Source organism: Gobio gobio, assembly GCF_949357685.1.
Source record: "Gobio gobio genome assembly, chromosome: 2".
Lineage (NCBI taxonomy): Eukaryota > Metazoa > Chordata > Actinopteri > Cypriniformes > Gobionidae > Gobio > Gobio gobio.
The window spans coordinates 34,508,129-34,652,307 of NC_137098.1; the positions used below are offsets into that span (position 1 = coordinate 34,508,129).

The 144,179-nt window shown below is 39.6% G+C and overlaps 1 protein-coding gene across 1 annotated transcript; it reads right to left on the bottom strand.

Moving 5' to 3' along the window:
* Nucleotides 1-16,765: 16,765 nt before the first annotated feature.
* On the bottom strand, nt 16,766-118,052 carry znf536 (zinc finger protein 536). The gene is made up of 5 exons (XM_079810059.1): nt 117,963-118,052; nt 111,868-114,116; nt 77,156-77,314; nt 68,756-70,462; nt 16,766-17,145 (listed from the first exon to the last, which is right to left on the bottom strand). Exons 2-5 carry the CDS (start codon nt 114,113-114,115, stop codon nt 16,892-16,894), a joined length of 4,368 nt encoding a protein of 1,455 aa, XP_079666185.1. The 5' UTR covers nt 114,116; nt 117,963-118,052; the 3' UTR covers nt 16,766-16,891.
* Nucleotides 118,053-144,179: the final 26,127 nt, after the last annotated feature.

A 144,179-nucleotide genomic window follows, 5' to 3' on the forward strand; every position in this document is an offset into this window, starting at 1 on the left:
CTGAGCTGTGTTAATCAGCAAAGTGCTGAAACCAAGAGTTAAAGATTTTGTGTCAAATGGTCTTGTACTCACAACCCATCCAAGGATAATGTATCAACCCTATCAGAATCCTTCTTCAGGATCAGATGTTCTCCTTAATGGCCATGTTTCTAATAAATATAAGCATACACTCTCTCTCAGAAAAGCTCTCACTGGTATCCTTTCAAAAGGCACTAATATGTAAGTAGTAATGTGGACCTTTTTTAAGTACTAATATGCTCCCATTAGGGGTAAATAAGGTAAAAAGGTGCCACCCAAGTGACAGCTTTTTTTTTTTTTTTTTTATGTATGAGAGTGTTAGGAGTTGGATTCCTTGTACCAGAAACAAGACGACATTTGTGGCATTGTATGCTTCCCTCCTTTTTTATGATTCACAACATTTATTCACAGTGCACGTAATTTCTTGGCACAAAGATGTGTAGCTTGATGGTTTAATCAAAGCGAAACAATGAGCTGATGTTTGATTGGCTGCTGTTACAGAGGGGTCTAATTATGATTGGCTGCTGATATCAGTTTAACAGAGAAGGGCAGGCATTCTGTAATCATCCTCACAGCTGGTCAGCACTTCTTTATCTCCATGTGTCTGTTAGTCTCTGTCCCTCACTGTCTCACTCTTCTCTTCTCTCTGTACTACTGAAGGGTATCAGTCGATATTCCCCTGTTCCTCTCTCTCTCTCTCCCTTTCTCCCTCTCCCTCTCCCTCCATGTCTCTTGGAGCAGGACCCTAGATGAATGATTGCCCGGGCTGAAAGTACATGTTTCTCAAGGACCTCTGATGGGCAGCGGATAATAAAAATGATGTCGCGGCAAGAGGAAGTGTTCTCTTGGCCCCTCCCCTCTCATAATCATGGTCCTCCCGGGCCATTATCCCACCCACCAGCTCCGCCAAGCAGCCTGCCGGGGAGAGCAGCACTCCAGCTGTAGGTAGCATTAATGTTATGAAGAGTGCGTTTGCAACAGGTCAAGGTGGAGTTTGAATGTATGATGAAGAGTAAGTTTGTGTGGTGAGTTTTTCCAGATACATATAGTATATTCCATACAAAGGAATGAAAATGATGAACTGCAGTTCAATGTGTATAGGATGAAAACTATTTATTTTCTCCTAAAATCAGAAAAATGTGTGTCTGTGTGTTATCTGAGGTGAGTGATGTTAATATTTTCATATATTTTATAAATGTAATTTATACCTCTGATAGCAAAGATGAATTTTCAGCATCATTACCCAGTCGTCAGTGACACATGATCCTTCAGAAATCATTCCAATATGCTGATTTGGTGCTCAAGAAACATTTATTATTATTGTGCAGCTTAATATATAATTTTATGGAAACTGGGATATATTTTTTTTTTCAGAATTTATTTGAAAAACATGTTTTGTAACAAAGTCTTCAAGCTCACTTTTAATCAATTGAATGCATCTTGCAGAATAGAAGTATTAATTATTAATTAATTGAGTAGTTTTTCCTTTAAAACTAAATGCAGCAGCGTTTATGTGATAGCTCATTAAAAAATATAATAAACCAAATCTTTATCCTGAGAGAAATCCTGAGAGAAAATACACATGCAGTCCATTGTTGCTTAAGTAATATCCTTGTTAAACTGTATGGTTAGTTTATCGTTGTCAATACTGTTATTTTCAGTGTTGTTTATTAGACCAGTACTTTCACATCCCCTTTGTCTGTTATGAAAAAAAAAAAACAGACTGCATTGAAAAATATATTCAATAAACTCTGCTCAAATCTTTTCATCACTTATCTGCATCTTCCTCATGGTTAGAGGTAACAACAAATTCAAGTGAATATTTGACAATACTGATATTATGGTGGAACGAGGGTTAGTTCCTATATTCAAAATCAAACAAATATATGCCATTATTTGTGTGTAGATATTCAGATTCAGTTCTCAGAAGCAAGAAAAATCCTTTGCATTGGAAGGCAGGGACAGGTCGTTGTGTGGGTGGATAAAGAGAAAATAGAGGACGGGGGGGGACGGGGGTTCCAGGACCACAGAGGATTTGGTTGGCATGATGGAGAGCTTTCCATATGTCAGTGTGGAAACGCAAAATGCTATTTAAATGCACTCCACTGAGGCTGTTTTAAAAAAAGCGCAAACACTGTCACAGTATTTTTGCTTTAAACTTAACATTCTAGTTTGTTTCAGAGTTTCATATTGTTTTTTTTTTATTTATTTAAAATTCCCAACCCACTTATAATGTACAACCCCATTGTGTATCAGGAAAAACAAGATTCACAGCCCAACTAAACCAAAAATCAGGGCCAGGGAAACAAACATTTTAGTTATTAGCATTTTTTTCAATTATGCATAAGACAGATATATGCGCATTAAAAAGATGAAACTCAAATGCTCATTAAATTTACATAGAATGGCATCTAAACAACATGGCACTTGTGCACAAGCTCTTTTAATGGACTCTGATAAAACCGCATTAAAAATCAGGAGCTGGTGTATCTGTGCTCATAGAATCTTTATCTTGCACGATCACCCTTCAAAAGCCAAATTAATATAATTGACTTTTAATTAATCCCCTTGATATTTGCATCAGCACATCTGAGCAACAGGTGTTCTGTTTTGAGCCTGTGCATTATTTAAAGCATATTAAAGCAGCGGGTGATTAAGGTGCTCACATCTACGTGCTAATGTCAAATAAAGGTGGTAAAAGTGACAGCCTGTTGTGTTTTTCTTTCTTATTTATTGTTTCATTCCTTTTGTCTCAGTGCTTTCCAGGAGACCTTGGATGATGCTTTGAAATATTGATTCTGTTAGTAAGAACCTAATGTTGAATGAATTAGCCTACTAGTTGTTCCAATCACTTAAACAATAGACAAAGATTCCCCTCGCATTTGCTCACTAGAAATTCCCAGAATTCACCGTAAAAAACAGTAAGCATTGGCTGCTCACTACTGAATGTGTGTAAGAATTTTTTTCTGTATTTATTGTACTTCATATATTATGAAAGTCTTTAAATGTATGTACATTAAGCATGTGTAGCATGTAGCTTATAGGCTGTGGTATTTTATCGCAAAAGCCTGTAATTGAGTCATCAGTGTCTCATTGTTTAGTGGATCAAGGCTTTGCATGTGTCTGAATTCATGTTTACGATATACCAAAGCACAACATAGGAAACCAAGGAGTGGAATGAAACAGTATTTGTTTCAGTGTCTTAAACTCTATTGCTTCGGATGTGTTACCATGCCAACAAGGTCATCAGTGTTAAAAGCATCCGCGAGCAGCACTTTGGCTGTGATTGACAAGTGAGGGTCAAAAAGTCAATGTTATTATGTTATCAGGGGGGTTAATATAAATACCTCAACTCAACGGTGGAAGCAGACAGAACGGAAATCCTAATATCGCACTCACAAGTGGCTAGAGCGCTGGTGTCATAGAGCGCTATATAAGTTGTCCGAATGCATTTGTATCTTCACTGTTGGTCTGTGGAGGTGATGTCACAGATGGCAGAATGAGAGAGGAGAAAGTGAGAGAGAAAGGTAGAGTCGTGCTTTGATAGGCACGTCTCATTTCTTTGCCGACAGCTTTGTCAATAGCCCTAGGACGCCTACCTCTCCCCCTCCCCTCCCTGTGATTGACAGCCAGCAGGTGGCGGCTGAATGGAGTTGTCAGGAATGCTGCTGATCAGCCGCACGTTGCTGTTAACGATGGAGGAGCGGCCCGGCGCGGCTGCCCAAGGTGATCTCTTCTTTTACGAGCGACAGACGCCCGCTGTGTATCCCCACCTCACCACAGGGTTCCAGTCTAACACTGCCATTCATATCTAAGAAAGAGAGCGTCTAGCTCTCCTTCATAGGACAGAAGGACTTGCGCTGTCTCATAACACTGTTACATGATGAGAAATGAAGGAGACATTATCGGTTTAGACACTCTCTATAAGCAGAGAGAAAAAGGTTAGAAGCGAAGTGTGTCATTTTGGTGCCCCCAGTGGCGGCAAATTGAACTGCAAACATCATAATTATATTCAAACAGGTTTCCCAAATAGTCTATCATAATTTGTATAAACAGCTCCACCCCAAATTTCTAAAAATTGGAATTTAAGAAATATAAGTACTTCAACATTAAAAAAAAGAAAATAAGAAGAAAAGTTCCGTTCTTATGACGTAAGTAGGCCTATGTATATCAGGGCCGTAACCACCATAGACATTGAGGGGGACAAGTCCCCCCCCAATAATTAGAAATGGCCAAATTGTCCCCCCCAATATTTGAAATTCTTGCACTGCTCTGCTGCACTTCATTATGCAGCGCTCTGTATGTTGTTGTTAGGATGACACAAAGGTTTAAAAGTTACATTTTAGTCTGGTTTGTCTCAGTGGTCTAACAGTGCTCGTCAATGTCAAAATGATTGAGATGGCCAATCAAATCAAAGTAGGCGGGGTTCACGTTCTCTTTTGGCTTCACACACACAGACATAGACACAGTCAAACCAACATTCAATGTTTTCTCACATTATCACAGTTTATTTGCTATAGTTTAGAAAATGGTAATAAAATATGACAAGAACTGTGTCAGAACAAATTCTTCTTGATAATGTCAGATAACTCTGATGGAAAGGTATGCAATGGATTACAATCAACCAATCAGCTGTTAAATTTAAGTAAACAATTAGATAATACCAATTTCGGTCAAAAAATTACCAAGCAATGCTTAATTTTGTTCAGTGGTGTAAAAGGTCGCATTAGCAATTAAAGAAAAATCACTTAAGCAAAACATTGTCAGGTCAAAGTTTCTGAATAATTTTGGTCACAAATTTTTATCAATTTTAAAAATTGTTTACGGTCACAGTTTACGTTATTTTGCTATCCTCACTTACATAAATTAACTATAGTGTCCTGCACCCACTAGTAAAAAAAATTATATCTGGTGTCTGAATAATTTTTGGTTTGACTGTAATATATATATATATATATATATATATATATATATATATATATATATATATATATATATATATATATATATATATATATATATATATATATATATATATATATATATATATAATATGAGCTGATTGGTGGAAATGAAGAAGGTGCTTCCAATATACAGTGTGACATCTGCATTTATAGCGTAAGTTTAATTTATTATAAATCTGTCTTTATGTAAAAGCCTTTTTTGTTTTATAGACAGTCTTAGCATGTTCATATGGCTTTGACCTTGTTGGGGGACCTGAAAAGAACGAAATAATAATTTAAACATGAATATCAAAATATTTGAAATTTCATTTTTAAGAAGAAAAACTAAGTATCTTCGTATGACAGGAAAACCGTTAACTTAAATGGAATGTAACCACTTAAGGTCAAAGGTGAAATCTTTTTCCTATCCTGGTCTACTTTGATCTGAAAGATGCAATAAATAATACATCTAAAGCTGCATAATGGAAATGGAAAATATATTTGGTTAATTTTAAACCATGGAATGTCATTCCTTTGACCTTTGACCTTGTCAGGGACCTGAAAAGAACAAAACAGCCATTGTGATATGAGGGACTGAGATGTGCACACATTAACAAATTACTTGAGCGAAAACAATCAAGCATCTGTATCTTTCGTCATTAGACACAATCTTTGTTTTTATCTCTCAATTAAACAGCTTTTTTCTTCTTCTTTTTTTTTGATAATGACAATGAGTTTAGCTGAAGATGTCTGCTTCTGTTAAATGTGTTAACTTGTGTCTAAATGAGTGCATAATTACATATTAATTAGCGGTACTTAAGCACGTGTTTAAGTTACATCTGTTTTAATTACCTTGGCTAATCATATGATAGCAGATTTTTCTTGCACTGTATGCAAATGGGAGTCTCTTCCTGTCTACTGAGAGTTTTTTCCTGATTAGCAAGACACCTTGAATCCTACTGCAAATTAATTTACTTAAAGAAGCCTAGATCTCTACAACTTACTAATACCATATTCAACCGGTAAGAGCCATACATGTCTTAGGCCAACAAAGGGCTGTAATTATGCAAGTTTCTCCCCAATGCCCGTCAACAGACTTCCTACTTTTTCATGAAATGGTCATTATCACAGACAGAAATAGGTATATAAATTCAGTGTTAATGAAAATGTCAATTAGCAGTCTGTGCTGTCAGGTGATGCTACTTTGGCCCTGCACACAGTTCCCAAAATCCACAGCTCTGAAGAATGACAACCCTCCATACACACACACACACACATTCAGACTCGCCTCATTCAGACAGCTGCTTAGAGGTGACACATTCTCCATCTCTTGTCCGCCTACAGACTCTCTGTTTATATTAAGTCGAGAGAATAGTCTGATTATGTCAAACACTTATGTACGTTCACAGGGGACTAACACAAAACAATAATTTCTAAATGAAATAAAATAACTTTAAATAAATAAATCAATAAATAAGCACACATACTAGATTAAAAATTATTTGATGTATATTATCTGGCAATCTATCCCAACATTTTTTTTTTTTTGTAGATTCGCAAAGACAGACATCATTAGTCACTTTCTTTCAAAGAAATCACATGTTCAGGTCATTAATCAAAATGAGACGGGCAGCCGCGGAGGGGACAGAACATGATATCTAACATATATTACCCAAGGCTCAGATCAGTCTAACCCTCATCAACGCACTGACATTAGACCCAAATCACCAAAAATAGAAAAAAGAACATGATTACCATTACTGATCCCACTTACTGGCTTCTCAAAATCCGATAGAGAAAATAAATGCTTGAATCCTCCAAACACACACACACACGCAGACACCTTCAAACAAACATCTGTGGCGGAGAACGAAATGGCAGGAATAAAACGGACAGATTTGCACCAAAACGTCAATAAAAGGAGGATGTATTAAAAGCACATTTGAAATTCTTAACAGCACCAGGCCTCGTTTGGAGAAGTCTGGGTCCTGCACTTTTAAAAGCATGGGACATAAATCAATTTTGGTGGCTGCTCATACTGAGACCTCAATAAAAATGAATAGATGAATGTTGCTCACCCTGGACACATTTTTCAAGTCCCTGAGCCATTCTGTAGCCATAATTATGATTTTGATTGCTCCTGACCACTTAGCACATAAGGAGTAGAGGAATGAGCTTGAGTTTCTATGAAATCACAACTACGTTTTTCATGTCCGCAAATCACAGCTTTACGTTAAAGTGGGCGCGTCACCTAAAAATGATTTTATTTGTGTGACAAATAAGTATTTAACATGCAGTAAACAAAAAATGATCGACACAACTGTGACAAGAGAGGGCATGATTTATCTTTACAGCTATTCTTGCTCTCTCTCTCCTCTTCTCTTCCTCTTTCTGGTCAATAACCCATCAGACAGATGACAGGTGGAATTGTCTGTTGACTCTTTAAGTGATTGGAGCCCTTCAGCACCGTCCGCACACCCCGAACGGAGCCTTAATGATGGACACCTGCGCAATTTCACACAAGCTGGTCGATGTGGAAAAGGGAACAGAGTAAACACATCTATACAGTCACAACTCAACTGCCCCTTTAAAGACACTCTCGTAACACTCCACTAACAACGCTGAGGCATTTCATTTGCCACTCGCCTGTGTTACACCACACAGTATTCGACGGATCTGTTTATTAAGCTTTGTTTTTTACCGCTAGTGTGGAATCCTTGCGTATTAATGGGGTGTAATTATAAATCTCAGACTGCTGTTCCCCAGTGCAGTATACAGACTGCATGCCAGTGAAGCCACAAACTGCAGCATTCTACCCCATTACATCTGCAATGATTAGAAATGGAGGAGAACATCTGGCGTCTGCGCTGTGATAGAAAAGAGCATTCTGTCCTTTAATGGATATCTGCAGGCCAAACAGATCTTATATTTTATCTAGCAGAGTTAACTCTTCACACGCCAGCTGCTCGGCTAAGTACAAAAAGGCTGGAAAAAGGGAACGAGTGGCGTTCTCTTTAATTATGCTGTCGTTTTATAGGGTCCAGAGCACATGCGCCACGGGGGTGACATTTTGGGCATCTGAAAAACAAGAAATGCAGATAATTATTTAACATTATACATGGAGCGTTGCGATAAACGTCTGGATTTGGTTTTAGCTTCAGCTTAATATGCCTGTTTATGGGTCCCATCTTAATAATTTTTTTTGGAAATACCCAGTGTGCATGCACAATACAATTAAACATTTTCACCTTAGAAACATATGGAGAACTTCTGTGTTTTAGACTCAACATTTAGTATCAATGGTGGTGTCTCCTCCGGTCCATTAGTTCAGTATGGTCGAGTGAGCATGTTTTGTGGTCTCTCTTGCTGGTGTAATCTGAGCATGCTCAGACTGTGCTCACCAAAACAAATGCTGCTAGACTGTTTGAGAATATTTTCAGCGCTGAAAAAGCAGAGATCTTCTGAATTTAGACTCAAAACCATCTGTACAAAGACACACAGAAAAGCCTATTTGTAAGTAATTATGTGAAGTGTAATGCAAGACGGTCATAAACCACACCTGATTTTTGCGATGGATATCACACTAACACCTCACGTGTAGTTCTAGAGCTCTGATATTATCTTTGCAACCACAACCGGCGCATGAATATTACGTGATGGCTGCCATATGAATGAATCGGTTTTTTTGGGGGTCTTACTGGCGCTAATTATGGCGAGCTGATGAAAGTCTACCTATAAAACGAAGGCGCCTTAATGAACATGAGCGGTAATTAAACAGGCTAGTAACACGACCCTCTCCTGCTGAGGGAGTTACAATAATGACAGGGGAGCGTGGATATGGAAAATGGCCGTCTTTGCCTGCAATTCGTAAAAAATAATATAATTGGGCGACCGCAGGCTCAAATGATGGCCTTTGCCAACTCCTGACAAAACAGGCATAATTAAGAGCTTGCAGCCTCAGGAGGGGCCGGCAGGGGCTGATCTCTGAACAGCAGTGGAGGATTAGAGCAATGAGAGACCTGCCCCTACACCAACACTAACATCACAGATCACATGTTTAAACTCACAGAGCTGGGGTGAATACAGATGCATGAGGTCATGTTAAGATGAGAACGTTGAACACTGTATGCAATGTATATAATATTTAAATAAAAAAAATTAAACGGAAACCATGAAAAGAAATCCCATGAACCATTCAGTCTTTTAGAGTTTCTGTCACACTTTTTGAAATATTTAATATATTGTCCATTTCATCTATCTGTACATAAATGTATTGCAAAAAAAAAAAAGCATTATATATTGACATTATCAATTTTAAGAATTTTTTTTTTATACATTACAAAGTCTAAAAGAAGATTTCCGAAACACTACAAATTCTGACAGACACAGCTGGCAGCCTTATTCATACGTTTAAAATGTGTTGTACCAGAAAACCTTTGAGGGTGTTGAAGAAAAAGCACAATGTCATTAAGGGGAATCAAATGTTTGATCAGAGCAACTGAGATAAATCCTCAATTTACTGCCAAAGATTGCAAGATGACGATGAAAGGAGGGAAAAACATTTCAATGAAGAGTATAAGAAGAACACTAGGCAAGCATGGACTTCGGTTGGGACATCTTGCCGAATGCCACTCTTGACCAAGAAGAACATAAAAGACCAAATTAAATAAATTGGATAGACCTGTGTAGTTCTGGAAGACTGTTTTATGAGTGATGTGAACACACTGGAACTTTTTGGACCCATGGATCAGCGGTATGTCTGGTGAGAAAAAGGCAAAGCTTATGAGCAGAAGAACACAATTTTCATGGTCAAACATGAAGGTGGTCCAATCTTTTTTTTGTTTTACACTTTTAAAAGTGCTTTGCTGTTGCAGGTCGTGGAAATCTTGACCGTATTAAGGGCTTCATGAATTATTTGAAGTATCAAGCCATTTTGGCCATTCTTTAAAGCCATCAAGCAAAGATGGTGATGTCTTTGGTGTAGAGACTGGAGCTTGATGATCAATGGACTTTCCTGAAGGACAGCCATTCCAAAGTATACATCCAAATCTACTTAAGCTTGGTTCAGGGATCATTCGTAGAATGATTTAGAGTGGCCTGTACTGTCTTCAGATATAAATCTCATTGAAAATATTTGGTGAAATTTGAAGAAAGCAGTGGTAACATGAAAACCAAAGATTATCAGTAATCTGGAAGCTTTTTCAAGTGAGGAATATAGGCCAAGATTGCAGTAGAGAGGTAACAGAAGCTTCTAAGCACTTACAGGCAGTTTTTATTGACTGTTATAAAGAATAAAAGGTTCTGGACTTTTGGGGGGGCTTAATAATTTTGTACCTGAATGTTTAGAGTCAATTTGATTCTGTCAATTGAATCACTCAAAATCACTCAAATGTGTATTAATAAAAGTTCTATAATAGTTTGCCTTTGTTGAATTGTTTTCATAAAATGTTGTTCTTTGCATGTCATAGATAAAGTGTACAATATATTAACTATTTCAAAAAGAGAAACAGAAACCATGAAATAAAAAACATATAACGCTTCATAAATAATGATAATACACACAGTGTATAATGAAGAACATATGTTTTTCTTTTTTTTCACGAGAAAGAGAGACAGAAAAGATGAAAATGAAAACAGTCCACAAATGACACCGTTTGTTTTCTGTTTTACTTTGTGATTGACGTCAAGGATCAAATCCCTCTGTGATTTAAGTACGTGTTGACTTCACTTACTGTGAAACTTCGGTTTATTTGAAAGAGCCAGAATCATAACATTCACCTTTGTTGTGAATATCCACCTCCTTGTTTTTTAGAATGACCTATAAATTAATAAAATATGACTGGAAGGTTTTATTAGTTGTGATGCAGACCTCCCAACTTTGTGCGAGGAGAGGGAAAATATGAAGGGTTATAGAGCGAACAATCTCTCGATAATTAACAGGAGGATAAACAAAACATAAATTTGGATATTGCGTTTATTTGGACTACCACTCAGAACCACGCAATTTTAATTAAAAGATAAATCTATGTGACACTCTGCCTCAGAGTTAATTATTCAGTGTTGTATAATAAAAATAAAGCCTATTAAACATGCCACACACTGTATTTCTCCATTAACAGTAAAACGAGCATGCATTGGGGACGTTTTAGATTCAAGGGCTGTGTGTTGTGTTTCCTCCTGTTTTTCCATCCCTTTCAGCTCTGGGTTATCTTATGTGTTTTCTAGGAGAAATATAGGGTATATGTGACACACACTCTAAAAAAAAAAGGTTCTATATGGCACCAAAAATTATTCTTCGTCGTAATCATAGAGAAACCACTTTTGGTGCTATATAGCAGCATATCTTAACATGTTCTGTATATGGTAGCGGTGCTATATAGCACCTTAGTCAAAGAACCGGTGAAGAACTACGTTGCAGACACGAGGTGATGGTTATGGATGAATGACACAATAATGGGCCTCAGGATCTCGTTACGGTATCTCTGTGCATTCAAAATGCCATCAATAAAATGCACCTGTGTTCATTGTCCATAACATACGCCTGTCCATGCCATTACCCCACCGCTACCATGGGCCACTTGATCCACAACGTTGACATCAGCAAACCGCTCACCCACACGACGCCATACACGCTGTCTGCCATCTGCCCAGTACAGTGAAAACCGGGATTCATCTGTCAAGAGAACACTTCTCCAAAGTGCCAGACACCATCGCATGAGAGCATTTGCCCACTCAAGTCAGTTATGATGAACTGCAGTCAGGTCGAGACCCTGATGAGGACGACGAGCATGCAGATGAGCTTCCCTGAGACGGTTTCTGACATTTTGTGCAGAAATTCTTTGGTTATGCAAACTGATTGTTGCAGCAGCTGTTCCGGTGGCTGGTCTCAGACGATCTTGGAGGTGAAGATACTGAATGTGGAGGTCCTGGGCTGGTGTGGTTATATGAGGTCTAATGTTGTGAGGCGCGGTTGGATGTACTACCAAATTCTCTGAAACGCCTTTGGAGATGGCTTATGGTAGAGAAATGAACATTCAACTCACGGGCAAAAGCTCTGGTGGACATTCCTGCAGTCAGCATGTGAATTGCACACTCCCTCAAAACTTGCGACATCTGTGGCATTGTGCTGTGTGATAAAACTGCCCATTTTAGAGTGGTCTTTTATTGTGGCCAGCCTAAGGCACACCTGTGCAATAATCATGCTGTCTAATCAGCATGTTGATATGCCACACCTGTGAGGTGGATGGATTATCTTGGCAAAGGAGAAGTGCTCACTAACACAGATTTAGACAGATTTGTGAACAATATTTTAGAGAAATAGGCCTTTTGTGTACATAGAAAAAGTCTTAAATCTTTCAGCTCATGAAAAATGGGGGGGAAAACAAAAGTGTTGCATTTATAATTTTGCTCAGTATATATATATATATATATATATATATATATATATATATATATATATATATATATATATATATATATATATATATATATATATATATATATATATATATATATATATATATATATATATATATATATATATTATATATATATATATATATATATATATATGTATATTATATATATATATATATATATATATATATATATATATATATATATGTATATATATATATATATATATATATATATATATAATATATATATATATATATATATATATGTATATATATATATATATATATATATATATATATATATATATATATATATATATATGTATATGTATATAAATATATATATATATATATATATATATATATATATATATATATATATATATATATATATATATATATATATATATATATATATGTATATGTATATAAATATATATATATATATATATATGTATATATATATATATATATATATATATATATATATATATATATATATATATATATATATATATATATATATAAATATATATATATATATATGTATATATATATATATATATATATATATATATATATATATATATATATATATATATATATATATATATGTATATGTATATATATATATATATGTATATGTATATATATATATATATGTATATGTATATAAATATATATATATATATATGTATATATATATATATATATATATATATATATATATATGTATATAAATATATATATATATATATGTATATAAATCCAGTGACACACAGAGAGAAGGTATAAAGGCATGTATGTCAGAGTGTTACATTTTAACGCTCATATGTTTGCATGTGTCCTGTGTTGATGACTCTGCGAGTCTCAGTGTTACAGGTGGTGCTCATTACGGTTTATGAAAGCCATTTGATTTCATTTAGTGCTGTTCACGGCTCTCTTTGGTGCCACACATCAACAGACTATTTTTTCAGTTTCACTATCCGTAAATGTTATAGCCAACAGTAGCAGCCATGAAGGAATGTTTTTAATGGAATGGTTTTAAAGCTGTGGTTTTCTGCAAATGCGTCGTTTTCCTTTTTTTATGCAGTGGTCTGTGCATCTTTATTCAAAAGAATTATCAGCAAAAGGTCTTACTGTTAAAGGACTTGTGTACATTTAACATATGCACACATTTCAATATTACAAAACAAAAATGCTTGCACACTGAAAGCATTTCTAATGATCACAGCTTTCAAGACAATAAACACTGCTTCCAAAAAAGGACATTGAAATGAATAAACTAAGAAAAGACACAAATGATTGAGACAAAGTCGTTGTTTTAAGAGGTAGAGGTTTTATTGCGTAAAACACTGGATAAAACTGTACTGCTTCAAAGACATTAGAACTTCTAAACAGCAGAAAGAAAATAGCCATTGCTGAAATAAAAACAACTTCTTCATAGTTCATCAGAATACTTTTTTTCTCTTCTTTTGTCAAACAGATGTATGACAATAAATAATGACCAGGAATAATCCTTAAATACAATAACAAGTCATCTACTTGTTAAAAGCATATGAGTAGCAATATAATCCTCTAGCCTCCTCTGCAAATCCTCTGATATAGAAATATTCTTCATTTAGGAATGTTGGAAAGTATAATGTTCATGAACACATACAATATAATATCATAGAGAGAAAGAAAATTGTTATTTTCTGTTTTTTGTTTTCCCCCCCAAGAAGCACAATAGCGTAGAGCTCTAAAATATTGATATGACTGTACCAGTGAAAATGACATGGTTACAGATTGTTATTGTGGAATAATAATAATAATACAATGGCTTGTGTGCAATGCAATGTGTGTAGTGTAATGTAATGCAGTGTGTGTGTGTGTGTGTGTGTGTGTGTGTGTGTGTGTGTGTGTGTGTGTGTGTGTGTGTGTGTGTGTGTGTGTGTGTGTGTGTGTGTGTGTGTGTGTGTGTGTGTGTGTGTGTGTGTGTGTGTGTGTGTGTGTGTGTGTGTGTGTGTGTGTGTGTGTGTGTGTGAGGGTGATAACGTGAACACAATAGCACCTGAACTTATGGGATGGACAATCACTATACAAAGAAAAAAGTCTTCCAGTGTCACTAAAATAATTATTGCCTGTCTCAGAGCTCCAAACATGATCCAGTAGGTCAGATTTACTAGAAAAAGCGAAGAAAAGATGCTATGAATGGAATGTATTTTTTGCCTTTCTTTTTTCTCTTTTTTTAAAAGTTTATTTACTCTAATAAACTTATGTTGGAGTGCGCACACTTACACCCACACACAAGAAAAGCAAGCGACTGACAGTCACCAGAAAACACAGTAGTGCGATGAAACCTCTAAAGCTCAATGCAGTCAGAGAGTATGTATTTCATTTCAAACATTGCCCCTCTAGTAGAGCTCATACAAATAGTTGTATTCAATTTATCAACTCGATTTAAGGCAGTGAGAACTATCTTAATAAAAAGAAGAAGAAGAAGAAGAAAAAAGAACAGCAACAAAGAACAGACCAAAAATAAAATACTTAAGTATCTTTTTGTGTCATGGTGAATTAAAGAACCATTGCTTGGAACCTATACAGTTTGTCTAAACTTGTAAAATCTCTATGCACCACTTCTAGACCACTTCTATCAATTTCAACTTCTCTCTATCTTTCCCTCTTTTTCTCTGGAGATGTTGTGGTCTTAGGGCTCTGATAAGGGTTTATGTTTTTATTTACTGCTTAGTGAGGAGTGTGGCGGGTATTTGTGAGTCCTCTAAACTCCTCCCGGCGTGAATAGAGCAGCCGTAAGGCCCTGGGGTTTAAGTGCTGAGCTTCCCTGTGCTGAGCGGGAAGATATTGACTTTCTTAAAGTCTGGATCATTTCTGTTTATCACAAAACATTAATATCCACCCCTCCAACCAACCCCCCATCACCCTTGCATCTCTAACCCTCTACCATACTTATTTACCTTCTAACCCCTTCTAGCCTTCAATAAAAGGAAGTACAATGAAAGTTGATACACTTTATTTTGTTCTTTAAGAGGCTTGATTTCATAGGATTCAAACTGCCTGTATTGTTAATCTCTTTTAGAAGGGGAAGATTCAGGACAACAAATACACACACACACACACACACACTCACAAAAAAAATGGGGCCATGATGATTCATGGCATTAAAAATATTCAAACATAAAAAAGTAAAGATTATTAGGGAATTCAAAACATAAAAAAAAAAAAAACCCATAAATGCCATCCTGAAGTTTAGATTACAGACATGTAGCAGAGAAGTGATTATATATATACTTCATATATACAGTGCCTTCATAGTGCTGCTTTCTCAAGAGCTCTATAAAGAGGGTAGTCCCGCTGCGGGTCAGTAAACCCCACAAAAGCGCTACGGTTCCTTCATATTATTTCCAAGTCACACTTAACAAATAACAAATTCACCTTCTTGGTTACCACCAGTTAGAAGGGAAGCAGCACCTTCTTCAAGAACAACAAAATTACTATTTTTTATCTTTAAGAAGTGTTGAATGGAAATAAAGCACATTTAATGTGTCTTCGCCATTCTGTTTTGTCACTTCAAGTGACATACAAATTACATCCTAAAACTGCACAACAATGAAAAAAAGTAAAATCTAGCCACTGATTATTATACAATGCTATTGGCCGTCATGGATTTATTGTTTATTTTTACTTCATAGTAGAAATGCAAGGAGGAAGGGAGGGAATGAGGGAGGCTGATAGGAAGTGCTACTAGTCGTCGTCTGACCCTTCTGCGGCCCAGCTGTACAGGCGACTAAGGTTTCTCTTGACGTGTTCTGAAAGAGTGAGGAGAGGCGAGATGGGGGGGGGTGAATGGAAGCAGCGTGAGAGGGGGGTTGAATTGATTTCCTCTGTGATGACAGCTCCAGTCAGGCTGGCACCAAACGGCCCAACCCCCCCATTTCACCATCCACATCTCTCTGTCCGCTCACTCCATCCCTGTGCGTCAATGGCGCTGGGCAAATGGCCACTGGCGGTGTCATGTTCTTGAAGGGTGTGCTCAACAGCTCCCCTCCATCTTTCTTTCCCTTACAACTGTCGCGAAATCGTTGGCGCGGATCGTTTTTCTGATAAAAGCATTATTTTTGGGACAAAAGACACTCGGAGGAATTTAATGACAGTCTTTTTTTTAACATTGTCATTTTTTTCCTCTCTTCAGTAATGTCTCTTCAATGCCCAGTTCAGGCAACTCTAATAAGAGGCATGTATTTAGTTTCAGACTCATCAGAAATATGGTTCAGGTTTCTCTACTCCATAATCTCTATCCTGTGCTTCACAGAACATAACTGAGGCCAAAGTGTTTCGATTTGGGAGTTTATGATCCCCAACTTATGGAATATTAGTTTTTTTTTTAGTATTTTGAATGTCTTCATGTTTCTTTTAGAATGATGCAGTGGGAATGCTTGTATGATGTGATGTCATTATCACTTCAAATCTCTGAAGGTCCTTAGAAATCCATGTATCAAGTTTTACTCCGCTTCACTCGAGAGAACGAGGAGTATCACCAAAAATACCTTCTCCTGTGTTCACCTGACAGGAAGAGGGAAGACTCCCATCCTCCGAGTTCCCAGAGACATCAGAGTCTATGCGAGAGCGCTTGAAGCGTCGGTCCGGGTACTGGCTGTTGTCAAAGGGCATGCGGTGAACACACAGCACGTGGGTCTTCAGGTTGCCTTTCTGAGAGGCGCTGTAAGGGCAGTAGCGGCACTGGAACGGCCTCTGACCTCCATGACCTGGGAAAGAAATCAGCAACATTATCATCCTGTACACTGTCAATATCAAAAGAATTCAACATTTTGTGCCTGGTTTTATTCAGAAGGCCCACATAACACTTGTGTGTAGTATTTGTAAGGTACTCCACTACAATCACCACAAGATGGAAGTTTAATCTTCTGATTCATCAGTGTGTATCAAAAGCATTTCCTGGATCCGACTGTGGACAATATCTGCTCTTCAGGTGAAGACGTTTCCTTTGTGCATTATCTTAGAGAACTTTGAAAGTGCTCTTTTCAACTTAGAGCAAGTACAACTGTTTAAGAGATTGGATCTGATCATCGGTGCATTGTACACAATGACCCTTAATAGCCCACACAAGTCTGTTTGAGGAATGCAGATTACGTGCCTATCATATCTGGCTCTCTTATCGGGCCCATCCACTTAGAGCAAAGCCAGGCACTTTCAGCTACGCATACTTTAGAACATTAATAACAGTACATTTGCTCTCCATTTTTCTCAATTCAATTTGAAAAGCACTAAATCAAATTAACATGGCGGTTTAAAATAGCAGCCGCGTTGGTGTGGAGAATTTAAAGCGGCTGCATTAAAGGTGTAGCCGCAACGTAACGTGAAAAATGTACGCATCCCCAAAGTAAGTGTGCGTACCGTCGACTGCTTGCATATGCGTGTGTGGCTCAAAAAAGAACGATTCATAAGCACTTTGTGTTTGGCTTTGGAGTCTCAGCGGCTTTCGAATACTACAATGTATGCTGAGGCCTCGGTACAAAGGGGATTGCTACAAGTTTTAGAGCTTTCGATGTTCCAGTTGTCTGATAAGCAAGCCGGCAACACACAATCCCGGCCGCTTCATTCATACGCACTTTAATTTCACACTCCCTTACATTGCGCTAAGTCTGAGAGGCAGCATATTCTCATGCCACCAGTGTCACCAACTGTAAATCAGCTTTCTTTCTTTTTTTCTTCTCCTCTCTTTTCTTCTCCCCTATCTTGTCTCTTTCCCTGAAGCGGCGACTGTTTAGGGAAACGCAGAGGGAGCTGGGCGTTGTCACAGATTGGTCCAACTGGCTATGGAATGGGGCGATTTTCAATCCCATTTAAAAAAGTGAATCTACATATTCTGTATATGGGATAAACAGAATAAATACAGAAATTCATAGGAATATTATGAGGAGAGCACCGTGCTCACTTTGGCTGTGACAGGATTGCAGGTAAATGATTAACAGGGCTCAGAGATAAACAAAATATGGGAAAAAACCCTATTGACATGTAACCTCTGTCACAGCTCTCGGTATTCATCCAAAAAGCTTCTTCAGGCTTCTCTTTTCAAAGTGAGATAATACTGCCCCTTCAGGGTGCCTATTTGGTGGTCAAAATAATTGGCAAGAATGAATCATATATATTTCGAGGGATGTTCTGTGGCAGGGCACATTTTTCTTATATCAAAAAGAGCATACACATTGAGTCCCCTCTCAAAATGTTTCCCACAATAGTTGCCCCAATTACTTAAAAACAAATTGCGGCAATTTCTGCTATAGTTCCTAAATGGCGAAAGAATAGGGGACCGGACTGGAGATTTTATGTACAAATATTACAGTGTGCCAGTGTGTGTGCCATGCTAGTACACTACAATGTTTGTTTTTTGAGTGGTGATAGCAAAGCATGATAACATTTTCATCTCTCTTTCTTATTTTAGCACCTTCAATATTTAAAACATAACACAAATATTAACATGTATGTGTATATTATAGCAAACATTAAAAATCTATTTGTAAAAACAGAGGGGGGTAATAATGGGTTAAATATGGTCTCTAATGTCTTTACAAAAGTTTACAGTAAGGGATGGGGTTATATAGGGTGTGCTCCTTATTATTAGTTAATGAGAAATATATGAGTACAAGCATGTGTTTACACTGGGGGACAATTGTCCCCAGACATTCATTAAATCTGACAAAACCTCTCATTTGGGGACATCCAGGGACAATAAAGGTAAACATTTTTTATAATTAAAGTAAATAATTTTCTAAAAAATGCTACGCTTACTCTTAATTAAAAAAAACCTAAGTCCAAGATATGTCTTCATAGGTAAACATCTACAGTATGTGTGTAGCATAATCATGAATTTCAGCAGCATATCTTTCTTGTTCCCTCTTTCTTTTGCTCATTCTTCTTTTCAAAGCTCTCCAGTGATTCACATCTACAGCAACTGAGGTGCCAAATAACATGAACTAGTATGAAGAATTTTATTTCTCCATTTTCTCTCTCTTTTTCTCCAGTGTTCGTCAATCCTTTCCACATTTTTTTCATTCCGTTTCCCGAAACCGTGAGTCCTGTGTGAGTAAAAATTCCAATGTACTTGTTACCAATGGCCAATAAATCTTTTTGAATGCTTCGTGGCCAAAAACCACACATGAACACATTTGCACCTCTATACATACACAGCTTTGCAAAACAACATATGGATATGACAGGTGATTTTTATCTCCCCCACCACCTTCCCTTGGCCTTTTTTTTTCTTACCCCTTTCCATCATTTTCTAACATTGTCTCAAAATAGAGAGAGAAAAAGAGAGCGAAAGAGTTCTATTATTTTCAGCAGTGTGCCATTATCACGCCTGCCTAATTAACCCCTGAAGGCCTCATATGTGGAGATCAGAGGGCGAAGGAGAGGAGGAGGGAGAACCGATGACAACACCCACTTCCTGCAAATTCCACAATATCACTCCATCATTGTCCTTCTCGCCGTCCATCATTCCAAAAAATGAAAACAGAACAAAAATACATGAAGGATCACATTTATTTATTCATTCAGTCAGTTAACTCATTTTCTCGCTTCTACATAACACTATCTTAACATCATTGTATCTAGTCTGTATCTATATTTTATCTCCATCCTCTCTGAAGACACGTCTAATGCTCCCTCTTGTGGCGCCACCTGCTCTTGCCCTCTCACACTCTCCTTTTCACTCTCCTTTTCTTATCTCCTCATTCACACACACAAACATTATAAAAAATATCAGACAATACAACAAGATGCGTTTAAACAGTATGCTGTGGTATGTAAGCAAACAGACACATGCTCCCACACACACACACACACACACACACACACACACACACACACACACACACACACACACACACACACACACACACACACACACACACACACACACACACACACACACACACACACACATGGAGGTGCTTTGGCATGTAATCAAAATCAGTCTTATATAAATTCCATCTGATGCCAGAGCTACCATCTGTGAAAGAGTGCTGCCTCTCACCTCTGTCTGTCTGTGAGAAGACACCCTCTCCAGCGCTCAGTAACAAAGAGTGTGTAGGCTATGTGTGTGTGACAGAGAAAGAGCGGGAAGAAGGGTGTTGAGGAGGAAAAATGATTAATTTGCAGAATGCTTGTGATTTGCTCATATATTATTATAACAGCTCATCAGCACATGACGAATCCCTTGCCCCACGCAGCAGAAAGAACCTGCAGGGCTTCAGCACTTTTACTGTGTGTGTGTGTTTACACACTCGAGCATGTGTCTCTGTGTGTATGCGTGGCATGTCTTTGAAAAATAATAGCTCATGAGCATGTCATGAATGTCTGTTTCTGCATGTGTGTGGCTTTGTTTGGGAGAAATACTGTGTGTATAGCTTGTTGGGGTCTTTGTGTGTGTGTGTGTGTGTGTGTGTGTGTGTGTGTGTGTGTGTGTGTGTGTGTATGGGCTGGCACCTGACAGACTGCAGAGCCTCTAATGACTTTCAGATGCTCACTGTGAGTAACTCCAAGCCTGAGAACGAGCGAGATAGGAATACTGAAGGAGAGAGAGAGACTTCCGCTCTACGGGTGATTAAGGGTTTAAACACTCACATCCTTTCAACTCACACTGCAGATATGAATGAGGTCACCTGAGTGAAACACTTCCGCTCTGTGTCAATATCACACAAGCAAGAGTGTGTTTGCGTATTCAGATCCACAACAAGAATGCAAGTCATATTGCTTTTATACAACAGTTCAACAAACAATAAGTAAATATTGTGTGACTTACATTTTAGATGCAACATACTTTTATTTTTGGAGAGCGGCAATTCAAATATTTCTAAATAAGGCCACAATAGTAGTGTTCTTGAGCGAATCAGTGTTTTTTTTTTTAATGAATGATTCAATGACTTGCTCATAAAGATAGTCTATTGTTTAATTCCTGAATGATTAAGAGTTTTTTAACAAATCGGTTAAATTAATCATTCAGTGACTTACACATAAAGTAATTGGCTGCATCCAAAATCACATTCTCTTTGACTAGGCACTTCTTTTGAAATACTTACTTTGCAACTGTTAAAAAAACTATGTTATATACATTTTGAATGTGTGTAGATTAAATGTAATCTGGACGTCCTACATTCATCATATTGTCATGTGACCAGCATCTGTTGTGTTGCTTCACTGACATTCACAAATCATCTCCCATGGCCTCATTGGAGAGCAGAGCATCCATCAGATACACAAAATCCCCACCAATACACAGACTAGCAGTCTGTCTAACGACAGAGACAAGCGGCGCGATATAAACAGAGAAAAGTCCCAGTGCTGTTGGACTCTGCTCAACAAATCAGAATCGAGGACCCCAACAACTGTGGAGAGTCAGCTTGCTCAAAGATCACCTGCGTCTGAGTCCTATACCCTGAGTGCCATATTGATTTCTGTACTTCAAATGTTTTATAATGTGTTACTGTAAGCAAAACTGTGCCTACAAACTAAAAAGATACTCTAATCCTGTGATATTTCAAATATAATGAATCTGTAGGAATTACACATTACGATGTGCATGTGTATGTTTTTGCTCTGTGGAGCATGTGTTACATATCCTTGTGCTTATATCTGAGTGGAAACTTTTCGTCTCTATGTGTGTGTTTGAGTGTCACCTATATGGAAGAGAAGGAAAAGATAAAGAAAAACAGAGGGAGTGTGTGTCTGGGGAGAACGCAAGCCACAGAAGGTGTGAGCAGTAAAAAGTGATGTACCATCTGTCGGCCAGTAATAACCTACGTGTTGTAAAGGCTGGGAGATTACTCAGCAAAGAGAGCTTCCAAACACCCAAATCCCTCCGCAACGTTAGTGTGCTACGCACTATCTCTCCCCACCTGCTCCCAAAACCCTGCTGAGAAAGATTCCACACTAAAACCGACATCACACCTTCAGATCCACTCTCTCTGATTCGGTAAACACAAAGAAGTAAAGACACCACTACAACTGGAACATCTTTACACCTGCACTGTGTTTAGTAATAATACCTTAGTTAAGTTTTATCATTATAAAGTTAAAATGCGTTCACAAAGATATCAAGAGATTTCCATACAGGAAAAGGAAGGTTTCGGATTTTGTTAATGAGCCTCTAGTCAACCACAATGGATAGTTCTCAAACTGAAAAGAAAAGCTATGAGAGGTTTTACAGCACCAAATGCAGCTCTAATGGATATAGTTTGAAGAACTGATGTTGTAGTCTGACTCGCATGGGGGAATAAAAACAACACGGAAAAACTTGGATTTGGCATTGTAAGTGTATGTATCAAAAGCAAACTCTAAAAGCTCCACCGGGGAAGCAGCTCCCATGTTAAATGCTGAACTAGATTACAAACTGCTGCAACAGGCGTACCTCTTAATATACTCTCTGTTTCTCCGCTATACATTTCCCAGTCTGCCTGCCACTATATCTCTTTTCAATCTTCCTTACTTGGCTTCATTTCTCTCTTTTCTGAACAAATGGAATTCTTTGAAGTGTTCCAGAGCGTTTCGTTTTGTTTTTCCACACGGACATGTCTGAGTAACTGTGCGCAGAAAGTTTCAGGGAAGGATTTTTGGGATAATATACCACTTCCTTCACTGACAGTGCATGAGAGGTGCTGGCAAGGGCCTGCATGGAGCCCCGCGATTGGTCAAGAGTTAGAAAGGCTCATGGGTAAAAGGCAGTATATACATCATGTGATGAGAGCGATGTGTCAGGCAGTCTCAGCAGGACTGTGTGTCTGTGTGTGGGTATCTGTGTGGCCAGGGGAGGAAGAGTTCATGAGTACTCATCTGCAGTACTGCTCACTTCTCTCCTTCTCTCTATCCCTATAGAGCATATTGCTGCACATTCTAGTGCTGAGCTGTCATGGCAGACACATAATAAATGTCTAGAGTGTGCGCGTATGCTATGTGTGCGTGTTTGTGCAAAGGAGAGAGAAAAAATGACCATCTCGTATATGAGTTTCACTCTGAATTTGGTCATTCTGGAAAAAAAAGGCAGAACCCACACAAAAAAGTACTGTATCATGGCTGAGTGATGCGTCAGCGCTTTGATTTGCACGGGAACGCAGGGAAAATCGTAATGCTCAATATGTGGAACACTATTTGGAGTGTGTTAGGTAAAAATGTCTTCCTGAGAAATTTTAGGGGTGTAGTTGTATTCACAATAAATCATTTTATACAGTTACTGTATCTATCCATACAAAGTTACAGATGCTTTTGTGATGTTTGAGAATAATTTCATCACGATTTTACAAAAAAAAAAATAGAAAGAAAAGACTGATCATGTCTATATATATATATATATATATATATATATATATATATATATATATATATATATATATATATATATATATATATATATATATATATATATATATATATATATATATATATATATATATACAAATAATAGCTGCCTTTGGGTCAATATAAACAGGGTCCAGCAGATAACCAAAACGTATATGTTCATATTACAATGTAAATGAGGGCTAGAATGTATTTAGTTCTTCCTTACAATGTTTTTCCATATCATCTAGTTTGCGTGCAAATATGTCTGATCTGTATTAATCCGCATGTGCTGTGTATCATAGTAGATATAATTATTTACACTATAGAGCTTTTTCCATTTATTGTTACATTCATCACACACCGTCATTACAATTAAGCATGTAACATTAGCCTTTGTGTATGTCTAATTTAATTGTATCTGACTCAATTAAGTTAATGGGCTAATTTAATTGACAAAGGTAATGACGGCTGCAATGTCAAAGATATCTGTGATAAAATAATTTAGGCTAAACCTAGTATAAATAAATGAGCAAAAAAAAAAAAAAAAAATTTGTTATTACTGTGTTATTTGTGGTATTATCATCATTACCGTTTTTCTTAATATATTGCTTATGAAAGAATACTATATATTATTACGACATAATATTTCATTATTTAAAAAAAAAAAAAACATTCGACAAAAAAATTATTAAATGCAAATAAACAAACACCAATGAAACTATGAATAGAGGAAGTACACACATAAAGTTTTTCCCCCTGAAGTTCACATTTTATATAATCCTTGCTTGAAAAAATATATCTGGCTTACTGTCTGTGATGAAGGACTTGAGGATGAAACTCGACACAAGCTCTAGAATTCCCTCTGAAGTACTTAATTAAAAAAAAATGCTGTAATATTGTTTGTGCGTGTGTGCATATATGTTTGTGCTCAAGTCAATCTCTTTACACAATTAAACATGCCAAACTGTGCAAGTTATATATAATATATAATAAAAGTGACATAAAAACGAAAGTGAATATATTTTCAGCAAGAATTTGCTTCTCTGTTCTCTTCAAGGCCTCCACGTTAAAAGACAATCAAAACATTTCTTTTCCCACAGGCCTCAGGACTAAGCACACTGATATGAACAAAGGCAGAGGATGAAGGTGTGTGTGGCTGAAGCTCCAGCACTGGGTCAGCAGGTGTTGTTCTGCTAGCCATAACATGATCCATGGCTTTCTAATGGCTGGCTAAGAGGAGCAGAGCCGAGCGTCAGTACTGGACCTAAGTGCTCATTTGCTCAGGTATCAATAACATTTCCCATCAGCTTTTATATACACCAATACTGATCTTTTCCCATGCAGACATGGGATTATCGATGAGGGCGACTCAATGTAGACATAATATGTGACTGTATGCATGTAAGCTACCTGGAAGTTGATGTAAAATTGAATAAAATATCTCGCTCTCTTGTTACAAGTCTCTTTATATGGACTCTTTCCATATGTTTCTCTTGAATTTCCCGTCCACCTCCATCTTCCCCTCTATTCTCATCCTTTCCTTTCCATTTTGTCCCCAGGACCAATTTGTCTGCCGTAAGAGAAATCCCTCCGTTCGGAGGAGTCAGTGGAGAAGGCTTTGGCAGTGGGGGTGGGGGGTGTATGGGCCAGGAAGGGCCACCTCCAAATAAGTTCCATTAATCACCCAACACACTCTAATGTAACTAATATTTTACAATTAGAGGAGACAAGACGGAGCTCCGAGCCATCTATCTCTCTTATACCACATGATCATCGATTCATAATACCCTGCCTGAGAGCTGAGCAAACACACACACACGCACGCACACTCTTGTTAAGTTGCACGTGTATGTGTGTGAGACTGTATGTGCTCGCCGATGATGAGCATTATGACACGGTGTGTATCCAGACGCACAGAGAGCTCTCGAATGGTGACAGATGACTGTTGTCTGCGTGCGTGTAAATGAGAGAGGAAGAGTGCGCAAAAATGTGTAAAAATGTGAATAGGCTGTCAAAGAACGTCTGATAAGATTGATTACGGATTGACTGCAGATTGAAAATGGAAATAGAGTGCAATTCTCTCTGCAGACAATGCCTTTCTCTCTCAGATATCATTTAGTTGGCCTTAATGACAAGATATAAACAGGCTATAGGCCTAAGCCATGTGACTGACTCAACGGCAGAACAAAAATATAAGGTCTGAGTATTAAAATGTGTGCCACGGGCTCTCACATCACTTCTATCAAGATTTACTGATGTACAATCCCTTTCTTGATTGTAATCTTTTAACTGTCATGTGTTGGTGTTCAAAGGGGCACAGTGTTCAGCCTCCACCAGAAGTGTTGGTGCTATAAGTTGGTTTATAGCGCCATCTGGTGGTGTGAATAAAGAGTTGCGTTTGCTAAAGTATGCAGCCTGCATGCAGGCCAAATGAAAGCCAGATGAACAAATGAGAGGGAAGAGAGGTTCAAGCGCAGGTCACCATCTGCCCAGCTACAAGTGCTGGCACACAGCAACCCAGCCGCGCAGCGTTCTTAAACACATCAGCTACATACGCACACTCATACAAATATGACACCATAGAGACAGAGTGACACTAATGCGCTGAAATACCTTTTACAATACGTAAAGGTAGAACACACACACACAAACTCAAATGTGTATATCAGTATTACTTATCAATATATCTTATACGAACAAACACTATCTTGATAACTTGGTCTGGTGACTGAAAGGTTATCATATTGATACTCCAAATGAATACATAATTGACACATGGCTCACTTAAACAAGCCAACTGTAAGCTGATTCACTACAATCAGCTACTCTTAAACAAGCCAAGACCATCAAACCAGGGAGAAAACCATTTACAATGTAAAAGAATCAAATGGTCAAATGCAGGGGTGAAAGTATTTTGGGGTAAAACTTTAGAATAATACTCAATTTGTCAAAATTAGTGCATCAGATATCATTAACTAACAATGAACAATGACTTTTCCCAGCATTTATTATTTTAGGTTAATGTACATAGTGTAATAGTACATTCACAACTTCTGTTAAATATTATTGTTCATTAATAGTTATTGATGTCTAATGCATTAACAGATGTTAAAGTGTACAACTAATGTTGTAAAGTATAGTAACACTTTAGTTTACAGTGTTCCTTTAACATGTTACATGTCACCACAATCCTATAGTAAGGAAATGTTGTTCATTAATATTACTCATTATTCAATGTATAATTACACTGTAACAAGATTAGGGTTTAGGTTTAGCTGCATGTACAGTATTTATTACTTTGGTAAGTACATGTAACATATGCAACAAGGACACTGTAAAATGAAGTTACTCAACAACCTAAAAGGCTAATGCATTAATACACATACTTTGCCTAACATCCATCTAGCCATCCATCCATCCATTCATCCATCCATCCATCCATCTATCTATAAGAAATAGCTTGACTTTCTTCAATTTCTTTCAGCTCCAGACAAGCTAGACACAAGGAGGGGGGGTGCAGGAAAATGAAACGGTTATTTTTTCAGGATTGTGAGTTTTATTAGGTCCAGGCCTTTCTCCATCTGGTCTAGTGTAGCTGATCCGTTTAAAAATTAGTCAGGCGTTGACCTCAGACACCTCCCCTCACTGGGGTCTTGACGGCAGGTTAACACAAATATGGATCCCATCAGACTAAAGGATATCAGGTTTCCCTCCACTGAGACCCTGCTAACCCACAGGAAAAGGTTAAGAAAAACATGAAATACGGAACTATAATGGGAAAATGTTCTCTCAGTCTGCGGTGTGTATATGTGCGTGTGGGAATGGTTTTCATGTGTTTAGAGAGCAGGGTCTTATCTCTCTGAGGTATTGACACAACAGGCCCCTGTGCCAAAGGGTGTCAGTTATCGCTTGTCGCTGGCCTACGATGAGAGTGTGTGACGGGGCAAATCCATCTCTGAAAGAGGGAACGTCCTTGAGAGGTTTGTTCTGTGCTTATGTGTTGCACTGATACAATTAATGACATCAGAGAAACAGCAGACATTTCTGCTTATTGTATTTGGATCAGGCTTAGAAAGTCAAAAAAGTCATTTAGACTGATGTATGCCGCATACACTGAATTGTACGTTCACATGGACTATAGAATGTATTGTGTTGCCAGAAAAAGTCAGATAAAGCAGATAGAAAATTGAAAAAAAAGAGGATGAGCATCATTTGGCACACTAGATTCCCGCTCTCACAGGTTTGGGGAATTAACACGGCTATAGCCCAAGGGTAGAGAGCCACAGTTAGCAGGAACACAGCCGGTAATGCGAGCTGTCATAATCCACACTGCTCTTGAGTCAGACACACACACACACACACACACAGGCCTGTAGCCCTGCAGCTAACACCATGTACTACACTTAACATGAGAGTCAGGGGTAGAAAGAAACAGGAGGACAGAGAAATGTATCATTTCTGCTGTCTATCGTACAAGTCCTCAGCTCACAAGTGTGTTGAAATGCTGCCCTGTGTGTGTCTCTGCAATCTATTTGATAGTGTTGGGTGTTTATAATTGTTTAGCTAAATCCCAAATAATTTTGAACTGATAAAAGTCTTTTACAATGCAAATATCTTTTTGTTGAAAATAGTATTTTATACATTTTATCTTTCCAGCAATATGTCAATATTCTTAAAAAAATGTTACCTCAAAAAGCAACATTATAGGAAGATATCTCCACTAAAGGAGATATCTTCAGTGTATTTTGTGCACACACACACACACACACACACACACACACACACACACACACACACACACACACACACACACACACACACACACACACACACACACACACACACACACACACACACACACACACACACACACACACACACACACACACACACACACACACACACACACACACACACACACACACACACACACACACACACTCTCTAAAAAATGCTGGGTTAAAAATAACCCAGGTTGGGTTGAAAATGGACTAACCCAGCAATTGAGCTGTTTTAACCCAGCATTTGGGTTGTTTTAACCCAGCGGTTGGGTTAAATGTTTGCTTAAAACAACCCAATTGCTGGGTTAGTCCATTTTCAACCCAACTTGGGATATTTTTTTAGAGTGCACACACACACACACACACACACACATATATATATATATGAACATGAACAGTAACATGAACATCAAAATGGAAATACATACACTCTAAAAAAAAAAAAGGCTCGTAATCATAGGGGAACCTTTTTTAGTGCTATATAGCACCAATTTTGGTGCTTCAGTGGTTCTTCAGCGGTTCTTCAGAGGTGCTATATAGCACCTTAGTCAAAGAACCGGTGAAGAACCTCTGAAGAACCGCTCAAGAACCACTGAAGCACCAAAATTGGTGCTATATAGCACTAAAAAAGGTTCCCCTATGATTACGAGCCAAGAACCATTTTTGGTGCAATATAGAACCTTTTTTTTTTTTAGAGTGTATATGCTACTGTTTGGTGTCCATAAGATTTCTTATATGTTTTTGAAAGAAGTTTCTTATGCTCACCAAGACTGCAAAATTTGATCAAAAATGCAAAACAGTAATGCTGTTTTAAAATGCAATTTATGATGAATTTTCGGCAGCCATTACTCCAGTTTTCAGTGTCACATGATCCTCCAGAGATTATTATAATATGCTAAATTTGCTTATTTCTTTTTTTTTTCAGGGTTCCTTGATGAATGGAATATTCAAAAGAAAAACATTTATTTGAAACAAATATTTTGTAACATATAAAATTACATTATATAAACATTATATATATATATATTATGCTGATTTTTTAGTGCTAAATACAAAGTCATACATGGTACCTTGACATTTATTGCAACCTTTTCATTTCCTCACAAAGCATTTAGTAAGATCAAAGTTAAAATTGCACATACATATAGCACAAAAATGCTCAGTTGTTCACGCTGGTGTTTCATAGTTTGAATACATTTTATTTCTCATTATAAGTACAGTTCAGTAGTTACAAAACAAAGCATCTGCCATGAAGATACAGCAACCAAATGAAAATCATACAGTCCACAAGACAGCTCAGAGGTGTGGAATGCTCATATATTAGTCCAGAATGACTGAAAGAGAGAGAGAGAGAGAGAGAGGGAGAGATGCTCAGTTATACTACACAGAGGAGGGAGCCAGAGGTGTGCTCATCTATAACCAGTGTATATAGAGATTGATCAATACATATCCTATCACTGACCCTCCCTGTCATAAGTCCTTTACTTTACGTAGCCTGTACTAGTTTACTGAAACTAGTTCACTAAACATCTTCACTTTGAGACTTTTTTATTGTATTTTATTTTTATTTTTTTATTTGTAGCATTTACAATAAGACATAACCTTGCTTGAAAACTAAAAAAAAAAAAACAAATTCAATTTTCAGAGATGTGTTTTTTATTTATGCAAAGAGGACAACTAAAGAATATATCTGAAGAGACTGGACACACAATGACTTATGGGGAAGTTCATTGAATTGATTCTCAAAGCAACATAGAAGACCATCATAAGATGAAATAGTTTGAACTACACAGACCAAATCAGCAGAGTTCACAAAAGATTAGAGAGAATATCAGTCCACAACGTCAAGGGACGCACAAACACGCACGCACACACGCACCTTCATTTTCCATTAGTGATCTGCGTACTGTATAGACTGGATTTTCATTTACTATCACAGTGCAAAATACTTCGGGGTGGGGGTGGGGGGGCCTCAGATTTGTATTTGCTTGCATGAGGCATGGGTATATATACTGTATGGATTTATACGCTTGCAGCAACAGAAAAAGATTGTCAATCTTTCTTTTTTTTCCTTTTCTTTTAATGTTATTGGTATTTTACAAAGGTGAAAGGCAAAAATTACAGTACTAGAGAAGAAAACTCCAATCTAATACCTACACTCTAAAACAGCTAGCTTTGTAAATGCAACAACGCATGACTGTATCTATGGCTAGACAATACTTGTTTCTTTTTTCTTTTCTTTTTCTTTAATAATTGAATACATCAAACCATTTCAGTAGTCAGTAACACTTTGCAACACTGATTGGTGGCAGTATATTACAAACACAATCTCATAACCAGAGTACTTGAAGTGAGCAAGACTGAGATCAAAGCATGAAGGGTTAGGGGCCGCGTTTCTGTTTGATTTCTGCAGGCTGCACGTTCGCAGTCTCCTTGGCTCGTGCCGTTTCATCAGACACGCTCGATGTAAACTAGTTCTTCCGTCACCTCGGCTGGTTTTTGTCTCGAGTGCTACAGCGTCCTCTTTCTCAGGAGTTCAGCTCTGAACATCTCACAAACCCATCAGGAGAACATAACGTGGATCGTGAAACCACGGAGCCAGTTCTCAACGAAAAAGGCGTAGCTTCCCTTTTTAAACGCAGTGTTCTCGTTTCCTGAATGTACTGGATTGTCGTTCTTCTGCTTTGACGTCCAGGCACGGGCTGCTGAGAGTGTGCTGAGTTTTTGACAAGGGTGTGCTTGGTCTCCTAACGAGTAGCGAGTTGGTCCAAACGTCCAGAGGAACGGTTTAGGAAGCCTCAGACAAATAACACTGGTGAAGATTCAGTGGGCAGTGAGAAACACCAACAGAGAGAGAGAGAGAGATGGGGGGGGGGGGAGTCTGTACGGTGTCTCGCTCTCTCATTCTGAGACTGGCAACTCTCCACCATCTTGATTCAAGGAATGTGTTGCTCTGAGGGACAAGCACTTCAACGTTTCCTCACTAGGTCAAAGTCAAAAAAGCAATTAAAAACACAGAAAGTATTTATCAGCTACACAAGGGAGGATTCAAGACACATAAAACACAGGAAGCAAAAAATTGTTGTTTTTTTCCTCACTGTTTCCAGCTCACTAAACATCAACAGATCTTCTTCCCTCCATCCAGCGAGAACGCTCGTGTAGGAAACCGTCTGAGCTGTCCAATTTATTAGTCTTTTTTTTCTCTCTCTTGAAGTCTTTTACGTTAAATAATGTTTTGATAAGATAATGTCCTTCCTTGTCACAATCCTCTTCCTCTTTTTCCCGTCGCCTGCTCTTGGCCGCTCAGTCCAGTAGGGGGAGGTGATGTTAGTTTCTGATTAGTCCTGCATCTCTGTGTCAGTTAGGCTATGTTCAGGGGTAAGAGCAGGGCCAAACCTTCGGGACGCCTCTTCCTCCGCCCACAGATGAACTACGGTTAAGAGAACAAACGCAGATTAACACCACGGCCTGTGTCCTTCCTTTCTCTCTCTCTTTCACACAAATGCATACAACTTCTGACAGACCATTATTAACAGAAAAAAAAAATTCAAACCATATTATTATGTTTGTTGTCATTCATTTTCAATTGGCATCTCAGATTTTGGCAACACTTCAAGGACATGAAATTCAAAGAACTATTATTATCCTGTGATAATGACTATGACCATCAATAATGACTAAACCAAGTTTTATAAAGCATTAAGGTCCACTTAAGTGTTACCAAAATGTACATCCTTTGATGCCCTTGACTAACAAAAGGTTTTGAACAATAATGAATAAAAGAAAAAAACACAGTTTGCTTTTGATCACTTAATTACGATTTCAAAGCAGTTATTATGAGAAACAAAATTATAATTGAAGGTACATTTGGGAAGAAATGAAGGACCACTGTATGCCTGTGTGTGTTTGTGTTTAAATGTTGACTATTAACCTGACTCCATTCAGATTCTGTTAACCTCTAATGGCACTAAAGAAAACGCATCTCGTGAATCATAAGATTAAAACAAATTCGATATGGGAGGAGGGTAATTTAAACACGTTCAGACTTCTTCCAGCTCTAATATAAAGATATAAATATATAAAGTCTTCTAATATAAAGACAATAACTCTCTGAACATTGCACTTGTGCAGTTACTGCTGAAGTTTGAATCCGGTGAAAATGCTTACTGCTTTTTTTTCTTCCTATTTATGTGCTATCGCCGTTTGAACTAAATAATATAAATGTTGTTTAATTCCCTCTACAACCTCTAAGAAAATTATTTGGCAATAAAATCTACAGAGTGCATTTCCGAGTCGTGTTCTTTTAAAGTGCCTCAATGAAAATGACAAAATGAAATTAAAACATGCATTTATTTGAGTGTGCTCTCGCAAGAAATGTTATGGAAATGAAACGAGGAGTCAGTTCCCCGCTAATAATGGAATAAAACATTGTCATTTAGATTTGCCAAAGAGCAATAACGCTGACGCCCACTCGCTTTGCATTATGCGCACATCTCAGATGTGCTCTTCTTTAACAGACACACTTTCCACTCAGATGTCAGGCGCTTCTGAAATTGCTGATAGAGATTAATAAATTAAATTAAAGAATTCAAAGATCACACCCCTTTGAAAAAAAAAAAAATCTTAATAGAAAATAAATAGAATTGCTTATTTTGTCAGCTGAGTATTCAGTTTTCAGTTACTTATGCCATTACAGAAATACCCTATTTGCAGTCAGCCATAATTAATGCATTCCACAAAACAAAAAGTGTCCAATAATATGGGGTACCAAGAGAGAGTCATGTGATCTCAACATGTCTGTACCCCGAAGTCATATAAAATTGTAATAAAAACGCATTAACAAGGCCACTTGTGTCTGGAGTCTTAATCTCATGTGTACAAAAATAGTATCCTTAATGATTTCTTTGTGTGTAAAAAAAAAAAAAAAAAAATGCACCTTTAAAATAAATACCAAGGATAAGCAAAGCAAAACCACGGATTTTCTTCAACCATTCAGACTGTGTCCAGTGCCCACTTTGTCCAGGAGATGGCAGTATAAGCCCCCGAATTAGCTTTCCGCCCAACTTCATGTTGAAAATAAGATCTTGTTACTCAATGTCAATTTCCTTTAACCTGCTGATATTTCATGTTAATCTACAGATAAAGTGTTTGTTATTTATCAAATCTGAAGTGATTGGCAGTGCTTTGTAAGACTATACTGTGGTCACGGCTCTACAGCTGTCTGCTGGCATTTTTTTGTGCGTCCATGAGGAAATTAAGATAATCATAACCATAATGATAATAAATTATGTTCTCAGGTTTTAAAACCGCCTGGTCTCCCAGGGGCCAGTGCTCTTCGTGACTTCCTCTTAAAGAAAGTTCTGGTAATGAGTTACAGATTCCGCCCCATATTTGATTTTCACTCTTCATTAACTAAGCCACCTGGAATGTTATTATTTAAGAACGCCATTTCTTTTCCCCAAACAACTGCCACTGCGATCTGGAGACTAGCACACCAACTTTACGATCCTCACAACTTTTTCCTCCTCCTGTTCTGATCAATTCTGAAGTCTCCCTGTCCGCATGTGGAGTGATTGCTTAATTATTTCGCCACCCTAGAAATATTTATCATACTCTGGCCTGTCATGTTCTTATCAGTCTATTTTCTCATAGCTTGAATCATGCGTCTTTATTTGTGTTGGTCCAAACATTAGTTTTCATTGCCGTGATTTCCATCCAAACAAAACACGATCAATATTACTTTGATGATAATTACTATACGTTACACAGAGAACTTTAAATGGTAATGAAAACAACACCACTTCCACCACCGGATCAAAGAGAAGCAAGAAAATGTGCCGCCCTCTACTGCTCAAGTGTGATAATACACTCTCACTGTAAGACAAGAGAGGGCCCTGGAAAGTAATACAAGACATATGGTAAGAGGACACATAGCTCCAGGATCCATCTTATGTTAATACAAGTGTCATGCTTAACAGAATGGCTAAATGAAAAGGCAGACAGAACAATAGCACAGCACAAGGCTGGAAGCAAGCTCAGTTAACAAGGGCCAGCACACTTGGGGGAAAAGCGGGGCTGTCTGAGTCAAAGTCCTGACATTTCCTAACTGCTTCTTATTATTCCCGGACCACAGAGTTAAGGCGAAGAACGCTCCCATCTAAAACACAGGGCCGCTTTATACCCTGACCTCCCTCAGGTATTCTATTTTTACCATGAAATCTACTTAGTGAATATTTGTGTTTCAAAGGCCTGCTCGTTTTAGGTTTCCTGAGAACAGGGGTCATTTAATTGGAGGAAAATGTGAGGATATGAATTTCAGAACTTTGGAATACATGTTTAAGCAATCAGATAAGGCAGAACATGCATTATGGAAAGGAATAGGGAACATTTATTTTGCACATGGCCTCTTTTTACCACATTATGTAGCTACTAAGTGCTTAGTCTATTCGTAATATCCTCGGTTTAAAGGGAAACTTCAGCTGTTTTTGGAAGTCTAAAAGTCTCTGTTTTTCGATATGAATGAAGTCTAGATGTAAGTGATGTGGTTCGCCATCATCTCCTGCTGAACACAAACACAACACACACCGCACATTCTGCCACGGAGGGTGGCTTTGTTCTCTCCCAGGCATCCGGTGCTGCTGGAAAAGAGTTGTTTTTGGCAAAGGTAGACCTCATTGTACAGCCCAGTATTTATAAATATGTAAATACGAGTCAGCGTGCGAATGCACACACACGCAAACACACATATAAGCGGGCCGAACGCAAGGAAGTGCACCCAAATCATATTTTTAGAAGGTTTTAATGAATACAGGATGTTTATGAATACCATTTGTAGTGATTCACAAAGACTAGAAGAATCCTCGCACACCACCCCCTCCTCTCCCCTCAAAGCGTAAAAGAAACCCAATGTTTCTGGAGGAAATGGCAGAATTGTACGTTTGGTGCTTGTGTGGGTTCAGATTGCCTTTAGATAAGTATACGGAGGAGCACAAAGAAGCATACGACCTTGTGCATGTGGCACACTTGAAAAAGTCCTCTGCTTTTTTTCCAAGTTGAAACGCACCACGAGGAAAGGACGACTGTGAAGGTAAAACAAACAGTGTGTTTGTTACTCCGCCGGATGACTAGGCAGCAAATAAACCTGCCTCAGATGACGGAGAACGACACGAAAACTGTTTGTCTTGCACATATTAACCAGAATAAGAGAAACCACCACACACAAACCAGACTTTGACTCTGAAAGGAAAGAAAAGGAAACGAGACAGTAGCTCTCAAATGCAAGTCGTCTTCCGGAGAAAACTGAGGGCTGGGATGTGGATGTGGATGTGTCTTGCTCTCTGACTCAGTCTATTTCTGGGGCAGAGATTCTCACACTGATACTACCTCCACTGAGCAATTTAAAGCCAAACACTGATGTTGCAATCTGTCTTCTGTGCCTGATAGCGCTTTTCTCCCTCTCTAACCCAAATTACTTTCTTTTCATATCTAATTATATTTGCTAATGATCTTATAAGGGGATAATGGAATGTGCTTGATCTATTACCTTTTTTTGCAATACATAAATACAATACAAATGGCTATGCAGCACTTTGAAATTTTCCATCATCCATTTCAAGCAAGGCGAAGAGAGGAGATTTAAACAATATCTAAAATTTTACCACTGCTGCAATACAAATCTCTTGGCTCGTTCAAAGCTACTAAAACGGAACACGATTTGTCCGACTACACTGACAAACAAATGTGGTCTTTTCATGGCTGTTCGCTTGCAGGTTGCGAGAGGCGACCCTCAGGCCACGACCTCCGCCCCGGCACGTGAGGCACTGAGTGCGGACAAACACTGCCAAATAAATGAAAAGACACGTTTTATGAACAGACACAGGCGTTTTCATTTTAACCAGCACCCACACACATTTTAAAGTTTCATCCGGACTCCGGACGATCTCTCAATCTCTCCAGAGGTCATCTATCCGTTTCAGTGCACTGTTGTTATGAATATTCCCGTCGGCCAAGCCCCGCCCTTGCCTAAGCCTCTCCCCATTCTTCCCTCAGTCTTTTTCCCACAGGCCCGGCGATGGCCACGGCATGACAGCCGCACTAAACCCCCCGCATTAATGGAAGGAAATGGCATTCGATCTCCATTTGATCTCGTAATCATTTCTGCTGAAATGATAATTAGTGTCCTCACAATCCTCTGACTGTGAGAGAGCAGTGTAAAATAAAACAGAGCTCTTGTAGCAGAAATTACACTTCACTCAACAACCGATATACGCTTTTCTCGTACGTATATTTACGTATCCCTCCTAATCGCGCACATACACTGGCCTTGTCCGCTGGCGACTGCTGTCTGTGATTCTTTTCAACTGACATAATCCTGATTGATTCGTTCAGCAGATAAAAACTCAGTCCACTTGTGCCCTTTACTGCTGGAACATAATACGGCTCTTTATTCTGCAACAATGTAACATAATGGCGTCGGAATGTGAGGAGGAAAAAAACGTTAGGGCTGCGTCTTAAATGACTGTGACACTCTGCGGTTCAGGCTCAAGCTGTGGTCTAATGTAAAAGAGAGAAAGGAGGAAGAATGAGGGAGAGGTGAAGGGAGGGCGAGGGAGAAAAGAGAAAAATCATTAAGCGCAGATTACCAGAGTGCCCCACTAACAAGGTCGAGGCAGGGCTGCTGGTAAAAGTTGTCATTGTCTGTTTCTCTTAAATGCGTGCGCTTCACATTTCCCTCTGATGAGATTTGGGTTACGTTGTTTTAAATTCTTTGCTTCGTGTTTGCTGCCCCCTTCATGCGTTTTTTTTTTTATAAAAAGAATCTTTTGTTTGACAACAGGAAGACATGAGGTCATTTTTTGTTCATCAGGACAAGTAGAGAATGAATCATGCTTTTTATTTCGCAGGGCTTGCCTAAATAGGCCAAGGCCAAACACACACGCGCACACACATGCATAAGGTTTGTGTGCCATTGAATAGAAAAAAGGGGGGGAAAGCTGCAGCGTTGCATTTAAAAGGGGGTCAAATTAAAATGAATTCAAAGAAATGAATGTGATTGTCATATTTTAACTAGAAATGACCTAACCCTAAGTCTTGAAAACCACTTTTTTTAGATGAAAAGCCTTAAAGGGTTATAGGCCTTACAGACAGAGAGCATGTTATAAAAAATTATAATTGATTAAATATTCTATTAACAAACAAAATGTATCTAACTTAACGGCCCCACTTTATATTAGGTGGCCTTAAGTACAATGTACTTACTGTGTTCAGATTGTATTGCAAAACACTTTTGCTGATATTGAGGTGGGATACGGGTAGGGTTAGGGACAGGTGTGGTGGTATGGGTAAGTTTAAGGGTAGGGTTAGGTGTAAGGGAAGTGTCAACTGTGTAATTACAAATGTAACTACAGAAATTAATTACAGATGCAATTACATGCAGGTATTTTTTAAAATGTAAGTACAATATAAAAACATGTATGTACATAATTAAGGGCATTGTATCAAATGATTAATTAAAATGTTACTACATAGTAGTTAAGGCCACCTAATATAAAGTGGGTCCAACTTGGCCTTAAAACAGGGTGAAAGAATACTTCATTTCTCAGAATGACGTGTTGATATTTTTCTTGAATTACAATTCAGTGAATTGCTCTTCCTTTCATTTCAATTCCTGTGGGGTGTGGCTAATTCAATTACACACCACACTCTCTTCAATTCTGAATTTTGCACGACCCAGACATACACATGAATGTGAAGTTTTGCCTTTGTTGCAACTGCTTCCTACATGGCTTACACAAAAACAATGAGTACCGGCAAACAAACGGAGCATTTTATGTGCTCTAAGAAAATGTGACAAAACTTAAGCTCAACACAAAGGAGACCAACAGACGCAGCCTCATTCATAAACATTCAGTGTCTGAGATGTTCCTATAGGATCGTGTTCAGCAGGCCTCTCCCTCTCTCTCTCTCTGTCTCGTGTATGTGTTGTATTAATTGTGAGTCCTAATCTAGAAGAGTCGGGGGTCCCTGGAGCTAGCGGCACTATTATTCGCGCAAGCATCGCGCACCACACCGCTCTCGCTTACTAATTTCGTTCGACGTCGCACCGCTCAGCCGAGGGAACGTACCGCCGAACGCTACGTCTGAGTCAGTCAGACAGCTCCAGACGAGGTCCCTTTAGTGCCACGCTGTCAGTCACTTTATATGTTGTGAAATAGAGAGACTGAAAAGAGAAAGCGAGAGAGAGAGAATGTAGAAACAGAACAAGTCCTTTTATCCTGCTCGGCGGGACCTGTCAGTGCCACCTTCTCTCTGGTTTCCCAGCAGTCCCAACACAGCAGCTATCAGAGGGAACCTGACATCCACACACCGCGTTTTCCAGGGGGGAAGGAAATCATGAGAGCGGTCCCACACAAGCGAGCAGCTAGTACATACTCTCCTCAGATCAAGCAACAGTCTCTCGTAAGAGAAGAAAAGAGAGAGAGATTTGGATGTTTTAAGTGGGAATGTAGGCTGACAGGCTTTTGCTGCTTGTGGCATGTGAAAGAAACTAGGTTTGCATCTCCCTGTGTTCATTTTGGAGTTTGGACAGAGATGAGAGAGCGAGAGTGTGTCGCAGCTTAAGCGCTGATAGTTCTGTCTTAACAGCTCTTTATTCTCGAACACACGTCGCAGTTGTGACTCCAGGCACCTCCGGAGTCACTTCTATTTTTCTCCACATTTGCAGGCCTTTTTTCTTTGTTTTTGGATAAAAAAAAGAGGAAGGAAGCGGTTCCTAATCCATACGCGACACACACATCCATGCGTGCGCGCACATTTCATGGATTGCAGTGCAGGAAAATCACGAGCACCTGGCTGAGTGTGTGGGGTTTTTTGTCGTTTTTTTTTTTCCAATATGATTTTGCCTGCTTCCCCACTGGTCTCTGATGATTCAACAGTTCCTGCTCTAACATCTGCTACTTACTCTTACTGGGTCTCAATTAAGACAGCAGTATTTATGAATCTGCTCTTATTTACATTTCTATTTTTCTGCATATGTGCGTGAACGGCGGCCAAAACAGCCCCTCTGCCCCACACACCACGCAGATGTTTCTTCAGCGAGGCCAAGAGGTGAGCGCTCGGATTGAGAACAGCGACGCGAGAGTGCGGGCTGAACAGAGAGAGATTTAGGACCGCAAGATTTGCAGCTTCACTGTCATACAGATGAGAGCTCCTACTCTCAGGTGATTGTAATATATGGGAGTTTGATTGAGGGATTGCGGGATTGGTGAAAGCCATTTCCCCTGTTAAAGAGCATGTTGGAGTTGGAAAAACCCACCTTTGTGTATGTGAGAGGGATGTATAATAATGTGTGAAGCAAGGGATTGTTTTAATTAACTACAATCCCTTTTTTTTTGTTTTTAAGTGTTTGTGTTTGCTTTCAAGTCAAAACACACAAAAAATGTGTTTTTAATTAAACCATCATGTTCAAGATGTTTATTTTCCAGACATACACTATATATTATGAGGGGGCCCAAATAATATATACATACATACACATACACTACCAGTCATACATTTTTTATGTTTTTTAAAAAAGTATCTTGTGCTCACCAAGGATGCATTTATTTGATCAAAAATACAGTAAAAAAAAAATAATAGTAGGCCTAATATTGTAAAATATAATATAAATTAATATAATTTTCTATTTTCTATTTTAATATATTTTAAAATGTAATTTATTTGATGGCAAAGCTGTATTTTCAGAATCATTACTCCAGTCTTCAGAATGGCTGCGGGAACTTGGGGGGCTGAGGGTGCTGTTTCACTACATTGGAATTTAAGATGACACGATTTCAAATAAATACATATTTTTAATTTCCACCTTTATTCATAAAATTACTCTAAAGATTATTTTGTTTTTATATTCAAATATGGTTTCGCACATAAAAACTAAATATAGAGGTCTTGATTAAAACATTCATTTGCATTAGGGGCTGTTCACACAGTTTTTTCCATTCGACTGTGACACTTTTCCATTGTTTTTCTATGTGACCGCGCTAGACGGACCAATGCACTCGTGCCTTTTGCAGTGTCTCGCGTAAGACACAGCGTTCTAAAAACGTGGCGCTCAAGATAAAACAAGTTCATCTTCTAAAACGCATCTTGATACCTTATGTTTTTCCTCATTCCCCTGCCCACGTCTTGCGTTTTGAAAGTTTTTGCTTTCTGTGTGAACCGAACCCTAGTTCCTGAGCGTCAAACTACATTTGAGAAGGTAAGAAGCAGATTTTTTCTGCTGCCGCCGTGTAGTGAAATATGCAGTGTTTTTAACATTTAGCCTATTTAGTTCATTTAGTACATTTTTTTCAAGATTCTTCGATGAATAGAAAGAACATTTATTTGAAATAGTTTATTTTGCAAATGTCAGTCCCATTTTATACTATGTGGCCTTAACTACTATGTACTTACATAAAATAATAAGTACCATGTACTTATTGTGTTCATATTGTATTGCAAAACACTGATATTGAGGTGGATACTGGTAAAGTTAGGGTAAGTTTAAGGGTAGAGTTAGGTGTAAGGGAAGTGTCAACAGTGTAATTAGAAATTGAATGCAAGTACAATGTAAAAACATGTACACAATAAGTGCATTGTACCAAATGATTAATTTAAATGTTAGTACATAGTAGTTAAGGCCACCGAAGTGGCTCCCAAATGTCTTTAATGTCACTTGTGATCAATTTAACGCATCCTTGCCAAATAAATAAATCTTCCTAACCCCAAACTTTTGAACGGTAGTGAATGTGCTTGTGGAACATTTTATTTCAAAAGCTTAGGCATTAATAAGGAGTCGGTCATTCCTTTGTTTCTTCACTTTTGTGTGAAGACTTTCCACTAGATGTTTACTCTCATTCAGACCCACTGACGACAGGTGCAGTTGCTTGCAGTCACCGTTCCAATTCAACTCAAAGGTGTTCAATGGGATTTAGGCTCTGTGCAAGCAAATCAAGTTCTTTCACACCAGACTCTCCCCCAAAGGGAGTCTGTTTGTCAGAGGAGATTGCATGGCTGTATCCTGGATTTTATGCACCTGCTAGTAATGAGTGTAGCTGAAACAGCCAAACATGGTAATTTGAAGGGCGTGTCCACATACTTTTGTCCATGACAAAGTACTACGTAAAATATATAGATTTGTATGACTAGTGACAGTTACACATATGTAGTATGACCATGTAGGAATACTAACTATAAATGACTGCAAGATACTGCTATGCAAATGAATAACTAAAATGATTAAACTAGCACCTGTGGTCATGCCTTGGACTATGAACTCTGCTTTAGTAATACTTACTAGAGTATGTACTTGAATCAAGAGCCAGATTTATGTTAAACAAATATACACACACCTCACAAAGGGTAATAGTGAGAGAGGTGTCGGTGTGTTGGTTTCAACAGACCACTCATGTCTTTAATAAACTGTTATGCGTTTCCCTCACACACAAGTGCCTAATCATGCCAACCTAATGATGCCATTAGAAGAAACAGACATGAGTGACATCAGAATGGCATAAAAAGCCTGTTATTATTTCATCTAATAGATAGATGTTCATGGGCATGCAATGCGAAAATACACCTGAGATCATTAAACACAGAATATGAGAGTATCGAGATCCTGGGTTATGTGCGCACCAGAAATGAAGCCTTTTGTTTACCTTTTATTTATTTACTAGCACAAGTAAAGCGCTGTTGAATATGAAATGTCAAACTATTTATGTGCAGTGTAAGCACTTAAGGCAAGGCTTTTTAGTTTTTGACACAACCTGTAAACAACAGAGGATCTAACATTCTCTGTAAAGACCAAACATGAGCTGGCAGATATGAAAGCATTTATCCATGGAAACAAGAGTATGCCTATTTACAGACAATAGTGGAGGGAAAAAAAACAGTACTTTCGCTTCTCAAAATCCACTTCACACTCTTAAAGACCTCTTCTGCTTAGATATGGCAATTTTATCAATTACAAATGCTTTTTACTCTATTTGAACCTAAATAGCTGCTTCCATGGGCAGTCAAGGAACAGTAAGTCTCTCAAATGTGTTATTAATAATTCATCTGAGAATGCCGTTTATGAAGTTCGGGAGGCAGGTCTAATAAGCATGGACAGCATCTAATACGCCATGTGCTGGACAAAGCGCTTTTGAGAATCATTACTTTGTGTGCTTGTCTAATTGAGACTTCATAAATTACCCAGTAGGCCTCGACTCGCTGCAGATTGCTCCCTGCCTTCGCTGGAACGATACACTGCATGTTTTCTCAAGAGCCACATCATTTTTGCGAGCACATAAAGCCAGGCACATGAAAACAGTAATGGCAAATATGTAAATAATAATACAAATAAAAGCGTATCAAGTAAAATAAGCCGAAGCGGCAAGCGAATAAAGGTCCTTTCTGTTGAAGATTTCAGCACAATCGCAACAATTATCCGCTTTTCCTCACTTTTCTCTGCTCTCATTGTTTTTGGCAGGCAGATCCATAACATTCTTTTTGTTCCACTTTGGTCTCCTCCTTTTTCCCAAGCCTGAGAAACTTCAGACATGAGAACCCTTAGCCGCCTCTAATATAAAACCAGTGAAATTTACCTAGGATTATAAGTCATTGACAAATAACCTTGCTGATAGATGCGAACTAGATTTTGTTCAAAGCACTCTGACAGCCTCAAAAGAGATTAGTGGAGTTCTTATCAGGTCAGGGGTGTCACGGGGGAAATGTGTTTAAAGTCACATTGATTTATTGAAAGATTTTCCAATAAGAAGACTTCTCTCGACTCTCAGACATGTGTGTGTGTGTGTGTGTGTGTGTGTGTGTGTGTGTGTGTGAAAGAGAGAGAGAGAGAAAGATAGAGAGAGACTCTAGCAGTCATTGTAAACTCTGCTGGACTACAAAGGGGGGAAAAAAAGCTAAAAACAACTGCAAGACCAACACACAGACCCCAAATAAACAAGAGATCTTTGATGGCCGGGTAAAACTACACTGCGTTTCCTTTCCCTTTCCCATCGTCTACTGTGTGCTATTCCTCTAGACGTAATAGCAATAGTTGACCGATATACACATGAATGTTCACACGCACCCACAAACACACACACATACACGCTGACAAGAAAGCATAATAAGATCCTTTGTTCCTGCAGGCATTCATTTGACACTATTACCTTCTTAAGAGTAATTATGAATCTTTTCAGAAAGCTAGATTGTGGGAACCTTTGGGTTTGGCCCCGGATCCACCCACCATCAGCGAATGGATGAGAGAGAAAACTCAGAGTATCACTCTGCACCCCTGTCAGAGAAATGTCATTACCCCTGTATCTCTCTCCCAGTCTCGCAGTCTTTCACGATCCCGTCCTCTTCCCCCCTCCCAAACAACCCTGCTCTCTCTCTCTCTCTCTCTCGTTCTCTCACACTCCTGCTGCTTCGTTTGATCTCTGAGGTCCACTGGAACCCTGGAAAGCTATTCCAGCATTTGCGGTCCGTCAGAGTCCTGTGGAGAACCTTCTGGATGTGTTGGTGTGTCCAGGCTGTAACCCTTCCTGCTGACATGGCTCTCCACCACACAATCTGTCAGAGACTTCACCTTACCAGCACACCACAAGCTCAGATAATGAACAACGCTTCCCCAAATCGACAGCTTTACAATTCTGTAGCATCATTTGAATGTCTGTATTGTACGGTGCCTTTCATAAGACTCATGATAGTAGATTGTTAGTGCTGTTCTTTTCCCTTATATTGTTCTTCTCTCTCTCTCTAAGAAAATCAATAATTATCATCATCATCATCATGAGTTCATTAGTTTTGCATCTACTCTATGAATATATTAAACATCATGGGATAGTGTGACACTCCATGGTATGGTCATGTTTACACTCCATTAAATAGTAAAAACATAAAAGTCACGTTATAAACAGGTCATTGTCTGGACTTCAGATGTTTTTTTTTAATTATTATTATTATAATTATTATAAAAGAGTTCTCCATTATTTTTGCATCTACTAGGAATGTATGAAATATCATGGGATAGTTTGACAAAATAATCCACAATATGTATATGGATACATATGTATATGTATATGTATATTTATAAATGGTAAAGGCATAAATGTCACATTACAAACAGTTCACTGCCCTCTTATGATATGATATTTAACACTCCTAATTTTTAATTTTTTTGTTGTTGTCCCATTTAATATTAGGTGTCTTTATGTACTGACATTCAGCATATACAATGCATTTATTGAGTACATACATGTTTTTACATTGTACTCTTATTTAAGAAAAACACCTCCCTATAATTACATATGTAATTACATTTATAATTACAATGTTGACCACGTTACATGCAGTTACTGTAGTAATAACTATACATTATGCATAATTACATGCAACTAACCCTAAACCAAAAGTGTGTAGTAAGTACATGTAGTTAGTTTTATTACACAGTACTTAAATACATAATTACACTGTAACACGGACACCTTAAAATAATGTGTAATCGTACATTGTGCATTTTTATGTAAGTACATAGTAGTTCTAGATACCTTATATAAAGTGGGACCATTTTTGTTACTACTACTACTACTTCTACTACTACTACTACTACTGATAATACTGAGTTCTCCATTGGTTTTGCTAGCAATGTATTAAATATCATGGGATAGTGTGACAATCCACAATATGCTCATTTTTATAAATGGTAAAGACGCAAAATGTATAACAAGTCACTGCCAGCTTATGATATTTTACACTCCTGGGCTTCAGATAACACACTGATAAACAGAGCAAGGAACCTGAGAAGTCTTGAGAACTCAGAGACAAGTGTTTGTTTGTGTCTTTATCGAGTCCGAAATCAAAGCCTTGCCCCAGTTATGTGTCGACCCAACTCACGCTTTACCGTACATCATCACCTGATCTATAGTCACAGTCAGGACCCACTGTCTCTACTCTAATAGCTATTCTCAAAGGTACTGTAGCGGTCGACAACAGGAGCCGGATAATATTTTTATGTTATCAGTAACACTCCCACGTTTGTTTTCGCAGCCACTCAATGGCCAGAGCATGGGATGACAGGAAATGGCAGCATTTGTTCTGATTTCGACCCCCCTCCCCTTCCACAATGCAAGACCAAAGAACGAGGGAGGACCCACAATGCACAATGATCTCTTGTTCAGATTGAAATGCTTTGTGCATTCATCTATAACTGCCCAACATGCAAAGATAACCAGCCAGTCTGATGATCAATAAATAAATAGCAGACAGAAAAAAAAAAGAAAGACAGAAAGGGAGGAAATAATGACACAAAGGCAGACAGAGAGATGGAGGGTTCTTTGACTACTATTTGTCTTGTGTTAATAGCGGAAAACCGAGAGGAACACGAGGAAAATGTTAAAGGCGCTTTCCATGAATATGGTGCACTTTCGTGTCCTTTTACGTTTAATTTTTTAAATAAGTATAACAAGCACAAAAATTATTTGTGTTAATATTTCTATTATTTTAAATTATTCTTTAACATAACATTAAGACATCTATCTATCTATCTATCTATCTATCTATCTATCTATCTATCTATCTATCTATCTATCTATCTATCTATCTATCTATCTATCTATCTATCTATCTATCTATCTATCTATCTATCTATCTATCTATCTATCTATCTATCTATCTATCTATCTATCTATCCATCCATCCATCCATCCATCCATCCATCCATCCATCCATCCATCCATCCATCCATCCATCCATCCATCCATCCATCCATCCATCCATCCATCCATCCATCCATCCATCCATCCATCCATCCATCCATCCATCCATCCCTCCCTCCCTCCCTCCCTCCCTCCCTCCCTCCCTCCCTCCCTCCATCCATCCATCCATCCATCCATCCATCCATCCATCCATCCATCCATCCATCTTTTTAATGTGGTATGCATTATAATTGCCCATTAACCACATTTGGTTGCATTTTCTTCTATTAAAGTTTAATGCTTATTTAATGTTAATAGAAAATTACAAAATCACACAAATAATTTTGATATCCCTATAATAACTTGTTATATCCCAAATAAGAGTAATAATAACCCTTATATAAAATGACCAGTACAATAAAACAGCTCATATAATATTTAGTGAAATTACAGTTAAGAGAAATAGCTAAATAAATAACACTTTCAGGGCCGATTTTATATAATGAAAGTGCTTAAACAATAACTGATAATGCTACATGCTGTGTATATAGATTACATTTACACTAAATTAATTCTCACCCTAATTTAAATGCAAACAAAATTAAGAACTAAATAATTAAAGAAACTAAACGAAAACAATATCCATCATATATGTCACAATGGATATTGAATCATTTTAGCCTTTGTATAATTGTGATACAGAAAGAACAACAATTATAACAATTATAATTTGCACATAAGACATAATCTAATATGCAATATAATATGAATATTTCGTGAGCGCTCAGACCAGAGCTATTTCCAGTCAATAAATGCAGTGGTAGTTGACATAAGGTCTGTGATCAGATGTTGGACATCATCCTCTCATGTTAGCTTTGTAGCCGAGATCTTAAGAGCAAACGCAAGACTGTAAAGGAGTGAATGTTAGAGCTTATAAAGTGAAGTGATGGAAAGAAAGGTTCATGGTGGGGTTATCAGACTCTGGCAGCACTGGGGGCGACGTGGCTGTTTGTGGGTCTCCGTGCGCACACACAAGCGGAGCAGAAATGACACTAGCGTATAGCTGTGTATCACAGAGCAAACAGCAGCTCTTTACCTCAAAGTCTGCCAGCCTAGAGAGAGGATCAAAGACGGTGTTTGGGTGAAACCATATCGACAGAGTGTCAAGCACAACAGGGGTTGTGAGGAGGGGCACTCTCTGTCTTTCTTTTCTCTCACTACCAGCCTCTATTTTTCCACAAAGAGCCATTGCTATGTGTGTCAATCACACTGCGCTATGTGTGTCAATATCTAATTGCTCTGATGGCTGAAGATGGACAGACAGAAAGGAGGAGCGAGATGACAATCAAGTGAGTCGGACAGAAGAAAAAGAGCCATTTTATTACAATTCCATTACAGCTTTTCAGCATTGCGACATGGATGAAGGAAAACTATTACTCAACCTGCACACGCTATGAAAAATGAAACTAGTTCTGATATACAAAACTGCTTTGTTCTTGATGAAGATAAACAGTCTGGGTATGTTTGTATTCATTATATAAAGTCCATAGCAAAACCATACCAAAATAACACGTCAAAAATAATCAAAAGAGGGGGGAAAAAATCTCGCAAAAGCCATTTTAAACATTGTGTCAGTACTGGACAAATGACTCTGTGGTAACACCCACCACCCTGCCTCCATACACAGGAAGACAAATATTGAACAGGACTCCACACGCATCAAACAACACTGTGGGGCAGGGCCGAGTAGGCCTGGGTCTCGTCTGTAATCACAAATGTCCAAATCCTCTAACGAGGTCCAGAGCTCTGTCCCCCACATCAAACTACGTCTCTGCACACTGGGTTTCCATTACGTGACTCTTACTCTGATCATTTAATGCTTTAATGTCAGTTATATATGATTCTTCAAGAGTTAAAACTTACATCAACCTGAAATATTAAGCGGATTAAAACAATATCAAATGCACCCGGGAAGTTATCTTGTAGTCCGCACAGTTATGTTGAGTGACCTGTAGGGGGAGCTGCTCTTTTATGACTTGGGGGGTGTATTTGTGTAAGACAATAAAAACATTAATTTGCCCTGAAATCATTCCTGACGTAAATGTAAAATGGTGCCCATTGGAACCCAGTAATGAAGCATGCGGCATCTCTGCAGCTTCTAATTTGACTAGTTAAATGACTCCATTACGTGTTTAACAGACAGAGGCAAATCATTTCTGGTCAGTTGAGGCTCACTTAGCCGCGTCACAGGGCTTGGGGAGAAATCGGAAGATAACTGGTCCTGCTTTTTTCCTTTTTTGCACTCTACACTATTGCAGGCCAAAAGTAAAAGGCTGACAGAAAAGCTCACGATATGACCTGCACATCTCCTCAAATTTTTTCTTCTGTGTCCACCTCCCTCTCTCTCTCTCTCTCTCTCTCTCTCTCTCTTCTTTTGCGATGGTGCGTCTACATACCACTGTTTATTAGGTGCCCACTGTACATGATCAAATCCTATATAGTGAAATACATGATGCTCATCAGAGAGTGCGTTTTCAGTACACAGATTGGACTTATTATAGGAATCATGCTGTATAATCATACTGGTGTCCACCAGCTTAAGCTGGAAAGTTAGATGTATTAGGACAGCATTAACAAATTATCAGATCAACACTTTACACAGAAATGTAACAATATTTTAAAGGTCATTTAAAGGAGGTGCTTAACTTTAAGAAAGTGTTGGTGTTCAACCTTTAGGAGGTCAAATTAATTATTATCTGAGCCGTTTTATTTTCTGTTCATTTGAGGTTTGCATTTAAAAAACTATTACCAAATTAAAATCCCATTATACCTTTTTAAATCATTCCTGATCAATCCTTATTTGTGTTTACAATTTTCAAGGAAAAATAAATAACAATTTTGTACTAACAATTGTTTGAATAAACACAACTAAATTGCATCAATATGTAAATCAACACCAAAAACTATGCCACAGACCTATCAGAGTTGCATATTTCACAAAAAATAAAGCAAATGTTAGTTTGCAGTAATTGACAACTTGTAACCTCAATAGAAAATGTTTTTTTACTTAATTTTTAATATTACCTAGGTAGGAGGCTAAATAAAACTTTTTACATGCTGATTTTAGTCATTAAAATGTATATATATATATATATATATATATATATATATATATATATATATATATATATATATATATATATATATATATATATATATATATATATATATATATATATATATATATATATATATATATATATATATATACATACACACACACATATACAATAATAATATGCCAAAATATGCCATATTTGTATTATTTAATTTCTGTATAAAGTAGATGAGGGCTTTTAGTTAATAACAGTTATAGTTAATATTTTCCACAGTAGTTTATCTCACAAGAACAAATATGAGATTTTAACCTCTAAAAAAAGTCATGAAGCACAAAAGGCCAGCATGTTTTTTTAAGTGCCACACTTTAAATGATTGACACATGCTTTCACATGTCATTCATCAGTAGAATGTGAAGCTGGTGTTGAGGGTGTGAGAATGATCAAACCTACAGAGAACAACAACACCAATTATGGATATCAATTGGCCATTCCACACACAGACTAATACGGGATCATCAGTCTAAAAACACACATACACACACACAAACGCAGGTGGGTAAAGACAGGCACTCTTAAAGGATATAGGGCTGATTACAGCAGGTGCGTATGTGTGAGTCAGACAGGCCTCTGACCTCTGGCTTTAAATGGGGTGATTAGGAATGGAAAGAGAGTTAAGTGTGGATGGGCTGATTCGTAGTACACTCTCTCTGCCCTCTGCTGCGCTACACAGAAGGGCAGGAACTGAACTCCTCCGCACGTGCAGGAAGCTGGAACATCTCTGCTCATGGACAGACAGCCAATCACAGGCTGGCATTGCTTGCAAGGATAATGGCACATGCTGAAGGATTTCATCATATAATCTGAGAGATGACAAGTTCCTATATTAAAAAGCATTGATATGTATCCTTGAAACACAATTATAGACTATTTTCAATTAAGAACTCAATGGGATAGCTAACCAAAAAATTAAAATTCTGTCATTATTTACTCTTGTATGGTGTTCTTTCTTCTTCTGAAGACGTTTTAAAGAATGTCTCTGTGTTTTATTCAACATACAATGATTGTCAGTAAGAACCAGTTGGACCCTTTTGGACCTTTATATTGGACCCCAATGACTTTCGTTGTATGGACAAAAGCAGTTGTAATATTCTTTAAAATACCACACAAGAAAGAATGTCAAACAGGTTGGGAACGACACAAATGATGACACAAATTTCATATTTGAGTGAACTATATCTTTTATAGTTGCTCCAGCTGTTCTTGCCCAGGCCGGGCCAGTGTGAGTATGCAGGGGCTAGAGTCGCCCACTCTAATGGGATAGGTAATTATTCAGACTGATCCCACAGACAAGGGATTTAAGAACTAAGTATACTATGTGACACATGTCTGGGATTATTAATAGTCATAACAGGATGGACAGATGGACAGGCCTGAGATAATGCCATCAGATGCCATAATAAGCTTCACTGTGGATTCTTAAAGTACAAGCAAACCACAACAACTACAAACAGAACTCCGTAAATGTCTCCGTACAGTAACGGCCTCTATCTCCTGAGCGCCGGTCTCACAGCAGATGTCAAACGATGGTAAAAAGCAACAGCGTACGATCCTGAAGAGCAAAGATCTCTTTATCCCTTTAGCGTCTATGGCTCAACTCTTTGTAGTCCGACTGAAGTGCAGTGAAGTGGGCCGTTTGCACCCCCCTCCCCAAACGTCCGAGTCTTAACAACTCACCCACCCCCTCATGTCTGATTGTTGATCCTCCTGAAGAGGACAGATCAAATATTCCACTCCAGTCTGCGAGCGGAGCACAGATATGATTGGGGTTGACGGACGGGGCCCCCAGTTTGAAGTCTTAACAGACAGTGCGACTTTGATATCTGTACTCGGCGCGTATCACCAAAGACACAGGGAATGAATGAGAGTGAGGGGGAACTGAGAGAGACAGAGAGAGAGAGGCAATGAACAAAAGCATCTGTGGAGTGGTCAAGGCCAGCGGCAGCATGTGTCAGAGGCTTTTTGATGTTTAACCCCCTTCCTCTCTCTCTTCTTCTCCTCCTCCTCCTCCTCCCTGTATTCCTCCCCCCAAAGGCCCCACTTCTCCCTCACACTTCCTGCTTTCTGGGAGAGCCCAGTGGCGACACATACTGTATATACGCATACACACACCAACAGCCTCATCCAACCAATTACCAGCCCCTTGACTCTTGTACATTAGACAGCGCTGCTTCGAATAAAGGCAGGAAACCGCTGTTTATTCGCTGAAAACTCTTGCTAAATACAAAGCATGTTGAATCATTCAAATTGTATATGGGAGAAAATATCATATCAGACACATCTTCAGGAAATGTCAAGCAAAAAGGCCCATTCACACCAAGAATGGTACCTATAACTATAATGATAACTATTAGACTCCACTCCAACTCAAAATAACATTCTGTTTATTATAAGCATGCACTGCAGTGGGATTTTATATAAATCCAACATAATATGTATCACATTGTTGTTTGATTTTAATTAAGTAGATAAGGTAAAAACTGGGCCATTGTAAAACGAACATTTGATGTTTTTAAAACTAGATTCTTTGCATTTATTCTATGTTAGGATAACAGTTAATCTAATAGACAATACCAACCGGCTCCTTGACTCTTGTACATTAGACATCACCGCTTCAAATAAAGACAGGAAACCGCTGTTTATTTACTGAAAAGTCTTGCTAAAAACAAAAGATGTAACATTTTTCAAAAATATCTTATTGGACACATCTTCTGGAAAAATTAAGCAGGCCTGTTCACACAGAGAATGATAACTCTATAAGAGTCTGGATTCTGATTGGCCGTCAATGTTTTTTATCAGGTGGAAATAATTGATTCCACAATATTATTGATATAGTGGTGGTGTAGACTTCCCTATTGACATACAATTAGAATTATTATTACAACCTAAACCTAAAAAGTATTGTTATCGTCTTTGGAATTCACAATTACAGTACTGACAGTCTTTCTGATGGCCTGCGAGTGAAAACTGAAATCCGAAGGTAGCAAAGTTCATCTAAAAAGAGGAAAAGAGATAAACGTGTGCAATCATCATTTTCTTAACTTGTGTTTCCGCAGATTCAAAGCACTGAGTTTTAGCATAAACAGCAGGCAGGAAAAGTGGGTTTTTAAAAACTCGCTCTTCCTGGGATTGAGCGTTCGGAGCAGAGGGATGAAGAAAAGACTAAACAGATGTCACAGCTTGGCGGGAACGAGGGAGTTAAATAGCTTTATTTTTTTCCTCCGTCTTTTTAAATGTCTCACGTATAAACAGATTTTGTTGCTTCTTAAAGTGGGCTCAAAATTAAAGCGTATCGTTTTACACACATATTGCATGCATATTAGTGAGCCCCAGCTGCCCGTGTCCTGTTCTTAAGAGCCATATGATTGAGTTAGGGGCCCGGGTATCAGATAAGATTTAAGCCTGCTCTCCCTGTGCGCTCCCCCTCTGCATTTTACTGCTAACTTATTAAATGGAGAGAAATGACATTATTTTTCTGAGTGTATGTGTAATTATTGTCACACACCTGTGACTCCTGCCATAGACGACAAGAGGAGGAGAGGAAGGAAGAGACGAGGGCGAGGGGAGAGATGTCTCTCGGAACAGCGGGAGCTCTGGGTTTTTTCCTTTAAATGGTGGGTGAGAGAAAAAAACAGCAAGCTTGTTAATCACAGAATCTCTGTCGTAGGGAAAACACGGATATTCTATCAACTTAAACGGCAGACATCATTGTGAATTTGATCTGAAATTAAATGTCCTTTCATGTTATTTCCTGCAGACAATAACATTCTACATGCACTCCTGAAGTTTATGGAAAAGTTTCCCTTTTTTGTCTGCCAAACAGGCTTTCTTTCCACATACCACCAACAAACTGTTCTGTGTTGGCAGTTCTAGATGGCGAACAAAACGTCTCATCTGAAATTCTGATGCATGCGCCAAGCACACGTTCCTTTCTTTCTTTTCTTTCTTTCATTCTCTCTCTCTCTCGCTCTTTTTTTTTTAGGGGACCACCCCGTGGAAGGCAACATGTGAAATACTGCTCTGAAGACAAAGGAAATTACCTATTAGAGAGGGAGCAATGATCTTCTTTTGCCCCGACTCCAAAAAGTGACTCAGAATGTTGTAATTGTTTACCTTTGACACTGACCGTAATTCTTCTCCGCTCCGCCGTAACAGAATATTTCAGCGTCGCTTTTCAAAAGCTCTCCTTCTCGCTCTCTCGCCGCAACGGCGATGCCTCAAATGTCATCGAATCGCTCGGTTTTACGTTTTTCTTTTCAACACCCGCTCTTTGCTTCACAGGAGGAAGGGCCAAGCAAGTGAGAAAACGTCAAGAAAAGCAGCAGATCGGCTTGTTTAAGATATCCCGGCATTGTTCGCCGTCAACTAGGCCCTTAAAATGTGACCTCCGCTCCTTCTGTGACTTGTGCAAATACATCGGGTGCCACTCAAAGCCTTTTATTCTGACACTTTTGAAAGGGCTGTTGATAAAAGCTAAGCACGTCAGGAGGTTTTACACTGTCAGTCTCGCTTTCCTGTGCTGATCTAAAAGCATGGAAATAGCAGCGTTTTTTGGTGTAATGTTTTAATAGAAAACAGATGGCCGCAGATGTAGGGCTGCACAGAGCTGGGTGACATGTCTTTAATATTTTAGAGTGGTCTTGCTGTAAATGTAGAAGCAGCTGTTTCCTCCCCGTTGTAAATTTGGAGTTTTTAATTTGTGATTGACAGCTATTGGATTTGCTGTAAATTACAAAAATGAATATGGAAGCGATGGAACCGACGGCCAGGAAGGGGGGAGGAGAGGGGGGCATTTGACGGCGTTCACGGATGAATAGATTTATGTGCACCCAAATGTGAGGTATTTACGTTCTCTCTCTCATTCTCTCTCTCTCTCGTTGGTCTGATTCCGCTCAAGCACACCACTATATACGCCGCTGATATTTAAATGTACATGAATATTAAAATATAAGTGCGGGTGGAGAGGATGCGAGCGGGGGGAGGCGTCGTGCGCACGGGGCGGCTGGTAACAGAGTTCTATTTCGATGTGTTTGTTTAGCTGCTGTTCGTTTAGTTTTAATGTCAGCCGCGAGTACAGCTCCCTTGACGCTTATGGTAGAGGTGATTGTCATCAATTCGCATCTTGGCATTTAAACCACCTGCTTCAAATGTGCGTATTTGAAATGCAAATAAACTGCATATGCCCAGACAAATTAAAAAACATGGTGAGTAAACACTTTTGAAGTCATAACTTTCTCTCTCCTTTTTTTCATCAGGGACTTGCACTGTCAAATGTTCTTTTACTTGAGAAGGCAACGCCAGACAGATAATGCCTCTCAGAGCAAACCTGCATAATACTAACTGATTATATATTTATTTATGGTTTTGTTCACAAGGCATAGAAAGCGGTTATGTTTTTATCTCGGCCTCAGCTTGATTCTTATGCCTCTGGAGTGTTTTCGATTAACCGTTTCTGTCTCTTTTTTTTGTCCTTCTGAAAAACGAATGCATTATATTTTCTCTGCTTATTTACCACCTCTCTCTTCTTCATCGCCTGACACTACCGTTATTCAAACATCAATAGCTATACGTCTTCTTTAGCACTGACTCTTACTTTCATATTGATATTTATATGTGATCATTACTTTTCTTCTCTAGGCTTTGTCTCTGTGTGTCAGCTCTAAGGTGCAATATCCAATAGTGCATTCAGAGCAAAACGCAGAGCAAATATGCCGCATCAGGCTGGATACCTTTATAATGAACCCCACACATTATTCTTCTTCTTCAGGTGTCAGTTTAAACATGATCATGTTGCGCATTTATTTTTCTTTCTATTTGCTTCTGTTTCTGTCCAGGCCGTGTGAGAGGATACTATGATAAAGATGAGTTTTTAATCAGGCAGATGGCTGACACGCTAAACACTCTTCCTGTATGTGTGTAATCATTGCCATCACTCTCATTAATCATCATCATCATCATCATTCGGGTCATCTTCATCGTCATGTTTTAGATGAAATCTGTGCTTCTGCAGAACGAAATGAAAAGGACAAGGTGGAAAAAAACAAAAACCCACCCAAACTTCTGCACCACTGCTTCCCAGCATCTCCCAGTTCTCCCGGTTTTGATAAAAGTTGCTGAATGTTGTTTCTCAAATTAATGAGCAGCCGTTTCATTTTGTCAGATGAAGAAGTTGAAGTAAACCGGGAGGGAAGACACACATGAAACCGCTTCATTAGCGTTAAAGACCCCCTTCTAAAACGCACACAAACACCGGGTTCACCTCATCGAGTATCGATTGTACCGCCGATCGGGCTCTCAGAAAAGCACCTGTCATCCGTTTGACGAGCAGTTGTCAAGCACGCACAGTGACCGTGCACCACCAACGCCGTCGCCGCTAACGTTCACGCACCTGTCAACCGCAGGCAGGCAGAGCCCCTGATGAGGTGTTACCTAATTGTGTTTTAGAAAGCGATGACACCTCGTCTCTACCTCTCTCTCGCTCCACTATGATATGTCTCTTAATGCAATTAGGCATAATGAAAAACTAGAAATGGTGAACACTGGAGGGCTGCTGGAAGTGATGTGGGGTGGTGGAGGGGAGGGGGTGGGGGGGTTGGACTTCCTGCAGAGAGCAGGCATTCAAATGAGAACTTAATAGGAACATCAGAACAAGAGCAGTATTTTCTGTGAGATGACAACAACATTAAAAATCCAGGTAATTAAAAACATACTCTGTGTTTTGTCAAAGTGGCCGTCATTGTTGAAGTTGAAGCCTCTCACCCCCCCTCCCTAACAATTTCGGCATAAATACGAATAATGATCTCGGGAACAGAAAAATGAAGAAGACGGTCAGAGAAAAGCAAGAGAACAACAACAACAGGGGGGTAAAAAATCAATCAAAGTATTAGACTGAAAAGTTGTTCTGTTCTCAAGGACATCGAGTTCTCGGGCATTCTGTCGGAGCTGTCCAGTAGAAAAAAATGAGACATAACTTGGATGAGACGCCAGCGAGAGGGGAGGGGGAATGGAGGGGGGAGAGGAAAGAGACACAGAAATAAACCCAACTCCCATCTGATGACCAGCTTGTCTATAATACTGAATCCCTGCACCGTGCCAAGATGCAGAAACAGGATAAGTCCAGATCGGAGAGATTTGAACTGGTCTCGGGCCCGTGCCGGAGCGGCGACAACTATCAAGCATGAACAAAATCGCTGTTTCACCTGCTTACCAGCCCTTTTCGTAAGCCGATAAGATAGTTGAGCGTAAAATCGAGTGAGGGAAAGAGAGGGAAAAAAAAAAAACATGATACATGGCATTCATCTTATCGTTTTCTCCCCCCAAAAAATTACAGGACAGATGATGTGGCCATCTTGAGATCGTTTGTCAACTGTCAGCCTGGGTTGACCTTGCAAAAAAGCACAAAAAAAACAAACAGGGAGGTGGCTGATATCATTTTTACCGAAAAAAGGAGAATGAGAAGAGAGAAAGGGCTGTTGTTTTTGATAATAAAGAGACATTTTGCCTTCCATTTGCAGCGCCAGTTAAAAGCGCAACCAACATGGAAATCCATTACGAAACGCTACTTAAAAAGTGTGACCAATCCTTGTGCAGTCAATTAGGGACTGGAGACAGACTATGATGTTTGTCGTTTAGGGTCTGGCGCATTCTGATCAGCGAGGATTTAACGATGAGGAGGAGAGATTTGGTTAGCTTTTTATTGTTTTTTTTCTTCTTCATCGCTTATTTTTTTCCATGGGGGAAGTATACATAGATAGAGGGATGACATGGATGGGAGGGGGCAGCCAAGCTCCACTTATCTGTTTTCTCCCTCTCTCTCTCTCTCTCTCTCTCTCTCTCTCTCTGTCTTTTCATTTACAGAAGCATTAATGTGCACAGCTATGTGCTCATCCATTGTTCTGAGTTTTACAGCATGAAGAATGCATTTGTGGAGTGGAGATTGTCAAAAAAAAAAGAAAAGCTGTGTTCTTAAACTCAGTCCGGGAGAAAGACACAATATGTAATCTAAAGTGCGCAAAAAGAATGATTGGCCGGAATAAGTGGGGATGAGGTTTCATATTAAAAAAGATTTATCTTAAAGTATGGTGTTAATCCTCAGATTAATCCCCCCCTCCTCCTTTTTTTGCATGCTGGTTTTCATAAAACCTATAACCCATAAAGTTCTTACATTTTCTGGAAACAGGCACGCTAGGCCTGATTTTACAAGAATTGCTGCCCAATGAATCATGCCGAGAATTCATCCTCTAGTGGTGTGCGACTCCAGAACTGATAATTAAACAACAAAACAAGTTTTTCAAAAGGAAGAGCAAAGAAACAAAGAACTTGTTACATAAATGCAGGAAATTTCGTTCACTAATCAAAAGAAAGAATAATGGCGGTTATCACGGATAAATGCAAGAATTGTTTTCAAAACTGCTGGAGCAAAATGTTTAATAAAATGTATTAATATGAATAATTATTATCATTGTCTTTCCTCTTTGTGTTCTATATAATTTGTAAATCAGTGTTCTTTGCTTCAGTGGAAACTCATCACATTAGAACTGCCTGTAAACTGCTGTTAGGCTGAAACATATGGGTGCATGCAGTCGTTAGCCCACTTCATAAATATTTCATTCATATTTCCTGTTTGTGTGCATGGAGCTGTGTGACTGAAAGCCTATGCATGTGTGTGTGTGTCCGTGACTTTCTCGCTCTCTCTCTCTCCTTTTTTTTTCTTTCTCTGTATAATTAAATCTCAGCAGATTTCCTTTGAAACTGCTAATCATACCAGTAAATCAAGGCTGAGATTTATCTTGATGAAGGAATAGAAAATAACTTCTGAAAGTAACAGAAACACCACTCGAGAACAAATAGAGGCAGGCAAAAGGTGAGCTTGATTTCAGACTTTGCCTCCTAACTGTCATCAACCATCATTCAGCCTCAAACACGCTCGAATCGCAATATTCTCCGCGCAGGCAGTGTGTTATAGTGTGCGAGAGAGAGCTAAAATGGGATCACAGGCCACTTATTGAGTTCTTGCGGACACAAAAGGCCTACTGTTGCAGACGGCTAAAGCTGAGGCAGTTACTGTACCTTTCAAAACTAATATGTAACCATATCTGTTTTAAAAGGACGATTCATATTACTGTGAATGCAGGAGGAAAGTTGTTCCCATCTCCCAGGCCCTAGGAAACTCGAGTCCCGACCTAATGGCCCTCAATTGGAAGGTGGCCTTTTGTGGAAGGGGCATCGCATTCGTAGAAAAAATGACACATGAAATTTTGGTGGTGATGTAAAGCACTTCAGCTTTTTTTTTGATAGCACAATGGCACTTACTGTGCTTTATGGTCGCCGTTGCGACACAAAGGTCATTCCGTATATGACTCAGCGGACAAGGGCAGCACTGAATGAAAATTAGGTTATATGTGATCAACCAAGTTATTAATCTGATTAAAATGGATTCTCTTTGCTTCCTATTTAGCAAGGCTTGGGAGAGAGAGAGTAACAGAGAGAGAGAGAGAGAGAGAGAGAGAGAGAGAGAGAGAGAGATGAGGGGGGAGGAAGGGAAACAATAGGACATTCTGTTTATTTATCCACAGAAGAGTGCCAGCGCAAACTCCAGCGTAAATTCGCTAACGTATAAGACAACATCGACACCGCAAAATATGCATTTTTGCGTTCCACATGCAGCGGTGTCCTTGCGCTGCTGCCTCATCCAGGTAACCTTTCTAATCCTGATTAAATTACTGCAATTAGAACAGCAGCTCTCCTACCTCCCCCCATATTTCCCTAATAAACAATACGCCATCTTAAATCCATTCGATGGGATTTGCATGGAACAATGCTCAAGCTCGTGCGATTTATTTCCATCTCTACAGAGGAATTAAGTGCATTTTTTAACAGCTAATGGTATAATGTGGGCTTATTTCTCATGCAATGCTTTTCTTTTATGTCGCTCCTCCACTCTTTCTATTTGCAGGAACTTTGCTTCCACCCTGTTTATTTGAAGTCTAAATCAAATGTGGCTTATTGGACTGGCTCTTCTTTCGCGCAGCAACTTGAACGTGGAAGTACGCGGATTCCGACAGATTCGTCTGTAATTGCTACACGACCTCTCAAAACACACCCCAGTTGCCTCTGCCTCAGCCAGCCTGTGTTTTCTGTATTTGTTTTATTAACTTTAGTGCGTTGTTTGCCATTGATGTGGAATAAAGGAGCAAATAAAAGTTGACATACTTGTGCTTTTTTTCTTTTTTTAACTCCTGCGCCTGCCAGTCGGAGTCGGGGCATATTCTCTCATTACGTTTGGAGTGTATGTCATACGCTGTGTGTAAGCATGATCATTATACTGTGTGTGTGAGGTGTGCCCCTACACAGGCAGGAAGTGTTGTTCTGCCGGTACAATCCCTCTGAGAGCAGATCATCACATCTAAGGGCACCTGGGGAACGCAAGCAGCACAGCTATGAGGAATACCTCCAATTGAACAAAGTCGGAGAAACCAAACAAAACAAAAACAAAGAAATAAGATCAAATATATGAGGTGGCGGAAAAAAAACATTGGGTCTAGGAGCAAATCTATTAAGTATTAGCTTAAGGGTTTCTGTCATTAAATGCAAACTATAGTGGGCTACGGGGGAATAAAAATAATGGAGGCATGCCGTGATTACTGTGCCAGTGAGAACACTTCATATTTTCCTCTCCCAAGGTTTCCTCTAACAAGATCTTTCTTTCCGTCTAATATTATGAATAGCATAATTGTTTTGCTGTCATTAGCATTGAATATTTCTCTGCCTTTGTTGTCATACTGGAACATGATCCTTTATTCAGCGACCACTTGCTCTTTTTCTCTCCGCTGGAAACGACGAAGCCTACTGTACTGTACGTCAGCAAGGTACGAGACAGGACTGAAAGAGAGCGAAATTACTAGGCCTTTCAAAAGCTTTCAGCGCCGCCAAAGTTGATATCAGAGTAAATTAGTGCAGGGAAAAATATTTTTAGAGATTGCACAGCTGCTGGTGGAGAGCAACAGGTACCATCCAGTGGGCTTGACAACAGCTTTTACAATTAATTGCTCTTTGAAACCAGAATTTGCGTTGCTGAGTGACAAGGCGCTAATTCACCTAGGTTGAAGTTAAAATGGTAATATTGAACATGTGAAATAGCACCTCGCCTTTACCCGACGAGCCTTCATCACACTCCGCACAATGGAAAGAGTGGAGATGCACCAACACTGTCTGTCACCTCAGAGACTTCCAAGGAGAGAGCGAAAGAGAGCGAGCAGTCTTTCATTGTGAGAGCGCTTCCCTCCGGCAGTGTGCTCTGAGATGGAGAAGCGTGGGACAAGGCTCAGAGACACGGTCTGATGTGTCATGTCAAGACTCTACCTTTACTCTGTAATAAGACTGTTTGACAGCTCTTAAATGTACCACAACAGTGCGCTCGGAGGCTGACAGCATTTAAACTCCTGGAGACAGGTTAAACGTCATCTGTCAGAGATGAAGGATTCGTCTTGGAGTCTTTTACAAATCAGTCGTATGTACCTTCTTGGTTCATCGCAGGTTCTCTGGTTCTGACTGCGAGGAGCTAAAGATTACCGAGGGCCTCTGCGTTCCCGGGGGAGGGATTATGTGTATATAAAACACGGACCGGCTGACCCTCGGGCCGTACGCATCATCAGAGTGTGACGGCTTCTCCCGCCTCTCCGCGGTCGCCCGAATGCAGGGGCTGCGTGGATGCTAGCAGACTAACACGAGCCATATTACTGTTAATTAGCCACCTGATGAGGACAGCATTACTGGCAATTACCAAGTTTCATCCCTGCGCCGCTTTTTGAATGTGGAGATCTCTTTTTACTAAAAGGGAGATGAAAGTCAGGGGCAAATAGCGCGGCAAAAAAAACGAAGTCAAGAGATGTTTTGTCTGTTCTGTGTTATATTCCCACTCGTTCTCGCTCTGCGTCTGTAATAGTTCTAGTTGTTCGTAAATTAAGAGACCGCAATAATTACTTAGTAGTAATTGCTATGTGGTAAATGAGCATGTCATTGAGGTGGCATGCAGTAGTGGGTTTGCGTGTGGAGTAAATTGTGTTTCTAAATTTTTTTTTTTAAAACGCACACTGTATGGCAGTGGCTCTGAATTGGTGGGTCCCAAGTCTGTTCTGGTTGGGTGGGGGCATATACACTGCCCGGTCAAAAAATAATTTTTCGCTGATTGGATTTAAATAGGCAAATGCTTAAGAGTCTGTGATTGGATCATTATTGCAATGATTATTATGTTTCTAGCATGTTATTTGTTTGGCAAACAGTTCTTCTAACCCTAATTGATGGAGTGTGTAGCTTTTCATTTCTTAAACAACCATTTATAGCCATATTCTAGGATAACAATGTCAAGATTCATCAGGCTCACATTGTGAAAGAATGGTTGGGAGGGAGCATGAAAAATCATTTTCACACATGAGTCGACAAGTCCAGACCTTAAATTCACTGAAAGTCTTTGGGATGTGCTGGAGTAGACTTTACAAAGTGCAAGACAAGATCTTGACCAAAAATTGATAAACCTTCTGAAGGAAATAAATGTGATGTTATTTCCTTCAAGAGGTGCATCCATTTTTGGTCAAGATCTATGTTTATACGATTTTTACTATATTTATGATTTTTATAACTAAATCATACTAAATTATATGATGAATAATTATATCTATGATAGAAAATGTGACCCGTACTGACAAAATGAGTCAGAATGCACACAGACTACTTACGAGCAAAAATGTTCACAAAAATGTGTTCATTAAGCCCTCGTCTAGCGATCACAATGCTCCAAATAGCAATTAACATCTAAAAATATCTTTATTTGTTCGTTTTATGAGAGGAGTAACTTTCCTTTGTCATTGAAAAATTGCAGTTTTTCTCTACTCGCTTCTCGGCGGTGCTTCGCCTCAGCACAAGTTTGGTGTCTTTTTTAAGCGTAGCATTCCAACTTTGTGAATATTCACAGTGAATTCTCAATGGCATGAGTCTGAACCAATGAAATTTGATTTTCAAGCTCATGCTGATGTAAACAAAACGATCTTACTCACGCTGATTGACACATCCAAAGAATTTCAGGCAGCGTGCGATCCCGATATACTCAGAATTACAGTATTTCAAAATACCAGTTTTGGCGAGTATTCACGCAAACATGATCTGTTATATCTTAAATGAACGATAATATATAATTATAATATATAATATAGCATGATATTAGATCCGTGCGGTACAGTAGGTCTTAATACATAGGCTGTCTGTTGCATTAATGCATTAATCAAACAATTGTGGGATTGTGGGAAAAAAGTTGAATATATATTTTCCTATATATATTTGGTTTTGACTTGGTGTGTGCCAAATGTGGTGTTATTAACAGGGTTTTTAAGGTATGGTTGCTAAGTGATTTTGTTTTGGAACCTTCAAAAAACGTAATAATGAAATATGTCTTGAAAATGTGCTCATTGCGACTCATTTTGCCAGCACGGGTCGCAAATATTGTATCATATATTTTTATTATTATCTTTTTAATAATAATAATCATTGTTATTAAAAATGTAAATGTTAAATTTAGCAAATATTCGTTTTTTTCTAGATAAATAAACAATTTTAGTTCTTTTCTAATGGAAAGTCCTGAAGCAGAACCCATTGACAACCACTGCAATATGGTACTTGAAGTATACTGATATATAATGTGATAACAATCTTCTGGGAATTAAAAGGCAAAAGAATGTTACAATGAGCAAGAAAGGTCTGTTCCACACTAAGCGTAACTTACGTGGACGTGTGACGTTTGTGCAAGCACGTGAGGACGTGTCATCGTGTTCCTCGGTATGAAGGAAAAGTCACAAGTCTGTTTCTTTACATCTGTGGGTTCACTGTGCGCATTGCAGGCACCATATGTTTTTAATTATTATAATAGAACCTGGTCAGAGAACAACACACACTCACATAAGTGCCTTATTACCACAGTCACTGAAGAGAGACCGACTGAAAACAAGAGAAAGAGTGAGAGATAGAGAGGCATTTAAAGTTAGAAGAAGTTAGCGAGGGGGAGAGATGAACTTAAGGCTGACAGGAAGACAGGAAGTAGTGCACTCTCTCTGACCCACACCAGACTAGGGTCAAGACCCGCCCAAGAGAGAATCTGATCCTACACCCTCCTGACAGTGATAATTGGCCACTGGTGACTAAACACCATTTACATTTAACTACCCACTCCTGTCTGCTGGTCAAGATACATGCTAACACACACACAGACACATACCCACACACACACACACACACACACACACACACACACACACACACACACACACACACACACACACACACACACACACAGGCTAGCAGACAGGCGCTAAAATGAAAGGAGTAAAAATATTGGGTATTCCTACATTCACACATCTTTAACTGCATCGCTTATAAAGTCTTTTTTATTCGGATCAGAGTTTGTAAGTCTGCGGTGACATATTAAAGGACACACTGTAAACTGATAAACCCAAAGGGATTTGCATAGAAGAAGTAAAGGAAAGACATAAACCCATCCACATAAGCATACATCGCTCTTCTCTCTTTCTACAACAAGTTATTCACTCACTTTATACACCCAGCCACTATTTCTCTCTGTTTCCTTCTATCGTTCTCCATCTCCAATCATCTGTCATTCTCACTGAGTGGTTTGGAGTGAATGGGGACAGGGTTCACTGCTTTTCCACCAGGGGGTGTCATGGCCTTATGAACTAGGATGGTTGGGGTGAGCAGCCCCTCTTTCATCAGTCCTTCAAGTCTGATCTCTCTATACGTACATCCTCTCTCCCTCTTTTTCTGTCCGTCTCTTTTCTCTCAGCCTACTACGCAACTATCACTTGAGGAATTTCTTGTCTGTGTGGCAAAACTGGATTGTGGGTGGTGGCTGGACAGCTCTTAGCGGTAAACATCTGAAAACTGTGCTCCTGTGGAGTGTCTGGGGCCTCAGACACTCACAAAGACACACACTTCATACTATTAAGCAGGGTTAGAGATGAAAACTCACACACTTTAGACAGGCAGAGTAACTGTTCTCCGTACCACGGGCGTGCGCTCACAACTGCTCCTGTGAGAAATCTAAATGTGGCCATTTTTCATGACGGCTAATGGAGACAGGGCGGGTGAATCAAGATAACTGTTTACACTGCAAGCTACGACGGCCACGACAATGAAAACAACAACAAAAACAAAACGGGGCGAGGGCAGAGAGTGTGCGAAGAGCTTGGGGAGAGTGATGGTGGCAGATGGAAAGGACACTAATAATCGCATTTCTCTCGTTCTTTTTCTTTTTCACAATAAATAAAAGCACTTTTTCCGGTGACACGTTTCCATTATAGCGCACCAGCAAACATTTAAAAAATGTTGAAGGTATATGTACCTACTTGTCTTCTGGCCTTAACGACAAATTGCACAGGTGCTGCAGATTATCGGGTCTGATGTGTGGTTATTACAACATGCATAGCTTGGGATGATACGTTGTTAAATTAAGGGGAAGACAAAGAGGAGCAAAAGAAAGACAGACAAAGAACACAATGCTCGAGACATGTGCAATGTATAGATGAAGATATGCCACTAACAGACCCAGTATTGATTATATGATACACTTACACAATGGCTGCCTTGCACAATGGAACAAGGCCATTAAGCAATGTGAACAATATAAAGCTAATCCACTAGACTACACAGAGTCTGAGGTGTCTGACAGAACTCAGCACTAAATCGCAGCTATACTTCATGTGTGCTGTTTTTTTTTGTATTTTTGTTTTGTTTTTTAATAACTGCAAATAAACTCTCCTTCCTGGTTTCAGTTAGTCTTTAAATTAAATTATAGGTTGTGATTGAAGTAAAATGTGCATTGTATTTATATATGGGAAATGGTTAATCTACAATACTATGAATGTAAGATACTTGATATGCAAGAGAGAGTAAATGTGTTTGTGTGTCTTATAAAAGCGGTATAATAATGAGGGTGTCACTTTAAAATGACTCTCACTCATTCTATCCCGGATGTCAAGGCATACCATATTCAGCTGAGATTTCTAAATATTAATGATTTATGCATTATTTGCATACAAACCTAATGCCAAGCCACTTCAGATAATCATATTTTGCCCTGAATTAAATTTTCAGTGGGATTTTTGCGTCATCTATGCCCAGCCCCAAGGAATCATGCAGAATGTGTTTCACTCAATTTTATACAAGAGACCCAAGCACAAAAGATACAAGATCAGATCAGTTCCAACTGTATAGTATTTTACATCTATTTGGGTTTCAAACAGAAAAAAAAAAGTATTTTTTGTGTTTGTGCTTTTTTTGTGTCAGTATATGCATAACATTGGTGAGGTCTGAATTGTGACTATCCATATACAGAGGATCACTTCCTCTGATAAGCCAAATTGTTTTGTTTTTACTTTTCTAAGCATGCACGTTCCTAGCAAAAAGTGAAAAACAAGTGAAAATAGAAATAGAATAGAAAACAACACAAAACAGAATACATGTTAGTAGAGTGCCTTCATCGGGTTGACAAATCTTGGTGTGTGTGTGTGTGTGTGTGTACTGTACAAACTGTATATTCTATCCACTAACCCTAGCCCTACACCAAAACCTACCCATCACAGAAAACTTTCAAAATTTTTACATTAAAAAAAAAAAAAGATTTCTGTATGATTTATAAACTGATGGGGACCAAAAAAGTATCCCCTCAAGGGCAAAAATTGCTGATATTACTATCTTTGTGGGGACAACCCATAACTTATGGGTTTACCAGGGTCACACACACACACACATATGACATATGTCTGGTTCGCTATCTTTATGGGGACTATCCATAGACTTCATGGTTTTTATACTGTACAAACTGTATATTCAAACTTTCTGCATTTTTATATTTTTCTTAAAAAAAGAGAAAAACTATTTCTGTATGATTTATAAGCTTGTTTCCTCATGGGGACCTCAATTTAGGTCCCACAGTGACACGAGTCCCCATGCATGCATGTGTGCATTCAGGTTGAAGTCTCCACCGGGATAGAAAACACACACACACACACACACACACACACACACACACACACACACACACACACACACACACACACACACACACACACACACACACACACACACACACACACACACACACACACACACACACACACACACACACACACACACACACACACCACACACACACACACACACACACACACACACACACACACACACACACACACACACACACACACACACACAGTATGCAGAACAGGTTCAGCGGTAATACTAACACATTCCCTTCAGAAAGGGATGAATAAACTGTCTGTTGAGTTCTCCTCATGGTCATTCAATGCTTTTACTGTATGTATTACTCAGACATGCCCACACACTGTCACAGCGTATACAGAGACGCTCGGCTTTCCGTCAGCATCCACCAGCGACAAACTGATGGAGTCATGCTTTAAAAATGCCAAACAAAAAACTTTTGTTCTCCAGACAAAGCCTTATCTCTAAAGGTCAGTCCCTCTTCACAGCAGCAGGAGAAGGGGACGTCACAAGGGCACTTTTAAAATGTCTGATTAAAGAAGGACATTACAATAAGATACATTCACTGCAATGACAAAAAACTAGCATTCATTTTCAGCCAAGTGAATGACCTCCTCTAAATATTAAAAATGCAACAGGTTACTCATGACAGACATATTTTCCATAATTGAAAGGTCAAAAGCACCATTAATTGTTCATTTTGATGGGGGAAAGTGAAACACATGGCTGTCTTGAGACTTTTATCTTTTTTGTATGATTCTCTTGTTTGATAGATGCTGAAAAAACGAACTAAACACTATGGTCTTCCTTTACTTTGTTACTTCAATCTATCACGATGGGAAGAAGCTTAATTCTTTAACAGCTGCACAAATATTTGTTCATCTCTTTGACTGTTCATGTTTTTCCAATGTTATGCAGAGTGACTAGAGATTTAGCCTGTTTTTTTTTTCCACATAACTGACTCACATTGTCGACTAGTTCAGCTGACGTGAGTGTTAATGGTTGACTCACTTGTGGTCAATAGTATAGTGAAACAGAGATCCAAATGGCTTGTAAAATATAAGCAGCTTATTAAAAATATATATATAAATAAAATAAAATAACTACTACTAAAAAAAATAACTTATGGTTCAAGTGTTGATAAATTTGTGGTTACTAATCAAGCACAACACAAATAAACTGTCTCAAATGAACAGCTTGATCATCCAAATTAAAGGAATAATAAAGATTTGTGAGAATGAAGCAGCTTAATAAAACATGTCTGTTAAAAATACTTGCAGTACAAGTTTAAACCCCGCTGTTTAATCCTACACCTATTTGCAGTAAGATTGTTTTACTGGGAGCAAAAAAAAAGTCTACCTTGCTCCTCTGTGTTTGCAGAGTACAAGTAATAACACCAATGTAAAGCACAAAACCAAGAACGTCTATATCAACTGAAAATTAGCGTCTCCGTAATTAATAATATATTAAAAGCAAAAGGAACTCTTTATTACCTGACTGTTTTACTTCAGCAAAAGTCATCTTTCAACTAAGAAATAGCCATAAAAAAGATGTCTAAAGACTGTGGCACACACTTACTTTCTACTACAACTGCCCAAACCAAACTACAAATTCAGTTCTCGGAGATTTACTCTCTTTTTTTCATTCATGGTTACTCTCTTTTTCTTTTTATCACCAAATTTACAGAAAGGGCAGTGTGAACCACAGTAGTCTCAAGGAGCACCAGTAACCTTAGCAGAATCATGAAAGCTGACAGATCATTTTTCACAAGGCCATAGATCCCGGGCTCTTATAAAGTAATGGGCTTTTGGGAGAGGCCTTTATGAAAGCTAAGATAGTTAAGTTCTGTGTGCTAGAGATGACACAGGGACCATCAGCTCCTGGTCTGCTTCAAAGCAGACACCCTTATTCCCAGAAAGAAGAGGGAAGGAGAGAGGGTAGGACTGGAGCTCTTGTAAAATGACAATATAATAAAGATTAATATGTTACTTTGTCATCCTGATGGTCTCTAAACTTGCCCGAAATAAGGTTGAAATCACTCAAAAGCAAATCTTGCTCCTTTAGAGAGTATTGGTGCGTTTCTGACCAATGAGGGAGACATAGAACAAATGTGTAATTGGTTCACAAATAAGAAATAGTAGATTCTGTAGTGATGATGTGCTGCTCAAAATGTAGTGAATATCATGTGTTTACTTGCCAGAGAGTGTGTATGTATAACAGTGAGTCATTTTGAAAGTCATTGTTCATTGATTTATGACACTAAAAAAGGTTTTATGTTGTCATACTCACCAGAGGGGTCATTTCTTTTCATGCTGCTGGTGCCACTGCCTCCTCCATTGGAGCCGCCGCCAAGGCCTCCATTGAAGGCAGCAAGGTTCTCTGAACTGTAGGCCCGTAGGACAGATAGCATGTTCATCTGGTGCTCCAGGTGAGCCTGGTCAGGCTTTACCAGGCCAGGAGGACCACCGCTCGAGGAGAGAAGACCAAGGCCTGCCTGCTGCTGCCACTGCTTCTCAGGGGTGGAAGGCTGAGGAGGAGAAAGCCCAGAGCTTTGGGGGCCCATAGTTAGCTTGCATCTTTGGATGTCCTTCCCTGACAATGGAGAATCAGGAAGCATTTGCATGGATCCATGATCCTCCTCATCAGCATCACCCATCTCCATCTCCTCTTCTTCTCCGGGCTCCTCTTCATCATCTGAATGCATATGCCTCTCTGTAGCAGTGGGGTTGGACAACGATTTGTCACGACTCACTTCATCTTCCTCAGACTGGCCACCATGTTCCTCAGATGCCTCTATCTCGCTGCAAGATGCCTTGTCGGATAGGTCGTCCAGAGGGCCTTGACCACCCATATCATTTGGCTGAATTTGCTGCTGGTCCAGGAATCCAACAGGCCCTCTAGCAGTGCCATCATACACAGGACCAAAGGGCTTGTAGAAGTCACTGGAGAATGCTCCAATGGAGGCTCCATGCGGGGGCTGCTCCAGATGGTTGGACCAGCCTGCTTGTCCCTTCAGATCCCCAGACTCAGTCTCTCTGTCCCTGGACGGGGCTCCCTCATGGTGATGAAGAAGGCCTTGTGGTGGTGGAGCCAAGCCAGTCGATTTGCCAGCATGGGAAGGCTCTCCCAGGAGGTGCTCCTTAGTATCTTTTCCTGGGCCACACTTGCCTTTACCTAAGTGGTTGGCTTGGAGGTGGAGGGCCATCAGCTCCACAGAGGCAGTTGTGAAGGAGCAGAAGAGGCAGCCATGCCAGGCGACATTGTCCTGGATGGTGATGGAGGCTCCAGGGAGGGACCCCGCTTCAGGTCTAACAGACAAATCCAGAGGCTCATACTGGGAGCGGCCACCCTCAGCTGGTTTGACATCATTGGTGGAATTCTCTTCCTGGTTGGCCTCACTGGCCCTTTTGTTCTTGGCCTCAGCACTCTCCTGGCTAAAGTGCTGGCCATGCAGCTGACTCTCTCTCATCTCTTTCTCTTTCTTCATGGAGTTGAGAACGAAGCTGTCCATGAAAGCCTGCAGGGAGCCCTGGAAGTTGACTCCATTTCCCACCATACTCTGGTAGGCCCGGCCCAGGTCAGAGAAGCTGGCAGGACTGTCCCCTGCAGAGGCTGGTCCCTCAGGACTCTTTATGTTCTCCGTGGTGGGCTCTGGCCCCGGTCCATGGCGATCACGTTCCCTTTCACGGTCTCTGTCTCTGGGTGAGAGCATTCCTGGTGGAGCCCACTGGTGTGGAAGCATTTGACCCCCTCTGAAATCAAGACCAGAGGGCATCATGCCTTTGAACACCCCACGAAGGACATCGGGGCGAGCAAAGACCCCACTGCCACTGCTGTTCTTGCCGTGGTCATCCTTATGTTCAGAAGATGGAGGGTGGTTGGCTGAGGGGCCGCTTCCATTCTGTCGTTCACGGTGATGGCGCTCCAGGTGGTACTTCAGAGAAGCTGATTGAGTGCCTGCATAGTCACAATGAGGGCACCTGTAGGGCTTTTCACCTACAGTGAGAGTGACAGAAAGAAACAAAGACAGACAGGATCTGATGTCAGTACAGCAACAATAATATAGGTGCCAACAAGCTCAGCAGGAACCCTAGGCTTGTTCCACCTGTCAGAAGAAGAGCAAAATGAAAAACAACATGTAAATATTTGACAGGAATCATGTCAGGGATTACGTCAAGCCTCTCTAAATCTCACATTCTGCAGTGTTCGACCACATTTATCACTTAGTAAACAGTCCATCAGCCTTTTTGAGAGGAGGGAGGAGTTTCAATACGGGTCGATCCAGCTCAATCCAGCTCCTAGGAGTGAGCCATCACTCACGTCAGCGCCATAAAAAACATATCACCATATGGTGCCTTCAGTCCACTACAGAGATCATATTTTCAACTGACAACAAAACTGTCTGGATGTTATCTCTGTTCACATGGGGAACTGCAGGCTTGTGGTGCTGCTGGTTGCTGCTGTCTTTCTCACTCTCTCACTTGTCTGTCTCTCTTCTGGCCTTGTCTGCTGTCAAGCCTCTACCTTGGTGGTTGAGCTTTTCTGTGGACATTCTCTATTTGCAGTTTATCATCGTGAGGATAAATCAAGACCCACAGAAGCTCTTCATTCCCCCCGGAGGACAACTGTGACCCCTCAGTCCAAAATGCACCTAATAAAAGGCCCTCATTTGAGAGTGAAGATAGTCTAAATGATATAAACACACCATATGTGGTGCACATGAGCATTCCTCATAAGGCAGCCTCACACTGTGGATTACAAAATGCTAACCAGCATGAAATGTACTGTAAAAGAAGGCATGCAGGCAGTTTAGAAACACATGCAAATGTACAAGAATTCTTGTTAAAAGTGAAAAGGGAGCAGGATTTAACAAGAGAAAGAGTCTAAATTGCATTTGCATGATCCAATCAATATCGATATAAAATACTTTCTGACAACAATTAGAATAGGCTTGGAATGAAAGCTAGATTTATAAGATCAATAAGCAATAAACTAAATGCAAGGCTTGATTTTTGAGACCCTGTAATGTTTCAGGAATGAAATGATGTTGTGCGAGGTACAAAAAAGTCAGTGAGGGAGAGAGTTTGGAGAGATATGGGAAAATGAAAATAAAAGCATGTTTTTCAATGTGTGTGTGTGTGTGTGGCTATAAACACTTAGATTATACACATGGAAAACATTTTTTAACCCAGAAAAAATGTTGCATTGTTACGCAAGACTGAATTGAATGATTTAAGTCTGGCTCTGTAGTAAATCATGGATATAATTAGCAAATGGCATAGTGCTCAAGTAATTTATCATTATTTGGAGGGCGCCATTCCAGAAAAAGAATGGAAGATCTGCAGACCCACTGCACAGCTTCCTAAATAAAGGATTGCAAACATAAACTCAATACTATATTGATAAGGAACAAATATACAGAGGGACATATAGTGAAGGGCAGGGGGGAGAGGGGGAGAAAAAAAAGAAAAGAAAGAGGGCCGTCTTTTGTTCTTTTACACAAGAGTGTTTGAAGCACATATTCAAAAGGCATCATACAAGATGAGCTTTTAACCCAATAAGTGCTTATCCTCTGAGCAGGATAACAGAGGCTTGGTGTGATTCAATAAGGAAACGTCCTTGATGCAAATGATCATTTTCAGTTCCTTTAACTGGAAGGAATGATATTCTGTACCCAAAATTAGAATACAATTAGAGTGATCTGCTTTTCTCCACCCCATCTTGGGCATCTGCTTATGAAAATACTGATAACATCTACATTTATTTGACTTAAAAAATATATTACGATACAAATATTAAGCTAATAAATTACGAAGTGCTAAAAACTATCCTTCAGACCAATTGATTTAGGCCTATTATGCATATACACATCTTTCTTTTTTTAAACATGAACACTATCACTGGTTGTATGTTTATGTGAGTGTGTGTTCAAGTGCCTGTGTAAGTCTCTGTGCGTGTGGCATGTTCTTTGTGCACCATTTGGGCTCAGTAAGACATCTGCTCCATCATACGTCAGGGGCACGTGTGACATCTGGGGAATATACTGTATCCTGCCTTGCAACATTACACACAATTTACTGCTAAAGGTCATTATGTACCCGTTAATCCACTTTTAATTGATATCCACACAAACAACACAACCTCAGGGAAACAAAATGGATCGCCAAGGCAGAGAGGTAAAGAGATTATTATTTTTCATCTTTTGAAATGAGAGTGTGCAAAACTCTCTCAAAAAGTTTCCAAAGCTCACTCTTATGGCTGATGGACTGTGTTAATAAAAATAGGGAGGAAAAAATACATATCAAATTGCCATCTGGTATAGTGTGACAGGCTTTATATAAATTACAGAGACCTCTCACTGTGAGTTGTACATATCCATTATCATTTCTCAAGTTTACTTCTAACAGAGAGTGTTCAATCTCAACACTTGAAGTCCAGTGCAAACTGATTTCATATGGATTTGTGTGATTTGTCATGACTCCATAGCAACAGTTCAGAATAAACACCCACAGTCTTTACAGAAGGGCAATTAAAATAGTTAATAGATATGACATACTTTAAGATGAATTTCCATATGGCTTTACAGAATGGTGAAAAGTCAGCCTGCATTCCACAGGGGATAGAAAGAGAGAGAGAGAGAGAGAGAGAGAGAGAGGGAGAGGGAGAGAGAGAGAGAGAGAGAGAGAGAGAGAGAGAGAGAGAGAGAGAGAGAGAGAGAGAGAGAGAGAGAGAGAGAGAGAGAGAGAGAGAGAGAGAGAGAGAGAGATAGACAGATTGACTGCACTGGAAAAATAGATGTGTTTTTTTCTTCCATGCTTTATCTATGCCAAATGTAGAAACAAGAATGTCAAGGTGTTCGAGTTCTTAAGCCCTCCACGTAGTACCCACAACTTCTATTTACATTTCAAATTACCCTTTACTGTATGGCCCATTACTTCAATCCTTCCATTCATCTTAAAGACTTTTAGAGAACTAACTCACCATGTAGTAAGCAAATAAGCATTACCAGAGAGAAGAAAAATAAAAAATAAATAAATAAGAATGAAACGAAACCGCAAAAACATGCACCAGGCAAAAACTCGCTAGTGAAACTATCAGATTTCCATCAGGGAATCTGATGAGTGACCTTTGTTATTTACTTATACTTCATTGCTTATGGTTTGGAACAGTAGCAACTGACCACAGACCCGAGTTTAATCGCTCTCTCTCTCTCTCCCTCTTCAAAGTAAACCGTCAAAATGATGTTTGATACAACCATAAACCTCCATCCAGCCGTGTGAGCCAACCTTCCTCGCTTCAATCCAAGTCAAGATGCATAATGGTTCCCAATCACCAAGGTGAACTCGCACGGCCGATGCCTGTCTCTCTTCAAACAAAGGTGATTCGTCTGGCATGTTGGTTCTCCTATAGCCTCAAGTTATGCGTAGCCATTGTCAGGAGCAAAGACCTTTTTATTTTTTATCTACAGCTGCTTACTGCTAAATACTGCCTTGTCCAGAAGGGGACAATCTGTGTCTCTAATTGCTGTCACTGAAGCCTAGATTCATTATGTGACTTTCCCATTAAAATGTGAGCATTAATTTGTATAATGAAATATCACCCACTGCAGTGTTCATTAGCTGTGGCCCCACACTATACGCTGCACAATGTTAGCTACCTAGAAAACTGTGCTTAATTTCACTAATGGATATTTTCCCGCTCACTGTTGGAGAGGAAATTAATACTGTAACATTAGCTCTTTAACTTTTGGAGAAATTTAAATTCACTTCATTCCTTTCAAGCCGACGTTAGAGAGTCATTAATCTAACATTGTGTCGCACAATGCCCTGGCCTCCTCAGTAAGCAACGCCATTGTGATGGGATAACGGCATTGGGATTGAGGCCCGCTTTGTGTCATCCGCATGTCTGATTGCTTTAAATCAAGGCAGGATATTTGTTTAATGTCAATGGCATAGTTTCAGCTTGATTGGAAGGGCCTGTTGTTCCTGTAAATTATTCGAGCAGAGCAACCCGAGACCTGCGCCGTATCTCCGACGTCTGTCAGCCAGGAATCTTTATGACAAACCTATAACCGATCAGCAAAGAGTCACACATCTTGCAAGTACATCAGCGCTCGTGTAAATTGCTGCATCGACAGAAAGTGAAGCGTCTGTGTGTAAACGCACTCTTGCCACACCGCACACACGTGGGCCATCCCGGCGCGCGGAGTGAGTGAGTGAGTTAACGGAGGCTTGGGACGAGGGCCTCTGTTTCCTCTCGGCTGAAATACGGCCCTACTGGGGACCCTTACCCCCTGCTCCGAGCAGGCATAACTCAACCTCCCTCAGCTAGAAACATATTTCCCCACTCCATCCGCTGCTCTCCTGCTAGGAGGACATAACCAGCTTGTCCAAAGCCTTAACCCCTCTGTTTAAAGAAAATTTAAACACTTCACTGTGACTGCCTGTCATTACATGCATGTTTGACACTCTTGCATGTGCAGCATTATCTAGCCATATGCTACATAACAGTTTAAAGGTTTCTTTCTTTGAGTCATTTCAAGGTAAATCACTCTTTCCAACTGCCTCACAGCCCATATTAGAAAATAACAAATGCAGATGACAGCAAACCGCAGACTTCATATGAGTACTGTATTAAAATTTAACTTTATTTCCTGAGCTTCTGTTATAACAGAAGATGAATATACTGCAGGCTATGAGAGTTACACATCAGCTTCATTGTTAAGCATGCCTTATAATCAACCTTAATGCTCCAGAATAGCACAGCTATGTGCTTCTTATTAAGTGGGACAAACACCATCTGGGTGGTCTGCGCTCTTCCTTGTATGCACATACCAAAAAAATAGCAACCATCGATTCCCTGAGCTGCGAGTGATTACAGTTTACAGTTAAGGAAAGAAGCGGGATTTGTCAAAAGTTTGGAAACGTTACAATTCTTTCATGTTTTTTAAAGAAGTATCTCATGCTCACCAAGACTGCATTTATTTAATTAAAAATACAGTAAAAACAGTGATATTGTGAAATGTTATTACATTTTAAAATAATTGTTTTCTATTTGAATATATTTAAAAATGTAATTTATTTCAGTGATAGTAAAGCTGTATTTTCAGCAGTCATTACTCCAGTCTTCAGTGTCACATGATCCTTCAGAAATCATTCTAATATGCTGATTTGGTACTCAAGAAACATTTATTATTATTATTATTATTATTATTGAAAGCAGTTTTTGCTGATTAACATTTTTGTGGAAACAATGATACCGTTCAAACATTTGTGGTAAGATTTTTTTTTAAAAAGAGAATTTTTTTTTAAATTAATTAATTAAGCATTTCATTGATCAAAGGTGACAGTAAAGACATTTATAATGTTACAAAAGATTTGTATTTAATAAATGCTTTAATAAATTTAATAAATACATTTAAAGGACAACTAAACAACAGGTAATTAACACATGGTTACCGAGTAGATCGTTCTCTGGGATGCGTTTTCATGACAATCGAATGTAAAGAGTTTTATCTCTAAAAACAGATTAGTTTATAACGCTAGTCTATGGGGCACAGAATAAGTAAAATCAAACCGCTAGTTAATACCACTAACAAGGCTCAAAATAGCCTCACACTAACACGGTAGCATAATGTAGCAAACCGAAGCATTGAGAACTTTGTAAGTGCACAAACAGTCTAATAAGAAGATACTTTATAAAGACAGTACATTACGCATATACAGACAGGAGCCATCTTGGAAAACAAGTCGAGTCGAGCCACGAACACTGTGCTAAGCTGAACTTAATTCCTATCGACCAGCTCACTTAGCACAGCGTTCCTGGCTCGAATTGTCGAGACTGTTTTCCAAGATGGCTCCTGTCTATATATGTGTAATGTACTGTCTTTATAAAGTATCTTCTTATTAAACTGTTAAAATAATAAGAAATGTTACCTGAGCGCAAAATAGGATCATGTGACACTGAAGACTGGAGTAATGATGCTAAAAATACCGCTTTACCATCACAGGAATATATTTTAAAATATATTCAAATAGAAAACAGTTCTTGTCATTTTTATATGTATTTTTTTTATTAAATAAATGCAGCCTTGGTGAGCATAAGAGACTTCTTAAAAAAAGGGGAAAAAGGAAAAAACACGTGTAATGTGTTTAAATGAAAAGAAAAGGGAAAAAATACGTTAAAGAAATAAGAACATTAAATAATATTTATAATATGTGTTTTACTTTTGTATACATTGTTATTGTTGTTGTTTTCAAAAGAATAAACTGTACTTTATGATTATTATTATTATTATATTAAAAGAGACTGTCACTTAAATTTGAACACATTCATATAAATAAACAGAGACCGCAGTGTGCTGAATCTAAGGTGACCTCTGAGTGCTTATCCTGGTTATCCTGCATGTTAACTAGGCCAGCTGTGCCTGCTAGTGAGCCTCAGCCTTGCTCTTGGGTGGAACAGCAGGGTCTCCTGACAGCCACTGGACCAGCACTGCTCACATCATTACTCTGCTGGGCAGGAGCGTCCTCCCTCACATACCTGAAGTTCATTTATGGGCTCAGTGTTTTTAAATTCCACTAAAGTGGACTGTGTAAAATGTGCATCATACATATATGTCACTATACATGTGAAATGAATGTAAAGGCCTAAAGTGCAGTACATTTGCGTCATGCACTTTTCGCTCACCTGTGTGTATTCTTAGGTGGACCTTCAGATGGTGGGAAGTGCGGAAAGATTTGCCACAGTAGGGGCAGTCCTTCATGCTTGAACCCACACTCCTGTCCCGGTGCTGGGTAGTGGGGGTCTGGACAGCACTCACAGGTTTTGTCATCTCATCCCCGACATCTGAGAAACAGAGGAAAACATAAATCAACGACTGTTCTGTTTCACTTCAAACCAGCAACATGCCAGAGAGGTTTTCCTCGTCTTGTTCCTTCTGTTGTTCTCCATCCTTTCAGGTTTTGCCACCCAAATCTGCTAACGCCACACAAAGTCAAACACATCAATGAGTTCATGTGCACCACTTTCCCCCCTCCCCACCCTCCGCTACCTGACAGAACGCTGACAGTTCAGAAGCTTTCTTTAGAGATATCACCCCGACCCCCACCCAAGTACACTCACGTCCCAATGTTTTATCCAGCCTCTCATCATCTGTAGTGGGAAGCATATGGCAGATTGCGTTGAAATGAACAATACAAAGGGGAAAAAAAGAGAAAACAGCCATGTCAGCAACAGGGTCTTCGTTTCACCGTGGCGCCCTGGTTTTGACAGGTGACGTCGGCAGGGAGCTTGATGGGAAACAGTGATAACGAAGGGCCGCTATGATTGAGCAATTGTCACACCAATAATGTCTAAGAGTGTCAACAAGTCCACACTTGGAGATAATTAGTCACTATGCTTATATGTGAGATGTCAGCAGTGTTACAGCATGGTGAGTTACAGGGGGATCTCATATTGTGTGAAGCATTTGACACTCCAGTGAAGTTAATGTGATACAAGACCAGGTCAGGTCCTTTGAGAAGTTACACTTTGCCTACTAGAGATTTCCCCACCATGCGCATCATTTTATCTTCTTTTTTTTTTCATAAATTTTTTATTTATTTAATTTACTCTGTAAACGCTCAAATTAATTAAAAAAAAAAAAGTATTAAAAAAGAAGGAGGAAATGTATATAAAACTCAAAATGATAAAATAAAATGTTATTAAAAAAACGTTTCTGTTAAAACCTTGAACCCGGTCAGGTCTTTTGAGAAGTTACACTTGCCCCTACCGATTTTCAATATTTTTTAATTTTATTCAGAAATAAAACAAAATACATAAAACTCAACAAACTGAGATTAAAAAAAACCAAGCTTTTCTGTTAAAACCATTGCACATGCTTTAGCATATTGAGCTGTGGCACTCATATGGGCAATCTAACTCAATTTCCTGTTTCTATCAAAAATCAAATACTGTGTTATGAAATGAGGAAAAAAATCCCATATGCACACATTCTGACACTAAAAAACACGATTACCCCTGTAACGGCATTTGGCTCTGTGTCTTTACTTCAGCTCAAGAAGGTCTGTGAGCGTGTGACCGGCCACAGTGCAAAAAAAAAAAAAGGTTTGTAAATGCTTTCTTATTTCTGCGCCTACACATGATATGGTGTGTGTGTAGGGAGAGACGTCGCCTGAATGGCGCAACCCACTTTAGCAACCATTTGCCTCAATCAAAAGCTTTTGTACGAGTCTTTCTTTCTTTCTGCGTTTTTTTCTCCATTTCTCTACCCTCTTTTAAGAATCAAATGAGATTTGAGAAGTTAAAAAAGAAAGAGTGAAGTCAGCATCTCCTTCTCTCTTGTGACTGATCACATTCCTGCAATTTGCTGCCTCCGTTTTGCCTACACGTGTTACATTGTGATGTGTGCCCCCTTTTTCTGACCCAAACATATACTCACAACGAAACAAATACCGACTCTGACCCACTTTAGCCTGGTACCCAGAAGCTTACAAATATTACTCCAATGGGCTTTTAGCGAAGAGATAGGATGTTATTGTCGCACAACCACACACACACACACACACACACACACACACACACCATATATTGTATATGCAAAAAATAAATGTGGTATTTGAGTGCCAATCATTACTCAGACAACATTACATGTTCTTTTAGATTTAGATTTTAACGTAAACCATCAGTCATGTCGCTCTTATCATTACCTTCATACTGTAACATCAGACAGACAGATACATGAGCATACAAAGCCTTTACAGGTAACTCTGTTCTTTATTCTCAGTCTCTCTCTCTCTCTCTTTCCAGACACACACACACACACACACACACACACACACACACACACACACACACACACACACACACACACACACACACACACACACACACACACACACACACACACACACACACACACACACACACACACACACACAGGCCAGCAGGGCTGTCTTTAATCAGCTGACTGCTCCCCAGCTTTTAATACGGCTGTTCCAATTACTGTAAAAGTCATCCTGCACCAAATAACCACAAATATTGACAGTTTATTGCACAACACATTTATGACATTTGAAGGTCACCCCATATATTACGCATCATCTCTCGGCCCAGGGTGTCTGGAACAGAGAGATTCTCGATAACACACCACCTATAACTATTTTCTGCATATTGATTTTCCATTTCTCAGCCCTTTTTTATGCAAAAGAAAAATCTGTAAGAGACACAGCTTTAAAACGATTGTCACAAGCGAGTCGCGGCCTTCATATATTATCCAGTTAAGCCTGAAAACAATAACTCTTTAGTCCAGGGCCTAGGCAAAACATTATGGAATGCTACAGCATTCCTTTATAGATGTTTACAGTCTGACTAATTAGACATGGGGATAATGAAGTTACATCTGTAATTTATGATTAACTTGCTTATTGAGACTATGCTGGTATCAATCATCTCCATCTCCATAAATATTTCATCGACCACTGGATTCGCTTATGAGCTTTTTGCTGCAGTAACCAATAATAAAAAGCATCTCCAAGCGCTTGACACAACATATCAATATCCATATCTCATTGTCCATTGAGTTCCATTGAGTTTGTTGCACCAAAACGAGGCGGTTAATGGTACATACATGTAAAGCGAGGTGTTCAGGGGGCTTTACCGGACCAGCGTTCTGGAACATGCCAGAACAATAGAACAGGACAGGAGGCCATTGGGAAAAGCCATCTGGGAGGAGGTGTGTCGCTCACCCTGCTGTCTGCTCTGTCTCTTTGACATACACACACGTTTATGGAAGCTGGTAAGTTGTTGTGTGTGCGTGTGTGTCTATAAAAGGATGGTAAAGGAAAATGTGTTTGTCTCAGTGACAAGTGTGTGTGTGTGTGTCTCAAATCTCTCCAGATGGACCACACCCTGATCCTACTAATAAAAAACAAACAACAACAAAGGCCCACTATGACAACCCCCCCCCCCCCCCACACACACACACACACACACCTTTAATGGATCTCACAATCACACTTCCACTCTAAATCAGCCTGTGGTTCTGATTACTCGCATATCACTTTCAGAGGGGGAAAAAAAAAGAAAAGAAACAATCATAAAAACACAAGATGTCTCCCCTATCCATTAGAATAATGTGTCACGTGCCACAGTCAGTCATTGACCTTCCTTCCTCTGTAGCACCCGAGGAAAATGTGAGAGAAACATTTGGATTTAGATAGTAAAAAGCAGAGAGAGAGAGAAGGTAAAATGTGATGACATCATTTGAAAGGCATTAGGCTTTTAAAAATGCGCCCGGGGGGAGCTGATTTCCTTACGCTGGAGCAACACAACACCATCCGGCTGATGCGCACGCTGCACTCTCTCTTTTTTGATTTGGACCGGTGCCATCTTTGTGAACAGTCTGGTTCAGGCGAGTTAATCAATTTGAGGTTTAGTTACACTGCTGAGGCTAGCATTCCGCCGACTGCTAGAAAGTAATCGGAACTCGCAGAATTTATTAACCAAACACCAATTATCATTAAACACCACTGCATTATCCCCTCCTTTTACTACCTGACAAGGACTACTTAATGAAATTTTAGATTAAAGTTATTTAGCCTGCTGATTTATGGTGGCTAAAACTCCTAATGCGGCCCCTTGGCACAGATGCTCGCACAAGCAGTTATTTATTTATTTATTTTAAGGAGTACACCAGGGACCCCGAACCCTCCATGGTACCACCGCAACCAAGTCCTGCCCATGGGAGAGAAAGAAGAAAAAAAAATCTCTCCAAACGTTTGTAAGATTCACTGGATATGAGAGCAAGCCCTCTCGCTTGCAGGCGGTACATGCTGACCTGCGTGTCAATGAGGTAATAAATTCATGGAGGCAAAATAGAATTTAAATAAATAAATAAACACTAAATTCAAAAAGTGTTTACCCCCTTTCTGTTTGTGAGATGAAACAGCCGCAAAATGTGCTACATATAAGGCATGTGGGTAAACAGGGGCACCAGATGTTCTTTGATGTTAATAATGGCATTTATTATTAATATTAATTAGACTGCATTCAGCAATACATTTGGGCCATTTCCAAGTCAATTAAGCAAAATGGCATTCGGGAGATGTTGAAACGACATTTTAAGGCAGGTGTTCGGCAGTCCCCTAATAAAACATTTTTGCTGTGACTGAAAAACAACCCATTTTCAACAAATTCAGTTTTTTCTTGGTCTGTAGGAAAGCAGTATTTTCTCACTCTGAGCGCTTTGTTCGGTTTTTTGGGGGGGGTTCTACATTTGTAGTTAAACGTGAACAGCCTTTCTCTGGAATATACAGCAAAAAAATTTATGTATATATATATATATATATATATATATATATATATATATATATATATATATATATATAAACACACACACACACACACACACATTACATAAAAAAGATAGACCAAATACATTCTATTTTGTATTTTTACACTATGTAATACTCTATTCATTAAAACCAAGTATAAATGTATTCAAGTTAGTGTTTTACGCATTTTTTTTACATTTATTCAAAAAGAATACATAAAAGATGGTAGCAATTAAAACAATAAATTCTATTTGTGAACTATGGTTCAGCTTTTCTTTTTAATAGTCTACTTATTTTCAGCAGTCATCAAGTTTGTCCACACTGATCACAGACACGAAGATAAAGACACCTTTAATTTCACCAAGCTGGTTGCTCACTTAAAAAAACCCACAGTCAAAGTGTTCTCAGGCCATTTCAAGTTTGATTTTGATGTGATATAAAGTGGAGATAATTAAGTGGCTGAGTTTTTTGTTTACCTATTAATTAGTCTTCCCATTAACTTGTCTTCATTCGGGCCAATACCAGAACAAGCACGAACCAAAGGCACTAACCAATCATATCCAACCATAGCGCGATGGAGCCATTGTCCCCTCTCACGTGACTTTACCCCATTCATTTTAATTGCATCCCACAATATTCACCGCACACTTTAGCGGGTCAGTTATAAGTCAATAGGGACAGAGGAGGCACGGTTGGACATTGTTACTTTAGAAAAACGAGTGACTTTTACACTGTTTAATGTCACATTTTATACAATATTTGCAAATTGTTTTTGAGGAGACACTGCCTCCCTTGCTTACTCGGAGGAAACGCCCCTGATATATATAGATATAGATATAGATATATTAGGCATGTGCCGGTATCAAATTTTCATGTTGCGATTAATTGCTGAAGCTTTTATCACGGTATACGGTATTAACACGATATTGAAGTTGCAAAAAAAGTGTTGTCATACTATAACAGGTTTAATATAACAGTTAATAGTTTCTTATAACAAAAGAACCAAACATTTAAATACAATAAAGCAATACACAAAAATGTATAAAGTAAACAAATATTTAAAACAGATTAAGAGCAAAAGAGTTATAAAGAACAATAGGTAACACTTTACAATAATGTCTCACCAGTTAATGCATTAACATTAACAAAGAGCGAATAGCTACATTTTTACAAAAGTTATTCTTCTTTGATAATGTTAGTTTAAAAAAGCAACTCTTAGTGTAAACTCAGGTCCATTAAATAATACAGTTACAACTTTTGATTTTAATAATGTGTTAGTAAATGCTGAAATGTACATTTAACTAAGATTAATACATGCTTTAGAAGTATTTTTCATTGTCAGTTTGTTAATGAATGAACTAATGTTAAATAATGGAGCCTTAAAAGTAAAGTGTGTGATTGAACAAAACGTGTAAAGTGTGTGATTGAACAACAATCAGAACATATTCAAACAATATCTAGGGCATGTAATTTAGTCTAGATTAAAATATAAAATGTTCAAGTTTGAAAATAAATAGCCTTAAGTCTTTAAGTATTAGGTTATGTGATGAGCACCGTATCTTGTTTCCGAGGGTTACCGGGGAAACAGCTGCATTTCTGCTGTTCCGTCAGCGCCCTCTGCTGTCAGAGAGTGAATGTGCACTTCAGCACATCTTCTTCACTCCTTCCGCCATGTGCTCGGCTCATGCACGGTTTGTTTACATCAGTGTGCCTTTCTCTTTGACGTGTTGTTCATTTTAAATGGTTGATGGGTAAAGTATTCTTAAAATGCATTCTAAAAATCGGAATAATTCGTAATAAATAATTATTCACGGTATTTTTAAGTGCCCACGATAACAATATTGTGCATGTTCATTATTGCGGTATATCGTTTTACCGTTTACCGGCACATGTCTAATATATATATATATATAAAGGTCTTTGTTGAAGAAATGCCAAACCAGAGAACAGGTTATCCATCTAATCATCCATCCACACAGTCAAGAGCCAAACTCCACAGTTAATTTCAATAAAAAAAACAACAAAAAAAAACTAATTACTGCCCACATGGCGGCAAAAGATCAGATGGGAAAGCAAGTGTGGGGGAAGCTATGTTGCTTATATAATCCTTATATCCTATGTGTAAGTATAATCACACACACTCAGACACACAAAACAGTTTTAAAGCTCCATTCTCTGTAATCTGGACCATGAAAAAGGGGGCCGCTAGCACATTACCTCCAGCTAGCACTGATTTGGCAAGAGGGTCCTGTGTTTTTTTTAAGCTTGTGGAGGCTCAGCCATACAATGGTACATTAACAATCTGTGCGTTCATTTATCAGCCCATGCGTTTTTGGACTCTGTGTTTATGGCGCAGTGCACTTTTCATCGCTGAAAATTAATGAACATGCCTCTCCTCGCAACAAACATGCACCTGTGCCGCCGTGATGCTAATCACAAACATTTATATTTATTAGCGGCAGCCTGAGTGAAAGTAGGATTACAAGAGGAGGAGGAAAGATTGTCCTTTTTCTGCTTTGTGAACAGAATGCCGCATTTCTCTCTCTCCCTCTCTGTCTCTCCCTCTCTTTCTCTCTTTTTTAGAGCACATTTGTTATGCCTGCCGGCAGAAGGGTCAGGTGAAATTAAGCTTTAAGTATTCTCTCTCCGACTGTAAGAAGTTAGAAATCTTCCTCGACTTAACATGCTTGACGAATTCCTCTCCACCAATAACATCAATAGTTCAATAGTTTAATGGGCGACATAAAGCACAAGAAATTCGACATGAATAGGAACTTGGCCAAGTCACGCGTGGCTCAGTCACAACTGAAATCTGATGAATGCATCTCAAGTTCCTCAAGACGTGCCCTTCACAAACACCAAGCATCATGCACCAACACAACAACACGATAGAGTCTCAGGAGGTCAGAGAGGTGAAAGTGGCAGAATTGTGCAAATGAGCCACATTGACAGCACTCTTGACTGAAGAAACCCTCTCCCTCCCTCCCTCTCTCCCTCTCTCTCTCTCTCTCTCTCTCTCTGTCTATCTCTCCTTCCCTCCCACCATCAGTGACAGAAGGTGCGCCTCTCCCTCTTTAAAGGCTATGCCTCTGTCGAGCTGAGGGAACAGGAATGGTGCCATAAGTTTCCGCCTGGCACTCACCCATCTTTGTTTGCTCCTCTCGAGTTGCTTTCAGGCTTCAAAGAGCAGCAAATTAAAAAAACGAGGGGGAAAAAAAAGAATGAAAGAAAAGAAAATTAAGATAAATAAATTAATAAATACGCACTGAAAAGAAAGTGAAACCCGGGCTGCTGAGGAGGCAGTGAGGTCTCACTAACTTTATTATTCTGCAAGGTGATCACAGCATGCAGGGGGATAGGAGAGGGACTGCCATGACCACTGCTGGCCTGACGCATGAGAGGAGACGTTCTGCCATGTTCAGAAGCCTTAGTGAGCTTGTGAGGGCCCTGAGGGTGGGCATCTTATTACAAGCCCCACTTCAGTAAGGCTGGCTGCTCTTAATCGTGGTAAATATTCATTGGACGCCCACTTTTTTTCTGTAAAATGGGCAACTTTATCATTAGTGAAGCCTGGGTGGATGCTGTCTGTTCAGGGCTACTGTGTTCTCTATGGTTAAACTGTGAGAAGGGGGACAGTATGATGCAGAAATTATACGTGATGGGACAGTTCATACATAATTTTTTTTTAATTCGGTCATCTTTTACTCACTTAAAAAAAATGCCTTTCAAAAGTATTTTGGATTTATGGATTTATTTATTTCGTAGGTCTTCTAAAGAGAGAGCAAATGATGACAGAATTGTATTTCTCTTTAATTACAAGTTATTATTTTCAAAAGCATTTTGCATGGCCAAATATATAAGAATCTATTCTGAATTGTAAAGAATCTAAAGAAAGAAAAGACAGAAAGAAACTGTTGTGGAGCTAAACAGCCTTTCGTGCATTACTTAAGCACGACACTGTACCTTTAAAACTCTTTCAGGGTAGAAAAAAACCCCCTCCTCGCCTGACATTGATTTCCTATTCATTTTTCCACCCGACCAAATCAACAACAAGTACACCAGGCAATCATAAAGCTGACTTACACATCCCTTTACAGCACCTTCTAAATCCATTAGCATCCCTCTAAAGCCATACGCTTTGAAAAGCCATTCCTCTATCGCTTTCATTAATGAGAATTAAAACAATACTGATGTACTTGACGATATTAGAGAAATTACCATATGGATGGTCTGATCAATAACAACATTACCAAACTAGACATCCACAAAGACTGACACTATGTGAAGTATGTAATGTGAAGATGATGAATTACACACAGGACAACATTAAAGGTTTTTCCCCATCTTCACGTATCGCTTTAACCAAAAAACTGCATCTTGACAGGAACTGTAAAACGTGGCTTTTTCGCCTCAGCCACATGGACTATAAATTGCGCGGTCAAGGACATCCCCGCTTTTACTCTTATATGCACTTGTCCAGTGTCTTGGAAAATGAAATAAAAAGATTTATCATGCCGCCCTAAACACAGGAGAGTCTCATGACTGAGCAACTCCATCAGAATACATTTCAAAATGCTGAGAGCTGGGCAGAGAAGCTTTAAAACTGTCCCTCCCCCTCAAGGTTACATCATCCATCAAAAATAGCATTGGATATCTTTTATTTAACCCACATTAATCTGAGTGAGATGTCTGAATGAAGTCTGAAAGAGTAATTTTAGAAGAAAAAAATATCTACAAACATCCAGGCAGGATGAGAGATGTCGGAACACAGTCTGTGGAGCTAAACGGATATTAACAGGGTCAATGACGTGATGATGAATTTTTTTTTTTTTTTTTTTCCTAGCTATTTAAGAAATACATCTTGAATACGCATCTTCTATAATATGCATGTTTATCATTTTCTCAGTTTGGTATTTTTGTGGACATAAAATAAAAAAGTCAAAAAACTGTCCTGAAATCATAAAGAAGAATGATTTTTAGGAAAATCACTGCTAATATTTAAGAAAAAAGAAAACCTTTTGTCTCCCAAATCAAGACATATTCAGAATAAATAAACCGAACTGGACTCATTCAGACCCTCATGGCTGCGTATCAAGGTCAAGAAGTCTCTTAAAATAATATGACATTTTTTTGACAAAAGAGGTTTGGTTCTGGTTGTAAAATGTCACATTGTGTGATTTCACAAAATTATTATATTTATAAATGAATATTTTTGTACATGTGTAAAAAAACCTGTTTAACCATTTTAAAACCATACCATATGTTCGACAAGCATCCACACAATTCTGACATCACGTATGGCTCATTTATATTTACGCCTTATTTAATTTTGCTCCTCTCTTTCTCTTCGTCATCCTTTCACTGTTGACTCTTTCTACAACTCAATCGTTCCAGTTGACGGTGCGTCACCCCTCACACATGTCAGTGAGAAAGCCTGCTCCCATCTCCTCCACAGACCAAATGTTCATTTGTTATGAAGGTCATTGACAGAGAGCAAGAATCACCATTGAGGAGCTAACAATTTGCCATTTCAGAAAACTGCTACACTGATGACTCAACTATTAATAGACTTCCCCCTCTTATATGACTAAAGCTATTCTGGTGATTGCACAGGCCACAGAAAAAAATGGAGCCTTATGTCTTCATTTCACTGTCTGTTATCTGAGGAGAGATATCTGACATTTGGAGCAAATTAATGTGAACCTATGCCCTACGAAAATGACGAATACCCATGACAGGATATTGAAAATTAAATAACATTGTTACCGAGAGAAGAGCTTCAGATGCCTTGCTGCCCTATTCTTGAGTTTTTTTCTTCTTCCTTTCTCCTTTTTTTTCCCCGATCCACACTCGCATCTTTAAAAGACTGTGTTTGTACAATACCACCAACACGCTGTCACTTAAGCACGACCCTAGATTCCATTACAAGGATTCGATGTTTACAGCTAAACAATAACAGTTTATTTCAAAACTCATTTACTGGCAAGCTCGCTGTTGCCAGGGCATTCAGACATACGTGTCTGTATTTGTCTGAGCGCACAATCATTTAGGCTTATGCTATTTTAGTCCAGCAACCAGCATTTGCTTTTTTTTTTTTTTTTTTTTTGCTTTCTTTTTTTTTTTTTAGATCCGTGTTTCTGGAATGAAGCATAGACTTTGGAATCCTTTATCTACAGAGGCTCAAAATCTCAAGACTAATTACAAATTAATCTGAATCTGTACATCTGAAATAAGAGGGCAATAACTCAGCGTAATAAGATCTATCTTTTATATATTTATAAATAGCTTCACATAGTTTGGTCCGAAGAGCGAGAAGCGTGACATAATTGCTTGTCGTCTACACCCATATGGGGACATTGGGGCTAGAGATTGTGAATATTAATAATTGATCATTAGCTTGATATGTGTGAGTGAGCTCAAGTTTGGCTTTCAGAGTTGACTAGCTCCATTAGGAGTCGCTCCTGGGGCCGCAACGACTCCGCTAGAAGGTCACGAAAGTCACTGCGGCATCTCTGGTCTGCTACCGCTATTAGCGCGAAAGTGTTTTAAGCGCTAACTACAAGGTTAACCTTTCCACAAATCATTGTACATCAGGTTGACATAAAACCTCAAAGACACAAAAGACTATCCGATGCACACACAAAAAAAAAAAACCTCTTGACCTGAAAATACCCCCCACCCAATCTTCAGCCAGGGTCTGGCGTGCTCCCCCAGCAGGGGAACCTCTGGGCACCTTGACTTTTGTTAACTGCTTGTGGCACGAGCTGAGGAAATGGGTCATTAAATGAAACGAGCCAGGGCCAACCTCCCAGACTCCCAGAACTGTTTCCAATCAGATTGCTTCCTTTAACAGGAGCCAGAATCTCACACAGCATTAACGTCATTAGAGCCACCCCATCCACTGCCCCCCTCTTCTCCGCCCCCCCTTCCGAAGGCACCAGAAGGCACTAACATGGATCTCCCCGCTTTGGTAAAGGGCAGACACCTTGTTGTTGGGGCAAATGCTTCAAATGCTATCCGCAGCTCACAGGCACTGCAGGATGTCAGACACTCGATTGACATCCCCTCATCTCTCTCTCTCTCTCTCTCTCTCTCTCTTACTCCCACCCATTCACAAGCAGGTCTTCGCAAACAAATCTTAGACACTGAAAGCTTGCGTGCCAAGGCTTTTCTGATGAGGCCCTATATTTACACACCTCAAAATAGAATTAGCCGGAGCTGCCAATCAAAGTTTAAAATATGTAACCGAGAAACACATTATTTACAGCGCTCGAACTCGCCGCGCACTTGTTGCCTCCCCGTCTGTGTATTTCGCTTCTCCCCTTCATTCCGGGAAACAAGATAAATGAGCGACGCGCATCTCCCGCACCTGTCCCAGCATCCTGCTCCTCTCCAGGGTGATAAGGGATTTCATTAATGGCAGAGCATTTGGTCTGAAGGAAACATAATTGCTCGGCTGCTGCCGTCGCTGCCTCTGATGACGCCCTTATTTCCCATCATCCTTTGCTCTCGACTGTTAAGTGATCATCATATCAACAGAGAAGTGGGTGCAAGGTTGAGATATCGACACTCTGTGGTCATGTTGAAAAGCAAACACGGGCGTGGTGCAGAGAGAGAGAGCGAGTGCTGAAAAGGGAGGAAGGGGAGGGGGAGAAATGGACGGATGAAGTGTGGTAACAGAATGACAGTGGATGTGAGCGATAAGATCAATCGGGAAAGATCACAGCATTCGGTAATGATTTAAGCGCCCAGACCGCTCCCTCTAATAGTCCTTGATGGATAACTGTATGAGAGATACATAATTTTTTGACTTGCCATTTACACAGCATTGCACCTGAAAGCCGGGTGGAATAATAGACAGTTTAAAATGTCAGGGAACTAACTAAGAAAGAGAGACGGATCGGCCGGCGGAATCTTAATTAGGAAACCCGGCTAATGGCCCTGGCAGCTCGAGGGGGAGGGGTTGGGTAGAGGAAGTGCTGCTCTGAAACAGACAACACTTCCCGGCAATGCTTTGGTTCAATCAGCCAAGGCCTCTCCTTCTCGTTTGTAGTCCATCGTTTCTGCCGTTTCTCGCCTCGATAGGCTGACCAGTCACATTGCAAATATATATCTAGTTGCGAAGCCCATCAAGAATATGCGCTGTCTGGAAAGGCATGTATAGGATTTACCTATCTGTCCCAGAGCAGACCTGCGTGTTGAGCTGAAGCCAGCAGCACATGATTGTGTTAATTAATCTGCCATTGTAAGCAGGGGGAACAGCTGCAGAGGCTCTCGTGGCTGCGTTGTCAAAGCAAAACAATGCCGTGTTAAGCTTCCCCCACTGAATCTTCCCATTACAAAAGCGGCTCCAACACAGGGGCTAAATTCATAAAACCCACAGATCAATTTTTACCAGCACTAATGTCTGACCTTTAAAGGGAAAAGGGTTTTAACATGCTTAATTTCGGCTTGAAATATGGTCAGATATGTGATACCTAGGATTTGGGCCAATTCCCTGGGCTTTGAAAACAAACAGATTGAGAGAAAGGGGTGAGCAGAAAAAGAGGGCTTGAGAGAGAGAGGGAGAGAGAGAGAGAGAGAGAGGAAGATGGGAGCTAAAGAGGTCTGATCTCTTAAACAGGGACAAACAGAAGAGCACCAGGATTCACCAGCTGAGCGCTGGTATTTTAAAACAATACGTCTAACATGATTAGGAGGCAGCCATCGATCTCTGTTATGTGGATTTAATTTACAAGTGAGGGGGAAGGGGTGGGTGGAGGGTGGAGGGTGAGGAAGGGCTGTTTGCGCACACAAATTCCATGACAGAACCGGATGCATCCCTAAAAGGCGAGCGTGCAGCGTGGGTGGAGATCAGGAAAGGTGATGCTACTGAAAAAAGCGGTCAAAAAACTCAAGACAAGTCAAATATTGCAACAATGATGCCCATAATGTATTCATCCATCATAAAAATAAGACGACTATGTTTGTGGATGGTTGTAACATAGGGAATATTTCACCCACAAATATAAGTTTTATCATAACTTACTCAGCCTCATGTCATTTCAAACCTGTAGGACTTTTTCTTCAGTGAAAACAAGACAAAAGTCAGTCTTGAAACGATCTTCTTGAATGTTAACTCTGAAAAATAAAGGTTTGAAAAGGGGGTGTAATGCTATAGAAAAACATTTTTTTTAATTAATTATATATATATAAATCTGATTAAACTTTTTTCATAATATCATGCAACCATATGCAGATAAAGAACCTTTATTTTTGTGAGTGTTCCACAGAACACAGTAAGTCATACAGGTTTGGAATGATGACAATTTTATTTATGGGTGACTATCCCTTTATCAAAAAATATAAAAATAAATAAATAATTCAAATAGGCTGGGAAACACTACAGAAAAATGCATACAGCAAGGGCTAACATAAACATAACAGTTTAGTGTGCAGTTGTCAACTTATTAGAAATTTTGTTCAGTCTTTGTAGGTACAGTAAAAAGGGGAAAGTAGTGTTTTTTTTGTTGTTTTTTTACATTTATGTGAAACGTTTGGAGAAGACATTATATACTGTATCAAATTAAACAAGAGTGTATCTTCTGATTTAGATGATACCAGTTCAGTCATTTAACTTGCATTAACCTGATCACAAACCAAATTATAAGCCAGAAGTGAAATTGAACGATGGTCATGTTCAGTATTAAAACCATCACAACCATTTAGTCTCCACTACTCCTGTAAGAGAAACATGTCTGAGTGCTGTAAAAGAGCTGTGCAATTATTAACATACCTTTTTCTTTTTTTTTACTCATCATTAGGGGATAATTTCATGAAAGGTTGTGCTAGGGCCAGATAAACAGAATGAGATGCACGAAGAAAAAAAATAGTACGCTGAGAGCGAGAGACATTACATATGTGTGTATGGCGGGAGGAACGAGGGCTCTGTGGGCTATTTCTGTCAGGGACACTGAAGGGGTTAGACAAACAAAGTGTTTGAGGGGAAGATTGTGGCGAGATTCTCTGGAAGCTCTGTAGGGGGGAAAGATGGCACTCTGCTGCTTTCTGGTTTCCAAAGAGATGGGGATACGACGCAAAAAAACTCATGGTGCTCCCTGGACCTCAACCCACTCTGCAGTGGGAGACCGTCTGTTTCTGCAAAGCTCCTCCAAAAAGCCCACCAAGAGTGTCCTGCTTTTAAAGGGACAAAGTCTGAGGGTGGTGGTGGTATCAGTTCAGCCAACATTCCCTCAAGGATGTGGCATGGCGAGAGGGTGAACCTGTTCGAAAAGCAGACGCATTGAAGGTTGAAGTGAGAATATGGCCATAAAGCTGATGTGAGTGTAACATTAGTTCTCTTGTGCAACTATCAGCATAACGGGATTCATTACGATTTAATTTCATATTTCCATATTGCTTCGTTTGAAAGTGCAATTAAATGAAATATTAAAAAAGATCTATTCAAACGGAGCAGGCAAATATTCAAACGGCTGTTTGATGTTGCTACAGTGAATTCTTAACTTAACACTGATATTTGTCTCGCTGTGTAAGTGAGAAACAATACTAGTGAGCAGTGGCTGATAAATGAAAGCAGAATGTGCGGCAGCTCTTGTGAGTGTGTGAGCTTGGCAGAGACACACTAAAGGGAAATTTTTCTGAAGGCTTGCAGATGGAGAACGGTGACATGGTGTGAACACGCGTCTCCAAAGTGTCGCTCGCTCACGCATCTCACCTGTCCGCCACGCTGCATCACAGAGAGCCATCAGATGTTCAACTTACCGCTACAGTAAGCATGAGATAAGAAAAGCCTGTCTGTTAGTGCTAACGGCACGCCGTACTTTTCAACACCGTTAGCTACGTTTAGGCAACGTTGGGCAACCTTTCGACGATGATTCATTATCATGTCTCGTGCAAAGGGGATGGAGATTTGACGTCGAGACTCTCAATGGCTGTGCGCAGAGGAACGGCTTTTTCACAATGCTAGCTGTCAGAATTATTTGGAATCAGGATGCGTCGACTTAAGATTCCTGCCTACATTCATTTAGTTGTCGATGGTGCTGGTGTCTTACTGTGCTGAGCCTAGCAGGGTGTAAAAATAAACTTTATGGAAATAGACATGCATTGACATAGTGCCATGTTCAGACTGCGAGCAGCTTGTGTCTCATGAACATAATCCAGAAATGTCCTCCAAACTTTTTCTCTCTCTAAAGTTCAAGTTGCTCCTCTTCATCCCCTCTTTCTCTTGTTTTGCACCACAACAGACTAAACTGGTCTTCTCGAGACTCGCTAGATACCCATGAAATGTGAGGATCAGAGAGGGAGAGTTGAAGACGAAATGAGAGAAAGCCAGATTTGACATTCTTTCCCGAATCCCCATCTCTACGTCTTACAGGAAATACCTGTTTCTGGCAGAGGAAGTGCTTCAGTGGCAAGATTACACCTCACCTGCACCCTGAGCCAGGAGAGGTGGCATTTGGGCGATCCGTCCCCAGTGAGGGGCTCAGCCTCGGTTTAGCCACGCTGAGGGAGCGGGCTGAGGCCCCCGCACGCAAAACCAGCGCTAAACCTGTGTCCTGAGGGGAACGCAGGCGCAACTTTTCACGCACTGGGCCTGCGTGGTGTCGAGTGAATCTCTAAGCCCGCGGTACTAAATCACGAGCTGATATTGTTTTTCTTATTTTGTTATCTGTAATATGTCAAATCTGTCACAATGCCCAGAGTCTGTTCACAACATCACATCTTTTCCATAACGTCTCGAGTGAGAATCCCCCGGGAAAAGTTTGCTGAATCGTAAAAAGGATATTATGCGCTTTGGAGAGAATGAAGGGACATGTGATGGAAGCCAAATGCAGACTGATACGAACACCTTTAGCAATACAACAACATAAAGAAAACTTGTTTAAAGGGGTAGTTCACCTAAAAATGAAAATACTGTCATCGTTTACTCGCCCTCATGTCGTTCCAAACCTGTATGACTTTCTTTTCTTCTGCGGAACAAAGAAGAACATTTTTTTGTCCGTTCAATGGAAGTCAAATCCAAAATGAACGCTGAAACCCATTGATCTTTTTTATTTGTGAGTAAATGATGACAGAATTTTATATATATATATATATATATATATATATATATATATATATATATATATATATATATATATTGCATCATTATCCGAATCTGAACTGTACAGTTCTCATTCTTACAGTTTATCAGTTTGACAATCTAAGAACGAAAATAAAGCAAAATTCCAGTGACCTTGGTAAAAACCAAAGCCTAAATGATCGTGAATGTGTGAGGTTAATGATGCCCATGTGTTTCCTTATGTTTGGTAGAGAGCAGGGAAATCACAGATGTAATGTTTTGCACTGTTCTTTAGTTCCTCTACCGTGAATTAAGAGTGTTTGCTAGTTTGTAAACAAACTGTGCTAACAGCTCTTTTCACATGAAAGTTAAACTCAAATAACATATGTTCTTAACAAAAACAATAGGTGTTAACCATCTAAATTGCAATCGGGGTAGATCTTACACAAACAAACACCAAGCTTTGTTTCCAAGACAACTAAAACAATGCGAGATGCTGCCACTTCTTGCTTTGCTTCACGTGAAGCGCCGTTACCGAGACTGTGGGAGTCTGTGAGCAAATGCCTTCCTTTGTGGCAGGCTGCATTCGGTCAAACCAATAAAAAGAAACGCATGTGCTGATGGGAAATCAAACTATTTCCCTGTGTAATGCGAACAATTGAACTTTCACTTTGCCTAGTGTTATTTTCTTCTCGCTTTTTTAATCTCTCTAGCTCTCGCTCTCTTTCTTGTTGTATTCCCGAGCAGCAAAATGAATTCAACTCCAAACCTAATTAATCCACAAAGGTTTCATGTCTTAATCCCCAAAGTCAAGGGGGTTATTGTCCTCACAAATGAGGTCAATGTTTCTCCCTGTGGAAATACGGGAACAGCAGTGAGACTGATAGAGACGGAGGGAAAGAGAATAAGAGTGAGAAAGCCAGAGCTGAAACTTACAGTAGGAGTTCTGAAGAGGGTGACACAGGCTACGCAAATAGGGTTAGAGGTGCTGGATTGTATTTTTAATTATCTCGGTTTGGCCCAGAAACTGCTCAAGAAGAATTTTAGACATACTGTACATACATACATATGGAAACAAAGGTTTGTTCGAAAGGTTTGTTAAACTGATACTACCTTGAACGTTGTAGCATTAGCAACCTAGATCAATTCGAAATTTGAACTTTAGTCTTTAATGCAAATGCGTAGAGACGGATACGCAAAACAACAAAATGAGGAGTTCGCAACCTCCTCTTTTAAGGGAAACATGAGAAGACCCAAGACATCTGCTATCTGATGCTAAGTATGATACTGTAAAGAAAGAGGCTAAGAATAAAAAAGACAAAAATTGAAACGTAACGTAAAGGCACAATTTCAAATTGGCGGAAAAAAAAGAAAAAGGACCACCACACACAGAACAAAGAGCTGCTTCTTCTACCCACACTGGTTGCAGTGAAGAGGGGGCTCTGTATGAACCCAACATACAACACAGGCTCATTAGCAGGAGCTCCGCTGTTTATGATTACCCATAATTACCAGCACTCGAACGAGACCTAAGAAAAAAAAAAGGAAGGAAGAGAAAAAAAAAAAAAAAACGAAAGAGAGAAAAACAATGTGACTGTAGCCTTGTTACAGGCATTTTCATTTCAAAGTTCTTTTAAAGCTGGAGAAATGAAAGCGGTTTACATTGTCATCCCTACCGCTGTGCTTGACACTTTAGTTTAAACTGACAGTGGGAATTAAAATCTGTAAATGGCTTTTATTTTTGATGCACAATGTATGAATCAGCTGTCAAACTCAGTGTTTGTTGATTTTTATCGGGAGGGTTATTACATTTTGAGAATGTGACAATTAAAAAGCCCTCGATCATTCCATAACTTTGCCTCAGGGTGCTAATCTACAGAGTAGGAGCAGGGAGAGAAGGAGGCACATAGGCTGTGGTGTAAAACGGATTCCCAATCAATCGGCAAAAGCCAAACAAACCCTGGTCATGCGCATTTCTTCAAAAACGAAGTTTGACAGTAGATGTGTTGGAATGCAGCTGCCATAAGTGTAGTGTCATGGCTGATTGTGGCTATGATGGGTCTCGGCGGGTCTCGGGGTTAACCTCAGGCCACTGGAGCGCTGCAGGATTGGACATAACTGGATAATGACACGGGACACAACAGATCAAGATGCTTGTGCACTAAATTGAGCGTGTTTTCACAGACAGGTCAAAGCGCTGGTACCTGCTGCCGCCACAGCTGTGAGCCAGAAAGGTCTGATATCTGTTTCCCCTCTCCGCTTGCAGAGGATATACAGAGGAGAAAAAAGATTTAAAGGGGAAAAAAGGCACAATTGTTTATTGATTTTATAATAGGCTTAATGGCAGAGAAATAAAGTGGAGGTCAGTAAGAGAGCTCAAATGTGAGGAAATGACATGACAAACAACAGCCTACCGGAGCTGACAACAGTTGTTCTAACAAAACATTCTTTCTTTCTCTTTCTTTCGCATTTTCCCCTTCCTTCCTTTCTTTATTCCTTCCTTCTTGTTTTTCTTTCAAGTTTATTCTCATTTTTTTTCCTTCCTTCTTTGTTCTTTTGCTTTCATCTTTCCTACATTTTTAGTTTTCTTTCTCATTTATTGTTTGTAATATTTCTTCCTTCCTCGTTCTTTTCTTTTTTCCTTCTTTCCTCATTATTTTCATTTTACTTTCTGTCCTCATTCTTTCCCTTCTTTTATTTGTTCCTTTTTGTTATTTCTCATTTATTATTGTCATAAATTTTTCTTTTCCGTTTAATCCCTTCCTTGTTCTTCTTTCTTTTCCTTCCTTCCACCTTTTCTTTTCCATTTGTCTTGCCTTGTTCTTCTTCCTTACCTTTTATTTCTTGTTCTTTTTTATTCCTTCCTTTATCATTTTTCCTTAGTCCCTTCCTTTCTTTCTGTTTTTTGCCTTCCTTCTATCTTGCTTTTCATTTTTCTTTTACCTTTTCTTGTTTTCCCCCTACATTAAGTTTTTCTGTCTTTCTCATTCTTTTCTCAATTTTATGTTCTTTCCTTCCTTCAGTTTTCTTTCTTTATTGCTTTACCATCCATCCTACCTTCTTTTGGTCTTATTAATTTCCTTCTTTCCTCTTTCCTTTCCTACTTTATTCTTTTCCTTCCTTCCTTCCTTCCTTCCTTCCTTCCTTCCTTCCTTCCTTCCTTCCTTCCTTCCTTCCTTCCTTCCTTCCTTCCTTCCTTCCTTCCTTCCTTCCTTCCTTCCTTCCTTCCTTCCTTCCTATGTTCATCACTCCTGTACTCTTTTAACAGCTTTAGGAATGATCCCTATAGACATTTAAGGCACTTTAAGAACAATATCATATATCTGGGCTGTTTGCACTGCGAGACATAAAATGAAACCTGATCGTATTTTCCAGTGTGTGAGCTATAATTTTACAGTTTGTGGCTGTATGTATCAGAGTGTCAAAACATTAAATGTGAATTTGAGTCGTTCTGTGTGGCAAAAGTCAAGGCAACAGCAGGTAAACAAAGATAATATCAAAACTCTATATCAATAAGTCAACTACACCTCAATCACAAGTGATTGTGTAAAATGGGAAGGATTCTAAAGACAGGGTCATTTCATGAATTGAAGTGCCCAGCAATGTTAGGACACACAAAGCCCTGATCAGATTCTCCTATGATGGAGGAGCAGCATGATGCTGTGTGTGTGTGTGTGTGTGTGTATATAAGTGTGTGTGTTTGAGCGTAGATCAGTGTGTATGCGTATGGCCTGATATATGGATGATAACACTAATTAGCTCATTTTGTTTGGGGCACAACACTCATTAAAAACCCAGTGGGACCATTAACGTTACCGTCCCTCCAAAATGCTGCAACCGCCATATTAATCTCCCCAGCTCTCACTCCTAATGGCGACCGCTTCAGGTTGGGTTGCAGAGTAAAATAAATAAGAGAAATGCAAGAAATGTGCACTCGCAAATATTTCTTTATTTCGCTTTTCTTCTGCAAGAGACACCCCCCTCCTCTCCCGTCAATTAATATCCATTAATAGTGAAATTCACAAACACGTTCTCTCCCAGCACCAATTACTCTATGTACCTTCTGCTCAAGGCTAAACTCCGAAACGGTGTACGCATAAGGATGCGGGATTCACCCGTGCCGCTTTTGACAGTGTTTTCAGCCTTATGCGGTAATGTACCCATAATTCCAGTGCTTCGCCGCAGCTTGCGCTGCCATAAGGCACCACTTACGGCGAGACAGCAGAGTCTGATATCTCAGGCCTGTTAGGATTAGGAGAGTAGACGTAGCATCCTGCTAATAGACCGAACGCGGAAGCCGAACTCTCGAGGGTCGGTCACGCGGAATCTTTAATGTGTCTGCTTTTCGCACCATTTTTCAAACACCACAACCTGTTCGGGGATTTTCGTTCAGCTGCGCTTTACAAGAGACCCGCATTGCGCGCTATCAAAAATCAAGTCACAGTGCATGGCAAGCATCCATTCGTAAAAGCCTTCCAGAAACGTACTATCCCCTTCCGGCCAGCAAAGAGAATGTGGCAGTTTGCGCTAACTGAGAGCCCGCTCCTCGACCGAGTCGGGCCTGGATGGTGGAGGGTGAAAAGGCTAATATTCTCCATCTCCAAGCTGGATATTAGGAGTGTTGATGAGATCTATGAGTTTGCCATTTGCCCGTGGAGCGCCGAGGCTGCGGCAGAGCCGGGTACCATATGGCTGGTGAGAGATTTCCTCCCTCTTTTCCCCCTCTCTGCGCCTGACAGCTGGATGCCTGCTAACAGGGGACGAGGAGCTTGGCAGCTGCAAGCTGAGAGCAATGCTTTGATGCCGTGCCTCGCAACTAACGCAAACTTTCTACAGGTAGGTGAGGGGAGGATAAGACGTATAGACGGCGAGTGTGAGAAAGGGGCAAGAGGGAGATGGTGTGCCAAGAGAACGGGGAGGAGTGAAAATGCTTCTGGGAGCACATTAAAACGTACAGCTGGCAAGTACAAAAGTGAAAGAGCTTTTTTTTTATATTTTTCTCTTTTTTTCTCTGAGTCAAAGGGGCTTTCATCATCTGAAAAAAGCTTCCTTTGGAAACAATGATGCAGGTATGAGGATGTTTTGAAGAGAATGAATAAAACACTTCATCTCCTCTTTTGCTGTTTTAATCAATGCAGAATAAAAGGCAGCTGGTAGTACATCGAATTTCACACGATAGAGAAGCTCTACGTAGAAATTGGAATTGCTAGATTGAAGAGCGAACGCAATGATGTTGTGTTTTTCTTTGGGGGGGTCTGGGTTGGTTGGGGTGGTGATGATTTAAGTGTCTCTGCGTGGAAGGAAATGGATAGTTCCACCATGCTGATGAGTCAAATGTCCCTCCTTTGGGGGAGCTTGTCAGCCCTCTCCTGTGAGAATGGAGAGGGGTAAAGCATAGACATACTCCAGTGAAGATGCCACAGTGCCCTCCACTCCAGATCAAATAACTCACCTCTTATTAATCACGAACCGCTCACTCTAAACAGGAGGTAGTCATCTTCAAAGAGCCACTTACTGTCACTGTCAGCGGTCACAAAACAATGTGGATGCCCGCTTTAGTTTGTGAGAAACTTACTACACCAAAGCATTACATCTAAAAATGTGGCATGAAATCTGCAAAAAGCTGGGGAAAATACGTTTCTATACAACAGGACAGCACAGATTGGCTGCTGTCAAGTCGTCCAGGTGGTTGTGGCATATTGGTGATAGTGAAGGAGAGTCCCAAACCTGCGCTAAGAGCGCTAAACATTAAATAATTAATTTAGTCATTCATTAATACAGTCAATTGCACATTCATTCAAACTTTATTTGGAAAATAAAGACAGGAGGAGAAGAAAAAAAGTAAAATGTTTCCCCAGCTAAATAACTAAAAGTGTGCCTTATGTGGTAACATCTAAATTATCTGGCTTTATTCAAGTCAAAAATATGATTTAATTTGACTGAATCAACCTGACTATTATGTTAAACCAACAAGTCATTTTTAAGGGTTAGATCAGGTAATAAGGTGATAATGGCACATTTTCAATTTTATCTAGAGTGGAGAAAAATCCTGATCAAGATTATTCATGATGAAAAAAACGACTAATTTGTCAGCTTGATGTAGTCGGTTTTAGAATAATGTTTGACATGCAGAGTTAATGTAGATTACCACATGAACCATATGTTTAGGTTACCTGAGGGGGGAAAAAAACTTTTTACAAAGTAGGCAGACAGATTTCAAGAGTTTGACATTAAAGCCCATTTTATAAATCTTACAAATCATCTTAAAAAATGGTATTGTGTATGATTCATCCATGTATGTTTCATTTATTTGTATTATTTTGTATTGTTTTTACCTCATAATGTTTCACTAAAGTGTCAACGCAATCTTCCAGTGAAAATGACAAACTCAACAAGCGATGAATAGAATCAAGTCGCCACACGTTTTTTCTTTTTAATAATCTGTTATACTTGTTATACATCACAGAACAGAAGAACTATGCTGCTACTTCCATTGCATTGCAGCCTCATCGTGTTGCTAAGCTAATGGTGCAATATATTAAAAAATCATAATAGGTAGCATATACAAATATTGTGTAAAATAAGTTTTAATTACACTAAATTATTTTATTTATACTTTTAAGCATTAAATTAATTTTAAGTATAATTATAATATAAAGTCTTGGATGCAGCGATTTTAGAACTTAGCATAAGTAGTTTACTTTCTTTAACTTCATCATCAAAACATGCATTCAACTAAATTGGCGTAATTGAATAACCTGGCGGAAGAGCACGTAAACAGCATGATGCATTCTGCACACGTCCTAATAGAATCTGAACACACGAGAGCTAAATGTTTTAAGCGAGCGAAAGAAAGAGCGAGAATGGATATGCTGAAGTTACATGTGATTAGAATAAATCTCTATTATTTACACAAAAGTCAGCTAAAGTATATTTCCCCCAATTTTTCAGTCCTCCCATTTTCCCATCCGTTGTTCTCGCGTTTCTTTCACATGTACTCCCTCGTTCGCCATCATTATTTTAGACATTCATGAGCTTTCCTTCCTCATAACACATACAGTGTTTTCACTCATTTAGAACTGCATTCATTTTCACCCCTGCCTCACTTCCACCATGTGTTCATCTCTCCTCATTGTAGTTACTCTAGAGCAGACAGGATGGCTTCGCTGGGGCTGCTCTCTCTTGCCCCTGCCTGCCAGTACAGGGGTCTGTTGGGGGAGAGGTTTGCCCAACCAGAGCAGTATGTCATTCTGGATCTTTATTTCCCGAGTTGCATTACCATCCAAATCTTTTGCCTTCATAATCTCAGCGTTCGGCGTTCGGCTCCAAGAAGCGTATGACTGATTTTTTAATTCCCTCCAAGCGGCGTGTTTCTTTCCTTCTGTTTCTCCATCCCCTCGCTCACTTGTTCTTTATCCCCGTTTCTTCCTCTCTAATTTCATCACGCGGGGTAGCTGTCTTTTTCAATCTTTCTCTTTAGGCTGTATTAGTGTGATCGGACCATCATTTGCTCGTCTCGGCCCTACTAACCATCCCTGCGTTTCATCGCGGCCACACTTTTTCTTTAGCATGCTACCTCTTTCCGTCTCTCATGCCAGCCCTCCCTCCATCTCTCCCTCCATCCCTCTCTCTTTCTCTCTCTCTCTCTCTCTCTAGGCCCCCTGTTGCTGCCTGCTACCAGAGCCGTGGTGTGGAGTTTGGCTGAAGCCGAGAGGAGCAGCTGGGCCAGGCTAACGGGGAATGATAATGACCTCAGAAATCTGCTCCTCGCTCCACAACAATAGGGTGCTCAGTCTAGTGGAAAATTGTGTTCATCAGCTAGCTCTGCTCACTTACTAATTGACATTGCCAAATATTTTAAGAACAATTGGAATGCACAGGCACAAAAAAAAAGGAAAAAAGAGAAAATGGAGATCTTAATCCGTGGACTTTTTTGCCCAGTTTTCTTTTTTTTACCCTTCTTTTGCCTTTGATTAGAAGATAACTATCGCTAAAATGAAGATGGGGGGGGGGGGGGGGGGGTGCAAAGAAGAAGAGGCAAACTTTTCATGTCATTATCTGCCTCATGTCAGTGCCGTGATGTTGACACAAAGGCTTTTTTATGTGGCCTGTCAATGGGGTTAGGAGGGAGAGAGGGAAAGAAGAGGGGAGAGATACTCATCAGTGCATGATGAATGCCCGTAAAGCCCCCCCACCCCGCCACAGCATGGTTGGTGGGGGGGGAAGACGTTGACACATGTGTCTTTCTCTCTAAATACTGCTTTTAATCTACATAATGCTCTTGCTTTACACCTCCATAACTTGTGTTTACGCAACTGTGCAAGAGAAAGACGGGTAAACAAGAGAGAGCGAGACAGCGAGAAGAGGAGGCAAATGGAGAAGGAGGATTCTTCTGTCATGGTATCATATGGCTGGTCCTCCATATTTAATGAGACAAAGGTCAATGTATTCACTTGCTCTTTCACACGGGAGGCACCCCAATCATGCCAAAGTTAACTTGTTCAAACAAAGCGCCCTCCCACCCAGATATGCCATTTGTATGCACTGGTTTGAGAGAATGAGAGAGAGAGAGAGAGAGAGAGAGAGAGAGAGAGAGAGAGAGAGAGAGAGAGAGAGAGAGGTGGTTTCATTCCAGAGGAATTCAGCTCTGACAGAGTAAGACAGCTGTCGACCTCCGCTTACAAAAAAAAATTCCAGCAGCATCAACCTTTCAGCAAATAAACTTTTTGTTTTCTCCAGTAAAGAATGTGATAGTCAATAATGACACTTTGCATCTGCAAACTAATTCAAAACTATTTGATTTAAGGAAAATGAAAAGCATTTTTTTTTTGTTCCTGAGCAGCCTGATGATGATATTTTCAAATGCCTCAGTCAAGACGGTTCATTTTTTATTTCTAACAAGTACATTTAATAGCATACAAGACCCCATTATCTCGCTTAAAGTGATGACACCTTTCCAGTCGGCTGAAAGACGTCATATTGATGCATTTAAAATATTAATATTCAAACTCTCTGCCTCCCCCAGACAGACAGCCTTCTGTTGGGGAAAGATAAATATTATGTTTTAATTATAAAAACATAAAACAGAAAATGAAGAGACTGATGAAAAAGCGTTGGCCCTGCCAAGGAGGCTTGTATGCAAAGGTAAGCAATGTTTTGGCAAAGACACGGAATTAAAATCTGGTATACTGCATGCGGCTTATGCTCTCTCTCCCTCTCTCTCTCTCTCTCTCCCTCTCTCTCTCTCTCTCTCTCTACTCTCTCTCTCTCTCTCTCTCTCTCTCTCTCTCTCTCTCTCTCTCTCTCTCTCTCTCTCTCTCTCTCTCTCTCTCCTTTTCTTTTTCTCTTTCTCCGAGCGGTACATAGCTCGCCGTTGTCTCCATAACCAAGCAGGGAATCCTAACAGGATCATTAAGACATAAAACAGACTGATAAATGTTTCATAAGGACTGCCCGTTGATGCCTCACAGGGTACGGTGAGCACAGAGAGACGACACTCACGGAAGCTCTTTCATATACACTTTGGAATACAATTGGAATTTTAAATATAGTGGGAAAAAAAGCAATGCTAATTCCCACTATGGGTAATATTACAAATTGAGAGAAAGGGAGGGAAAAAGCGAGAGAAGGCGAGCGAGAGTATAACAAGGGAAAGAGAGAAAAAGTGAGCATGCGAAACAGAGAAATCAAATGAGCTGCTGCTAAGGGGAAATAAATTGCCCTTTATATTGTTCAAAGCGTGCACAAAAATACTAAGTCTACATTTATCTAAGACACGTCAATCAACAGAGCACACTGACAATTAACACGTTGAATAGAACTTTTATCATGTAAAGACACCAGAGTCCTGACCCACTGTACTGAAATAAAAGCAGTATAATAACATTTTTCTCACACACCATGACATTTTTTACAATTATTACACTTCAAAAAAAGATGACAGATTTAAGAGAGGGAGCACAGAGCTGCAGAATCTGCATAGGAAGACCGAATGCAACAATTTAAATAAAATACGGGAAGTGTGGAGAAAAAAAAAAGTGAGAGCGATGCATGCTGGGTGAGAGGGCAGAGGGCAGCGAACTATAATGAAGGTGAATGATAGGAATAAACATTGACATAATTCTTCCAAGGTCTACAGTTCCTAATTAGCACATGAGAGAGAATGTAGTCTGTCCTCATTTTAAAGATTTGGGAGAGCAAAAGAGAAAATTAAAGAAAGAGAAAGAGAGAGGAGGAGGAGGAGGAAAGAGATTATGACAGAGATGCCGTTAATGATAAGTAATACTTCTTTTGTCTCACAAAAGCTATTAAGTGTAATTTTAGGGCACGGATCAACTTATTTTTTTCTGTCACAACAGACTATGTCTGTATATATATAGGCCTAATGAGTTTTTGACCACTCAACAGTGTTACAAAACAACTACATTAACTGAACCTGGGTAACAATTTATTCTTCTCTAAATCTGTATAACGGATTTAACAAGTAAAGCAATATACATCTGCATGAAACTGATGCCATAGGTCCGAAAGGATGAACAGGTTTGCTTCTCTGGATAGTCCGTGCATTTTGCATAGCAGTTTGGGTTATTCGACTTTAATTACACCACAATTACATTGTACAGCAAGTCTGCATATGTATTTACTCCAATTTGTAATTGTGTAATTAGATGAATATCCATGCTTTATAACCTAAGGCATCCATTGGCAAATCCAATCTTCACATTTGTATGGAGCAAGTGTTTCGCCCAAACGGCGGCAAGCTGTAAAGACCTGGGGATATACTGATAATCCTTGCCATGTTAAAATGCTCTTCCTCTTAACAATATTTAGACATGGGGATCTCAACTGGAGGAAAAGACAAGGCAGGTTTGAAGCCTTAAGCAACAGAGATCCGACAGTAGAAAAAAAGGATGTTCATAAAGACAAAATGCTTTTTTTACTTGGTTTTCTCAAGTAGTAGTAGTACAAGAAACATGTATAAGGATGTCCTGAATCAAATACAAGGGAGGAGTCTGGTCCTAAAAAAAGCACTTCACGGGGTGTCACACCGGAAATGTTCATGTGTACTTACTCACTGTAAAACACTGTAAAGAGCAAAGATGATTTAAGTAGCCTATGTTTTACCAAGAATACTATTTCAGTGTTCTACTACAAAATTTCACCTTTAATTCAATGATTTACGTGCTGTTATTTGTGAATTTACTAGCAACTTCTGAGTGAAAATTGTTTCAAAGAAAACCCTACACCAAAGAGCAGGATTTACTTCGAAAGGATTGACTTTGAAAGTGTATAGTGTATATATTGTCAATATTCAATGTTAAGCCATGCAACTACTCTGGGGATGATATATATATATATATATATATATATATATATATATATATATATATATATATATATATATATATATTATATATATATATATATAGTGGTGGCCAAAATTATTAAAACACTTGGCATCTGGGAGTTGTCTTATTGGGCCTGGATTTATTTTCAAAGAGGACAATGATCCGAAACATTCTTTTAACTATTGCCGGAACTACCTGTGACGGAAGGAATCTGCTGGAACATTGAAAATGATGGCCTGGTCCCCTCAAAGTCCGGACCTCAACCCCATTGAGCACATTTGGGGCAAGTTGGAAAATAAACTGGACAGATCTATTGTACATTCAAAGGAAAGCCTTTGGCTTCAGTTGCAGAAGGCATGGGATAACATTAGTGTTGAAGTTCTCAGAGGAAATATATTGACACTATGCCAGAAAGATGTGCTGCTGTAGTTGCTGCAAAAGGTGGACATACCAAATATTAAAGTTAAAAGTGGATAAAAAATGTACGACTCACTTCATCTGATATTTGATGGTCAGAGCAACATATGCATGTTTCATGAACATTATGAAATGAAATCATGTTTTGGAGGCAAAAAGGGTCAATATTTTCAGATATGTCAGGTGTTCTAATCATTTATATATATATACACACAATATCAGCATATTAGAATGATTTCCGAAAGATCATGTGACACTGAGGACTGGAGTAATGGCTAATGAAAATTCAGCTTTGCATCACATAAATAAATTATATTTGAAAGGATATTAAAATAGAAAAACATTATTTTAAATTGTCATAATATTTCACAATATTAGAGTTTTTTTTCTGTATTTGTGATCAAATAAATGCTTGATGAGCAAAGGAGACTTCTTTCAAAAACATTAAAAACAGTAATGTTGTTGACCGGTACTCTATATATACAGTACATATATATAATATATATATATACACTTTACATTGTATATATATAATGTTGTGTTTTGCCATTCACTGTGTTTCTGTTAAAGACTTCATCTCTCTCTATTGATTCTCCCTCTCTCCCTCTCTCTCTCTCTCAGCTGTCACTCAAAGTCCCACAATAATGAATTCAGAAACACTATCAGGAATGAGCCCCCCTTGTTTATGAAGCCCAATTCAGACTGCGGAATCTGAAATAACAATAGATCCCCTCCTCAGTCAAGCCAATCTTGTAATGGTAATAAGAAATAAAAGAGAATGGGGAAAAATGTAATAAACTAAAAAAGAGAGAAGGAAAGAGGTGGAAGAGATGTACAGAGGCTGGAAATTCTATTGCACAAGAAGCATATTTAAGGTTGATTATTGAGACGAGAGGAGAAAGGTCTTTAGAGGACATTTCTGAGGCAACTTTTTTTCCCTTTTTATCTGTCTCTCTCTGTGTTTAAACAAGTGCAGTGTCAAAGACAAAAGCGATTGTGTCGACCTTCTTTCACAGTTGAGATGTTATTGTTGATTACTGTAATTCAAGTTTAACTCAAAATTGCAGTGGGTAGGTGGTTTAGAGGTTGGGTGAGCTTGCTGAAGGGAGACAGCAGATGAATTTGCTGTACGTTAAAGAGAGGGTAAAGAAAAAAAGCAAATAAAATCGACACATGATAAAGGAAGTCTGTTCTCTTTGGGTTAGAGGAACGTGCAAGATATTAAAAGTAAAACAGAGGTATGACATGCCACATCCTGTTGCATACTACATAAACATACACCCTTCCTCCCCCCAAAAATAAAAAAAACAGACACACACACGTATACATACATAAAACCAGGACATGTATTTTCTTGTTTTTCTTCTTCTTATTAAAAAGTCAAACATTAAACACAAATTAAACCATCTTTATGAGAGAAGAAATACTTTTCTCCACCGTAAACAAATGCTGGGCTAATAAAGATACACTGCATTAAACATTAAAGCACCGGTAGGTAAACAGACAGTGCAACACTTCCTTCCCTGTACATCACACCTTTAGCTTGTAAGGGTTTGGTGAGCACATGTTTTGTGCCATGGCCTGAAAGTGCAGCCCCTTGTGTATGCATACTTTTAAATAAGTATGTCACAGAATCTGCCAAACTGCCCCTTGCTATGGCATTATTCCCCCATAAACACGCATCTCCCTGTGCTTGCAAGCAAAGAAACCTGAAGGTCAATCTCAAGACAAGAGGGGGGGCTGGCATTATGCCCGCTGCACAGTGAGCGCTCCCTGCCTGCTCCAACTGAGCTGGGCAGCGATGTGGGATTTCAGCTGGTGATCACACTCTACCTTGACATTAACTCACACGCAGGGTGGATAGAGAGATCGGGAGGGAGCAGGTATAAGATAACTAAATGAATAAATAAAGTCAGAACTAGGGGTGAACCATATCATACCGTCCACGATAATACCGGTATACATTTTTACATGATAAAAAAAGTGTCATATCGCGATATCAATGCTATAGCGACGCGATGGCGTATGGCGCATTTACGTTCCCTAGCGCGCACAACAACAACACCTGTCAGAGTATACACGAAGAGCAGTATGTCAGCCTCTGATAACGACTTAGTACCTAAAAAGGGAGCTACTTGGTTACAAGAGGTCAGCCCTCTTGACAACTGACTAAACATTGACAACTTAAAGCTGCTATTGATGTTTGCAGCGCAATATTTGACCGGAAGGGTAACATTGACAGTTATTTTCGTCAGTTACGGCTCGTTAGATCTAGCATTCTGCCTTCTTTGAATCAGACACAGAGATAAAGTAGTGCGTAAGATTACATTTATTTGAATGAATGGATTACAGCATTTATTTGGATTAATTATCGAGAGAGAGAGAGAGAGAGAGAGAGAGAGAGAGAGAGAGAGAGAGAGAGAGAGATTCGTACCTGTGTGACTGCGTCTGTTCAGCGTCTCTCTTAATGAAGATGTGGGTTTATTACTGGAAAAATAGCGATGTAACCCCATCGTTGCTGAGAAATATAATGTAGTGATCCAGTAACTTAGCTATTTTATTGCTAAAAGTCGCGGGGCGGCGTTATAACAAGTTTCTTTGCTCATGAATGTGCAGCGCGATCTCTACTCTCTGAATGCTTCCGATTGAACGATTCTGTGGACAGTTTACACGAGACGTTATCTAAACCGATCTGGTATTGCTGTAAAAAAACACCTCAGAAAAATAAATTATTCTGTCAGGCGCAGTTGAAGTAGAAAGTGCCTGGGACAAACGCTGTCAGATGAGATGGCGTAGCCGGGCTATGTCTGTATCATTATTCCAACATTATCTTCATAACTTGTTACAAAATAAAAAGTTTAACACTTCAGAAAAATGTGTGTATCCTTATGAAAGCAGTGTTTATATGCAGCATTTTCATTCGGACTTTGTGACTTTTAAACCGATTACAGTGCTCCGTGTAAACATGCCTGAAATGAAAACAGCGCATTAATATAGAACGAGGATTCATCTGTCTTGGAACTACCTGTGCATTAAACGATTTTATTGCACACCTTCCAGCCAATCAGAATAAAAAATTCAGACAGACCATGGCATAAATTACATTAGTTATTGTTAAACTAAAATGTTACGTTTTTGTTTGCACTAATAAATGCTGTTGCCTACCAGCTGCAATAACCAATAAAACGTATTAACCATATATTTTTATATCGTCATAAATATCGTTATCGCAAATATTCTTGAAATATCGTGATATCATTTTGAGGCTATATTGCCCACCCCTAGTCAGAACTAATATTAGTTACTAATAATGCATAAACTAAATGCATAAAATTGAACTTAATAAAAGTGTTTTGTTGGGCTAGTGAACCTTACTGGAAAAAAAATATGAAAAGTGGGTAACACATTATTTTGATAGTCCACTTTTACATTCTACTAACTATAAGTAACTTTGCAACTACATGTCAACTACCGATCATTATAGTACAAGTAGACTATCTGCTTAATATCTGCTAACACTTTAGTTTGATGGTCCCTCAACAGACATTCTGTCTATAATTAACTTTGCAAGTATATGTCAACTTATTCCATTAACCTTAACCCTACCTGTCTACTAATACTCTAATGAGAGTTAGTTGACATGTAGTTGCAAAGTTAATTATAGATAGAATCTTTAAAGTCGACTATCGAAAACAATGTACCCAGAACAAAACACTCAGATATAGACTAGAAAACAGTGCAAACAAGAATGTAACTTACAGAGCTTCAAGCTATTAAGTTCAGATCAACAGATTATAGTTCACTCTGAGTACCCCAATCACACTGAGTGACACATACTGTATCTGGAAGTGGGGCACAAAATAAGTCAGACTCAAGAATCATGTGAGAGTATGTTTGGACTTAAAGAAAAGCGAAGGGGAAAAAAAAAACATAGGGTTTTAATCCAAAAAATCAAAACAATAATATGTGTGGCATGAATGTTACACTACCCACACCTCAAAAACACCATACCTACGGTGAAATATGGTAGAGTTAGCATCATGCTGTGAAACTACTGTGGGCATTGAGTGTTTAGTTATAAAATAAGGAACAGAGGATGGTCCACAATATTGGGAAATTATGCAAGGGAACTTGTTTCAGTAAAAATACTTGGGAGAGAGTTCGTTTTTCAGCAAATTAAATGATACAAAACATTAGGCCACATCCAAGATCTCAATTCAACTGAGAATCTGTCATTATTTAGGAGGGAGGGAGGGAGGGAGAGAGAGAGAGAGAGAGAGAGAGAGAGAGAGAGAGAGAGAGAGAGAGAGAGAGAGAGAGAGAGAGAGAGAGAGAGAGAGAGAGAGAGAGAGAGAGAGAGAGAGAGAGAGAGAGAGAGAGAGAGAGAGCATACAGAGTATACAGCAAAAGAGCATGCAAATGGTAAGATGGTAAGAGAGACAGAGAAAATATTAAGTAATGGTGACATTGGCAAAACATCACATAACCAATTTCTCGGATTTGTGTTTATTAAAACTGGTCTACTTATGTACAATAAAAGCTATGAGAGTGCCAAAGAATCAATAAATAAATTGTATTTTCATTCTCTGTCCCATGATTCATTTAGTGCTTAACATTTTTATTATTAAACACTAATCACTTTAATTCTAAATACCCTGCCAATCTAACAAAAGCTTGAGAAGAGTTTATAAAAATGCCATGAGCTAAATCTCAAAGTAGTGGTAAGAGAGATGCAAAAGAAAGAAAACTTCCTGCATTAAAATTCACTAGATAATTACTTCCGTAACATACCCTCCTTTCTGTTGAGGAGTGTTTAGGTTTAATAGTCTCAGTAAAGAAAATAGGTTTTATCTTCTTCTCATTTTCATTAATTCCTAATTGGGGTGGGGGTTGTCTGTTATTATTCCTTAGATTAAAATAAACATAGCCCATTGCATGTTCAAACTCATCTCACTACATGAGGGTGATAAGGACTGGGAATAAATAAACAATTTCTTCTTTGCTGTTGAAATTAAGTTGCTTAGAGCCTTAAGCTAAGCCACATTTATTTTTTTTATTTTTTTGATGACTTAAAAGCACATTTTACCCAGCAAATGAAGTTCATTTTTTTGACCTGCTTTATATGTATATCTTTAATTAGTGTCTTGTTTAGCTTAAGCTAACTGATTATCACATAGACGTGACCTAATTAACAGCCAGGCTGCTTAACAGTGGTGTACCACCCCAAGGAATGAGAAAGTTACCTTTAAAACTTCTGTAATCATTAGCTGCAGCTTCACTTAATCCCACTAAACATACATTTTATCTCACAAGCTCCGAGTTCCTCTGATGGGGTGGGATTGCTGTCCCTCTCCCGTACAGCAGGATGTTTTAATCACTTGTACATCCACATAGGCTTTCTATTGTGAGAATAGCATATGGATTTTTTTATAGTTAACTTCATATTTAATGAAAAAATAAATTGATGCCGAAGGATAGCCAAATAATTTAATAGAGTAAATAAAGATACTAACTCCTTCTGAGGGTGTTTGGTGGATATTTGAACATTAACATTAATTGTCAGAGTTGTGCATTGAATGTGCTGCTCAGATTTATATTGTCGCTGCCACACTGCTAGCGGATTTGATCACCTACCCACTTTCAAACATCATCACAATCACCCATTTTCTGTTTACTGAAAGAACTATCAAGACTACCAAAAGTGCAAATGCATTCACTTCCTTTCCATTGGTTTCAGTGGTGGCTTCACTGCATTAGCTGTCTATTGCTAACTATTGCTAAAGTCGACGGATAACTAAGCTTTAAAGGCCTGCTGACACACATCCTAAAACAACCCCAGCATTACCTTTACACAGAGAATATACAATCATGCTTTTAGGTTTTAGGTCCGATCTCTCATGGAGCCTCCTTGCATACTAGACACAACTAGTGTTCTAGTGCCATGTATGGATCTGAATCACTTGATACTGCAGTCTCCCCAATTCACATCCCAAGGTTTCTTCCCCAGTTGTTCCTTCCCACTGTGAAATTGCTCTCTTAGGGTTATAACTGTGCTACTTTGTAAAGTTTCCAGTAGATAATTTTTATTTAAATGTATTGATTTAACAGAACTGAATCCTGTGAACATTTCACAAGTTTTGTTACTGTAATGCCAGACTGCCAGCAAATTTAAGGTATTAAAGTATTTAAAAGTATTCTTAATGCTGTGGGCTTTCCTAAACTGTCTTAAAACGTTCTTACCTGAAGATGGAGAAGAAGGGTGGGGACTGTCATCCTGCACACTGCCTGTTTGGGAGTGTCCGCCTCCAGCACCGCTTTCCTCTGTCACATTGGAGGATCCTGGGGTGGTGGATCGACTGATGGACTGAGATTCAGGGTCGCTAGCTGAGCCACGCCTTTCGTCCAGACCATGCTGGGAGCTCTCCTCTAGGGTTCGACGATCCTTGCTGTGCACCCGGGAGTGGACTACCATCTGGTGGTAGGTTCTAAAGACTCTGCCACAGTCAGGACACTCAGTTGCTTTCTCTTTCAGGCCGGCCAGGCTGTACTCAAGCCCTTGGCCTAGGCCCAGACCCCCATGGTGAGGCAAGAACTCACGGTGGCTATCAAAGCTTACACCCTCATCTTTCAAAGACATCATGCCTCCACTTGTCTTTACTCCATGAAGGACATCAGGATGTTGCTTCAGCTTGGAACCATCATTAGAGCCTAAGGTTGGGTGCTCAAGCTTATCTTTCCCAAAGGGAACAATCCCAGCTGCACTGGCAAGTTCATCATCTTGTCCGTGCCCCCCATGATGCTGCTCTTTTGGCATGAAGGAGCGTTCCATAGCCATTCCACGTGCCATGATTTGCCAGGCTTGATAGCTGTTCAGGGGGTCCATCTCTGCCACCTTAGCTGCGGCTTGTAAGCGCTCCATACAACTTGACTTCAGAGGGGGCACCAGGTTCAGGCAACCCAAGAGTGAACGCTTTTCATTTTCCCCTAAGCCGTGTCCCATGCTGGCCATTGGGCTCAGGAGCTTTCCAAGCATTTCTTTTTCCTTCATAGCTATACCAGCCTTGGCCAGCATCTGGTGCTGCTGTTCAACCAGGCCTTGTTTGTCGGGTGTGAGGAAGCCACTTTGGAGACAAGAAATGTATCGTGAATACAGGTTGGCGTGGGCTTCTTGAGCCAGGCTGCTCATGCTGTTAACAGAGGGTCCATCTTCATCAGTTCCTCCAACAGGGGGCTTGTTCTTTATGGCAAGCTTGTTTAGATGCACCTTCATGTGATTCTTCAGGAACCAGGGCTCCTTGAAACGACGTCCACAGATCTGGCAGCAATGTTCAAAGGAGTCCTTGTGTTTCCGCATGTGGCCTTTCAGAAACCAAGCTTGACTGAAGACCTGGCCACAAACCTCACAGCGAAATTCATTGGCGGGCTTCTCTCCCCCGCCAGCTCCTGTACCCTGTCCCTGGGCTGATTCAGCTGTGATATGGGTTTTTTCCACATGGCTGATGAGGTCCTCCTCCTGGGAAGCAGCAAATTCACACAGGGTGCACTTGTAGGGCTTGTGAAGAATGCGAATATGGCGCTCTAGCTCCTCACGCTTCTTGAATTTACCCTTGCAAAAAGTGCACCGGAATCCTTGGGCTGGGTTGAGGGCTTGCTCATCTTGCAGGTTTGTACCTGCAGGCTTAGGTGAGGCAGACGGCTGGGTCAGTCCATCAGGCGAACCACCGATATTGGTTGGAGTGAGCAGGCCACAGGCAGAACCAGGCTGTTGCTGGTTGTGACTCTGGATACCCAAGTGGGGTGGAAGAGGTTGAGCGGGCTGCAGCAAACTGTTCCTCAGTTGCTTATCACGTAAAATAGCTCTCTCTTCAAGTTCATGAAGAAGCCTGTTTTCCTCACGTACACGACCACGGCCCTTACCGAGATTTCCCAGTTTATGGGTGCGGAGGTGAATCTTCAGGTTACCCTTTTGAGCAGCTCGGTGGTCACAATAGGGGCATTTGAAGGGCTTCTCTCCAGTGTGTGTTCGCATATGAAGAGACAGAATGCTGTTGAAGCGGAAGCGCTTGCCACATAGTGGACAGGGGTATTTACGGTTCTTGCGGGCATCATCTTCTATATCATTCATCTGGGACATGATTCCTAAATTCTGCCCATTAAGAAATTGTTGCAAATCAACACGGCCATTGAGACCACTCAGGGCTCCCACTTCCATGTCACGGTTAAGCTGGTTGGCCAGTAAGGCCATCTGACTGCTTATTGGCTGACTAGCTAAGGCAGCATGGGTTTTCTCATCCAGCGGGGTGGCTGCCTTTTCCTCTGGGATCTGTTGGCGACTCTGTAGTTCAGGAAAGGCATGACCCAGCTGAGCAGTCAGCTGATGCAGTTTCTGACTGATTGGGTAGCGGCCATTAAGTACTGCGTTGCTGAGATGGGTGTCAGCATCCGGGACCACCGAGGATACACCAAGGCACAAACTAGAGTCCTCCATCCTAAAGGAGAAAAGACACAGAACAAGTATTGAGTCCACTATTCAGAGATATGCAGTCACAAAAAAACACCTCTTTATAGCCTTAAAGGGATAGTTTATTCAAAAATGTTGTCATTATTTACTCACCCATTTGTAGCCATTGACTTCCATATTATTATTTTTTTCCCTACCATGGAAGTCAATAGCTACCGTCAACAGTCTGATTACAAACATTCGTTAAAATCTCTTATTTTGTGTTTTACAGGAGAAAGAAACTCACACAGATTTGGAACTTGAGGGTGAGTAAATGATGACAAAATCTTCATTTTTGGGTGAACTATCCCTTTAAGGCACCACCAATACACTTGTTGTATTATTACTGTGCACAACCAACAGAAAAACACTGCACAATATATAAATGAAAGTAAAATGATATGTAGAACATCATGTACATTGTAACAAATATCAACAATAGAAGTAAAGGTGTAATGTTTTGGACAGAACAGGTTGCAACACACACTTAACTTTACCATTGTCCGAGAACTGTTTATGAATAACACCCACTCAGCTCTCAGATTTCATGAAAAATAAAGACCTTTTCTCTTATACCTTTTGAGATACTGTATAGTGTGGTGAAGGTCATATTTCCAAGTTAAATAGCATCACAGTGTCAAGTCTATCTTAGGCATTAGCACAGATACAAAGGTGTTTAATTTTTTTGCTGAAGAGGGTGTAGGTTTGGAAACAAAACTGATATACTATTTTGTGTGGATCTATGTCTTAGATTGTATACTGCATTGTCTGGCAATGGAAATCACACCATACGGCAGTTAATTCAGTTCATTCTTGAGTACCCCTTTGTGTGTCAGCAGTCTGAGTATGGTGTGAGGAAATGGTTAACAACGATGACTGCACTTCAGTGACAAGTGTGAAGAAAAAAAAGAGTGAGTTCATCTCCCTCTGATTTATGAAGTACTACATGTACTCTCACACTTGGGGAGAGAAGCTGCAACTCTCAGAACTTTTTCTCAAACAGTAACACAATTTTGGAGGCAATAATTACCCAGTAAACACGGCAAGGCGCCGCATAATTAAGCTACTTGGTCCCATCCTATCAGAATCCCTCCAATTACACGCCTTAATGAAACGGAGCAATGGTATTGTCATGAAGCTGCCGCAATACTACAATTATGATATTAACAATAGCACTTAAAACCAAGGGGTTACTCCAGTAAACACAAGCCCTTATCTCACTGCTGCGACACTTGTCTTGGCGTAATTTTCCATTAAGAGGCACATTACGTTTGATGCAAATCATTCTGTGTTCACCTTCTTTTTTTCCCCTCTCTCTGTTCTCTCACTCTCGTATGGCTTCCGATGAGAAGAAAACAACAGTTGGCGTTATTGAAAGGGTTCCCAAAGTATCAGAGGCTTCCCAGTTTTTTAAAATGGCCACAGAGTGGCCCAATGAACCGTCAGACTAAAACTAATACATGAACAGTGCCTGTTGTCATCTGGATAGCTAGTGCTTATTTAGCATGCTATTCACCATCTTAAGCAAGGATAATGATGTTGCTGCATTCCCCTGCAACTGACAGGGTCAAGCTTCAGAAACAATAAAGTGAGTTTTGCTTTGGTCAACAAAATATTGTATAATATCTCATTAAGCTGATTAGTATGCTGCCTGGTAACAGTGGCTGTGCGCTTTAACACATGATTATGAATGTGAAATAAATGCACTGTGGTCATTTTAACAGAGACAATGACAAGAGCAGATATTCAGGAAACTACATCCAGAACGAAGGAGGCAAGAACTTTCTCTTTTCTCTACATTATTTGGAAACACATGCTGGTTTGTCTTTCTCACACACTCATCGCCTCAGGAAGGGTGTTCTGCCGGGGAACCCACACCCTTTGGTCATTAATAAACCTTTTAAATGGTGCAGATTGACCCAGTTTACTTATTAGAGAGGGACTACCTAATGACTCAGCACCTGCAGTCTATGGGATGCTGACACATTATATTTCACATTTCCTCATGGCAGCTAGACAGCTCCGGTGCATTTTTTTTTCTTCACATGACCCAATGCACAGAGAAACAAATAAATGATTCCTTTGTTGACAAGCAGCAGCAATTCCGACAACGATGAACCTATTGGATGGTACCAAAAAAAAAGTGCATTTGTGGAGACAAATACACAAAGACTATCAAACCAGCACACACACAGTCTGCAGTGGAAGGCAGTGGGCTTGGAGCACATATTTGCTGATGCTCTCATAAGAACTCTAATAAGGGCCGCCTGTTCTTTAGCTATTTGCTCTTCCTACGCCATGTCGGTTGCAGTCTTATCTCTCCAACATGAATAAAAACACTGAGGCCACTTCCAGTCGCTGCTAAATACACTGTGGGCTGCTGCTGAATGCCATTCCTCTTTTGTCCAGAGCTATAACTCTGAGGAATTTAAAAGAAAAAAATGCTGGAATCTGGATGTGAACAATACACTGTAGGTGTATTATGTATTTAAAGACTGGGTGTGTTATAAACACACTCACGCGTGTAAGCACGTGCGCTGCAAATTATACATGGCTAAGCAGTTCTGTGAGGATTTTTGATATTCAGCAAAATGTAACACAGGAGTAAATGCAAGACAAATATAAATCACGAACGGTTTGCTCTGCCAGGTCATCTAATTAAAGCAACGGTCTTCAGACAAAGGCCTAAAAATGCTGGGTGATGTTTGGGTTTAGCGTGACGCCTTATGACTTTGGAGTTTCTTTGGGTAGCGAGTTGTTCAAATTGCTTTTGTCGACGTCGCAGCAAATCCTGGCAGATATCAGACGAGGCCCTTTTTGAATGTGGCTAGCCTGCCTTCTGCAATAGAAATCTATGATTTAAGCAAGGCATGATGAGCAGTTGCTCATTTGGAGAGATAACTGCTTGCCCTTTTCTCCAATTTGATTTCCTTTTTTATCTTTAACATATAACAAAGGCAGATAGACAAAGGAACAATGTGAAATGAACTGACGAATCCAGTTTGTTTTTGAACATAGCCTCGCCTGACGACTATATGCAAATTAAGTGCATTAATATGCCTTCCTTGCTCCCAAGTCATTTCATTTTTTTTTCTGATTAAAAAGGACATTTCATATGGTTAAAGAGGTGTCACACACGCGCACACACACACACACACACACACAAACACTCACTTCTGCAGAGGCAGACAAAGTATAAAATTCATATGTGAACGTAGACGCCTAACACACATACACCCGCAAACAATAACACACACAGTCTGCAATATTTTAGAGAGCATCTATAAATAAATAAAGAAATGAATACATTAATAAATAAATTTGATACTGGGAATACTTTAAGGGAGGCATCACTACGGAACAATTATCAGTAAAGTGCATATTTTCCACAGTATAATTAGCAGAAACTCCAAGCCAAAAGCCTTATCTCAAACGAAACAAAGTCATTAAAATCTAAATACATCTGCTCTTAAACACCAGCATGCTTAATGCATATCCGAAAATGCCTCGGAACCAAATTTGCAGAGCAGCAAGCACATTTGGAGGGCATTTTGTCAAAAATGCATTCACTGTTATTTTAATTCAGAAGAAAGATCAAAAAAATGTTATGCATAACTCAGTTCTTCATATTTCCGTGCGATTTTTCATTTACAACTATACCTAGGAGTAAAGTTAAAATACCCCATTTCATAAATCTACAGCACATTTAAGGTTTCAGCGTTCTGCTTTTCAATATTTCTTCAGCGATGCATGTCTCTGTTATCTGCATTTGTAGGATGCCCTGCAAAGTTTCTCACTGCCAATCTTTCCTCTGTTAGAAATGCTAATGCCTCACCTATTTGGATCAGTGCCATTGAGTCGTGGCCCACAGCATGTAGGCCTGACAGCAAACACGGTGGTGGCTCCTTGTCCCAGACCCCCGTCTCCCTCTTCCCCCTCCTCTCCCTCTCTCTCTCTCTCTCTCTCTCTTCGGGCTGGGGCAGTTAGGTTAGCCAGGAGCTAGACGAAACGATCGAGTCTCTGTGGCCTGATACTACCTGTCACACGTAGCGTAACAGCAGCAGCGTGCTCTAATTAACGCGTGCACCGCCGCCGTGTCTCTCGAAAAGCCACTGAGACTTCCTTTAGTGCACTGTCACACAGGGCCCAGTGGCATGCAGCTTTACAGTCTGTGGTTAATACTGAGACTTTCAAGCAACATGGCAAAACAACCGGATTTATGTCTTATCTTTACCTCACTTTACATCACATTCTGTTCCCTTTTGCAAGCTATGCAAACCACATCTTAATTAGAGGGTGCAAATGCCACCATCAGACTTCTGTCCTTCTCTTCTTATCTTGTCTTTGTCAAGCAGGGCCATTGTTGTTAACACCAGGGAACACATTGTTTGATTTCTGACTTAACATCATGTCAAACAACTGTATGAGCATATAGCAGGATCTACTAGTAGAAACGCAAACACAGCAGTGCACTTTGTGGCAAGTGTGATGCAAGTGGCAAGTGTGATGCACTGATGTTAAACAAAGGTATTTCTAAGATATTTCAACTGATTGTGGTTTCTGATAGAGCCTGCAGTAAGTTTTGCAAAGTGCATGCATATGTGCTGCATTATCTGGCATTTAGATTGCTTTCGGGAGGGCCAGGCTTTGATTTTGGGACGTCAAGGTGAGCGCGACTAAATTAGGGCCACTGTAGCGACAAAATATTACATTAAACTTGAGGTACCTGTGCGCGTTCACGTCCTTGAGCTGATCCTCTAGTGGCTTCTCACAAATCAACACGGAGGGCAGAATCAAGGTTCCATATAAAACACACATACATTCACACAAACTCACTAACACGCAAGTAAGCTTTAGCCTTGAAGGGGCTCTGAACAAAGAGTTTTTAAGTGTACAGCTAACCTCAAAGAGGACATAAAACCCATCTAATCCTTAAATGTTCTAGATTACACAGCATGTTCAAGCCCTAAATCAAATAACACAGAGCAGATCTGGCTCTTTCGGGCTTTGCGTCTTAATATAACATAATTTTGGTGTCCTTCTGCATCCTTGTTTGGGAAAAGTATGTCTGCATTTACAGAAAACGGTAGTTTCAAGGGGGGAAAGCCACTGACAAGTAAAACAAACCAAAGTATTTGCAAGTTGAAATGAAAATAAAAATATAGATCGCAAGGCCATTAGCTGCTCTGTTATTGTGAAGCTTTATCGACCAAAATCCATTGACTAATTACTATGCAGTAGCTGATTAATTAATTATGAAAGAGGTCATCGTTATTGATAAATCAATCATTATTTACAGAAAGTGCAAAAGTCAGTTTTATTTCCTCGGAATCATTAGCGGCCCCCGTATAAAACAAAAAGGAATGAACTGTTTGCTGTTTGAAAATGGCTGCCATATGTTGCATATTTAATGAATGGAAACGGCACTGCATGTTATGCACTTATGGGAATATGGCCAGAAACGTACAATAACAAAATCATAAACCGATAGCGATAGTTAAAATCATTGCACGCTTATCAGCGAGGTCCGATCTGTCCTTCTCTCTCTCTCTCTCTCTCTCTCTTTCTCTGCTTGTGTTTAGTCTGTTGCAGGTGGTCTTCAGAATAGTTCTAATTAATCCAATAAAACGTGGCTTGTTTTTCTTCCTCCCGATGCTCTTTGACTGAACTGGATTATTAGTGGCTCTAATGATGCATTAAGCAAAGGTTCCCAGCACAAGACCGAAACTGAATCAAACAGAAGAAACGCACGCAGCCTGAAAGGATGAACTCGTTCTCATCCAGCAAACAGTTTGCTGCATGATGCAGGTTGTTTTCTTATTTGTGGTTACAGTAAGTGACCTAATTATACCTAGTTCATAGGTTGCGACGCCACCACATTCAAATTGTTACAGTTACAAATACGCATTTGTTGCGTCGCCTTCCTCTCTACTCAGTTCTACCTTCTGTTAGCTCAACCCGCAAAACTCTCTGTCTCTGCCGCTGTCTGTCTCACACAATATGTCATTGAGAGCTTCTTAAGAGAACATTTCAACAGGTAGTTCAGCTTTCAGCTCATCTCTACAGATCAGTATGAGCCCACGAAAGGATGAGCAGAGAGAAAAATGCTACTCCTTTTATCCTGTGTGTCTGACAGGCTTGTTGGGATGCCAGGGGAGGGAAGATCAGTGGGAGACCAAAGAATTCCCACAGTTCATTGTCCTGGCCTGCTGCATCCTCATCCTCATCATCATCATCCAGAGCCGGCCTGAAGCTCAAAGCCTCCCTTTATGTTAAACATTTGCAGCATTATCCCGAAGACCAGCAGATGTGCTCTGTGTGTGCGTGCATGCGTGTGTGAGCGAGGTACAATGGTAGTCACAGCGTGTCGAGCCTCCTGCCTGTAGATCTCAGACTGTGAGAAGGGAAAAAAGATGGATAACTGAGCATTTGTTAAATCGTAGAGGTGGGTTAGAGGGGGTCTGTGCATAAAGATTGCGATAGTTACAAATAAAAGCGCTACTCTGTTCACCTCGCTCACAAAGAACGAAAGAAACCAAGTCAAGTGACCAGCACGGAAGGCTAAAATAGCATAAAACATACTTCACTAAAGGTCAACGCATGACAATTCTTCTCGAAAACTTTCCCTTGTGGTTTCCACCCGGAGAAATAGCAATTGTACATGAGGTGGCAGTCACTAAAGAAGAAAAAAATCATTTAACCCCGTCTGACCTGAGGCTCTTTTGGCAGTCCCATTAGAAACACAGGGATGTGTCTTAGTGGCAAAGCTGAGCGAGTCGTGGTCGAACCAGCCATCACGCATGACTACACCTCAGCACAGAAAAGCAGAAAAACAATGAACACAGTGTGGCGATGGGCAAAAGGGCCATCATCCAAGCCTTACATCATCTTTCCTCCTGCTCAGGACAGCAGGACAATACTACCAGATACAACCAGAAATCATAAAAAAAATCAGATCAGACCAGACCTCAATTGTCGGGAAAGAGCGCTACATCCATCCACCAAAGCTGCCACTGTTGTATCAAGCTCTGAACTTTTAAAGGGATAGTTAACCAAAAAAGAATTACGATTTTATCATTATTCGCACACCCTCATGTCGTTCCAAACATAAAACAATTTTTGTCCGTAAAAAAAAGTCAAAGGGGTCCGAAACTACACTGACGCCCATTGCCTTTAATAATTGTGTACAAAAAAAAAAAAAAAATTCAGTCCTTCCTTTAAGGACACCAAAGATGACCTGACTAAATATGATATGAAGCTGTATCACAATCAATTAATTGACTGTCTGAAGGTGACAGTCTGTTTTCTCTCGACACTCTCTCTTCCCTCTCAGCTGCGGCGCACAAAGATTACCTTTGTGGAAAACTTAAATGTCAATGTAACCCCCAAATAAGTGAATATCAGAAATAATTGCTGTTTTCTTCTCGCACATGCTGGTTTTGTGCGTATGAGTTTTGCATAATGACTCCAACAAGGGGTGTTGTTTTGACAGGTGCTGAAATCGAGTCGAGAGGAGAGGGAGACAAGGTTCAATTTAGTTTGTGAATCTTTTAATTGTTGCATGGCTAATTAAAATAAAAGAGGAAAAAAAGGAGAAAAGACAAAGAGAGAGAGATGTGACTTAATGTTCCTGAGTGTTTAATGCCGCATGTGTGCATACATCGGCCCCAAATTGTGCCTCCAAGCCGCTCAATGTAAGACAGACAGTACAGGAGAGAAAAATCTGCCGCTACTTCAACATACTTACCAGCTCTTCACAACCGCAGCCTGTAGTTTGGAGTTTTCACAAAACAAATGTATGGCTAATTAGAGATACTCATTAAGGGAGGCAAGTCAAGTAATTATTTTACATCATGCCACTGTTAATTGAATGATTCTTCAATGTCTTTTGAAAATATCTCCTTTTTTGTCTTTCCTTTTCCCCCCAACACACACAGAAAGAAAGAAAGACGATAAGACTATAAACAGGTACCGTGGCCATATGCTCTTGAATGAAAAAGCACTTCTGTCGTGGTAAATGGACTTTTTAAATATTGAACCGCTGCATGTCTTTTTAATATGGCTGATGTTAAATCTTCTTTATTCTGTCACTTTGATAAACTCCCCGAGCTAAACTGAGAGAAAATTTCACTTTTGTGAGAAAGCCTATGTGCAGACATACAGTTATGCAAGCATTCTCTGTCCATAAAGCATGTTTTTAAAAAGCAGCCCTCTCACATCCTGTTTAAGAAAGCCACTAATCTTATCAAAGCCATCAGGAAGTCAGAGTTGACTGGAAATGCTTGTGACTCTTTGTATATGTTACAAATATATTTTCTTATTTTACTTCGTTTTATTTGGTGTTTTTTTGTCTGCTCTATTGTTTGTCTGTGAATGGTAAGACGAGATAGGCCTACTAAAGCGGTGTTTCTTCCCTCCACGGTCGCTCCATCACTGCTAAGCAGAAGAGGAAGACTGTGGAGGGTGAGTGTATGTTAAAAAGCCTCTCTTTATTAAGAGAAAAGAGTGTTTTATTGTGGGCTAATTGTGAAGGGAGGAAGTGTGTGTGGAATGGGTGGACTCTGGAGAAAGGGTGGAGGACCTCAGGGAGATCAGGGCACATGTTTATTTATCAGGCTTTATCGGAAATGGTGAGGCCACAGATCCCAGCAGGATCAGAGACAGAGAGAGAGAGAGAGAGAGGGAGAGCGAGAGAAAGAAAGAAAGAAAGAAACACTGCTCAACCACAAGCCAAGCAGAAAGCGTTTACTTCCATGCCAACGTTATGCTGTCACACAACTATGATTAAATGACCAAAGCAGAGCTGGTCAAATCTCAGAGGCTTTTGTTTATATATAAAAAAGGTTTGTGCTTCATGCAACAAAAAAAAGCTACATTCACTGTTTCTTTTTATGCAACAAAAGCAACAAAAATAAGCAGGTGTTGCACAGCCTGTAGCTTAACTGATATTTTTTCCATACAAATTTACATTTTCTACTTGATGTTTCAAGGACCCATTTAGGGTAACACAGTGAGCAGAACTTAAAGATCAAGTGTGCAATTTTTTTTCAATGTTATGAATAAATGAATAAATAAATAATAAAAAATATGCAGAGCCAGCTATAAGTAGACCATTAGTAGGTTGATTCCCCTTAAAAGTGAAAACACTGTGGCACTATCAAAACATTGCTGTAGAGTTTTTTTAACCTTCATGATATAGCAACATTGACTCAACCAATAGGATCGTTTTGGGTGGGACTATTTGTGTTTCTGACCAATTGCAGATGGAGAAGTCTTCGGGAAACCAGTTTTCAAACAATAATCATTTCACCTTTACATAGCTGTTATTTTCTAAAGCAATGGTTCTCGAACATTTAAGCAAGTGGGCCCTAAAATAACATTGACAAGAATTTGCGACCCCCACTATCACAGCACAGCCAGTCACAGCATATCTTAAAGTCGCAAAATCGTATTATTATAAGAAGAGTCAGGACTCAAACTCGGGTTGCCTGAAGCACTTTTGTGCTCGGAGCGCAGTCCACACTGCTATTGCTCAGATGTTTGAATATATACATATATGTATATCTTTTTTTATGATGAGGCAGTTTGAGAACTGGTGTTCAAGAGAATATATATATATATAAAAATAGGCCAGACTCTCACGTTCCCTACATTTAAACAATCCACTACAGTAGCACTAATCAAAGCCTGAGAACAAGGTAACAACAACATGGTCCAAGTGCACAGGGTCAAATGACATCAGAGTCAAAGCCAAGTCCATTTGACCTGGAAATCATAGCCTGCCACTGTAAGGTCCTCCACCTGTGGTATTTAAGCATCAGAGTTTAACTGATGGGGAACAAACAGAGGCACAGTTTGAGAGAGGTCTGGGTTGGCCAGCACACCAGATTCCACACAGTCTCCTCACTCAGTCCCTCGTACTTCTTCCCCTGGCCAGCTTGACACATTCTTATCCTCCTACCTGCCCTCTGTGACCTTGAACATGATAACACATTCAATCCTCTTTCGGGGGGGCTGCCACGGTGACCCGCAGTCAACGAGAGAGGAAGAAAGCAAACGGAGAGAAAGGGAAGATAAGTTCATAAAGCCAAGGATGTTTTAGTGAAAAACGACCTCCCGGTATCTCCCGGTCCCGTGAGATGCGAGGTGGGCACGTGGCTCTTCGTTCTAACGCGTGGAGAGGGATTACACATATTCCTCCCTTCATCTGTTATGGTTTGGTTCGAGCTGCCATGTTAACATGTTGTATGTGTTACCATTGCTCGCCAGCACGCCTCGTGCGCTGATCTCCGTATGAACGTTGCCGGGGAGGTCGTGACCTCTATGTGCAATTTGGCTGTCAGAAGCTACACAGCAGCTGGGTGAAGAGATGGGAGGTTTTTATAGTGTGTTTATACGGCTTGTTTACATTAAAATGGGCATACATTTACTGACAGTATGAGAAACAAAAAGTATTAATGCAATTCATCCTTCATTAATAAAAATAGGAAACCCAGCCACATTTTATAATGATTTTTTAAGAATATATATATAAATAAACAAATGTAAAGTTGACTTTTTATGCTGTGTTGATTATAATATCTGTTAAATATCATAATAGTATCGAGTTTCCCTGCATTATTTAGAGCAATGGCTGCAAAATGGGCATTGCAGCTGAACTATACCCAAATGAATCAAATTGATCAAATCAATTCAAACTGAGTACTTTTGAATCAGAATTTAATTAAACTGAAAAAGCATATCGATAAACAGCCCTAGTAACCACGTGACACCTGTTACACTGGGTTGCCTAAAACAGACACAGACCTTCAGGTCTCTGTCACTTGATTGGATGTGATGCAAGCCAATCACTGAGCTCTTCCTGTCTGAAACACTTCATATATCTCCGAGAAGATACCTCAATCTGCTTAACACACACTCACACACACTCCTAAGTAGAAACAGACACACACAAATGCGCACCCTTAACCCCTGCGGGACCTGACACCAGCACCCTGCAAACATCATCCCCGTCGGTAGAGAGGTTTAATCTTTCACTCTCCGCCATTTCAGAAGACCCTGACTCTTGTTTGTGCAGCCCCCTCCCCTCGATCTCTCCTTCCCCCTCTCCCCCCTCCCTTCCTCTCCCCTCTCCATATTTTATCTCCTGCATCTGATTAAGTTAACAATGTGGCGTTATTTGCATGCTGATTTGGCGAGGTCCCTCTCCTCCCCGCTCGCTCTCACAAACACAGGGGCTGGATCGTGGTAATGTGATAGCACAGCAGCCAGCCGATGCAATCTCTACCCCTCCTCCAAACCCAGGTGTGTGCTATCCACTTCCCTCTTAATTCCCTCCATGCTCATATTTTAGTCCCTCTTTATTTTTTCTGTCGTTCTGTGCCTTGTAAGGGTTGTATTATAATCAAATCTGGTGCAAAAAAAGGTTGGAGGAGGGGGGATATCCTGTCTTTTTTTATTAATTATAGACCGCGGCTGATGTGAATGTATTCCGAAAGCATCTTCAAAATAGGTCGGCATACAGTTTTCTATTCTTATCACATTTAAATGTCAACATGGTGCAAAGCTCTACAAATTAGTTCAGGCAGACTTCAACCCCCATTTAACATTTAAAGCTCCGCTCAGTAAGCCCCCAATGTGTGATTCAAATCAGTTTACACACACATAAAAAGGAAGCGGTGCGTCTTTCAAACTTCTCATTTCAATACAGATATTATTGCCAACCTTTTGCCAGAGAATAGGCTGGCAGAGAGGGGGGGGGGGGGGGGGGTCGGTGGGGAAGAGCCACGAGATGAAGCAACAGAAACAATGCATTAGCTTTCATGAATTATATATCCGCCTTCATTCTGAGCAGAATCGAGGATTTTCTGAGCCTATGCATATATCCTAGACAGGAATGAATAAATCACGATGGTGGGGTCATTCCTTTTTACATGCATTGAGAGCCATATCGGGATAATAATGTCCACATAAAACACTTACTGTGGCTCATTTGGAATGCAAGCGATGCAAAAAATTCTCCCTGATTCTCGTATGTCAATGGAAATGTCCCGAGGAGAGCTGCTGTATCAGGACATTTATTTGTTACAGAAGATGGCAGAGGCGAATATTGAAAGACTGGGCTATTTCTGATGACACCAGAATTCTAACTTTGGGTGAATGGGGATGATTTCTGAGCTTCGACTCAGTGAAACAAGCGAGTTTACTTTACAACCACAGGTCTATGTCTACCACATAAAAGGATGGCTGTATTATTAATAGTCAAAGAGGGTATTAAAACACCGTAACATGTTGTAACTCAAGCCAATTGACTCAACAGCACCGTATGGCTACTGTTCTCAGGAAACTTTCCAATGCTAGAACAATGATTCAGTCCCAATGCCATGGATCAGAGCAGGCTGCTGTGTCGCTCAGTTGACTCAGCATTATAGGGCAGAGAGGCTAAGGGCCCAGGGGATGAGATTCACACCTCTAGCTGTTTTATGCCAACGAGCGCCATGCATGACCCTGCAAGTCTGCTCCAGACAGCCCTGGAGGAACACTCGCTAGGCGTGTGAGGATAGGACGTGCTCCTCACGCCTCATTACCCAAACGTCCTATCTAAGTCCCCCAGTCACCATCGGCAGAGCGGAAAAGGCTACGGACGAGCCTGCATGGCCTCATATACCCACTCCTTCGTTTTACCCTAGTAAGCTTCCTCTACACCGAAGGGATCCTTTGCTATCCAAAGTCCTTTGGCCAGGATTGGTATTCATGTTGGTTGTCTCAAAGCTGCCATTACCCAGCTGTCTTTGAAAAACCATCTTTGAAAACTTCGTGCCTGCCATAACCAAAAAGCCTCAGCTTCGGATTGGACGATTGCCAAAGTATTGAAGCAACAAAAAACATTTACCTCCAAATTCTGTCCGAGATGCCAGTGCAACCTTATCTCGTAAAATGAAGGCAGGCTCTCTGACCAATCATCAGTCGCCCTCTTTGGCTGTAGCTCGAATGGGGCCTTTTAAATGCGCTATAAAGGCTATTCGCTCTAAATGTGCTCTGGGTGTGCCTAATATGTCCACAGCCAAATGTCAAAAGAGTTATATATCCCTTTATGCACAGAAGGGCCCTGAGGGCTTTAATTGACTATGGTGTAAAGAGAGTTGAGGAGGGGTGAAGGAACATGATGAAAATGAATACTGTTCATTATCAGACAAACAGAGCCCAATGGCGCTCCTAAAACTGGCAGGGAGCGAAGATTTCCCAATGTTAAAGCACATTTGTCCGCCGAGTAATTATCGGACTGAACTTTCCATGGCATTGTTTCAAAATTATGAGGAATTATGCATTTTTCACGTTTAATGTGTGTGAGTGGCAGAGGGCTGCCAACTGAAGCCTGTGCGAGTGTGTGCGCATCTAATATATCTAATATAAGCCGATCTAATATAAGCCTACACTCTATGTAATTGAGTTAATGCAGGTATAAATGCAGGTCTGCTTCACTAGGTTACAAAATCAAGTCCCAGCTGATTAGCTTTTAACTTTCGAAACGTATTACTCTATACTTGTAGTTTATCCCTCTTTCTATCTCTGCACAATACGCCCGTCTCCGTTACGTCTGCGTTCTGAGCCCAACGTCTGTGATATTCCCACTCTCTGTGCTGCGCTCTACGACCGCCTGGCAACTTCAAATATTTATCAAATGGAGGAGGGGAAGAGAGAGCCCTCTCCATCCCGCTACAGTCATTTACCAATTATTTTGAGTACCTGCTGACAGGTACGTGTCACAGTCAGCTACCCTTCCCCAGTCCTTCTCCTCACATGATTTACCTTTCCCCCTGCTGAGGAGGAAGCCGCCAAGCTACAGGCAGGAAGACAGAGGAAGTGTGGCAGAAGAGGGCTGCTGTGGCATACAGCTGAAGTTCTCAGGCTTTGATTCAGGAAACGGTTGATTTGGAGGAGAAAAAAAAAGCATCTCTTTGTCAATGCATTAGAGGCAGAGAATGACAGAAAAAACGCAGAGGCGAACTGACAATTGGGTCGGAATAGAAAACAAGCTCATTAAACCAGGAGAGCGATATACCAACAAAACACCTATCAAGGTCTGTCACTGTATATTCTAGCGTTTGAAAAAAGAGAAAAAAAAAACAATATACGCATCTAAAGCATCACACACTTTTGACAGTGTGTATTTCAGTCTACATTAGTGTCAAGTTGGAAAACAGAGCAATGAGGACTTAAATCGTTTTGTTGTAGGGCTAAAAAAGCAGTGTTCTTTTTAAACAAGCTCTAAATCAATTATGTCTCTGTGTATTTATATGTATGTGTGGGATTGTGAAAATATGTCTATGTTATATGCCCGCGTGTGTGTTTGAGAGCATTGTGTGTATGAGCCACAAAACACTGAAGGCACGAAGTACTGCTCTCATCTGAGCAAGGAATAAATGAACAACTCTCCAATGCGCGTGTGTGCGTGCACCTCCTCGAGGGGGCACTTCACAGCACTATCAACGTTCTCTGTACTCCAAATTGTCTGCTTTCTATCTTTTGAGAAGCAGCAATACTCTATGAAAAACAGCAAAGTTTAAAAAATTTAAATAAAAACGGAGAGAGAGATAAAGAGAGAGAGCGAGAGAAGAGTAAATGAAGATAAGAGACTGGCCTACTGGAGTAGGTATTCTTCCTCTCTTCCATGATGGCTGGATTACAAAGGTGATCTGACATAGGTCTGAGATTCAGACTCAGCTGGTGGGGCATGACCAAAACGGGTAGGGTGGCAGATATGTTTTGATAGGGACATTGACACCTGGGGTGCGGGGGTGGGGGATGGATGCTAAATATAAATAAAAAAAGTGCAACTAATCATATAATTGTGCATTTTTACTTCAAATAATTTTAATAAATAGGCTTACCGACCTTTAAAAGGGAAGCGAAAGTGCTTCCCATAATTTTTTGTTGTTTCCAAAGGTCACGCATCCAATCAAACTCTACAGTATTTTGGTGGAAATGCATCTGTCATTAGGTAGAAACTAACAAATCATGTCAACATGAACAGGTTGCTTGGCATGCCCTCATCCTCGAACACTATGAACAAAACAACACTAAGGGATTAAAAAAAAGGATCAAATAAGTTTTGTGCAGATAATTATTTGGCTGCTAAGAGCATTAACTAATTGGAGTTCAATTCTGTATGATATGATGGTTTTGGTAATGTGTAGGTCAACACTTGATATCTAAAGCAATTCCAAAAAATAAGTCAAAGTAAATTCTACAAATATGAATATATCATTGCACTGTCTGGCCAAAACCTTGAATCTCTATATTTTGTCATAGTTTAATAAAAAATAATGCTATTGGTCATCCTTTATGTCTGTACGCGGGTTTTTACAAATATCTTACCAATAAAAAGCATTTAAAAGAGGTTGGCTCCTCAAACTGTCAGTCAAACCTCGTAACTCCACCCTGCCTCCATTTAGAATGTGCCACACACCGTTTGTAGATCTCTCTGCTTGTTTGCAATGCAAGGGTAAACAAAGAACTGATATTTGAGTAAGTACAGTGTTTTCTTTACTCAAGAAACACTATGTGCATAAAGGCTGACATGTTTTGTATGTGAACAGCCATCTATAGTTGAAGCAAATATACTGTTTTAAATATCCTGTGCATAGAGCTTCTTTTGTAATCATGAGATTTTGATGATGAAATTTCAACAACATTAAAACTGAGCACCCATATAGCTACAATAACTTTTATATAATGTAAGCTGATGAAAAAGTAATGTGATGCCTCAGATGCGGCGGTTCTAGTGACGGACAAAACACATATATATACATATATATACATATATATATATATATATATATCTCGCAGGTCAAAAAAACGTATATAACTATAACTGACCATATGTAACTGACCATAACTATATAAAGCCACAATACCAGCTTTGAAGACAGTGTTAAATACGAGGTTTCTGCCTGACAGCGACGATATGCAAATTTGTTGTTTTATCATCACCAATAAACATCATACTATGACCTTATTGTGTTCCTACCTGACCTGACTTAAGTTCACATTAAATGTGAGTACTACTTTTAATACAATATCTAGTTGTTAAAGTATATGCCATTTGAAGTGATGCCTGTTTTTGTTAAATGTATATATAGTGGTGTGACGTATTTTTACTTATCAAAACTGTGCCTTAGCTATAAAAAATAAAAAAAGGACACCTGGAAACACTGATCTAAAGTACTTGACATCCACTTGATGTCCAAAATCTGAGGTCTAAAGCAAAATCAGTTGAGAACCACTACCATAGATGACCCTGGGGAATGATTTGATGGAAAAGCAATAAGAAGGTTTTATAATATAACTAGGCTTTCTCCTATATCATATTATTTTATCTTATGAAAACATCAAATGAGAAGAAAATAACTATAGACATTTATGACTGTAAAATAAGGTGGGAGCCTTTCTTATTTTCTTTTCTTTTTTTCTTTTTTTTTTAATTTAGGCCATTTTTGGAAGTCAATGAAGTTTGGAAGTCAAAACGTTTTGGTTACCATTGACTTCTATTGTATGATCAAATAAATAAATCATTTTTATATATCTTCTATAAAGTTCCACTGGAAATAAAATCATACAGGTTTGGAACAACATAAGGGTGAAGAAATGTTGATAAAATTATACTTTTTGGGTGATGTGATTATCTGTAACTCTCTGTCCTGTACATGTGTACAGTACTTATTTCTCTGACCCTAACAGTACAGAGAGAGAGAGAGAGAGAGAGAGAGAGAGATGCTGGCACTCTCTGAAGCTCACTAAGACATCTCTATTATCTCTCTAGTGTGTGACTTGCAGATAGGAGGGAGATGTGTCTTCATGCTGTGATGTTTTGAGTTTTTCTGCTCTGCCAGAACCACTACTTGGTTCTAATCCCACATCCTACCAGTGACCCGGACCCGCTGCATTACGATGCTATCGGGCCATGCGCGATACGCCTCTAATTGAAAAAGGCCCTGCACCATGTCTAAGACTCTCCTTGCAACTCCAGCGCATGTTGTGTCTGCATGCGGAATCGGATCTGTAAGAGGCTTACGAGCTTGTGTGCGTGTCTGTGTGAGTGCGTTATGCTAAGCAAGCATGTGGGTGCATATGCGCATATGTGCGAAACGTTTAAAACAGAATAGATTGATATTTGAAACAGACATGCAAAGGAACGAATTAACCACCTTTACTTGGTTTTAATTACAACAAAGTCCACCTCTGTAGCAGAGAACTAAAAATACACACAGGGATTCCCTGTGGGACTGAAGTTAGCATGCCTTACGGCTGCTCATACCTCACATACACACACACACACACACGCACGAGCACAGCAGTACCTAAACCTTAACGCCAGAAATAAAACAGGCCATACATCTTTACTGTGTATTTTGGGATCTCAGTCTAATTCAATAAGATAATGCTACAAAAAAGATACATTCAAAAAAGAAAGAAATAGAAGAAAAGGAGAAAAAAAAATCAAATTTGAAAAGAGAGAGCAAAAGGCACAGGGGAATATTAGATGAATCCAGGTCTTAGGGGTGTTCCAGCGAGTAAAATAAGGTTGAACCTCAATAGGATCAACATTCAGGGCAAAACTGCAATAAAAGTAGAAATGTGACAGGGAAAATGATCTGTAATTAGGACAAACAGCACTAAAAGCAAGTTCAAAGATAATTGTTTTTGGAGGGGCGTGTGACTGACTGCCAGGATTCCCAGGGTGGCCAGTTTGCTTTCGTGAAGATTGAAAGAGAGAGAGAGAGAGAGAGAGAGAGAGAGAGAGAGAGAGACTATGATAAAAGAAAGAAAATATGAAGGACTGCAGAAAAAAGGTTAAGAGGGAGGAAGAAACACTCAACAGCAGGACAGAAAGAGAAAAAGCTAGAGAATAAACTGAGAGAAGGGGTGAGGAAGTCACTGAAGGTAAAATCAGTCCACTTGAAAAATAAAAAAATAAAGTTTTTTTTTTTTATAAGTGTGAGAGAAAGTTAACAAAGACACCCTACCGAACAAGCACTAATCCATCATAAGACCAGGCATAAAAAACAACAAGTGTCCCAACACCCTTATCCCCACACATCTCCACACAAAGACTGCTATTGTTATTGGTTTTCACAACACTATGGCCTTTGATGGATTCTGCAAGCTAAAGAATAGCGACACAATAGATGGCAGGGGTCAGGGTATAAAACGCATTATGAATTACATTTTTTTGATGTTTGTAAAACAGCCCAGGCCCCACGTTTGTATTAATCACCTGAGGAGGGTGTTGCGTTCCCAAGAAGATTTGACGGTCAGGGGAGGAGGGACCTGCAGGCCGTCCTTCATAACTTCACTTTCTCTCTCTGTCTGTCTGTCTGTCTGTGCATCAGGAAGCTGGAAAGCAGCAGGAAATCTTGACAATGTGAAATGCTATAAATGATATAGTTTTATTTTATTTGCAAAACTGCCCAGGCGGCCTTCTATTTCCCCCCCTTTTCCTCTCCGTAAGATGAAGTCACACTTGGCGTGTGTGAAACATAAGCATAATTGTGCTTGAACTGACTCAGGCGAGACCTAAAAATACACACAATGGCAGTGAGATGAGCAGAGACAGATAGAGAGAAAGAGGGGCGCTTGTCCTTTAGCAGTGTGTGCATTCTCCCTATTTTCCCACACATGCCAATAACACGGGAATAAACGGATGCGAGAATTAAACCTCATTGTCCGCAGATATGTCCTGCTTTTTTTTTTTTTTTGTAGGATGCTCCGGGGTCGCTTTACATCGACAAAATAGTGTTTCGGCGAACCCATATCCGTCTCTATCTGTGCATGCTTTGGAAAGAAAAAAAAGGGCAGAAAAACAATTCATCCGTGCAATTTTTGCAATTAAAAAAGACACAAAAATAATTATTCCGCAGCACACTCGAGCGACACATCCTGAATCCACGAAGCACGGATCACGTGTTTAATAAAAAGGTTAATCAGTTGTTAATCAGAGGATTAATAACTTGTTATTTTCTTTACAAAACCATTAATATTATGCCATAAATATTTAATGCTGATGGGTGTGTTTTTTCTTCTTTTTTCATTGGGCTGCGAAGAGAAGACGGCAAGAATTAGGAATCCACACGCTAATGTGCATTAATCATGCTTTGTTAAAGACAAATAAATTCCTTCATGTTTATTAATACAACCTCGGAGACAACAATACACTTTACATTATTTAGAAAGTTATTAATAACGTATTTATCAGCAGTGCCACTAACAGAGAAGGCAACAAGCTGGCTAATGTATATAGGCCACAGTCACAGACCCTCCGGACAAGGATTATTACGATTTAAATGGTGGTATTATCAGTTTAGGATGAGGTTGAGGTGGCTCGTGTAGGTAAAACAGGAACCCAAAAGTTCTGACTTGAGGAAGGCTTTTTGGTTCCTTTCTGGGGGTGGGGGGCAAAAAACAAAACAAAACAACAACAACAAAAGTCCCTGCCAATCTGCTAATCAAAGCAAAACAAATATTGCATTTCTCTCGCTCCATTTGTTTGAACGAATATATCACATTCCCAAAATACTCATTCTCGGTTCAAATGTAATTAAATTGTGCCTTTAGTGAAAACATGCAGTGGTTCTCCAATTAGTTATGTTTTTGTCATTCAAAAAAAAAAAGGGGGGAAAAAAAAGAAGAAGAAATACTGGACTTGGGCACGCCCAAGGCACTGTCGCTTCCCGGAATGAAGTGATGCCTGTGTGTTCGGTTGGTTGAACATCAACGCAATAGTTTAGTTTTTGGTCTTAAGACTATTGATGGAGAGAGCAGAGTACACAAACAGTGTGGGTGTTTTGATTGAAGTGAGTTAAAAATACAATTCTATTGATTTCAACTGTGATAGTGTTTGAACAACAGGAAGCGTGAGGGGTGCATTATGGTGGCACAGACTCCGTGATTGACTGATTAAAGAACTATACATGGTGCTTTGTAAAAAATAATGATGCGAGTATGTGAGGCTGGAAGTGTTTGATTAAAATTGCTCTGAAACTGTTAAGTACTGTAGTTTAAGGTAAATTGCTAGGTAGAAAGATAGCTGTCAAGACGCAGGAAGATGTTTCTCAGAGGTTTCTATTCTCCTCCTTGCATTCTTTCTCTGTGGCTTTGATAATTGTTTTAGCCCTCGATGCCCTTTTATTGTCAAAATCATTCTTGCAAGAGTATCAGTTTGACCTTACCTATTCCTATAAACAAAAACGGAAAAACAAACTTCAACTGTCCTCCAATAAAAAAGATGCTCTAAGCATTAAATTATTATTATTAACAAATGTGATTGGATTAATAATTATTCAAAACAGGAACATTAAAATTATTTAAAATATAACATTATTAATTAATACTAATAACAATAATAGCAATAATAAAAAAAGGATTGTATTATCATCTATTTTTATTACCTTTTTTTCCCCAAATATTTTAGCGTTCCTTTGACCAAATCTAAATAATAAAGATACAAGTTATTATTACCATTAACAATACATAATAATGAAAAAAATATGATCTATATACTTCTATATTTACACTTACAAACAAAGTCAAACAGAACATGAGGGTTGAGCTTCATACATAATTTAAACTGCAGTTGGAAGGCTCTTAACACAGCATATAAGAGACCATCACTGAACTGACAAATAAAATAGTTTATTTTCAAAGTTGGGTTGTATTTTGATCGAATAACTGAATGGATTTCTCACAAAATGCAATCCATCTAGCTGTCAATGCATCCATCCATTCTCTCAACAATCTAGTAGTGGCCCCATGCTGTCAAAATAAATAAATATAAATAATGCACGTCTACATGTCTTTAATGGATATCCACTGAGAACGACTTGAGTGAACCCTCCACAAATCTATGAGCCTGAAGTCACTGGTGAATAATTGTTGAATAAAGTGTTTGCTATGCTTCACACTTTCTTTCACATTAATAAATGGGAAATGTGGCCATGACTCCATCCAATCCACCAGCTTTAATAGAGTCCTCCGGACCAGACGTCCAGATGGACTCCATCGGGGGAAAAAAACATCTCCAAAATGCCATAGCACGACGCACCATCGTGCCACCCCGCATGGCATTTAAACCACCTTCATCCCATTGTCTCCAATGAACAGAAAAACCACAGAGAGAGAAAGAGCGAAGGAAGAAAGAGCAGGAAAAGAACAAGCCGATGCCAAAAAAGAAGCCCAGGGAAAGTGGGAGAGAGATCCATTTTGTGTTTCGGTTAAACACTGATTTCATCACTGGACTAAAACACATAACTTTAAAAGCGAAATCAAATATTAAAAATGACAGGCGGTATAAGTATGGTGAGTGAGCCGGGGTCACGGAGGGAGGAGGCGCGGGCGGCTTGTCAGCCACTATCTGTCAGAGTGAATTAGAAACAATCAGGGGCGACTGAAAGGGAAGGTGATTGTTATTAAGCAGCGGGGCTGCGAGCAAGCTCCCCCAGATGTGGCCATGCATATAAAAGAACAGGAAGCCAGCAGTTTAATTCAGGAAGCGCTAGCGAACACGGCCCGCACAAAGGAGGAAGAAGGAGGGGGGGGATGAGAGCAGGAGAAAAAGGCCTTTTGTTACTAATAAGCTGGAAGTTACTTTGATAACAGGCAAGGGTTAGGCACCGGAATAAAGAGCCCCCCCTTCCTCTACGTCGCTGTCTCTCGTGTGCGCACGAACGCTCGCTTGTTTCATCCTCAATTCATATAAGACAGGCCGCACCAGTCAGTCAATATCTGTGGGGAAATATAATGGGAGTGGAGAAATAAGGGGTGAAATGTAGATAAGTTGACCTTAACAAGGGTGAGAAGAAGAGACAGCCACAGCCATATATCAATTACCCAGCTGCAATCACACTCTGATGATGTGGGAGAGGGTTCGGGATGGACAACCCCTCCCTCCGCCGTCCCTTGACAATCTCTCTCTCTCTCTCGCTCTGTCTTTTTCCTATCTCTCTTGCTCTCTCTTTCTGCAACCAGCTCGGGGAAGCTCCTCGGAGGCAGCCATCATGGCCGCAGATTGTCGTCAGGGGCGACGGGGGGGAGGGAGGAGATGTGTACAATATGTTTTTCAAAGGGAGCGGAGACTCGATTTGAATGATAAGAAAAGACGCTAATCTGCTGCGCTATGGCCTCAAAGGCACATCCACTCTGACACTCCAGCCCTCCCGCCACATGGGGAAACACGCAGGCTTGCACGCACGCTGACCCGAAGGGGCCGAGGACTCTGTCGCACATGTCCAAACACAGTCGGAGACTAGCTACAAACATCAGGAACATCAAACATGGCTACTTTTATGCAACTCTGACAACGGTGACACCAGGCTGCCAAAACTCTCTGTGCAGAAACAGACTTTGGGTAGACGCTCATTGTGATAGTTAGTACAATTGTACGATGCGCTGTTAATATATGTAAGCTTGCATCACCCTACGTGGCGGAGAGAGTCTCTAGAGAGAGCGGTTTTGTTTGTTCTCTCCAACCTGTCAAGAGAGACTGCTAACTTCAGCTATGCAAATACTTCACCAGCCGAAAAATACGAAAAAACGAAAAGTGTCATTCGAAAAGTCTCTGTCTTTCTTTAAATGATGGCAACGCTTTGATTTCTAGCTCTCTTTGTAGTGAGAGATATCTATGGAAATTATCCCTGTCTTGAGATTTTTTTTTTTTTATGTGATCCTGTAATAGCTATAACTGTTAAATAAAAGCCACATTTTCTTCAGAGATAGAAACGCAGCAGATTCAGAAGCATGTCACCTGTCTCTGTTTTTTAAGCATGATGTGAGGATCTGTGACTGGAGGGTTGTGGTGTTAAACATGCTATTGCTAAATATTACCTCAGGGAGTAACAGTGTATGTATATATATAACACCTGAGAGAGGGAGAGAACGAGAGAGGGAGAAGTGAGGGGGAGTGGAGCATGTTACAAAATTCCAGGCGAGACCCATATGGACTGATAGCGAATTAGCGAGAGAAGAGAGGAAGAACGTTAGAGAAGGATGGAGGAAGCGAAAACAACAAAAGTTAAAAATAAAAATTAGTTCACCTGAAAATAAAATTCGGCATCATTTACATTTTCTCCGTGGAACACAAAAGGGGAAATTTAGCAGAATGTCCGAGCTACTCTTTTCCATACAATGAAAGTGGATGGGGACTGGAACTGTCCCTCTCCAAAAAGGAGCAAAAATGCATGTATAATAATGCATCATAAATGTGGTCCTTATGGCTCTTAAACTATTTCTATTTCAAGTCTTTTGAGGCTATGTAGTGCAACAGTTGTTTGATTTGAAGGAAAAATGATTTGAAAATCAATCAAAATACAACGATACAAGACTGTGTACATAAATTAGATACAATTCCAGCATTGCAAATGACAATCAAATAAAAAATTAATTATATTAATTTAATTCATATTTGAAAAAATATTCATTTAACGTTTATGTTTATTATAGAAACAATATAGTTTGTTTATTGCAATATATATATATAAAAAAAATGTATATATATATATATATATATATATATATATATATATATATATATATATATATATATATATATATATATATATATATATATATATATATATATATATATAAAAATATATATATACATAAATATATATATATATAAATATATATATACATAAATATATATATACATAAATATATATATACATAAATATACACACACACACAGACACACGCACATACACATATTTAAGTAGTTTTATAGTGTAGGAAGATTACATCTACTATTACGTAATTCGCAGTGCTTCATGGGAGTCGGTCGTCCTTTTGGTGCAATTTGTTGCGATTCTCTGATTGGTGAATATTTATTTGCAGAAACATGGGTTGTGACGTTTTACACCAGGAATTCTGTTGATAAATATATTTTACAAATAAGCAATATGGGTTGATAGCTTCAACAAAACCATATTTTACTGATTAACAACCTCATAGCTCACAGTAGGTCTTGTTTTATGTTAATGACTCAATGATTCTCACATCAGTTTAAAGCAAAAACTCTAGGCAAATACACCCATTAGTCAAAAGTCTTGTGGACACATATCTATTGTGTGTTTTGAGGCCTTAATTTTAAAACTTTTTTTTTTCTTCTCAAAAACCATGCATAAACATTTTTCTCTCAAAAATACAAGCATATACATACATGCTGCTCACATATTATGGTAGCCCAGTTTGTGCTGAATACAGTGTAATAACACTTTTGCCATTAATGTGTTTATTAGCAACTGAAAAAAAAACAAATGTCAGAGCATGTCAAAACTTCTAAAGGGCCCCAAAACAGCTCAGACTCCTAGGGGTTAAAGGTTTATTAGTTTTCCTTAAAATTTGAATATGAATTTGAATGCCTTTATTGTCATTGCAAATTGGTACAACGAAATTCAAGCGCAACTTCTTGAGGTAAAAAAAAAAAAAATGAATGAATGAATGGGATTTTTACTTTGAAAACCCAACTGTTGCACTCTATAAGAAAGCTTTGTGTGAAGAACAGACTGAAATTGATTTCATTATTCCCTGAAAATCTTGCTTGACAGCTGTGGTCACCATCCACTTTCATAGTTTTTAACAGAGTAGCTTGGACATTCTGCTATAAATAACTCCCTTTGTGTTCTACAGAAGTTTTATGTGTTTTGAAAAACATGAGGGTGGGTAAATGGTTCATTTTTGAGTGAACTGTTCCTTTAAGGGAAAAAGAAGAGAGATTGTGAGATTGATAAAGTTACAATGAAGAGAGAGGGTCCATGTAGTCCTATCGTCTCTTCTCCTCTCAGGACATGTCTTAGATTTCAGTGTGATTAGATAGTCAGGGATAGAGAGATGTTCTGAGGGAGTATTAGTAATTAATCACTACTGAAGCTGGGATTTCCACTCTCACCATCTCATCTACACACACACACACACACACACACACACACACACACACACACACACACACACACACACACAGTTCCTTTAACCATTCAACAAAACACAACGAGAAGGGAAAAAAACACCAGAAAACAAAATAAATAGAAATAAAAATAGCAAAACAATGCAACAAAAAAAGCATTAAGCAGAGGCTTAAGAGGCAATCGGTTCCCTTTGTGCCATGTGCTAATTATTACCGTGCCCATAATGGGCTCCAGTCTCCTCCATAGACGATGTCTTAACACCTATCATTACTGAATGAAAGGGTGACCATAAAAAAGGAAAAAGAAAAAAAAAACAGCGGCCTCCGTTTACAGCTCTTACCACCCCTTCCCAATCTTTTTTTTTTCTATTTTTATTTTTTATTTTTTTTCTGTACTATGAATAAATTTAGTCTGTCCCGGACATGAAAATGTCAAATACCTAAAATACACCTAGGCTAAATAGCATATTAATTTTTAATGCTCCTTCATCCTATGCTGCTATTCTCATATCTAGTATGTCTGCCAACAGCTGTTGCAGGCTCTCTCATAGGGGATTTATAATCTATCTAAAAGTGTGCTGGAGCATTGTTCAGGAGGAGGAGGAAGAAGAGGAGGAGGAGAATACTTTTTATTCATGGGCTGCTTTTACCTCTTATTTCCCCTAAAAAAAAAAAAAATTCATTCTAGATTTTGATTTAAAGATCACATTTAATGATCCAAACATGCAATAAAATGCATGACACACCAGTGAATATTTCTCAGGCTTTGAGAATATTTTATTATTGAAAATCAATTTCTGTATTTAATTTTCTTGAAAGCCAGGTATGTCATAATATATAAGGTAAGTTGTCATAATGAAACCTGTCAATAATTAAGCAGTAAAACAAATTGAAAATTAAATTCATGAAAAATAAAAAATAAAAATTACAAGATAACTTACAAAAATATCCAACAATAAATTTGGACTTCCAATTTTTTATGGGACAACCTACGCTGACCTCACAAAATTTATTTTTTATTTGTATTTATTTATTTATTTATTTTTGGTTGAGGGCTGAGAACACATCAACCTTTCAGTTCAAATCTACTGTCATTATACTATATAGCTGACTCCGGTCTGAATATACACCAAGGCTGTAACCATGTCTTGAACATGGGGGGGGACCAATTGTTTTATTTTTATAAAACATAAAGAAACAGAACAGTGAATGAAATTCTAGTTCTAGTTGGGAAATTAACAATATATTTGATGCAAATTAATGCAAATATTATTTGCAAATAGTCTCAAAATGTTTGTCTCGAGATTCTTCCCGTTAGTGAATAAATACATAGATCTGCAGTTAACATTCGAATTCCTTAGTGGTCTGGTGGTAGAACTTTTGTAAACCGTGTCGAAGGTTTCATGTTCTAATCCGCCTTCATATCGTTTTTTTTTTCTTTATTAAAATCAAATATGTTCAATGATTGTATATTAAGAGCATGGACACGTTTGTGTGCATTTTGTTTTGTGATATTACCAGAAAGAATAGAGTCCCCGCAATGGCATTAAGTGATAGACTGACACTCTCGTCTGTGTGAAGACCAAAAGAGAACGTAAACCCCGCCTACTTTGATTTGATTGGCCATCGCAATCATTTTGACATTAACGAGCGCCGTTAACCTGAGGCAGACAAGACTAAAAATGTCACTTTTAAACCTTTTTATCATCCTAACATATAGAGTGCTGCGTAATGGAGTGCAGGAGAGCAGTGCAAGAATTTCAAATATTGGGGGGGACATGTCAATGTCTATGGTGGTTACGGCCCTGATATACACTACCATACAAAGATTTATGATTATGTAACATGTTTTATTGTTTTTAAAAGTAGTTTCTTATTTTTATTAAAGACACTGTAAAATGTAATATTGTAAAATATGATTGCAATTGACTATAACGGTTTTCAATTTTGAAATATTTTTTAAAAATATATATTTAAATATTTTCTGCATCATTACTCCAGTCTTCAGTGTAACATGATCCTTTAGAAATTATTCTAATATGCTGATTTGAGGCTCAATAAACATTTCTTATTATTATCAATGTTTAAAATACTTGTGCTGCATTATATTTTAGTGGAAACTGTGATGGACTTTCTTTCTGGATTATTTGATGAATAGAAGAATATATTAAAACAACATAATTTATTGGAAATATAAATATTTTGTAAATGTATTTACTGTCACTTTTGATCAATGTACTGCACCCTTACTGAGTAAAAGTATTAATATTACGTACAAAAAAAAATAGTAATAATAATTAAAAAATAATTGGTGAAAAGTTGGATAATAAAATTCAATAAAATTATAATTTGAGAGCATGTTTGAAACTAGCAAACACACAAGTAATCAGACTTTTGTCTCGAAATCTTTTAGATAATAAGATACAAACCTTAAGACAACTAGCTCCGGTATCCCCTACTGTATATCTTTTATATCTATTAAGAAAAAATCATGATGGCCAACCATGAAACATGTCACTGAAAAGGCTTGAACCAGACAGAAGAGCAAATTGGAGAAGCAATTGCTCTAAATTGGGCTTTTATATGTCATTTAGGTGTTCGGCTTAAAGAAACATCGCAGGAGAAGATTACAACCGTTCAGCACAAAACGCGCCACTTCAAATGGACTGTCTGTAAGGGATCAGACTCTGGGATCAGTTAATCTCATCCTGACACTGATGATTTGAGACCAACGGGTAAGTGAGCATGCTTCATGTCTTATCTAAGGACTGCTCAAGCGTTCAGATCTGGGATCAGAAATGTATGTCCTGCATCTGGTCCAGGAGCGGTGTCGCGTTACAACTCCCGACTGTAGGAGCGGTGTGGGGCATGAGGTGAACTTTGCTTACCTGATCACTCTAACTGCATACTGGTCCGGGGCCCGTCAGGTTGAAGAGACCGTGACTCACCCCGCCACTGAGTCTGTACGGCAACAAGCGATGACAGCAGCGAAGAGTCTTACTCTGTCAGCAAGAAAGAGAGAGAGAGAGAGAGAGAGAGGATGTCAGGCCAAATGTAACAAATTCACTGAATCACAGCAGTGGCGTAGAGGTCAAGGAAAAGCAGCCGAAAAAGGTTAAAGATGAAATCAAAGCCGTGGCTCAGAGCGCTGCTGAAAATCTATCCCAGCAAGGCAAGGCCACCGCTGACGCGCTCGGCAGACAAGAAGCTAAATACTGCACGCCACTCTGGGATCTTTCATTTTCAGCCGATCAATAAGGACTTATATTTATCAGGATTCCAAGCAGCTGCCACATCTGACAACCTCCACTTCATTTTCGCACTCCGCCCTCCCTCCTTCCCTCCCTCTCTCTTTCTCCCTCTCTATCCATCCATCGTCCGGCCCGTCTTCAGTGGCCTCGTGCTAAATCGGGACCTATCGACCACCGAAGCCAAACGGGGTGCTTTCGGTGCGGCTTCAGCCCTCACATACAGCCGTGCTCCTGCCGCGTCCCCCTACTAATATTGGGTTAAGAAGCATGCGTTTTGTCATTAGCCTGTTGGCTCAGGCCCATCTCCCTGCTCTCTTTGTTCCGCGGCACGCCATTGAAGCCTGCCAAGAAAATGGCGGCGCAAAACACGTACACATCACCACTTCGTTTCCCCCTTGCGAGCGAGTGAGCGATTTGAAAATGCAGATAAATTTAGGGAGGAAAAGCAGGGGGAAAAGAAGAAACTCTCCAATTTAAATCATTCACAGAAGCAGAAGATTCGCTGAGAGGGCGGAGAAGGCCGAGTTAAAATAGCTCAATCTCTAATCATCTGTACGACAATATTTGCTGTGAGGCATTCTAAATAGATTATCGCTGGTCCATCTGCCTCATCACTGATTTATAAGGCGTTAAGCTGCTTTCCAAAGGCAAGGACTTCCTTTGCAGCTACAGTGGAAGGATTCTTGTTCAAATCAGGGCCAATGGCAGCTGAACAAGCCCGCCGCTCACAGTAAAGGAGTTTCTGCTTTCAGCAAGAGAGAGGGAGAGGAAATAAAAATAGGACGGCACTATCCGGTTTGGAGTCACCACATGAAGCAAGTTTGAATCCAAAAAATTTCTATCTCTGAATTTTTTTTTTTTTTACAAAAAGACAGAGAGGAGGGGAGGAAGTGAAAAACACACACACAAACATACACACACAAAACAAGGGACATCATTAACATATGAATACTGTATGCAAATGGTTAGAAGAGAGCAGATGTTGGCGCATTTAATTGACCTATATGTGAATTGCATCCAAACCTTCTACACAGAGTATGCTGAGTGTAACACTGGATGCCCGGCACTGGCTTCCTTACACAACACAAACAGGGAGGAAATGAGGGGAGGGTTTGTGCTTGAGAGAGAGAGAGAGAGAGAGAGAGAGAGAGAGAGAGAGAGAGAGAGAGAGAGAGAGAGAGGATGGAAATAAGAGAGATAGAGATGTGTAAAGTGAGGCAGAGACAGATGAAGACAAAGAAGCCCGTGTCTGTAAACGGCACGGCCACAGAGATGCCTAAACGCTTCGGCTGTCAGCTCCTTGCGTCTCTTATGGATGACATCACTGCGCCGCGCAGGAAATCAATCAAGCTGTGGCCTTTGGGGAACATGAGCGTCGCTGACAGGTTATGAGCTGCAACCCGTGTTACGTTCAGTTTATCCACCTCAACTCTTACTTGAACTCTCACTCTATGCTGTCTAGAGACAACAACAACAAAAAAGAGAGAAAAGAAAAGGGGGATGGAAGGGTGGATCATAGCGCTTCTTTTGCTAAGTTTTGCATGGGTGAACTATAAGAACCACAAATGCTAATTTAATCTTGGCTTTGCCCTTTCTTTCCCCCTTTCTCCCTCCTGCTCGGGAATGTCATTAAATTGTATTAAACAGCCTTTTGTCCACAGGGCAAGGACCACCCGATATATGATAATACATTAATGCCCTGGTGCTACAGCCACTGAGCTGAGACGCTCTTTAAGGCCGCGGGGCTGAGCGGCACACACATGGAGCGCGCTAGTCTGAGTATGGGAGTTTGTATGTGCACAAGTGTGCATGAGAGAGAGAGAGAGAGAGAGAGAGAGAGAGAGAG

Coding starts and splice junctions, on each gene's coding strand:
- znf536 (XM_079810059.1), bottom strand. CDS start 114,115: ATGGAGGACTCTAGTTTGTGCCTTGGTGTATCCTCGGTGGTCCCGGAT. Junction 77,315..111,867: donor CCCTTCTTCTCCATCTTCAG/GTAAGAACGTTT, acceptor TCTGTTTCTCAG/ATGTCGGGGATGAGATGACA. Junction 70,463..77,155: donor CCACCTAAGAATACACACAG/GTGAGCGAAAAG, acceptor CTCTCACTGTAG/GTGAAAAGCCCTACAGGTGC.